The 144,179-nt window shown below is 34.7% G+C and overlaps 2 protein-coding genes across 2 annotated transcripts; one reads left to right on the forward strand and one right to left on the reverse strand.

Moving 5' to 3' along the window:
* Positions 1-23,495: 23,495 nt before the first annotated feature.
* Positions 23,496-70,737, reverse strand: LOC127863529 (calreticulin-like). Its single transcript, XM_052403071.1, has 3 exons — positions 70,624-70,737; positions 69,802-69,906; positions 23,496-23,657 (listed from the first exon to the last, which is right to left on the reverse strand). Exons 1-3 carry the CDS (start codon positions 70,735-70,737, stop codon positions 23,496-23,498), a joined length of 381 nt encoding a protein of 126 aa, XP_052259031.1.
* Positions 70,738-103,230: 32,493 nt separating this feature from the next.
* On the forward strand, positions 103,231-104,262 carry LOC127863534 (adhesion G-protein coupled receptor D1-like). The gene is made up of 3 exons (XM_052403081.1): positions 103,231-103,299; positions 103,718-103,844; positions 104,186-104,262. Exons 1-3 carry the CDS (start codon positions 103,250-103,252, stop codon positions 104,240-104,242), a joined length of 234 nt encoding a protein of 77 aa, XP_052259041.1. The 5' UTR covers positions 103,231-103,249; the 3' UTR covers positions 104,243-104,262.
* The last annotated feature ends 39,917 nt before the right edge of the window (positions 104,263-144,179 follow it).

The raw sequence follows: 144,179 nt of genomic DNA on the forward strand, positions 1-144,179 counted from the left end.
CTGGGGCATTTTATTAATGGATTTTTAGGTGTAATATATTATTGATGATTGCTTTTTATGATTGAGTTCGGGTGTTTAGTAGCCAAGTAGAAGCCATGTATATAATTAAAGTTACGAAACTACCATAAAACATTTCATATAAAATATTCATTATACTTATCCACAACTTACATGTAATATAAATGCCCCAGGTTTGTTTTACTTTATCAATGGGATATATCAGGGCATTAGCAATCAACAGGGTAAGATGTTTGCTGCTGGTGAAAAAAGATCACAACATTTTATAATTCCCATCAACCTTTATATTGTATTATGTATTTGTATGCTAATTTCTTTAAGTGAAGGCATGTGTATATATATATATATATATATATATATATATATATATATATATATATATATATATATATATATATATATATATATATATATATATATAACTATCAAAGACATATAAAGCATTAAATTATTGGTATCCATAGAAAATGACTTGAAAACTGCAGTTGCCTGACAGCAGCTGTAAATAAATGATTCGCACTAAAAAACAATGTTTGTTTAACAAGAGACTTGGGATAAATTACAGTTGTTATACAGGCCTTTCCCGTCCTATGCCACAGGTCTGAATATCGGTTCCCAATGCTTATCTGGTTGGGTTTTTTTCCCAATTGAAAAACAAATTCCCAATTTCAACTTCCACCAATTGCAAAGTATTATACATAATTAAATTGAAATGCCTCTACATGTAACTGACAGCCTCATGAATTGTACTGAAATTTCTGTAATTACAATGTATTAAATGACTGCTTTAATAGCAACTTCCTTTTCTCCAAATTGTTATGCCCCCTTTCAAAGAAAAGGGGGCATATAGTGATCGGACTGTCCGTCTGTCTGTCCGTCTTTCCGTCACACTTTGCGTTTAGGTTTCGAAAAATACCCATAACTTCTATGTCCCTTGAGATATAACCTTCATATTTGGTATGCATGAGTATATGGACAAGGAGTTACCATACGCACAATAAATTTTACCACTGTGACCTTGACCTTGAACTTAGAGTCCGCGTTAAGGTTTCGAAAAATGCTCATAACATCTATGTCCCTTGAGATATAACTTTCATATTTGGTATGCATGTGTATATGGACAAGGCCTTTCCATACGCACACAAATCTTTAACCCTGTGACCTTGACCTTGAACTTAGGGTCCACGCTTAGGTTTCGAAATCTGCGTTTAGGTTTCAAAAAATGCTCATAATTTCTATGTCCCTTGAGATATAATCTTCATAGTTGGTATGCATGTGTAAATGGACAAGGCCTTTCCATACGCACAACAAGTTTTACCCCTGTGACATTGACCTTGAACTAAGGGTCCCCGTTTAGGTTTCAAAATCTGCGTATAGGTTTCGAAAAAAGTTCATAACTTCTATCAAGCGTTTATAGGGGGGCATAAGTCATCCTATGGTGACAGCTCTTGTTTCTTCATCATTTGGCGACTTTATAAATACAGTTTCCTTATTAAAGGGGTAAACCTAGGTTAATAAATTGTTGGGACAAATATCTTACAGCTCAGGAACAGTTGGTGACATTTTCAATATTTTTAAACCTATTTAACATAACATTTGTGTTTTTGTATTTACAATTGTATTTGTTTGTACATGATACAGAGAAAAGACTCCATAAAACTCATAAACAACATACACAAGCACACAGTGCTCTAAAAATGTTTAACAAAGAATTGAATATATTATTTCCCATTAAAGGGATCTTTTCACGCTTTGGTAAATTTACAAAATTGAAAAAGTTGTTTCAGATTCGTAAGTTTTCGTTTTAGTTATGATATTTGTGAGGAAACAGTAATACTGAACATTAACCATGCTCTAATATAGCCATTATATGCATCTTTTGACGATTTTAAAACCTAAAAATTATAAAGCGTTGCAACGCGAAACGATTGAATAATTTGGAGAGTTCTGTTTTTGTCGTTAAATTTTGTGAAACTACGAAGATTGCTTATATAAGGTATAAAATACGTTAAGAATGTGTACTCGGCGGAATAGCTCAGTAGGCTAAAGCGTTTTTACTTCAGGACTCTGGCAGGACTCCAGGGGTCACTGGTTCGAAACCTGCTCCGGGCAATGTTCTTTTCCTTTTTTTAAATTTTTTCTTGATTTTTTTCTGGAGTTTTTACGATCCAATGTTTACATTTATCAATATAAAGCATTTAATGAATAAGTTAAAAAAATGCCAAAATCTGTGAAAAGGCTCCTTTAAGTGTCCTGTAGAGACAGCGTCCTTCTGCGTGTCAGTCTGTCGGTTTGTCTGTTTAATATGTTCTATGTCTGTGAAGCGAACTATTAAGTGTAGATGTACAGTACAGCCAACGCGAAACAAACATAATCCTCGGTCACATCACGGCCAGAACATTAGTACTCGGCGGCGGCGGCGTGTGTTCACGCGGCGTATTACCGAGGCACGCGTCATCAATCCGCGCAACGATGCCGGGTCTGTCTTAACCTCGCGTACTTTCGCGATATGAATCCGCATACGTACACGGCAGATCGAGTGAAAAGATATACACCTACATGTACATTTGTGTAGCGTCGAAACCTAGATTTACGCTACTTTCATAATTATTATTTTCACGTTTTAATAAGCTGATATGATTTTTATTAGATGCATGATAGACTATTTATATAATTTATATAATTAAAATCATCACTCAAATATATTCGACACGTAATGCGCCTTAACAAATTATCGTTGAAGTAATTACACACATCTGTAAATGTTTGTTCGATTCTCAAATGAGCTATAATTAATTTGTAATCCAAAGCATGTTTACAAATTAAAATGCTAACGGTGCTTTATCCTTTGTCTCAATAAGAAGTGCACGAAAATTAGGCAGACGTCACATATAGAATGTCGCATGGAAAGTGTGGGTGTATTTTGTGTTGCATAGAAACATGAACATCACGTCAAGCGATATACGCGTGTTCAGTGGAAAAAACCCGTTCTCATTGGACGTTATTTCCTCACATCTTTAAATAGAAACAAATGCCAAAATGTATTTGACACTTTAACAAAATTGAGAATGTTTGTATTTCTTGAAATTTATAGAACTTTTATCGTTAATATTTACTAGAATTTGCTTTAAAACTAGAATATACGGGATTATCGGGTAATGAGTAGCGACGGAATAAATAGTAAGTATTCAGTAATAGATACATTCAATTAATTATGATTTTAAATATTTTTATAATTGTTCGTTTCAAATTTATAGACTTACTTATCAATTTTAAAATATTTTTATTTTATGATGCGCATAGACTCGGCGTCGTATCGTGGATCGCGGCTTGCCTCGGTGGACAGATGCGAAGCATCGCGGTGAAATGCAACGTGCGGCCGCACACTGACGCGGCTTCAACTGCCGACTCGGCATCGACTCGTTGCGCCTTGACGCCGCGGATCGCGAAATATGTTTGTTCCGCGTTGGCTGTACTGAAAACGACACAATGTTTCAATCGCAGTAATGTAAATGCTCCTGAATTATGTGCACATGAACTTAGCCATGGCAGATTTGCAAAGCCTCTGTAAAAGCATTGGATGGTATACATTGGTCATGTTTGTTACAAATCTTTTCTTTTTTTATACGAGACAGCTTCAGAAACAATAATATAGCTGTTGAAATTGTTGAGTGTATGAGTGTGCATATGTGTGTCTGTTATTGTATGTGTGTATGTTTAGGTTGGTACAGACAGTAACTTCATCATCCAGCGTGTAATTTTAAAATAAATAATTACATTAGGAGACGGTGTTTAACATGTAACACCCGTCTACCTTATTTAAAGGTCAAGGGCACACTTAAAGGTCGAAGGTCAATCAAGACTTCGATAGTAATTATGCACTTCTTTAAAATAACTTGACATCTATGTTAAACATTTACATGTAGAAACCTCTTTCATGCTCCCTTTTAAGGTAAGGTAAGACTTAGATGTCAGTTGGCATATTTGAGCTTGGCGAAACTTAAAAATGGTCACGCATAAGGCATGTCTCCCTGATAATAATTACAACGTATTATTTTCAGGTTTGCAGAAATTATATATTTTGATGTCAGATAGATCATGTGTTATTGCTAATTTAAAAAAGTCCCTTTAACATGCAATTTCCGCTTAAGTAACCAGCTTATGTGATTTTCATAATAATAGCGTGTTCATGTCAATTTGTTGTTATTGCCGATTTATTGTACATGCATATCGTATTCCTTTTTATTCACTTGTTTGATAAATTTCTGAGATAAGGATACATCTTACTTAATCCAAAGCAAAGTTGTCCACCAAAAAAGGACTAAATAAATGTTTTACATTAAATTTTTACTGTATGCTAACTTGGCAGTAATACAAAGCTTGATGGACCAGTTTGTCTTCAAACAAAGATGGTGGTACTGTCAAGGTCACAAAGATGGCTTGGTACAGCTCTGGTTTGTTGCCTTTCCTTTTAAGTGTTCAAGTCCTGTATGCAAAGTAAGAATTACTCTACCTAATTTTTGCAAATAGCTTTTTAAAAGGAATTCATGGAAGGAGTTTATCCTCTGTATAACACTGTTAAACAAATTAGCTGAATATTCAACACTTGCAACATGTCTTGTGATGAATAATATTGGCGGTCTTCCCCTTCCATAGTCCATATGTGTATTCTAATTTAGTAATACATAACAATGTTTATTGTGGCAATACTTAACGGCTTGGTGTTCCGCTGAAAAGGAAGTATTGGGCAGTAGAGAAGTATTGGAACGACCAACGTTTGATTTTTAGTGCAATAAACAACGCTTAACAATTTCATTTTAATACATTTTATATCTTATATAACTTTTCTTATCCGCTCATTCTATCAATGTTTCTGTGCCGTAAGAAAATATAACATTTTGTAATGATCCTATACTTATGTATGCATATTAAGTGGAACAAATTTTCTGTCGGAAATTGTAAGCTTTATAAACAAATGCAGATACCTTTTTTGAATATCTATGTTAAAACTCTCCTACAATTACGGTTAAGAGAAATGGACAATACAAACACAATGATTTAAATATGATAGATGTGTCATCGCTGATTAGCGCTCATGTAAGTATGAATGGTCACTTAAATCTAGAACATTCTTCCAAGTATTGGTCCCGCTCATACGTTTTTTTTTCTGAATAAGCCATAGGTTTTTAAATATAAGACAATATTCGCCTGTACTGTTAACATAAGAAACACTATACGGATGGTTGAAAAGGTTCTTTGAATAAAAGCAACAGACACGCACTAACCTTGCTTTTTTAGCTTTGATTCCCGACGCGAGGCAAGGTTTTTCCTTGAGGCGATCACGTTTGGCTTATAATGCCCTATACTTCTTTCAACTTGTGCAACCTTATTGTTACACAAATTAAGAATTATTACTTTACAATCTGTAATTATGTTACTTTTGGTTTTAGGCACATACGTCGATGGAATACCTAGCCGCATCTTTCAAAGCAATATATATATAATGTGACTGCAACGCCTTGAATTGTTTCGAATGCGAATTACGGAATTTTTTTTCCTCATGACTGTGCAATCAAATGCCCATTACGGAAAATATATGTTTTCTCATGACTGTGCAACACTGAAAAAAGATTGGATTTGCATTTTCAGTCATTAGGGAGAACATGCCATTTTGAAGGGCGCAATAGTGATAACGATTAAAAAACTATATTGTTTAGCAAATAACGATGGACTATAATAACGGATATAATAACTTTAGAAACTTAAATAAACGCGTGCTATAGTAATTGTTAATTGATGATTTCCTATATTATGAATTTTATGAATATTGTTATTAGAGAATACATGGATTCTGTATTCTGAGTATTTACAGAGGATACAAGCAAACATTTCATTCAAAATGTCATTGACATTGACTTTGGCTACATGTATAACGTATTTTATTAATCGCATTGACAAAGAAAATGATCCGTGTTCCTTTGCTGTAACGCTGTTGATGTTGTTGATGAAAATGCTGATTTCCACGTTGGCCGGCGATGAAAATGATGATGATGATGCAAAAGGTGATGGATGTTGCATTTTCAAATGTCATACGACAGGCCATAGCTAAATAATTTGAGTCACTAAAAATTGAAGACATAATAGTGTTAGAGTTTTTTTTATAACTGAGACCATTATAATTCGTATGAAATTTGTGTTTTTTGATTTCATGTGTAGACCGATCAATGAATTAAATATTCCAACGAATAATTGTGTTCACTGTTTACATGTTTAAGATTGAATCACCACAGGTATGACAGCGATTAACATCGAACGTTATGCACTCACACATCCAACGTTGTTTTTGGTGATCTAGATAAATCCAAAAACTACTAAACGCCGGTTACTATACGAAGATGACCGAGCCAAATTCGTTACTTTTTTGTGGCCAAAATTAGAAATCCACGAATTTGTGTTTCCTACAAATAATTTGAAAAAGCGATTTTTCATGCCGACAAACATATACGGTTAAAGGGGACCTTTTCTCAGATTTTGGCATGTATTGAAATTATTATGGCAATAGATGCCTGTAATGAATATCTTAAAGCATGGTGAATGTTAAATATTACATTTTCCTCACAAATATTATCACTACATCGAAAATGTACGATCTGAAACAATTTGGTTTAATGTTGTCAATTTACCAAAACGTGTAAAGGCCCCTTTAACGCTATTAAACTGTTTAACCTTGTTATAATAGGATATGCATTGGCACTGAGTAAGAATGAACAATTATTTTTGACGATGCTGGAACAGCATCGTCCAAGGTATCATAACCATCCTAAAAATTTTCACAATGGCGACCTATTTAAAAGACCGAGCCAGTCCGATTGAGATAACTCGATTTTTTAGTTACTTCCCTTTTGCATTCGCCACTGCGTAGGAGATTGCTTGTCATTGATAACATTCTCCTAGCAGAGTTGTCGTTCGTGTTTCAACATGCAACAATGGCCGCCCCCATGAGAGTCTCGATTTAAAACTTTCTTACTGCATAAGTTGGCTTGTTTCGCTATTTAGAAGCTGTCATTTAGGATATATGAATTATTTATTCACTAAATCTCCGCTTATGACAACAATAGTTGGAATTCGAAGGATATATACTCGATGTGAATGAAGGACTTTCTGATAGTAACAGCTTGACACGGCAAAACTGGCATACTGGTATTTTTAGTTATCAATATAAGTCACATTGTGCTTTATAAATTGTATTCGAGCATTTTGCGACTTATTGAATGACTATGATACCCGATATCAACATTTCATCGGGGATTTGCAGATCACCAAGCTGTCCTGAAATTCAACATTGATTTCAAACTCTCTACTAGTTTGTACTTTAGTGTTAGTACTTTTTATTATTTTTAAGTTAAATGAACTGTGTCACAGTAAAAGAGACATTAAGGCGATTGTGGCCAGTTTGGATCTAGATCAGTCTGCAGTCGCTTGAAAGCTGTTTGCTTAAAAGCGTTTTTCTGACAATAACAAATAATTTAATTGGATACTGATTTGACTGCGCTTTTCCTGTGACCTGGCTCAAATAATAGAATTGTCATTAATCAAATTATTTATTTCGAACATTAATCAATTGTTTTTCTTGTCCCTCGGGATCAATGACTCTAGCACTTTCCTGTTGAGAATTGAATACTGCTAAAGGCGATGCTAGGGGGCGTGAGAGATGTTGCACCTTCCAGTATCGCTCGATTGTTCATTGTCGGCTCGGGTACTACGTACATGTACCCCGGGTACTCTTAAGTATACTCACATGTATCCCGGGTACGGTAAATATACTAAAATATACCCGGGAAATTTAACCCTAAATCAGTCGTTGTCGACAATTTTTTTGTAATAATTATATATACACATTTATGTCAATTTTCTGTAGAATGGCCTCTATATTATTAGAACACATACTCAAAAAGCATGTTGATGCAGTGTTTTTTGAAGAGAAGTGTGTTTAAGATAATCGGTTGCGCGTTTTACGACATCTGATTTTGGGCGCGAATACAACTCGGGTACAGTCTAATATGGACCGAGTACAATTACGTTTATTTACCGTACCTGGGGTACGTGTAAGTATACTTAGAGTACCCAGTGTACATGTAAGTATACTTAAGAGTACCCGGGGTACATGCAAGTAGTATCAGAGCTGACAATGACCAATCAAGCTCCATTATCCCTCATGAACCGACTCAAAAAACCGTGTCGGCAATATTTGACTAAATTTTTTATTTGGTTGCTCTCGAGGGATCGTAAATTTCAGAATCTTCCTAAAAGCCCTACGGGTTTGATCCCCAGAAGCGACATTGAAAACTAGCATTCTTTAATTGTTATCTAAAAGGCTGCTTAACCTTATATACAATGATAATGTGAATTTTCTCTCACATGATGTTCATCAGTCATATTATATAAAAACTTACAGCAGTAGTAAACAACTGAACAATAATTAATGAACGCATCTTTCATTTGTCTTTGACATTTTGATTTTGACATGGGCTAGATTTAAATATGTGACTGGACTTTACCTATATTTATATCATTATTTATGCTTTGTGTATTGTAAACATATACACAATCATGCAGTTACATGATAGCAATAAATAATATCAAAGCTACCCATACTATAAAGGTCATTGACAAAGCCTATGGTCAAAATGTGAACACATTGAGTGTAATCGCCCTCTCATGCCAGCAAAAACAACACGTTGACAGGTTGTCATTTTTGACAGTTCTACTTTCACTTTCATTTTGTGATATCAAACTATTAACAATTATGTGGCTGAGAAAAATATCGCCATTGCTTTTTATGCCCCCGGTAGGATGGCCTATATCAGTTGAACTGTCAGTCAGTCAGTCAGTCAGTCAGTCAGTCAGTCAGTCAGTCAGTCAGTCAGTCAGTCAGTCAGTCAGTCAGTCAGTCAGTCAGTCAGTCAGTCAGTCAGTCAGTCAGTCAGTCAGTCAGTCAGTCAGTGTGTCAGTCTGTCCGTCCGAAAACTTTAATGGCCATAACTGTTTTAATATTGAACATAGCAACTTGATATTTGGCATACATGTGCCTCTCATGGAGCTGCACATTTTCAGTTGTGAAAGGTGAAGATGAAGGTCATCCTTCAAGGTCAAATGTCAAATATAAAGCGTCAGTCTGTCTCTCCGAAAACTTTAACAGTGGCCATAACTTTTTCAATATTGGCGTGCATGCGTATATCATAGAGCTGTACATATTGATTGGTGAAAGGTCAAGGTCATCATTCAAGGTCAAGTTCAAAGGTCAAATTATGCAATATTGAAGATAGCAACTCCATATTTGGCATGCATGTGTATGTCATGGAGCTGCACATTTTGAGTGGTGAAAGGTCAAGGTCATCCTTCAAGGTCAAAGGTAAAATATATGGCTTCAAAGCTGCGCAGCAGGGGGCATTGTGTTTCACAAACACAGCTCTTGTTTAATATATTTTCTGCACATTTCTTAAAAAAAACTTACATCAATACACGATTTTCTTCGTTAATTCAATCATTCCTGACAGACTTGTGTACATATTTCGCTTACATTTTGACGCGCGTGGGTAGGACCGCATTACCGCTTCCGAAATGTGTATTCATACTATTGCCTTCGAGGAACTTATCTGATGTTTGACGGAAAGGGCCAAAAGTGTGCGAGTGTGGGTTAAGTTCCCCACAGGTACTACTTTCCCGTTCCCCCAATTTTTTTTCCGTTCCTAAAATTTTTCGGACCCAATTCTATTTCGTACCCAATTTTATTTCGTACCCAATTTTTTTTCATCCCCAATTTTTTGTTCGTACCCAAATTGTTTTCGGTCCCAATTTTTTTGTTCTCAAATATTTTTTCGTACCCAAATTTGTTTTCATTCCCAATTTTTTTCGCAAAATTTTTGTACCAAATTTTTTTTCGTACCAACATACACAATTGTGGTGATTGTGGTGATGAAGATAAACTTAACTTGATGCTTTTATATCCATCCTCTCAAAAGCATCGTCACGCCAGTACTGTCAGTACTTTGATTTAAAAATGGGTTTTGTGGAATATGCTTTGTTTTTAGCTCCACTGGCCAGAGGCCAGCGGGGCTTATGTCATGGTCCTGTGTCCGTCGTGCGTGCGTCCGTGCGTGCGTGCGTTAACTTTTTCTTTAAACATCTCCTAAACTACACGTCCAATGCTGATAAAACTTCTCACAAATGTTCCTGGGATGAACCTCTTTCAAATTTGCTCAAATTATGCCACAGGGGTCAAATTTGACCCCGCCCCGGGGTCAATAAATTGAACATATGCTTTATAAAGCCTATTTTGTGCAAACTTTAAAAGTCTTCTTGTCCATAACCACTGGGCCTAGTGCTACAACATTTGGTATGTAGTGACATTTAATAGTTCTCTACTTTGTTTGTTCAAATTATGCCCCTGCGGTCAAATTTGACCCTGCCTTGGGGGTCACAAAAATGAACATATGCTTATATAAAGCCTATTTTGTGCGAACTTTAAAAATCTTTTTTTCCATAACCGTAGTTCCTAGGGCTACCAAATTCGGTATGTAGTGACATCTTATAGTTCTCTACTTAGTTGTTCAAATTATGCCCCTGGTGTCAAATTTTACTCTGCCCCGGTGGTCACAAAAATGAACATGCGCTTAAATAAGGTCTATTTTGTGCAAGCTTTAAAAATCTTTTTGTCCATAACCGTATGGCATAGGGCTACCAAATTTTGTATGTAGTGAAATCTAATAGTCCTCTACCAAGTTTGTTCAAATTAAGCCCCTGGGATCAAATTTGACCGTTCCCCAGGGGTCACAACATTGAACATATGCTTATATTGGGCCTATTTTGTGCAAACTTTAACAATCCATAACCATTGGACTTTTTCTACCAAATTCGGTATGTATACAAATCTTAAAGTTCTCTAACAAGTTTTTTTAAATTATTCCCCTGGGGTCAAATTTGACCCTGCCCCGGCGGTCACAAAAATGAACAAATGCTTAAATAAGGCCTATTTTGTGGAAACTTTAAAAATCTTGTTCATTATTATAGAGCCAAGGGCTACCAAATTTGTAGTGTCATCTAAAAGTCCTCTACCAAATTTGTTCAAACTATTTCCCTGGGCACAAATTTGATCCTGCCCCGGGGGTCAAAAAACTGAACATATGCTTATATAAAGCCGCTTTTGTGCAAACTTTAAAAATCTTGCTGTCCATAACCATTGGGCCTAGGGCTACCAAATTTGGTATGTAGGGACATCTTATAGATCTTTACCAAGTTTGTTCAAATTATGCCCCTGGGGCAAAATTCATCCATTGAACTCATCCATTAAAAAGTTGTTCAAGAAAATTTGTCAAAAACATTGCCACGGGAAGTCGTTGAACTTTGCATGTTTATGCGTTTTTGCTTTTTATTCATTATGGGATGAATAAACTATTTTTTTCTCAAACTAAAAGTTTATCAAAATTTAATAAGATATTAATAATAATAATAAGATTTAATAAGAGATAAATGCATACATGTCGAGCGTTAAAGGTAGACCAACATGTTAACTATCCATAAATGTTAACCCTTCACCAAACGACACATTTTGGACTGCCTCAAATTGAAAGAGATTGCAGACGAGAAATAAATTGTTAAGTACTATTTATAAATTGACTGGGTGTGATAGAAATCATTTTGATAAAATGAGAAATTGCTCATCATGAGCAAGTTCTCCTTTTTGAAACCGAAAGTCCTGTTTTCAAAAAGAAAACAAACTCTTCGGAAGGAGTTATGGTCTATTGGAAGGTCGAGAATGGCATTTGGTACTTAATCATCCCATATCTACAAAGAAATTAAATGGGTGAACTAATATTTATGCTTTTGGTTTTGCTATTTTTTCTGGAATAAAGAACCATTTAAAAAAGATTTAATTGGTTTAGATTTGAGAAACTTAATTCTGATTAGATAAGCATTGATTTGATATATGGATAACGGAATTAAAATCTACATGATAAATCTCGACGGGGCAGTCCCGCCAGTTTGGTGATTGTTCCGGCGTTCCGATATGAGACAATCTGTCTAGATATTCGTAAAAACGTTTTATAAATTCAAAATAAAATTCGCTATTCAAGCTCTGTCTGGCTAAAAGTTACCATCGCTAATTCCTTTATTGCCGCCATTAACATCCAACTTCTACTTATCGAGTGCATCAATACCGGTATGGTACGCGTAGACAGCTCTGTAAGACTGCATTTAAGATTTAAGGTTAACCAATCGCGACAAAAAAAATCAGCATTTTTTTAGCTTAAACAATGTTCTGTCTTCTATACTCTTCAATATGTATAAGGTTCAGTAAGCTAAGTGAACAAAGCAATATGTAGACTAATCAACTATGTAAGAATTAAATTAAATAAAGCTTAATTGAAACATAATTTTAGTGATGTTACGTATATTAATTCGGTAACTAAAAACGAACGAAGTAATCATTTTAAGTTCCCAATATTTAATGCTTTATGACATGAACATTAAATACATATTAGCTATTTAAATACAAACTTCAGTTAATTTGATACTAAATGCAAGTTATTTCGTTCCAAAGAATTATTTTATGTCTATTTTACTTATTTCTTACTTCAAATATAGATTCTATCTTGAAAAACGCAGTGTTGCAAAACGCACACTTTTATTGCTTCAAATTTTATTCAGCCGGGTTCGATCATAAACTTTGTGAAATTATGTGCAAAAGCATGAAACTGTATTCTCCCGGGATTCGATAATAAATATTTTGACAACGTATTTAAAAAATTATGGGTTCGTTTCGTTATATTGCTTCGCTGCACTCTACTTCGGTCTATGTGAATTACCGTGTCGCAAATGTAGACTAACCGCAATAGTTATATCATCTCGATAAATTAATGAGTATTGCGATTTAATGCATAAACATCATAACCAGACAGATCCTTTTAAAGCCCCATTAACACTCAAAATCAACGAATATTTCGTTCATTATTTCGTGAAGGAAATAAAAGAACTAAGCGGATTGCAAGACTAAATAGCCTTGACAACAAACAACAGGCGACAACATTTAAACATTATGCTGTAAAATCAATGCATGCTTAGGTTTATTGGTGACATCATTGTTATGCAACAATATAAATATCAAATAGGTCAACAAGGAAGTTTTGAGCATAAAACATACTTTGTATGTCGTACAACACATATATTTTGTAAAGCACAAATACATATTGTATTGATGTAGTAACTGGGAAGTTCCATACATTTCGGACTTATGCCGTTACATTATATATACCATATTGTATACAAATGTAAATATCAATTAACAGCAGATAAACGTTATGTATATTATCAGTTTATACATGTACCATGCGTACATGACCTTGGCATGTATGTTAAAATTGTACATAGATGCGCATAGAAGTACGTTGTTGTCGGTAATTACACGAATGTCGAACATATTAAGGCATATATCAACGAAACAGAAGGTGTTCTAGTAACATACTTGAAGTGTTAATTGTTTAATATATAGTCTGAAACCAAAACTTCTAACAATCTAATAAATCCTTAAGAGTCAGTGTAAGTACCGGTGCAATAACATCCTCAACAGAACGTGTCAGTACAAATGCAAAGACATTCTCAAGAAACATTGTCAGTATCTATGCAATATCATCCTCAACAGACAGTGTAAGTAGTTATGCCATACAAAAACATGGGACGATGTCAGTACCAATGCAATATTATCTTAAGAGGTGTCAGTAATGCAATGGCATCCTCAAGAGGCAACTTTAGTACCCATGCAATAGCATCCTCGAAGAGCCAGTGTTAGTACCAATGCAACGATAACGATTTCCCAATGTAATGACAACATCAAAAAGATGTGTCAGTACAAATACCATAACATATCAAGAGACAATGTCATGATCAATGCAACGATAATACCGAGAAACAGCGTCAGTACCAATTCAATGATATCATCAAGAAGAGTGTCAATACCAATACAATCCCATCCTCAAGAGGTTATGTCAGTATTGATATTATCAAATTCAAAATATATTGTCTCAGAACAAGTGCAACGAAATCCTCAGGAAACAGTGGCAGTACCAATAAAATGCATCCATAAGAGACAGTGTCAGTACTAATGAAAGACAACCTCAAGATACAGTGTCAGTACCACTGAAATGACATCCTTATGAGACAGTGTCAGTACCAATGCAATGAAATCTCAAGAGACAGTGTCAGTACCAATGTAATAACATCTCAAGAGACAATGTAAGTACCAATGCAATGACATCTCAAGAGGCAGTGTCAGTACCAATGCAATGACATCTCAAGAGGCAGTGTCAGTACCAATGCAATGACATCTCAAGAGGCAGTGTCAGTACCAAATGCAATAACATCTCAAGAGACAGTGTCAGTACCAATGCAATGACATCTCAAGAGGCAGTGTAGGTACCAATGTAATGCCATCTCAAGAGACAATGTAAGTACCAATGCAATGACATCTCAAGAGGCAGTGTCAGTACCAATGTAATAACATTTCAAGAGACAATGTAAGTACCAATGCAATGACATCTCAAGAGGCAGTGTCAGTACCAATGCATTGCCATCTCAAGAGGAAGTGTCAGCACTAATGAAATCACATTATCGAGAGACAGTGTCAGTACCAATACAGTGTAATCCTCAAAAGGCAGTGTCAGTACCAATATAATGACATCCACAAGAGACAGTGTCAGTACCAAAGTAATGACATCCTCAAGATTCAGTGTGAGTACCAATGAAAAAATCATATATAAACAGTGTCGGTACCATTGCCAAGACATCCTCAAAAGGCAGTGTCAGTACCAATGTAATGCCTGCATCAAAAAGACTTTTCAGTACCAATACAATAACATCGGCAACAAGCGGCGTGTCCGTTGCAATGAAATGAAATTCTCAAAGGACAATGCCAATACCAAATGCAATAACATCTACAAGAGAAGTGTAAGTACAAATAAAATAACATCGACTTAAGGCAGTGTCTTTTTTATGTATGACTAGTACCAATTCATTGAATACCAAGAGAGATAATACAATGCAATAACGTACTCAAGAAACAATGTCAGTAACAATACAATAACATATTCAAATGACACTGTCAGTATCAATGCGTTGTCATTCGCAAGAGACTAATTCAGTACCATTAAAACAACATCTTCTAGAGACAGTGTCACTACCAATGCGTTTGCATCCGCAACAGACCTTTTTAATGCAATAACTTCCTAAACAGACAGTGTCATAACCAATGATATAATAACCTCAAGAAATATTGTCAGTACCAATGTATTGACAACATATATCAGTACCTATACCGTGACATCATCAATTAACAGTGTCTTAAGTTATAAAGTGAGATCCACAAGAGGCTGTTTCAGTTCATATACAGTGACATCCACAAGGGACAGTGTCGTTACCTATACAATGACATCATATAGAGACATTGTCAGTACCTATTCAATGGCATTCTCAAGCCGCACTGGCAGAACATATGAAGTGACATCAGACAGAGCCAGTGCCAGTACCTATACAGTTCCATTATCAAGTAACAGTGTCAGAAGATATAAAGTGAATTCCACAAGAGGCTGTTCCAGCACTTATACAGTGACAACCACAAGAGACAGTGTCAGTACCTATACAGTAACATCCGCAAGAGGCAGCGTCAGAACCTATTTAGTAACATCCTCAAGAGATATTACCAATGTAATGACATACTCAGGAGACAGTGTCAGGAACATCCTTAAGATACATTAGCATTACAATATAAAGAAGTGAAACTCCAGCTGCTGGAGCAGTATTGAATTTTCATTAAAAACAATTAGTTGGTCCTTTATTTAAGGCAAGTGACCGATTGCCCAAACAGTACAAAACAGCACAATACAGCACAATACAAACCAACATAAACACAAAATATGAATAAAGCTGGGGTCACCGCCTTGGAACGGTCAATGCAAAGCATTGGGGGTTTAAACCTGGTTATAGAGCGCTCAACCTCACACTTGGCCCAGCAATATTCATAATACATTTAAGTGTAAATAAAATTTAACGTCATAGCATTGTAACTCAAATTAAACAATAATAAAAGGGAATTAAAACGCATTCAATTTAATTACTATTTAATTACTCAATTGCATTGAAGATACAAGTGTAACAGAATTACAACTTTTTGACGTACGATCAAATAAAACTATTAACAATTGTCAACTACATTCCTTCTTTATAGAAAAGATTTGAGAATATAGAATCATATAGTTAATATCTCAGATAATCATCGCGCAAATACAGGAAGAAGCAGCAATAATGGGTGTAAAAATTCCATATTACATAGCTTGGTCGTTTATGTGACTGCTAAACAAATTAAAAATAATTAAATCAAACAAAAAACGCCTATCAGAGAGAAAATATAAATAAAATGGAACGTTATAAACCCAATGACCTATGCATGTAGATTACAACTGGGAAAGTCGGTCGTATGACGTCACAAAAATCCATAATGACATAATGACGTGAACAAATTCCAAGGGCAGTACTAAATAAAAATATTAATGGGGCTGTGCTACTTATAAAACAAGTTTAGGTGATTTAATATTAAGAAGCAAATGAATACAAATTGTAATTCCATTAAAGCGACATTATTGGAATCAATCAGTATATAGGTGTTTTAACAACTGAAGACAGAAATGATTTGATGTACGATTTGAGTCCAAATGTAGTTTACATGCAGATTTGTTCATACGACACAATGACACAATTTTATTCAACAGTGAAAAATGCCTATAATGTAGTATTCATGTAGATTTGTTCATACGACACAATGACACAATTTTATTCAACAGTGAAAAATGCCTATAATATCACTAATGATTCCAAATTTTAAGGGAAGAAAGATATAGTGAATCGAAAACCATCAAACACGTGTTTTTAAGTACATAAGCATCGTATCCTTTTGATAAAAACAAGTTAATTAAATTGAAAAGTTTAATATGAACATTTGGTTTAACATATTTTAATTTGCGGACACGCTTCAAAACATCTCCGTAAAATGATGGATGGGAGATTCCATTATTTAAATGCCATTTTAAAGAAACATTATATTTTGAAATTAAATCACCATACTTAGAGTAAAATCTAGCAAATTTATTTCTTAGGTTATGATACAAAAAGCCTTGTTTTAGCAATTTTTTAGTTAATATTAGATTACGATCATTAAAATCTTTAATGCACGAACATGCTCTGGCATAGCGTACCAACTGCGAAATGTAAATACCATAGGAAGGTCCTTTAAGGATGTTGCCATCTAGAAACGGAAAATTTACAATTTCAAAGTTAAAATCGTCCCGTTTGTCGTATAAACTAGTTTTGATCAAATTATTATTAATAGTTAAATGTAAGTCTAAATACGCAGCGTCTGTATTGGATATACACGATCTATTTAAGACTAGTTCTTTTGGGTAGATTTTGTGAATATATTGTTCAAATAATGGATTATCTAAATTAAGTATGTCATCAATGTACCTACTAGTAAGGTTAAAACAATTAATCAAATCTACTTGCTTAGTTTTAGATAATTCTAACATAAATTCGCTTTCATAACAATATAAAAAAAGGTCAGCTATAAGTGGCGCACAATTAGTACCCATAGGAACGCCAATAATTTGTTTAAATATTTTACCATTAAATTCAACAAACAAGTTATCCAAAAGAAAAGTAAGTGCTGCACAAAAGTCAAGACCAGTCCAAATGATGTAATTATCTAATATCTGATTAGTAAAAAAAGCTGTTTTAGTGTTTAAAGCTAGATACAAACATTTCTCTCTAGCAAAAGTTTTTTCAATCAAAGAAACAAGTTTGGATTTTTTTAAAGCGTGAGGAAGCGTTGTATATAGTGTCGAAAAATCATAAGTACTTACCTGTGACACCTTATATTTTTTATTTTCAATTTTATCAATAACTTCTAAGGTGTTTTTTATTGACCAAAATAGGTTAATATTACTATTTTCATAAACTTTATTACAAAATTTAGCTATATGATATCTAATAGCACTCAATGCAGATGTAAGATACACTGATAATTGTTTGGTGGTACAAGACACTGAATTAGCGATAAAACGACTTTTATATGGCGTCTTATGTAATTTAGGTATCCAGTAAAGTGATGGCAATTTCTTGTCAGTAATATTGACTATTACATTTAACTTTATGCATTGGGCAATATGGTCGGTAATAATTTCATTAGGTTGCTTATTGTACTCACAATATGATGTAGTTTGTGAAAGTTCTTGTGAAATAGTTTGAACATAAAACACTCGTCATATTATGATAACATTATTAGCAGCCTTATCAGCAGGAACTAAGACGAATTTAGATTTTAAGTCTTCAAGCAATTTTCAGAGATTTTGTTTATTAAATTTAGGTGAATGTGGTAGGGCCAAAGGATGTGTATCATAAAAACATATTTTATTCATGGCCATACTAAATATTTTTGTTTTCCAATCATTGAGTGCAGTAATTTCAGCATTTTCCTTCCTGCACCATTTAGTGCAATAATCATGTAAGGATGTTACGATATTCTTAATGCAGTCATCAAAATCAACAGGAATAGGCTGTCTGTACTTAGGGCCTCTGCGTAGCAAATTTCTTAGGTTTTTATTTTGAATGAAATTAAGGTCCCCAGTAATAACATGTCCAACTGGACCATATATATATTTAGAACTAGTACAGTCACATAATGTAGGACAATTTCTTATTACATTTATATCTGTGGAAATAGAACAAATGTTGTAACATACTTAAGACAATATATCAGAACTTATGTAGAGAAAGTTTCAGTACAAATAAATGTTCACAAGGAAGTACAATAACAGTGGAAGCCTCAAGAGACATTGTCATAACATTTTCTGGAGGAAGATTCAAAGGTTAAAGATCATTATTTTTGGTTTGTTTAAGTAAACAAAAGTTTGGTCGGCGATACCCACCTACTGTCTTTACCTTCATGCCCACAACTTACTTTCAAGTTTGGAAAGCAATAGTTATCTTTGTATTGTTTTTATAAACGATTATTTTTAAGTGTAAAGCATTTAGGCTTTTCAAGTCAACAGTGAATTTTAAATTATTTGTTATTAAACGCCCTATTTCCTAAGCGTTGCGGACATTTGTAACAAATGTTGATTATGGGATGTATTGCTGATTTAAAATAAGCGAAACAATTGTTGTAGCTATTCTCTAAAGGAGCGTTATTTCCCTGTATTGAAATGTAATGTTTACATTCTTTTTCGAATCTTGGACACATGTTTTCGAAAATTGTCATTTAATTAAACCGTTTACAAGTCCCATTTAAGTGATATTTACTGCAGAAGAGTATAGAAAATCGCAATAGTAATTTATATTTAATAAAATGCAGCCACGATTAAAGTATCAATTTATATTCAAAACACGACTTTACAATATATTAGTCATTATTTAACATGTCGTCTATTATTGTATGTACTACGCCTTTAGACAGCAACATAAACCAATTCTCATTTCAAATTCGGCTTCATGCTTAATGATTTGCAAACTTAAAACACATTCAGCCAGGTATGAAGAGTATGAACTGCAACACAAGGTATGTTCCTTCTTCCTTTTTAAGAAACACGGTAAACAATTTATCGCTACTAAGTATGGGATATTTAAAATCATTCGGGTAAAGCGGTGAATACGTTTCAAGATATGACTCAACGTATTTACATCAGTTGTTACTGTTATTATATCAGTCAAGTTTGAATTTAAAGTTACTTTAAGACAAGGAATATATATCATTTATATGAAAGTGATGATGTTTTATTCGCAGTATACTGCAAATAAAAAATATACAATATACATATAGTGAAACAAAGCATTATTAAAAAACGTATTTCGTTTATATTTTTAAATAATACAAGTAACGGTGCGAGCATCGCAATTGACTTAAAAGAAAGCAATGGCATATACGTATTATAATGATATTGCAATGAACCGTTTCATCAAGTATCAGACCTATATTCTGTAATGAAGTTAACTCTAATAGCATAGCCTAGTTTGGTATTATCTGGTGACCCCTAGTGGATCTGTTTTGTCTGAACACAAGGCACAATTACACTTTGGCATATGATTAAAGCAAAGACACTAGACGGATTAATATTTACTTACGTTAAAAATATACAAGCAAAGTCATCTATTTTAATACATTTCAGATTTATGCTAAATTCACCACGTTTATGTGTACAAAGACAGTTATGCAATTACTAACTATCAGATAGAGTTAAAAAACACTATCTTTATAATTATTTGTGTATACTACTGATTGGGTTAAACTTTAAATGAGGACTAACATTAATAAAAAGTGTTATAAATATTATCTTATGATAATGTTCGATTTCGAGAATGTATGTACAGTGTAAAAGCGATAAATCATGTTTCAAAAAGCTTAACAATTTCGTTTAAAAACAAATATTTTGAAGATTGCAATGAGACAAATGATAAAAGGATGCAACAGCAATATAATGTATTATTGCATGCACGAAAGTGTAACTGGGTGGTTTAAATGAAGCGCTGGCGGTGTTTAATTATCATGTAGTTAGTACTAGCCCTTTGGCGAACGTTTCATTTAGTAATCGACAACTCAAAAAAACTTGCAAGTGCATTTAAAGTCACTATCACGCTCACCAATGCATACGGCTACTGTATTACGCTATATAAAAACATTCGACAACAAGTAGTACCATACGATGGTTAATTACAATAGGAAGACCCTAAAAACAAGTAACATTGATGTAAAAACGTTATATTACAAGCATTCGGCAAGTTTTAAGCATCTAAATATCTAAATATCGTTCCACGATGCAATCTACTTTCGCTTTCGAGTCAGGATCGGATACATTCGGGTTGCGTTCATTTGCATAATTTATACAAGCCATTTTCGCATTCGCTAAGTTCCAGTTACCCAGAATTCATTTTGATTTCACAGAATGATCATTCATGAGAGCTACGTCATGCTTCCGACGCTTACCGTATCCAATCTCGTGTTCGCCCGTAAATGTTCGGATATTTCACGGGAGATATAAATGGAATTATTTGTGGCCAAAAAAAAAATTAAAACGAGCATTTTGTATCTCGTTAAATCAATACTACCAGACAACATCTAACGTTGAAATTTTGCTCAAAGGAACAATGATTTTTTTATGGGTTAGCTTTATTTAACGAAATATTCGATATTTTTTAGCGTGATTCTTACTTTAAATATACACTAGGCGTTTACCCTTTATTTACTGTGTCATATTTACCGATAGTGAGGCGATTATTCTGTTTCTTACTGAAGCTGCAGTACAATGACAATCCATTGAAGCAGTAGCCCATTACGTTTGTACCATGAGAAACGAGTCTCTTGCCAACAACTTACAAGCTAACTGGTCACGTGGTAATGTCACGGTTTGGTGCACACTGCGCATTTGGTTTGTAACCAAGGAGTGTTAAGGTTGTTTAAGAGTTGTTATATAAATTCGAGCGAATTAAATAATATATCCTGTCGATCGTACTATGTAAGTACAATGATATGTTTTATTACTGGTATTTATGATTTTTTTGGAATGCACGCAATTGAGACAGGCATATCTTTAAATAACAAGGTTGTAATTTTGATGTAGTTAAACATCACACGTCAAATTAACAATAATTAAATTTTTCCCACTAAGTGGCTTACTATAAATATTTTAAAAGCAAATATAGTATTAACCGTCGTATATTTTTCCACCCCAATTGAAAGTCCGTTAAAGCATATAGACACTTTACAACGAATATAATCAGTTAAGCGAATCATTGCACTAATTTTATGTCTCGATAATAATTGGGATCGAATGAGTTACTCACAACTGTACTCAAAGTTTTTCTTGACCAGGAGTTTAGAAAAGACACCTTTCAAAATACCTTTGATGTGACGTGTTCGGCTCTGATAACAATAAGCGATCATGACTACACAATGTAAAGCAATGAATTAATGTAAACATTTATAAATTCATAAATATATCAATTTGCTATCTTCAATGTTGTAAAATATTGATGATTAAATAACGTGCATGAAATCAAAAGATTTTGATTGGCTGTTATTTCCGGACCCTGATTGGATATAATATTCGCAGGAACAATTAGATCTTCCTTAGGAAAAATTCAGAATTCATAGGAAGATTTAATAGCGCGCGTGAAATGTAACGCGTATTTTGATTGGTTGTTATTTTGTAGCAGAGCCCTGATTGGCTATAATATTTGTAGCAACAATTAAATCTTCCTAAGAAAGAATTCGAAAATCACAGGAAGAATTAAGATGACGCGCCTAAAAAGGTCATAAATCACGATTTTTTTCATAGGAAGATTTACCTCTTTCTAAGGAAGATTTATATTTTTATGAAGATTATTATCTTCCTTAGGAAGATTTAATTTTTACTAAGGAATAATTCGTGACTTACGACCCTTTTAGCCGCGTCGTCTTAATTCTATGACGTACCATTAGGATCTATAGTCACGAATTATTCCTCAAAATTCAGAGGAGATATAATAGCGCGCGTGAAATGTAACGCGTTTTTTGATTGGTTGTTATTTTAAGCAGAACCCTTATTGGCTATAACATTTCGAAATTCACAGGAAGAATTAAGATGACGCGGCTAAAAGGGTCATAAGTCGATAATTCTTCCTTAGGAAGATTTATTTATATCTTCCTTAGAAAGATTTATTTGTTCATACGGAAGATATAAATCTTCCTAAGGAAGAATTTGTGACTTCAAATCCTCATGGTACGTCATACATATCGGAGTTTTTCTCTCGTTTGTTCGTGTATTTATTAACATAACGTACACATAAACGTGCTTCTCGATAAATATGTTAATTTTTTGACCCATTGAATTAAATTTGACAGTCTTTATTAACATATAATATTTCATAACCAATAGATTTAATACGAATTTGTATACAATTCAGACACTCTCAAGCAATTGTTTGCCTACTCTCATAGTTGCCCATGACGGACAGTCACGTACATCACAAGTAAAATCATCATCATTATCATCATCATCATCATGAACAACAGCATCATCATCATCATCATCATCATCACCATCACCATCGACATCAACAGCAGCAGCAACAGCAGAAGCATCATCATCATCAGCACCACTTTCATTATCATCACTATCATCAGCATCGTCGTCGTGGTCGTGATCGACGTCGGAGGGGTCGTCGTCGTCGTACCCTTCGTCATTATCATTATCATCATTGTCGTCCTTCTTGTCGTCGTCTTTTTCGTCATTTTCGTCCTCGTCCTCCTCCTCGTCCTCGTCCTCCTCCTCCTCGTCCTCCTCCTCGTCCTACTCCTCTTCCTCCTCCTTGTCCTCCTCCTCGTCCTCTTCCTCCTCGTCCTTCTACTCATCGTCCTCCTTCTCGTCCTCCTTCTCGTCCTCCTCCTTGTCTTCATCCTCGTTCTCCTCCTTGTTCTCCTCCTTGTCCTCCACATTGTCCTCCTTTTCCACTTTTTCCTCCTTTTCGTCCTCCTCCTTCTCAGCATCATCGACATTGTCCTCCTCCTCATCATCATAATCATCATTATCATCATCATCACCATCGTCATCACCATCATTGTCATTATCATCAACGTTATCATCATCGCCGTCATCATCAGCATCTGTATCAGCATTGTCGACGTCGTCGCTGACGTCGCCGTCGTCGCCGTCGTTATTATCATTAATAGCATGGTCTTTAACCTCCGCCTCTTCATCAGTCAAATCATCATTATTATCATCCTCCTCCTCCTCCTCATCATCATCCTCATCATCATAAATATTATCATCTTATTATTATTAATATTATTATTATTATTATTATTATTATTATTATTATTATTATCCTGTTTCATCAGCATCATCATCATCGTCGTCGTTGTCGTCGTCGTCATCATCATTGTTATGATCGTTATCATCGTTATCATCGTTGACATTGCCGTCATTATCAACAATGTCATGAGCAACAACTGAAACATCAACGACGATAAAAATAAAATCCCATATATCATTTTTCACGTACTGCACAACATGATCTATTTTTATATAAAGTTATAATGTTTCATACTACCGACACTATACAACGCATGTAAATGATACTGTTAAATTGCAACAGCAATTACAACAATAACCATGAACAACTTCAACAACCGATAAAGCTTTCACTTAGCTCATTTTTGCAGTGAATTCGGATGACTCTCCTTTTTATAATGACTTATATCAAAACTTATTGATTAATAGAGTTTTCTACTTAAATTGGTGAATATAAATAAATATACCATTAATTTGCATTCCCCCATAAGGTATTCTAGTCTCACAATATATTGGCATACCGTACACTATCTTGTAACATAATCGTTTAAATCAGCTGACTAATACGTGGCATTGCAAAATTTCAATAATGAGTAATCAACACAATTTACTTTATGTAATTTTTATTGTTTATCCATATTTGTCATTTATATTTTAGGGAAAATAAGTTGTATCAATTTTTTAATTTTTATTTTACTAATGGTTCAAACAATTCAAATATAAACTGCTTGCACTATATTCCGAAGTTAAAGTTTCTGGACAATAAAAATATTGTTTTCGTGTCCGAAAATTTAGATACGAATATTATTTATAAAAGTGTCTGAAACTGTATATACAAGTATGCTATGTTCGTTTGTCAATTACTTGATTGAAATAGAATTAATATATCAATGTACACTAATTTCATATTGTTGTACTCTTCGTTCTCTGCTTTAAAATAAACCAACTTAACATCTTTCAATCACCTGAAATTATGCATAAAAAGTAAAAAAAATTAAGCATTTGGCTTTCTTAATACGATATTATTTCAAACGATGTTGGAAGAAACCATTGTTTAATGTTTATTAAAGATCTACTTGGTAATGTGCCCAATAGCGAAACTGTAATGGCCCGTTGTCCTTTGACATTTTTCTGTCAAGTTTTATAACTTTAACCCGGTTGTAAAAAACATGATCGAAGGGTGTCCAGATAAGCGAAAACAGGGCCAAAATCTGATCTTAACTTAGAGCTGTATAATTGACTGCCCGAAAATTAAGAGTCTTTAATAATGGACAAACATCCGTATGTCCTAAAATTTAGGATCACGAACAAGAATTATTTTGGCTAAAAAGGAAATGTTCGATAAATTTGAATGTCCAACAACTAAGAGAAATTACGGTAGTGTTTATGGTGTTCAATACACACATAAACAACATACATGGACGTGACAATTTGTATATAACAGCACAATGCAATAATTATCAGTTTTAAAATGCCCTATAGTTGAAGTAAACCGAATGTCTTATTTACGGATTTTGCTATATTTTAGCAGGGTAATTGTTGTCAATTTAAATTTCCACACGCTCGTCTTAATTTTGTCGAAACCGTGATAAATGCGTTTGTTTATATGGCAGTGATAATTTATATTTATTTTGTTATAAAATGCAAGACTTGCTCAATTATATATTCTTTATTCAAACTTTATTATTGTCTCATTCGTATACACACATACATAGTTATACATACACATATAACAATATTCACATAAAACATGCATACGACCATTCTACGTAAATGTTTAACAAATATTGAATTCCGCCATCTTTCCACGCGAGTGGGTTCGTTAAGGTGATAAAGAGAGGGTGTCGTATTCCGAACGACACAACTCGATTTTAAAACTGACTGGTAACCGAGCCGAGATGTGTTACATATATGTAAAAAAGGACATTTCGTATATTTATAAGTGGAAGGAGCCTTCTTCCCATGGTGACAGTTTTCTTGCAAAAGTTTGTATTAGGAAACATTAAAGTGAAATATAATAAAATATAAATAATAAATACTAATGTATAATAATGAATATATATCTATAATTAAATTAACTTAAACTTAAATAAATATCAACAACAACATTTTATATTGCTGCAGTTAATGGTATTTGCATCCACAATACAATGGTGATTTTAATCGTTGATATGTAACAAAGATGCTGCTATGATAGGCTGTAGATATGCATGAAAACAAACGGGTTTTTCAGGATATTGACATTTCCCTTTATTCTGGTTAAATAAGCTATTATACATATTTACTAGCAATAGCAGTTCCTGACAATTATTAACACCCTGTCCAATCTCCGCCAGTGTTTTTTCGATAATGATACTTTATTTACCTCGTCCATGGGTATGTGCAGGTCGAGGTGATCCTGCTCCATACCGTACATGCGTTTGTGTAAGTATACGTAAGCAGTGTTCTAATCAAGTTTAAGAATATAATATCCTTATACATACATATACAGTATATCATCTACAAATGTTTAAACATCCGCCAGTTTAACAGAACACCAGCACACTTGATCATTGTCAACTGGGTCATGCGAGTTGTGTATCGTGTTATTTCTTAAAAGTTGACCCAGCATTTGTAAAAATATTGCAAGACATATACATTTCCAGAAAGAAAATTCATTTCTGCGTTGAATAAGACCAAGATCGTGAAAATCGCTGCACAATTGATAAAGATATGGCTGTTCAAAGTGATGCACCCCATTTTGGGGTGATTTTGAGTTGCATACCTTGTTATATATATATTTGGTAGTGATTTTTTTTCATAAAATTAAATTGTTCGTTATAATATGATTATTTATCATTCAAAATGATGTTTTCACTAATTAATATCATAGCCACACGCTAACCACTTGTGAGCAAACTACGGTATATCCTCACTTGTTGTCACAATAAATGTATCATTTACTATGCGACATGTGTAACAAATAAAGCTATGTTCTGTTTCGCTCCGTACTACAAGGATTTATTTAACGTTGTTAAATAGTAACAAAATGTGGAAGCTCTTGTCGTATCTTGCTGACAGTGAACATTGTCTTAAATGTTACATCTTAAATTAGACAAGGGTATGGAATCAAGTGACTGTTTGGGGTTCCACCTTCTAACATTATTGATTTTTAAACACATAATTTCTGGATTTTAACCAAACGACCGATTTTAATGTTACCTATGGAAATGCAAAATACATCAGAATTACTTTATTTAATAGGAATGTGTTCTTGTTCAAAAATTCCATTAATACTGCATTTATTGTACACGCTAAGTTTCATGCAACGTGACATTTTGTCACCGATTTAAGACGTATTCAAGGATATAACATTATTAAGATATCGGCACAAACTGCAAGAACACTGTCTTTTATGCATTATAGATTTTTGCAAATGTATTTCAATAACTTGAGCTGTTTGCAAAAATTAAGTTCTTAACGGTTTGATTACATTATGTCCAGCCCGTGCGTAAACCCCTCAAAACCTCGTTGATTTTGCACCCTGAAGGCAATCTAAGCGTTGGCCGGCAACGTTTCATAACTATTGATAACTTATTTTCATTATTATTATTTATTATTATTTATAATATTATTTTTATTATACTTTCTACGGGAGTATCATGTAGGAATTACTTGTCAAGTAAGAATTTCTGGCTATTAGAATTAGTTTAAAACGCAATTTATGAATGTTTCACACCTTTTTAATAGAGTAAGGGAACTAACTCTAGTTTCAACGCACCTGAAAGAAGCACGCGGTTCTTTCCCCGGAATACTTAAAATTCAATATGCTCAAAAATACAGCATCGTAAGGTTTCTGTATTGCATTTGAAATGTTCTTAAGATAAGAATTATAATCTCCCTTATTTGAATATTACGCAAACACCAGCGTAAAATATTAATAGACATAAAATACACAGATGATCTATGTTGTAAGTATACAACGCACCAGATGTCAACGTCTGTGTGTGTGTGTGGGGGGGAGGTTGGGGTTGGGGTGGGTTGGGGGGGGGGTTGGGCGGGTTGGGAGATAATGTCCAGGGTGGTAAGGTATTTTCTACGGGGGTGTTATGTAGGCAATACTTGTTAAATCAGAATTTCTGGTTATTAGAATTAGTTTAAAACGCAATTTTTGAATGCTTCACACGCTTTTAATAAAACAAGGGAACTAACTCTAGCTTCAACCCATCTGAAAGAATCACGCGGTTCTTTCCCCTGAATTAAACACACTGACTGACGCACTTCATCATGATCCTGGTGTCAATCTCTACGCGGAACGCTCGTTGCTTTCACAAAAATATCTGCCATCACAAGACAATTCTACAAGATTTGGTACGAATTGAAATGATTGTTTAAGTATTATATTATGAAAAGTAGTATTCTTTTCTTTTATATTTTGAAAGTAGAGTATAAGCTTTGGTTCATAAAAATATACCGAAATGAAATTTCAGTATTTGTTGCTTTGAATCGCATTCATATTAAAATATACTACGATTCGCAAAGTACGATAATTCAACAGCAAACGCAAATATAAAATGCTTCCGTGAACATTTTTCGACCAAAGCAAGTAATAAAAGAATGTTAAAATATACAAAAGTCAGTATGATAATATTGCCGTTGACGCTTATTTACATGGGTGAAATGTAAGGAGCAGTTCGTTTCATAATATATGTAGTACTCGATGATTTCAAAAAATTTCTTACAGTTCTTATCTGAAAATGGTTTTGCTCTCGAAATTTAGTTAAAAGCCATGGACATAGAAAACATCGATGTCGTCATTCAATCTCTAACTACGCCACTGAACGCTGATCACTGAGCCATTTTGCAAAGTGATATGTATGTTGGCCATTATCTGAGTAGACGGAACAGTAGCATATTTAAGTTCCACCTTTTACTTAATTATGTAAGTATTTTAAGTTAAAGTAAATTCATATTGCGATGTGATTTGATTATACGTGTTTTTAATGCGTCTAAGCTGGTACTTCATTTGTCTAATTAACCTGTGTTGTAAAACTCTTATACACTAAATACATTGATATGCGTTACTATTTAATCCACTGGTTGTTATTTTGACGAAATATCTGTCAGATGGATTTCTTCAAATTTGTTTTTGTTACATTGGTGACGGAGACTTAAAATCTGCACGACGTGACTTACCTGGAAATTAACAATGTTCCTTGCTTGTCTTTTCGTCTCCAATGTCAAGGATTAGTTAGCCCTGCCTTTATACTTTTATTTTGGCGCATTAATTTTCCGAAACATTTTTATGTATTTGTAGGACGGCGACAATCTGTTTATGATTAATATTACGGTGAACTTACAAACTCCACTACGACAGCATGTTTTTCATACACAGTTTTTCGTACTAATAATAAGCAAGTCATACGTCAGTTTTTATGCGTATCTTATCCGGTGCATTATTTGGTACAATTGCGATTCCAATTTACGAAAGGGTTCTTCATCTGAAATTGAAACTCAAGCTGAGTTTATGGCTCTGCCACATTAAGTTTATTTCGGAAAGAAATATTATTGATGATCGGGTTTCTATCACTTATCATCTTACCAAGTTGCACAATATTGCTGGAGTTATTATCAGCTGCAGTCTGAATCAATTGGAGCCTCGCTCTTGGATAACGGGACTTAGTTCATGTGCGTACAGTATCGTTCCAGATAAGCTATTCAGGGGCATATTTCGCTTTAATGGAATTGTTCGTTTAAAGGTAATTCTCTTCTAAAATCTCTTCTGAAAATCCAATCAAGTCGGAAAGTGACGTCCCTGATTAGCCCATGCGGACATCAAATGCTAATCTGGGACGAAACTTTACGCACAAGTCCTGTTGTTAGTTGTTCGCTTGTGAACAACTAATGTTAGTTCCAACAATTGATATGTCGCCGCCTGTCAATCAAATCCTTATCTAAGAATTGATCTACCAATCAGCGATCGATTAATCGGGCGCGTTAGTTAGCAACGAACTGTCCGCCATTTTCCTAGACAAGCTATGTCTAGGTTCACTTTTATTTCAACGAGTTTCTTTTGTTTTCCTCTTTAAAAAACGTGAATTAAAAATGGTTAAACGCTTTCAAAATGGGATTATGTAACTCGGACAATCGATATCCTGAACGATTAGTTGGTGGCATTGAATTTATATCGTTGCCAAAGCCGAAAAGAGATCTTGAGAAGTGTAAGAGATGTATAAATGCATGCGGTCGTCCCCACGAACAACTGAACGTCAAAACTGTCAAAGAAAATGACAATATCTTTTTTTTCGAATAAACAAGCAGATTTAAATAGTTTTTGTTATTGATCTGATCATCACATAATAGTTCATGTTTTTTAAAATAGTTTTATCAGTTACTCGGTGATTAATAGAAGCAATGTTCATCTGCATTACTTTAAGAGAAATAAAACTCAACATAAAGCCTAATTCATGCTGTGTTTTATTACTATGCTAGTAATGCACTGGATTGCCATTATACATGTTATTAGAAGGTGACACTTGATATCTTATCTTAATGACGGTATCTACACATGTGCAGACATATGGTGTCACCAATGAACGCTTTTAATCCAAACTTGGAGATCGAATGCCTAATTCTCTTTTTTTTCAACGAGTTTAGTTTATTTTGTTTGAAAAAAAAATCTGAAATGAAATACGGCAAAAACGGTGTAAATAGGGTTAATGTAATTCCAGAAAGATAAGTTACATTAATTAAATATATACCATTTCCAACGCGGAAATGCGGTCTTGACAAGAGCGAGTGGAAACTTCAATGTGTAGAATTACCGAGATCACCCTTATAGAACATTAATTTATTTCAAAAACTGGACATGTCATGTAAGCAATAACTACGTATTATTAAGTATGAATTATATCACGTGTGCATGTAGAAAAACAGAGAATATTGATACCCACTTTGAGTAACTTAACGGAATCCCCGTTATAAATCGAGTTTTTGTGTGTCAGAAACAAGTGAAAACGATTTTATGTTTCCATTTAAATAAAAACGTATCGATAAATGCCATTGTATATGAGTTATTATTACTGATATAATAAATGCGTTAACTTGTGGGAAGTCGATACCTGCGCGAGCGTGAGATACTGGTAGCTTTACCGAATACCCCTTCATACAATGCTGCTTTCTATCAGACAATGACCAAACTGAGTGTGTTGCCTTGCACTTTCAATTATAGTGATTGATAAATGTCCCATAAGCAATGTTTAATTATATTAATATTACTTTTATACGTAATAACATGTGCGATTTTGGTACCCACTCGGTGTCAGAAAGCGCGTAAAACTTCACAGATATCCCAGTTTTAAGCGCTATTTCGTGTCAAATACACGGGGGGGATGTTTTGTTAATATTTTCGTAAATAACATGGGTAAATAACATTGGAGAAGTGTTAATTTATTGCTAATACCACCATTATAGGTAGTCACAGGTTCGATTTCGGTAAGCGTGCAAGCGTATGAGAGCGTGTTTCATGTACCGAAAACCCCGTAATAAATAGCTGATGTTCTCTATAAACGTATATTTGTTTGCATTTGCAAAATAACTACATGACACAAACCCTTTAACAAGTGTTATATGGTGTCAAAAAGTCCATAAAAATCATCTTGAATATCGCGTAAATCTATATGCAGTCTTTCGGCAAAGAAGCCATTTTGGTGTTAGCTTGTCTAGGTTCGCTACCCGCTGAGCCACGTGATTAAATGGGCGGAGCGATCATCGTCCAGGCATCATGTCAATTTCAAGTCAGTTAGCTCTTAACTGCGATGAACCTGATAACTGCCGAATCTGCCGCATTTGCCGCATCCGCGCGAGAAAGACGTGTATAATTTATACAAGAAGTTTGAATTCTTCAACTATAAACATTCACAAATCGAAATATAATGTGAATATCTTTTTAAATGGAATATTTTTTAACGGAGCGTATATAGAAAACAAATGTTTGTTTTATACGTGTCGCGGAAGAGAATGTTTATGAATGATTAAAACAGTCCACTATCTGCTGCGTCTTAATGACGTAGTATTTTTGCTCAGCAAAAGTCATTCGTAATATGAGGCTATAAATAGATGCGGTAACATAAAACTTCTGCTGATACTCAAGTATAGCGGAATGTTTCGTTAACTCATTCATAGCGCATGCTACTACATCGTGGTTAAATTTGGTATATCTTGGGAATGTTCTTTTGTTCTTAACAAATAGCGGTGATCTTTTGTATTAATGGGTGCTAACAACTCAATAGAAGGAGGTTAAGTTTGTTTATATACACAATTCGAAATTCATAGAACGTTGAACATGAGTTCACCAATGACAACAGGTATACTATAGACAACAATATCAATGCTTTATAATCGCTTTAACCGAATATATAAAAAAAGCAGCTTAACATATTAAGAAATGCTTTTTAAATGGTAGTCGGCGTAAATGCTAACTTTGAAATAAAGTTTGCTATTTACGTTTCTAAATAATTATATTAAACTATTGTGTTGTTTTTCATTTGTTAGTCGCATATTCACCGAATTAAATGAATGTTTTCATTTTCAAACCACAGTAGATAAAAATTATACTACGGGAGTGCACATCACATGTGTCCTAACATGCCTTATTATTAGCGTATTATTTCACCAACGAAATATTGTATCTTAATATTTGATTTACACGCAGTTTTCTTTCGACACATTTTAATCACACTTTCATAGCCGCGTCATGCGAAAATGGTTCTAATGCGTTTAATGTCATGGGAGCACCAGCTTTGCTAATAAAGTTCATAGTGAAAAAAGGCATTTTGTAAGCAACACAAATCAAGTTTTAATAGAAGATAAGACTTTTATCGCATGCTTTATCACAAGGAAGCAAATCTGCAAGAAATATGATACTTGTGTTTGCGATATTTCTGTTTCGAAATGTTTTTCCGTTGGCAGTTATGTATTCCTTTACATTTACGTACTATTTCAACTCCACGAGACACTTAAAAATTGTTATTTGAAACTCGATGCAAACGTTTTTTTTAATGTTTAAGAGGTCGATAGATTCACACTTTAAAATGCTTGTATTCTGGGTTGATTAATTTAGCAAATTGCGTGCCACGGTAAAAAGCTCAACAATGCATATATCTGCTCCGCTAGTAATCTTCGAGCCTTGGCCAAAATGATATTTTTGGAACACAATTTTGTCAGAATTTGGATAACAAAAAGTAAATCTGAACTTCAACACAGCTTTCGTTTATGGGCTTTAAATTATGTGTTTTATCAGTATTCCTGAAAACTATGAGTGTTTCTTTAAAATACTTACAAATGAAATCTGTATATATAAAAAAGCATGGCGAATAATAGGCGTTTTTAGGTCTCCGAAACAGCCTATTCCATGTCTTATCTAAACAACATGTATATTTATTTTTTCCGATAGCTTCTTTAATTTCGTAACGCAGTCTGGAGAAACTTCTCGAACGAATTAATAACATAAGTATAAGCTGTACATAATGGCGCAGCCATAATATGTACCGGTGCCGCTATATTTTATAATATGAAGTGCCTATTAAACAATGAAAGTTTCAAAACACGTTTAATTCAAAAGCAGGAAAAAACAACTTACATGTATTTCATATTACAAGGTAAAACGCAGCATATGTCGCAAATATCTTTCAAAAGGTCATTTTATAACCTTAGAAACAACAAATCCGTTATTATTATTTAGGCAAAAAGTGAATCATACAAATGCTCATTTCTTCAAACAGCTTTACAAGAGTAAAATGCCCTTTCGCAATACTTGCAGCGGTGTCTTCTTTTACAGTCTCTTTGGCGAAAATCTTAAACAACATCTGAAACATTCAATATTGAAAAGATTCGCAAGATTTTACCTTCGTTTCCAATTTCTAAATAACGACCAATTCCGAAAAGCACTAGTGAAAAGTCCTCTTTTATCGTGTCTAAAAATTGAAACTGTCAACCTTTTAGTTCTTCTTAGTCAGCGGTACACATTTCTTTGGAAAAATCTGTTTGGAAATAACCCGTATCTTACAATAAACAGCATACTATTTGTGTGGTGAAACATAGAACTTGAGAATAGCATACGTCGTATTCTCAATTACCAACGATATATCTTCTCCTAATTACTGGAAACAGGCAACAACATTTGCTGTTGTCGAATTTTTTCTTCCGTTACTGTTTTTCGTATTTCCACTTAGTCCTGATCAACTTCGTACTATACTTGATACATATTTTAAATATTTTTGTTTATAGGGATAATACACGTTTTCGAGGGCATGATCATTTGCGGGCGCACGAAAAATCCGTTCCTACGGATTTTTAGAGCGCCTGCAGATAATTATTTCCGAGAAAATGTGTTTTTGCTATATAATTGCATAAACGAATCACACATACCAAAATAAAGTAAAAAAAACTTTGAAAACAATATGTCTTAGTCATTCGACATCAACAAAATACTTCGATTATTTCATATGACGCCATACAGTTCAAGGTTGTGTTTTTCATATGCCTAACTCGGTCATCATTCGAATTGACAAGGATTTACCTTTGGATAGGCAGTTTACGATTCAAAATGTGTTTAAACAGTGGATAAATGCAAAGTTAGAATGCAGCCGCGCAAAGCAAAAAATGTGGAATTATTTTGGAATTTACTGGTCGTGACGGATAAATATATCGTCAGAATAAGTCATTGTTTTCATAGATGTTTCTGTCGTACAGGTCTATCTTATTTTGTTGAAACATAATTTGATAAAAATTAATCCTGCCAACATATTGTCACTTTAGCATTTCAAGCATACAAGAGGAACGTTAAAGGTACAAAAACACTTACATTTACAGCATAATAACTTAATTGTATCCAAATTCCAATGAAAAAATGGGAAGTAACTGCGCATGGAGCAGATTATGGACATGAAAACACTTAACAGGGCTTGAACGGCACGGGAATCACTTTGTTAATACACGATTTCTCCAGTTCAAACCCTCCTTCTGCCAACTTACTGCACTTCGCCAGAGTGAAATATAGATTTAGTTTATGCAATAATAAACTTTATAGCCCAATCTATATGTTTGCACTTCATGTGCACTTACAAGTGGAGACGTTGCATCATTGGCAACACATTGGTTATCGCTTTACCTGGTCACATGTGCTTAAATCTTTGAAATAAATAAAAACATTGTGTAAATAAGCTGACCATACTAGTGTAGATAATTAAAAATATTGGTAACATCTGAAACCAAGCAATACTGATTTTCTTTCAGGTCCGACCTCCGACTATGATTTTTACGTACCTCTTGTGCATGTTTGCGATGATTCTTTCGCTGTGGACGGATATCACGAGAGGCCAGTGCCCAGAAAAGTGTACATGCAATGGACTTCACGTAGATTGCAGGAGACAACTACTGTCAACCATACCCCTTTCTCTGTCCAACGCTACCGCCTTGTAAGTACCGGAACACGTTTTTACTGTTTTATGTGGTACATATATGCCTCTATTTCTCTGTTTCTCTCTAACAAAGTGTCATACAGATACCATTCGTATCGATGTTTGGACATAAAATCGATATATTTCATTATTTACTGTAACACTTAGCGTTACAAATATTCTGAAAGATAATTGAATGTTAAGTTAAAATTGGTCAAATAATTTCCCTTAACTAAACAAACTGCAAGTGTGATAATTTAAACCACCACGAACACCACGAACACAACGACACGAACACGACCACAACAACCACCACCACCACCACAACCACCGTAATCATCGCCACCAACGCCACAACCACAACCACCACGACTACCACCACCACCACCGCGACCACCACCGCCACCACTACAACCACCACCACCATCACCACCATCACCACCACCCCACCACCACCACCACCACCACCACTTTTGTATTGCAGTTGATTTTGTTTTTCTAGGGATTTATCGCAAAACACGATAGAATTCCTCCCCGACGATGCTTTCATTGGATGGCCTAATCTGACGGATCTGTAAGTCGTTTTCAGAGATTTAAAGCCATATATATTACGAAGTTAGAATTTCGTACTTGTCTATTTATCTTGAAACTGTTCCATCACTGTATGTTGTTCTAAAATACTGTTATTCATTAGGAAATACAAACTACATGATAACATTACAATGTTTTATTTTTTAAAACTTGATTAGAACATTAGTATTAAATGTAAAGTCACCGAAAAACCTTTTCAAAACTAAAATTGTGCAAACTCAAGTATCGGTTTTCTTTTATACTCAGTTTAATGTGAATAGTATGCGAAATAATCATGTTCTCGAGAAATTTTGATGATGATGATGATGTGATGACTCATTTTCAGAAGAAACTTAACTTAAGCAGCATTTATATTTTAAAATTGCAGTGTTGCCCTGTATTTGAATGATAAACAAGTAGTTAAGTGTTACATGCTTATATTATTGAAACTTTATCATTTGTTTTCTATTGTTCAAGATCTCCTTATGTCATATAATAATAAGCCCTCACATCAGACTGGACTCCTTACAGCGACAAACACAGTCGTTTTTTGTGAAAAACCCATATTCGACTGACAACACCTATTATGGTTTGAGCTAACGAAATAACTATCATGTCGAACATAGCAACCGACACCTGCTTTATGTTTGTTTTGTGTGAAAGCGACGTTCACACCTCGTTCTGCTCGCCTTAAAAACGTTTATTCTTCGATTGACCTTCGGTCACGCGTCAATCTTGAAGGATGTCATGGCGGCATTATACCATTTATGGCGAATCTTCTACGACTCGGCGTTTGTAATTGGACGGCTCTAAAACAAACAGGATTTAGAAAACCCATATACTTAGTGGTGACGCATATGTATAGGACCAGGTTCACCGGATGTCAATGTACCGATTCTCGACTTAACCTAGGGGACTCTAGTACATATATTCTACTGCCCACATCTGCTGCGTTGTTTACGTCCTAGCAACCATACGGATTTTGACAAATTGGCCATTATGGAAAAGGATCGGCGTTAACTTTGACAACTATGACCTTCTTGATGTTTGGTCACCATTTGCATGCTTTTTCATTGACGAACTCAACGTCACCTAGGCTCTCCATGCGAGTCATTTTATGCGTTTGTTCTCTCGACGAACTCACAGTCTACAAGGCTGTCGTTCTAACGACGCCAGCATAGCCTCCAAGGCTCTCATTGTCTTTTCATACGTTGTCACGAAGACCTCACTGTTTACAAGGCTTTCCTTGGGAGGAGTCTTTTCATGCGTTCCAACGACGACCTTAAGTCTCCTAGGCTTTTCTAGCGAATCGTTTCATGCGTTCTCACAAGTACCGCTCAAACTCCAAGGCTCTTATTGTGAGTCTTTTCATGCCTGCTCACGACGACCTCACAGTACCCTAGGCTGTCCACGCGAGTCCTTGTATGTGTTCAAAAAAGGACCTCACAGTCTCCAAGACTCTCCTTGCGAGTCATGTTATCCGTTATCATGACGCCCTCACATTGTCCAAGGGTTATCATTGCGAGTCCTTACATGCGTTATCACAACAACCTCACCATATTCAAGGCTTTCCTTGCGAGTCCTTGCATGCGTTGTCAGGACGACATCACAGTCTCCTCTGCTCTCATTAGGAGTATTTTCATGCATTCTCGAGACGACCTCTCAGTCTCCTAGGTTGTTTACGCGAGTCCTTTTATGCGTTCTCACGACGACCTCACATTCTAGAAGGATCTTCTTATGAGTGCTTTCATGCGTTCTCACGACGACCTCACATTATCCAAGGCTTTCCTTTCGAGTCTTTTCTTGCGTTCCCACGAATACCTCAAAGTCTCATAAGCTGTTCTTGATAGGCATATCATGCGATATATCGACGACTTCACAGTCCCAAATGCTCTCAATGTGAGTGTTTTCATTCGTTCTCACGACGACTTCACAGTGTCCGATGCTGCCCTTGCGAGTCTTTTAATGCCTTCTACCAACTAATTCACATACTAAGTTATTGTTCTCGCGAGTCCTTTCAATATTTTTTTTAAAACGACCTTACCGTGTCTAATTCTCTTCTTGTGAGTCCTTTTATGTTTTCTCACGACGACCTCACTTTCACCAAGGCTGTTTTTGCGAGTCATTTCATGTTTTCTCACGAAAACTTTACCGTCTCCAAGGCTGCCCTTGTGGGTCCTTTAATACGTTTTTATGTCGGCCTCACTGTCTTGTAGGCGCATCTGCGAGTTATTTAATGCGTTATCACGCTTATCTCACAACCACCAAGACTCTCCTTTAGCGCCCCCATGCGTTCACATGACGACATCACAGTCACCTTGGCTGTTTTGAATAGTTTTTTCATGCGTTATCACGACGACCTCATATTATCCAAGTCTCGTCTTGCCATGCGTTATAACGACCACCTCGAATTTTCCATGGGTGTCATTGTGTGTCAAATTTATGCGTTAGCACGGTGACCTAACAGTCCGCAAGGCTCTCCTTGCGAGTCGTTTCATTCATCCTAATGACGTCCTCACAGTATCTATGGCTGTCCTTACGAGTCCTTTCATGCGTTGTTACGACGACCTCACAGTTTCCGTAGATGTCTTTTCTAGTCCTTCCATGCGTAATTACGATGACCTCACTATATCAAAGACTGTCCTTGCGAGTCCGTTCATGCGTTCTCATGACGATCGCACAGTCTACACCGCTGTCCTTGCGTGTCCTTTCATTCATTATCAAGACGATCTCACATTCTCCAAGATTGTCATTGCGATTTGTTCCACTCATTCATTCGTCGAGCTCACAGTCACGTAGGCTTTCCTTGCGATTCCTTGGTCGAGGTAGAAACGCAGACAAAACACCAGTGGTACGTGACGGGGGAATAAAATTGAAAAAGTGTAAAGAGTATATATTCTGATATCGAAAATTGAGCAATAGTTTAAAATATTATGTTAAAGTTTAATGATAATATACCAAATAAATATTATAAAATATGCTATAATTTAACAGCAATGTACGTCAAAGGTAAAAACGTGTTAACATAAACCTCTCCTTCTCGCACCTTAAACAACGTGCACGGCATTTGTTTAAATAACAAATACATATTTAAGACGAACATGTCATTGTATGGTAAATGCTTTGTGCAAACTGCTGCGATAATGTGATCATTTTCTCGTGGTATTTCATAATTGTGTTTCACAGTTGAGTTTTTAATTGCCTTATCAGGATTAAACATGACATCACACAGAACCCCTAATAACACGCTCTATTATGCGACGTTAAATCAAATAGCTGTCCTATGACGTTCTAAATAATGAGGATCAACTTTTGTTATACTGCATCGAAGATAATAATGTAAGTCCAGAAACATTATTTGAATAATTATTATTGTTACCGTCAGTGCATTGGAACTTTCAATTAAAAAAATAAAACCGTTTAAAATGCTTACATAATCTTACATAAACTTAGCTCAGAATAAGTTGTTACATACATACAGGCAACTGCTTTTGAGTAATTTGTATATGAGTGTCCATTTTCATTGCATCTGTTTATCAATATTTTACTTATTTTTTACGTTTTTCCTCTTTATATTTATCATCAACGTCGTGTTAATAAGCATTTTCAGAGACATGAAAACACGAAATGATTTTTGTTTTACATTGTATATGCATTTTCATAGCAAGTGCTGCCATATGCTCACGATAACGATAAAACCCAATTGGTCAATAATTAATGTGCATATGTTTAAGTTTATAACAACAAGACACTCCATTTGCTAATGTAACTCTTATATATATATATATATATATATATATATATATATATATATATATATCCCGTTATATTTTGTCCTACTGCATTGACGTTATATATGCATGTGTTATCATGACGTACAGTTTTTTTTTAAATCACTGTAATATAATCAAGATGAGTTTTAGTTCTATAATAGTAATATTAAACAAAATTGTCAAATGTAATGTAGTATAGTGATTAAGCAAATTACATATGTTGAATAAGTGTACTTAGGCCACCATTCAACAGGTCATAATACATATATCGCAAAACATGTTTTAAAAAGACGGCAAAAACACGCATACAAACAGATTCATATATGTAATAGATGTGGCGTTTACAATGTAGCGAACGCCCCCAACAAACTGTTAGACACATCAGTTATCAATACCTTTATAGTAACAATTAATTTTGCTGAACACTTGTTGAGAACTTGACAATTTAGCCACCATATATTAATACTTATTATGCCATTTTGCACGAGACAGACCTTAATCATATAAAAAATATATGTATGTCCTGGATAACAAAAGTTTGATTGATGCTTTTGATACACATTTTTCATTTTCAGATCCATGTATTTATCATACTTGAATAATGATTTACCATGGTTTAAGTAAAATGGTTCTCAAATAATGGCTTATAAATATAAGTAAGATCCGGAGAGCAGAATCTGTAAGTATGTGTCTCCGTTTGTAAGCGAATATCAAAGCTTATCCAATCACATTGTTTTTAAATAGTCTTCTTTTTACGCTTCATCAAATCCGGAAAATATAGTGCTGACGTGGGTATTGATTATGTTTAAGTGGTGTATGTTTCGATCAGTTTGTGAAGCATATTGAAATATGTATATAGGTCACATTTATCGGAACACGTACAAACTATTCAGACCTTGTTTTGCAACTGGATACGAAAATTGAAACTTGTTTCTTGCTCCATATTTTAACCGAATAATAACCGAACAGTGACACCTTCCTTTTTCAACCCTCAACTCAAACTTACAAGATCTACCTTTTATAATAACTACATTCTAAAAACAGGATTACTACGCTTTAAAAAGTATCCAGTATGCTGCTTTAATATACAAATACTATTCTAACAAATGTGTGCATAGCTGTGTTTATTAATAACCCTAAATCGTTTTCTTTGGGCTGAAATACAAGCAATGAGCTAGTTGTCTTTGCTCCATATTTTAAGTGAATACAGAACTGGCTTTTTTAAACACTTTTATAAGAATTGTTCACTCTTCTTGCCGCAGCCCGTTTCATTTATCAATGAAACAAATTTTACATGTAAGTATGACATAACACAATTCCATACAACATAACAAATCATAGTTCATTCAAATTCGATTTCCGATGTCAGGGAAAAACAGTAACTTAGTAAGAGGCTTCTTCTTTTGTATAAAAACTAAATAAGGGGCTATTATTTTCTTACTTACCTTATGACTTCAAATATACATCGTTCTTAGCAACTTAACTTTGGCAATCTTGTTAAATGTAGTCCTGAAGTGACACTATTTACTCGCACTAATGCATGCACAGGTTTACTAATTTCAATAAGGAAATAAGTCCCATTTAATTATTCAAGCCGAATAAAGAACCAGCTTTTTTACTTTAAACGTGTGCTGTTATTTGAAACAAAAGTATTGGCTTATATAGAATATATGGTTTATTTTACACTGGGATGCTATCGAAATATCGCATGTCAGATAGTCAGTTACATTTTTAATTTATATAAAGCATAATAATATGACTGCATTCCATATAGAATGATTTAGTCCATTTAATTTTGACAAAAATGTATTTTAATATGATTTCAATGAAATATGACATTTGAACACCTTTCCTTTTGTTCTAAATAAAAGAATGTTTCGCATAAATAAGTCAACAGCTTTTTGTCATAGTTGAGTAAATTACAAAATGATGTATTTTCAATTTGGAAAAGGGGAAGATGTTTACGCGAGTACTTTATTAGAGTTCAATGTTGTTTTAATTTAAAGGTGTATGTAAACTCGAACGAAATCACACTTCAAAAACTATGCGATATATGTACATTATGTATGGTACTATTAACGTATTTAATTTTATGAATTGCCTTTTTAGCTCATCTATTTTTTGAAAAAAAAAATATGAGCTATTGTCATCGCCTTGGCGTCGGCGTCGGCGTCGGCGTCGGGGTTGGCGTCGGCGTCCGGTTAAGTTTTGCGTTTAGGTCCACTTTTCTCAGAAAGTATCAATGCTATTGCATTCAAACTTGGTACACTTACTAACTATCATGAGGGGACTGGGCAGGCAAAGTTAGATTACTCTGGCGTGCATTTTGACAGAATTATGTGCCCTTTTTATACTTAGAAAATTGAAAATTTTGGTTAAGTTTTGCGTTTAGGTCCACTTTTCTCAGAAAGTATCAATGCTATGGCATTCAAACTTGGTACACTTACTTACTATCATAAGGGAACTGGGCAGGCAAAGTTAGATAACTCTGGCGTGCATTTTGACAGAATTATGTGCCCTTTTTATACTTAGAAAATTGAAAAGTTGGTTAAGTTTTGTGTTTAGGTCCACTTTACCCCTAAAGTATCAAAGCTATTGCTTTCATACTTGGAACACTCGCAAACTATCATAAGGGTACAGTAAAAGGACAAGTTGCATAACTCTGGTTGTCATTTTTACGGGACTATGGCCCTTTTTTGACTTAGTAACTTTGAATATATGGTTAAAGTTTGTGTTTCGATCCACTTTACTTCTTAAGTATCAAGGCTATTGCTTTCAAACTTCAAATACTTTCATGCTATCATGAGGTTACTGTAACTGGCAAGTTAAATTTTACCTTGACCTTTGAATGACCTTGACTCTCAAGGTCAAATTATTAAATTTTGCTAAAATTGCCATTACTTTTTTATTTATGATTAGATTTGATTGATACTTTGACAAAACTACTCTTACCTGACATACCACAATAGACTCCACCAAAACCATCCCCTGTGCCCTTCCACCCCCCTCCCCCCTCCCCCTTATTTTTTTTTCTTTTTTTAAGATCATCTCACAAATGACCATCCCACCCTCACACTATACCCCCCCACCGCACCCCCCCACCCATTTTTTTGAAACGGTTAAAACACACAAATATTAATTTTTATTTTTTTATGTTTGAAATACCGTCCAACCATCGCACCCAAGAATCCCCCCACCCCCCTCCCCCCACCCGAATCCCCCCTTAATATTTGTTTGATCATCTCACAAATTACCACCACACCCTCACACTTTACCCCACCCCCCACCCCACCCCCCAATTTTTTTTAAACGGTTAAACAACACAAATATTTATTTTTATTATTTTATGTTTGAAATACCGTCCAGCCATTGCACCCAAAAATCCCCCCACTCCCCCCAACCCCCTACCCCCCCCCCCATTTTTTTGCGTTTTTCCGCATTTTTGGAAGATAATGTAATAAATTCCACACCCCACACTATACACCCCTCTTCACTCCGCCCCTCCCTCCTTTGTGATTGAAAATGAGAGTCCCTTCACCTTTAAGAAGAAAATAGATGAACGGTCTGCACCCGCAAGGCGGTGCTCTTGTTTTATTTATACACAAACCCTATCATTATTGATAAATATATGATTGTAGTGATGTTTAAATTGCCAGCAGCGCACATTATTCAGCAGGGACACTCTCAAGATTTCACTACTGGCTTACCCCTAGGCTTGTCCATTCAATGGATTTGCTTGATTTCATCTTTCACCTGTATTGTCATGATACATTTTAAATTTTGGTGTTCTTTTAATCCACGCCTGGTATCTACGAAATATGTTTTCATGTATTACTTTATTTTGTAATTAGTAGAATTTATTTGCTGTTACTTCAGGTTCCTGAGACTTACATGTAGCTATCTATGGCTTTTTTTATTCCTCACCAAGACCATTTGATATGCATCGACATTTGTTACTTAAATGCTTAAACACATGACGATGATTTATGTTATTTTAGGGACCTGTCTTAAAACTGATTACGCAACATTTCCCTGGCGACGTTCATGAGCTTGATAAAGCTACAAACTCTGTGAGAAACATTCGATACATTATTTGTCGTGAACTAAATGCCGTCCAGCTGTCTATATATATATATATGTCTACGTATGTGGTCTGCTTAATGGAATGGGATACATTTATATTTTGTCGTTTATTTGTCTCATGAATTTCACAATAAGACATTCATTGCGGTTTAATGCGCTCCCTATGCAGAGTGCTGTTTTTAACGAAACTGTGAATTACTCTTGTCTATTTCTAAATTTTGTGCGAATAAAGGCGCTTACTTGCCTTTCCCATATAAAGACAAAAGCAGGTGAATGTTAAACAATTATTAGCTTATTCACAATATGTTTAGATTATTTCATAGCTGGTTTTTCGATATATGTTCGATACAATTCTAATATAACTGATATTTAAGATTGTATTGTACTCTGGTCTGAATAGATGTGCGATTGAGGGCGCAATGCAACAAACAATAGTGATTTGTTGGGACACAGTAAGAGGTACACATTTAACTGCACGACGTTGCAGCCAACCTGACTATTTCTTTCAAAGGGATTAAAAACCATGTCAAGATATCGCTGTGTTTGTCACGCCTAAAGCACCCGTTTTACACATGACATATATTCAATGAATAGCTACATAATTAAGATTCATAAGGCTCCGATACAAAGTTTTATATTTGTATAATAATTATTTTGTAAATGCAAGCTAAACAAAATAGTAGTTTAAACATTATTTTCGCTTTGTAGTAAAAAGATCCGTGAAAGAATTGTAGTAAATGTATAATCAAGTTAGACAATTTTATATTCTTACACGGCTTGAATGACAAATAATGATTAGGTCCCTTACACTTCATTAAGGGGCGAAAACGAATATCTAATTATACTTTATAAATAAAAAAGTAGAATTGTTAGATTAACTATTTTATTATTTTAACAACATTGATTTTCAAAGTTATCATGTACCTATAATTAATGTTCAACATTTTTAAATTAGAACATGTCATTTTTACATATGGCTTTAATAAGAAAAAAGGCAAATTATAGGACATAGCAGTACGTTTGCTGCAAAAAAGAAACTGAATAAATATATATGTAATCTATATTGTTAGTATTCGGTGTTTAGGTCCATTTCTTAACAAATACTTCTTGAGAGGATAATCAAACAGGAAATGGAAGGCCAACACATTCACAAATTGAGAAAACAAACAAAGTGAGAGAGAGAGAGAGAGAGAGAGAGAGAGAGAGAGAGAGAGGAGGAGAGGAGGGAGGGAGGGAGGGAGGGAGGGAGGGAGGGAGGGAGGGGAGGGAGGGAGGGAGGGAGGGAGGGAGGGAGGGAGGGAGGGAGGGAGGGAGGGAGGGAGGGAGGGAGGGAGGGAGGGAGGGAGGGAGGGAGGGAGGGACTACTCTTACCTGACATACCACAATAGACTCCACCAAAACCATCCCCTGTGCCCTTCCACCCCCCTCCCCCCTCCCCCTTATTTTTTTTTTCTTTTTTTAAGATCATCTCACAAATGACCATCCCACCCTCACACTATACCCCCCCACCGCACCCCCCCACCCATTTTTTTTGAAACGGTTTTAAAACACACAAATATTAATTTTTATTTTTTATGTTTGAAATACCGTCCAACCATCGCACCCAAGAATCCCCCCACCCCCTCCCCCCACCCGAATCCCCCCTTAATATTTGTTTGATCATCTCACAAATTACCACCACACCCTCACACTTTACCCCACCCCCCCACCCCACCCCCCAATTTTTTTTAAACGGTTAAACAACACAAATATTTATTTTTATTATTTTATGTTTGAAATACCGTCCAGCCATTGCACCCAAAAATCCCCCCACTCCCCCCAACCCCCTACCCCCCCCCCCATTTTTTTGCGTTTTTTCCGCATTTTTGGAAGATAATGTAATAAATTCCACACCCCACACTATACACCCCTCTTCACTCCGCCCCTCCCTCCTTTGTGATTGAAAATGAGAGTCCCTTCACCTTTAAGAAGAAAATAGATGAGCGGTCTGCACCCGCAAGGCGGTGCTCTTGTTTTATTTATACACAAACCCTATCATTATTGATAAATATATGATTGTAGTGATGTTTAAATTGCCAGCAGCGCACATTATTCAGCAGGGACACTCTCAAGATTTCACTACTGGCTTACCCCTAGGCTTGTCCATTCAATGGATTTGCTTGATTTCATCTTTCACCTGTATTGTCATGATACATTTTAAATTTTGGTGTTCTTTTAATCCACGCCTGGTATCTACGAAATATGTTTTCATGTATTACTTTATTTTGTAATTAGTAGAATTTATTTGCTGTTACTTCAGGTTCCTGAGACTTACATGTAGCTATCTATGGCTTTTTTTATTCCTCACCAAGACCATTTGATATGCATCGACATTTGTTACTTAAATGCTTAAACACATGACGATGATTTATGTTATTTTAGGGACCTGTCTTAAAACTGATTACGCAACATTTCCCTGGCGACGTTCATGAGCTTGATAAAGCTACAAACTCTGTGAGAAACATTCGATACATTATTTGTCGTGAACTAAATGCCGTCCAGCTGTCTATATATATATATGTCTACGTATGTGGTCTGCTTAATGGAATGGGATACATTTATATTTTGTCGTTTATTTGTCTCATGAATTTCACAATAAGACATTCATTGCGGTTTAATGCGCTCCCTATGCAGAGTGCTGTTTTTAACGAAACTGTGAATTACTCTTGTCTATTTCTAAATTTTGTGCGAATAAAGGCGCTTACTTGCCTTTCCCATATAAAGACAAAAGCAGGTGAATGTTAAACAATTATTAGCTTATTCACAATATGTTTAGATTATTTCATAGCTGGTTTTTCGATATATGTTCGATACAATTCTAATATAACTGATATTTAAGATTGTATTGTACTCTGGTCTGAATAGATGTGCGATTGAGGGCGCAATGCAACAAACAATAGTGATTTGTTGGGACACAGTAAGAGGTACACATTTAACTGCACGACGTTGCAGCCAACCTGACTATTTCTTTCAAAGGGATTAAAAACCATGTCAAGATATCGCTGTGTTTGTCACGCCTAAAGCACCCGTTTTACACATGACATATATTCAATGAATAGCTACATAATTAAGATTCATAAGGCTCCGATACAAAGTTTTATATTTGTATAATAATTATTTTGTAAATGCAAGCTAAACAAAATAGCAGTTTAAACATTATTTTCGCTGTGTAGTAAAAAGATCCGTGAAAGAATTGTAGTAAATGTATAATCAAGTTAGACAATTTTATATTCTTACACGGCTTGAATGACAAATAATGATTAGGTCCCTTACACTTCATTAAGGGGCGAAAACGAATATCTAATTATACTTTATAAATAAAAAAGTAGAATTGTTAGATTAACTATTTTATTATTTTAACAACATTGATTTTCAAAGTTATCATGTACCTATAATTAATGTTCAACATTTTTAAATTAGAACATGTCATTTTTACATATGGCTTTAATAAGAAAAAAGGCAAATTATAGGACATAGCAGTACGTTTGCTGCAAAAAAGAAACTGAATAAATATATATGTAATCTATATTGTTAGTATTCGGTGTTTAGGTCCATTTCTTAACAAATACTTCTTGAGAGGATAATCAAACAGGAAATGGAAGGCCAACACATTCACAAATTGAGAAAACAAACAAAGTGAGAGAGAGAGAGAGAGAGAGAGAGAGAGAGAGAGAGAGGGAGGGAGGGAGGGAGGGAGGGAGGGAGGGAGGGAGGGAGGGAGGGAGGGAGGGAGGGAGGGAGGGAGGGAGGGAGGGAGGGAGGGAGGGAGGGAGGGAGGGAGGGAGGGAGGGAGGGAGGGAGGGAGGGAGGGAGGGAGGGAGGGAGGGAGGGAGGGAGGGAGGGAGGGAGGGAGGGAGGGAGGGAGGGAGGAGGGAGGGAGGGAGGGAGGGAGGGAGGGAGGGAGGGAGGGAGTATCACTCACAGTATCTGATGCTGTCCTTGCGAGTCTTTTAATGCGTTCTCACGACGACCTCACAGTCTCTAATGCTGTCCTTGCGAGTCTTTTAATGCGTTCTCACGACGACCTCAGTCTCTGATGCTGTCCTTGCAAGCTCTTTCATGCGTTCTCACGACGACCTCACAGTCTCTAATGCTGTCCTTTTGAGTCCATTTATGCGTTCTCACGACGACCTCACAGTATCTAATGCTGTCCTTGCGAGTCCTTTCATGCGTTCTCACGACGACCTCACAGTCTCTAATGCTGTCCTTGCGAGTCCTTTCATGCGTTCTCACTACGACCTCATTGTCTCTAATGCTGCCCTTGTGAGTCCTTTCATGCGTTCTCACGATGACCTCACAGTCTCCAAGGCTGCGAATTAGAGTCCTTTCATGCGTTCCTACGACGACCCCATAGTATCGAAGGCTTTCCTTCCTTGTTCTTTCAAAACGTCACATTACAGTAGCCAAGGCTATCCTTGCGAGTCTTTTAATGCGTTATCACGACGACATCACATTCCCCAAGGCTGCCCTTGCGAGCCCTTTCATTCGTTCTCATACGGACATGGCATTATCCAAGGCTGTCCTTGCGAGTCTTTATATGCGTTCCCACGACGACCTCAAAGTCTCCAAGGCTGTCCTTGCTAGTCATATCATGAGTTATCTCGACGACCGCACAGTCTCCAATGCTTTCCTTGTAAATGCTTTCATTCGTTCTCACGACGACTTCACAGTCTCCAATGCTGCCCGTGCGAGTCATTTAAAGCGTTCTACCGACGACCTCACATATAATTGGCTGTTCTTGCAAGTCCTTTCAAGTTTTCTCACGACGACCTTACAGTCTCCAAGGCTTCTCTTGCGAGTTCTGTTATGTTTTCTCACGACGATCACACATTCATCAAATATGTTTTTGCGAGTCATTTCATGTTTTCTCACGACGACTTTAACGTCTCAAAGGCTGCAATTGCGAGTCCTTAAATGCGTTATCAATACTGCCTCACTGTCGAATAGGCTCTTAGCCGAGTCCTTTAATGCGTTAAAACGACGACCTCACAGTCTCCTAGGCTCTCTTTTATCGCCCCATCATGCTTTCTCACGACGACATCACAGTCCCATAGGCTGTCCTAGAGAGTGTTTACATGCGTTATCAAGACGAACTCATATTATCAGAGGCACTCCTTGCTCGTCCTTTCATGCGTTCTCAAAACCACCAAATAGTCTCCACGATTGTCCCTGAGTGTCATTTCCTGCGTTTCCACGATGATCTTACAGTTTTCAAGGCTCTCCTTGTGAGTCATTTCATGCGTAATCACGACGACCTCACAGTATCCAAGACAGTCCTTCCGAGTCCGTTCATGCGTTCTCATGACGATCTCACAGTCTCCACCGTTGTTCTCGTGAGTCCTTTCATTCTGACATTCTTCAAGATTGTCTTTAAGAGTCGTTCCTTGCATTATTACGACGGGCGAACAGTCACCTTGGCTTTCCTTGCGATTCCTTGGTCACGGTATAAACGAAGACAGAACGCTAGTCGTATGTGACGGGGGCATACAATTGAAAAAAGTGTAAAGAGTACATATCTGGAAACCAGAAGTTAGGCAATAGTTCAAATAGAAATGATAAAGCTAAATGAGTATCTACCAAATAAAATATTATAAAAATATGCTATAATTTGACAGCAATGTATGTCAATTGTAAAAACGTCTTTACATGATCCGCTCTTTCACGCAACTGTTTTGACGAGATGTGAAAACGTTTAACAACGTTCTAGGCATATGTTTCACAACTAATACATATTTAAGTTGAACATGGAAATGCACGGTAAATGCCTTATGCTAACTGCTGCGATACTGTGATCATTTTCTCGTGGTATTTCACAAGTGTGTTTCACAGTTGTTTTTTTTTATTGATTTATCAGGATTTATTATGACATCACACAGAACGCCTAACCTCATTGCTGTCCTATGACGTTCTAAATGATGAAATCATGGGGATCAACTTTTGCTAAACTGCACAGTAAAATGGTTCTGGAAATTTGGCTTATACATCTTTGTCTTATCCCATCTGATTATTGCTTTCAAAGGGATTACAAACCATTTCAAGAGAGCGCTGTGTTTGTCACGCCTGAAGCCCCCATTTCACACATGCCATAAATTCAATGAATAACTACATGGTTAAGATTAATAAGGTTTCGTTACAAACTTTTATTCGTTTAGCATTAATTTTCCTCTTTGAACTATTTAGTAATAATAATGATTGTTTTAAATGCGGGTACAGTTATAATAATTATTTTTTGAATGCGGGCTAAACAGAATACATGTAGCTGTTTAAACATTGTTTTCGCTGTGTAGTAAAAAGATCCGTGAAAGAATTGTAGGAAATGTAAAATCAAGTTAGAAAATTTCATATTTGTATACGGCCTCACTGTCGAATAGGCTCTTAGCCGAGTCCTTTTATGCGTTATCACGACGACCTCACAGTGTCCTAGGCTCTTTTTTAGCGTCCTATCATGCTTTCTCACGACGACAGTCCCTTAGGCTGTCTTAGATAGTCTTTGCATGCGTTATCAAGACGAACTCATAATATCAGAGGCACTCCTAGCTCGTCCGTTCATGCGTTCTCAAGACCACCTGATAGTCTCCACGGTTGTCCATGAGTGTCATTTCCTGCGTTTCCACGATGACCTTACAGTTCTCCTTGCGAGTCATTTCATGCGTAATCACGACAGTATCCAAGACTTTACTTCCGAGTCCGTTTATGCGTTCTCATGACGATCTCACAGTCTTCACCGTTGTTCTTGTGAGTCTTTTCATTCTGACATTCTCCAAGATTGTCTTTAAGAGTCGTTCCATGCATTATTACGACGAGCGCACAGTCACTGTGCAAAACATGTTTAAAAAAGACGGAAATAGCACACATAACAAACACATCCATATATTCAACAGGTGTGATGTTTAGCATGTAGCAAACACACCCCAGCAAACTGTTAGACACATCTCTTATGAATTAGTTTAACAATTAATTTTGCTTAACACTTGTTGAGAACTTGACAGTTTAGCCACCAAACATTGAATAATTCTTATGTCATGGTACACGCGACAGACCATAACCATATGCAAATTGATACGTTTGTCCTGGATAACAAAAGTTTGAAGTATGTTTTTGATACAAATTTTTCATTTTCAGATCCATGTATTTATCATAATTTAATAATGATTTACCATGTTTTTAGTAAAATGGTTCTGGAAAATTGGCTTATATATCTTTGTATCATCTGAAGAGCAGAATCTGTAAGTCTCTGTCTCCGTTTGAAAGCGAATATCAAATCGTATCCAATCATATTGTTTAAATAGTATTCTATATAAGCGTCATCCAATCCGTTTGACTAAGAAAATATTGTGCTGGCGTGGGTATCGATTATGTTAAAGTGGTGTAAGTTTCGCTCATTATGTGTAGCATCTTAAAATATACGTCACATTTAGCAGAAAACGTACAAACTATCCAGACATTGTTTTGCAATTGGATACGAAAATTGAAACTTGTTTCTTGCGCCTTATTTTAACCAAATAATAAACAGTGACCCCTTCCTTTTTTAAACCGAAAATCGAACTTACATGATCTGCTTTTTAGAATAACTTTATTCTAAAAACTGTATTACCAAGCTTTTAAAAGTATTTAGTATGCAGCTTTAATATACAAATACTATTCTAACACATTTGTACATAGCTAAATTTATTAATAACCACAACTCGTTTTTTTACGCCTGAAATGCAAGCAAATAGACAATGATTTTCTCCTCATTTTAAGCGAACAAAGAACTTACTTTTTTGAACTTTTATAAAAATGGTTCACTCTACCAATCGCATCCCTTATCAATAAAACTGGTTTTACATGCAGGTATGACATAAAAATATTTCATACAACATAACACTTCATAGTTTTATTAATTCAAATTCAGTTCCGATATCAGGGGAAAATAATAAAAAAGTTTGAGGCCACTTATCGTTTATTAAAACTAATTAAAGGGCTAGTATTTTCTAACTTACTATATGACTATACATGTAAATCGTTTTGCGCCACGTAACTTTGACAATCTTTTAAAATATAGTCCTGATATTACACTATTTATTCAAACTTATGATTGCAAAGGTTTACTTATTTATAAGGAAATAAGTCCCCTTTCATTATTCAAGCAGAATAAAGAACAGGCTTTTTTACTTTAAAAATTACTGTAGATTATTCAAACTACATCGCACAACTATGACAATCATGCTATTCAAGCCAAATATGGGAATGGACTTTTTTAACTTTTGTACCATCTTAACATAAACCGAACTGTGAAAATAATTGTTTATATAACTATGATGTAACACGAAATAAACCTTCATTGTTTACAATTAATTCATTTCATTTTTGCGGCTTCACATGGGACCTTAATTTTTGTTCATTAACTAAATCTATTAATGTATTCAAATGTACCTTACATTAACAGTCTTTTATGATCACACAATAAATTTAATTAAAAAAATAAGTATGCAAATAATGATAAATTTAAACTAATATAGAACATGTTTGCTGTTATTTAAAGCAAAATGGTTGGCTTATAATCAATATATTGTTTATATTACGCCGGGATGATATCGATATATCGCATGTAAGATACTCAGTTACATTTTTAAATTATGTTAAGCATAATACTATGCCTGCATTACATATAGAATGATTAAGTCCATTAAATTGTGACAAAAAGTGCTATTTTAATATGATTTTTTAATAAAATATGACATTTGGAGACCTTTTTCTTTTGTTCTTATAAAACATAGAATTTATCGCCAAAATTAGTCAAACGCTTTTTTCAAAGTGAAATGCATAAAAGAATAATAAATATCCAACTTGGAAAAAGGGAAAGTTGTTAACTCGAGTACTTTATAAGAATTCAATGTTGTTTTAGTTTTAAGTTGTATGTAAACTCGAACGAAATCACACTTCAAATACTATGTTATATAAATAAATGATGTATGGTACTATTAACGTATTTAATTTTATAAAATGCCGTTTTTTATTTATACACAAACCCTATCATTATTGATAGATATATGATTGTAGTAATTTTTACATAGCCTTCAGCTGACAGGTATACATATTATTAAGCAGGGATTTCGTCACTTGCTTAAAACTAAGCTTTTCCACTCAATGGGTTTGCTTGATTTATTCTTTTGCCTGTATAGTCATGACACATTTTAAATTTTGGTGTTCTTTTAATCCACACATGGAATCTACGAAATATGTGTTCATGTATTACTTTATTGGGTAATCACTTGACTTTACATGAGTCATAGCTATCTACGTTTGTTTAATTTCTCACCATGAACAGTTGATATGCATCGACATATGTTACTTTGATGCTTTAACACATGGCGCTGTTTAATGTTATTTTAGGTGGCTGTCTTACAACCGGTTAAGCAACATTTCCCGGGCGACGTTCAGCGGCTTGATAAGACTAGAATTTCTGTGAGTTACAATCAATAAATGATTCGTCGTGAAATAAATGCCGTATAGCTGGCCATATATGCATGATTCAGTTTGTAGGGAATTTGAGACATTTCTCTTTTGCCGTTTCTTTGTCTTATGAATTTACAACAAGACATTCATTGCGGTTTCTGCGCTCTCTATGCAGAGTGCTGTTTATAATGAAACGTTGAGATACTCTTGTCTATTGCTTAAATTTGTGTAAATACAGGCACTTGATTGCCTTTCCCATATAAAGACAAAAACATGTGAATGTTAAAAATTATTAGCTTATTCAAGATATGTTTACAGTATTTCATAGCTGAAGAGTTATCGTGCATTGCTTAATTTAACGTTGTTTTTTTTTTGTTATAGGAATTTAGGCAACAACGCACTCAAATCCATAGACGACGGTGTATTTGCAGAAGTGCCGAATCTAATCCACCTGTAAGACATTTTCAGAGTTTAAATACATTACAGATTACGAATGTAACATTATGATTTTTTAATTTCCTTTTCGGTTCAGGCATAACTGCCTTACGTTTTCAATTACAAAAAGCGTTATTTAGACATTTTCTTTATTATGTTACACAACTTTGATTAAATTAACAAGTTCGTAAATATTAAATACTGTTGACAGTATTGCATAACACTTCATTAAATAAAGCGTGTTCTTTGTAAATGTAACACAACTTTGATTAAATTAACAAATTTATTGAATATTAAATATACTGTTGACAGTATTGAATAACACTTAAATAAAGCCCATGAAATATATCTAAAAAATGGTTCATAATACCCTCTTCTTTATATACAGATCGACGTTCAGTTCAGATCAGTTCTTGCAAGATACATGTTCGTACTTCATTTTACACACATTGTGAACAAAACTACACTTAAAGTATAGAACATGTAATACAATCTTCGTTTTTAAAGGAATTGCTTTTGTTTCCGTTTTAATTATTGACTATTAATTGGTTGAATTCCAAACTGGTTTTCTGATATATTTTCGATACAATTCTGATATAAATGACATTTAAGATTGTATTGTACACTGGTCTGAATCCATGTATTAGAAACAAAGGGATGCGATTGAGGGCGCAATGCTACATACTTCTAGTGATTTATTGGGACACAGTTAGAGGTACACATTTAACTGCACGACGTTGATAACGCCCATCTGAGTATTGCTTTTAAAGGGATTACACACCATGTCAAGAGAGCGCTGTGTTTGTCACGCCTGAAGCCCCCGTTTCACACATGCCATGAATTCAATGAATAACTACACCATGTCAAGAGAGCGCTGTGATTGTCACGCCTGAAGCCCCCGTTTCACACATGCCATGAATTCAATGAATAACTACATATTTAAGATTAATAAGGTTTCGTTACAAAATTGTATTCTTTTAGCATTAATTTTACTTTTTGAACTAGTTAGTAATAATAATTATTTTTTTTAATGCGGGCTAAACAAAATAGCTGTTTAAACATTATTTTCGCTGTGTAGTAAAAAGATCCGTGATATAATTGTAAGAAATGTATAATCAAGTTAGAAATTGTCATATTCTTACACGGCTTGATTGACAAATAATGATTAGATCCCTTACTCTTTATTCAAGGGCGAATACGAATATGTAATTATACTTTATAAATAAAACAGTGTCCTTATTAGATGAACTATTTTATTATTATAACAACATTGCTTTTCAAAGTTACCTTTAATTAATGTTCAACATTTTTTAATTAGAACATGTCAGTTTTACATATGGCTTTAATAAGAAAAACGGCAAATTAAGGGACGTAGCAGTACGTATGCTGCAAAAATGAAACTCAATTAATTTATACTTAAACATATATTTGAATATATATTTATTTCGTACTTACATGCAAAAGGATCTTCAATGTTAGTATTCGGTGTTTAGGTCCATTTCTTTACAAAGGATTCTTGAGAGGATAATCAAACAGGAAATCGAAAGCCAACAAAATCACACATTCTTAATTTGAGGGAAAGCTAAATTATAAAACGTACATAGAATACATGTATTGATCAACAAATTCTATAGAGAGAGAGATGGAGAGACAGATTAAATCTGCACTATTTTGCAAATGAATTCCGACTGTCTCAACATCACACAATTAAATTGCGAAATACAATCCATTAAACAATCAAAGTAATGTAAAAATCCATACGTATTATAAACCCTTACCTATTATTGCAAAAAAATTTGGACATTTGTACTATTAATTACCATAGACTTAATAGGATTACAGTATTTCTTACTGTTACAGTGTGCATATTATAAATGGAATAGTACATAAATGTGTTCTTATGAGGAGTAATCTCGTACTCGTATGATACGGCGAATGCTCTTTGAAAACAGCACGCAACTAACTCGTGCAATAGAACCGATCAAAATTATACAGTAATTTACGATTTCCGTGTTTTCTGTTTGCTGCTTATAGTCAACTCCTTTTCGGCGAAGCTGTTTAAGAAATAATTTGTAGAATAAGCTTACTTAGTGTATGTCGTGATCATCTTTTTGACAGAACGAAATACCTTTTTAATCAATCAAAAACGGAACAATGTGAATGCTGCTTTTTAACAGGTTGGCAAGTGGGATATAACGCACGACATCCTCTGCGTGTAACCTATGTATATGTATAGAATCGATTGTTTATTTTGTTAATGATTAAATGTTAATATTCGAATATTATATGAAACGATTTCAAATTAAGTGGAAAAAATAATATTACTCAATTTCTAAGAGCTCATATTTTCTAGAACCAATGTGGTAAAATTGTACTGATCATCGTTACAGGCCATCAAATCAGTGACTTAATATGTTCTGGCGATTTTTAAAACTTTATGATTTTTTTTTCTTACGATAACGCTTGCCTGTGTTTTTGCAAATTCAGTATTTACAGTAAAGACGAATCTTTAACCCCTAAATTTAAAGTAGGTAGTGGATATGGTTTATTCAAGATACATTAGACATTACAGTCCATGAGTACGCATATATGTTGAATATATTTATACAAACAAAATGCATGCAAGTGGTCATCAATAAATACAAGTTCATGACATGATTGATCATATTCAAACTATATCATGTTCTATACATACATTGTTAAAAAGATACATGTATTTCAACTAAATGTTAACATAAATAGCGCTATTGACAGCGAGAAGTCAACTTTTCTGACATGTAAATTACTCAAAATAATATGTATAGACATCAATCAATAAATACAAGTTCATGACATGATTGGTCATATTCAAACTATATTATGGTCTATACATACATTGTTAAAAAGATACATGTATTTCAACATAATGTTTACATAAATAGCGCTATTGACAGCGAGAAGTCAACTTTTCTGACATGAAATTACTCAAAATAATATTTATAGACATTTCTTAGAAAAAATGCTTTATGGACATAATTTGCTAAATTTCTGTTAATTGTTTGGTTATCAGATTGCATTAACGCATGTCCGGCATATGATGTCCGCCTAGCGACCGCGAGGCCAATAATTCGATCCCCAAAGCGGGAGCGTTTTTTATCTTCCCCAAAAAACACTGATTACTGGTACTGCCAAAAACGGACACGAGAGCGTTTCAATAAGCTAACGGTTTCGATGTAATCGAACTAAAATAAATAAATATCGAACTTTAAAAAATCGGATTGAACTTAATATGGAATACACAATCATTAATTTACTACAATACTAATTTAAAGTAAACGTTTGGTTGAAATTGTACGGCTTAATTAGACATATTGATAATAGCATATATTTATTGAGTAAATATGTTAACGAAACTAAATAGGTAACTCTATTATTTAGATCATTGGCAATGACTAAAAACTTGGGATTGTGTGTGATCGTGATCCGGTTTAAAAGCTGGATTATATGCAATAAGTTAAGCAAGTATATTATCTTATGGAATGCTGTTCTTGCTTTCGATTTATTTAACTTTGCCTTTTTAACTTAACTTATTTGAAATTCTTTTACACGTGTTCCTCTGACGAAGATTTTTCCGACCGTTTATTCCAACGTCAAAGTTTAGACTTTTTCGAGACATTAATTGTTTACACAAAATAAAAAAATTAAAAAGAACGATCTTACACTTTATTGTCTTATATATATCCATTAATAGGGTTTTGATTTCACACTTGATTGCCTTTCCCATATAAAGACAAAAGCATGTGAATGTTACAAATTATTAGCTTATTCAAGATATGTTTAGAGTATTTCATAGCTGAAGAGTTATCGTGCATTGCTTAATTTAATGTTGTTTTTTGTTGTTATAGGTTGTTAAACAACAACGCACTCGAATCCATAGACGACGGCGTATTTGCAGAAGTGCCGAATCTAAACTATCTGTAAGACTTTTTCAGAGTTTAAATACAGTACATATTACGAATGTGACATTATGCTTTTGTAATTTTCTTTTCGGCTAGGCATAACTGCCTAATATTTTCAATTACAAAATGCGTAATTTAGCCATGTTATGTATTATGTAACACAAAACTTTTATTCAATTGACATATTTCTTAAATTTTAAATAATAGTGACAGTATTGCATAACACTCCATGGAATAAAGCATTTCTCTTTTTACATGTTACACAACTTTGATTAAATTAACAAATTTCTTAAACAATAAATATACTTTTGACAGTTTTGAATGGCACTTAAATAAAACTCATGAAATATGTCTACAATGGTTCAAAATACAAATTTCTTTATGCATAGATCGACGTATCTGTTCTTGCAAGATACATGTTCGTACTTCATTTTACACATATTATTGACAAAACTTCACTTAAAGTCTAGGAAATGTAATGAATACGTATTGTTGCATACTCGCTTTTTACACTCAAAATTACTTTCCCGTAATAAACCCGTTTTGCATAGTACATCATGTCTTCTTCGGGCATTGTGTGTTTGCTTCGGATTTCATTATGGAAGGGGTTTTGTTCCGCTATGCAAGAGTGTTATTCCGCATATGCAAAACTAGCGACGGTGTTTTTTTCCGCGTATGCACATTGTGAAAGTTTTTTTTCTGCTATGATGTTTTTAGGAAAGGGTGTTTCTTCCGGAGGGAGTTTCTTCCGTACACCGTACTAAAATCTTCGTTTTAAAAGGAATTGCTTTTGTTTTCTTTTGAATAATTGACTATTAGTTGGTTGAATTCCAAACTTGTTTTTCGATATATGTTCAAAAAACTTCCGATATTACTGACATTTAATATTGTATTCTTCACTGGTATGAATCATTGTATTCGTAAAAAGGGATGCGATTGAGGGCGCAATGCTACATGCGATAGTGATTTATTGGGACAAAGTTAGAGATACAAGTTTAACTGCATTCCGTTGATACAGCCGATCTGACTATTGCTTTCCAAAGGATTACAAACCATGTCAATAGAGCGCTGTGTTTATCACGCTTGAAGCCCCCCATTTCACACACGCCATGAATTCAATGGATAACTACTTAGTATAGATTCATAAGGTTTCGTTATCAAGTTATATATTTTTTTGGACATACTATTTGAACTAGTTAGTAATAATAATGATTTTTTGAATGCGGACTAAGTTATAATAATGTTTTTTTAATGCGGGCTAAACCAAACAGCTGGTTAAACATTATTTTCGCTGTGTAGTAAAAAGATTCGTGAAAGAATCGTATAACATTTATAATCAAGTTGGACAATTTCATAGTCTTATACGGCACAACGACAAATAATGATAAGGTCCCTTGCTCCTTATTCAGGGAAGAAAACAAAAATATAAGTGTACTTGATGAATACAAACTTGTTAGAATAAATACTTTATTATTATAACAACATTGATTTTCAAAGCTTTTGTGTACCTTTTGTTAATGTTCAACATCTTGAAATTAGAACATGTCAGTTTTACATAAGGCTTTAATGAGAAAAACGGCAAATTTAAGGAAATAGCTGTACGTTTGTTGCAAAAAAGAAACTGAATACATGTATAAGTAGACATATATTTGAATATATCTGTATGTTGTACTAACATGCAAAAAGATCTTCAATGACATGTGGTACATTTTTGTATCAACACATATTTATCAATTGGAAATACCAGTTCATTTTTCGAATTGAATCAGGAACTATTAACTTTTGTGTTGTTCAGCCGCAACAATACCTTGAAGCAGAAATATTTTAGAACACTTATATTGATTATATTAATGTTTAAAACATTAATAGAGGTATTTATAGATAGTTATGAGGTACATTTTTTATGGTAAAGCACTGTTGTAAATAGAAAATGATTTTTGTGATTAGATATGAACCAGTTCCTTATTTCTTTCTTTTAAGGGGGAATGAAGTGCACATCAATCAAATGTGTTTGATAACGTGAAAGTTGTTTTCATAATTCCAACGCAGTACATATAATCTATTTTGAATTTTCATATTTTTCCTTATTTTTAGTGTCTGCACAATAAGCCTTCCCATGCGATTTTTCCTTTTTGTACTGGGCTTCATTGTTATTGTATTCATGTTCTATGAGCTATTTCTTTCTTCATGCTTGGACGACATTTTGATTTATGTTCAATTGTTTAAAGAAGGTTTTTTCCTCGAGGCTGTCGTTGCGAGTCATTTGATGCTTTCTCACGAGAACCTAACAGTCTCTAATGCTGTCCTTGCGAGTCCTTTCATGCGTTCTCACGACGACCTCACAGTCTCCAAGGCTGCGCATTAGAGTCCTTTCATGGTTTTTACGAAGACATCATAGTATCGAAGGCTGTCTTTCCTTGTTCTTTCAAACGTCCTCACGATCACCTAACAGTATCCAAGGCTATTCTTGCGAGTCATTTGATGCGTTATCACGACGACCTGACATTCCCCAAGGCTGCCCTTGCGAGTCCTTTCATTCGTTCTCATGACGACATGACATTTACCAAGGCTGTCTTTGCGAGTCTTTTTATGCGTTCCCATGACGACCTCAAAGTCCCCAAGGCTGTCCTTGCTAGTCATATCATGCGTTGTCTCGACGACCATACAGTCCCCAATGCTCTCCTTGTGAGTGCTTTCATTCGTTCTCACGACGACTTCACAGTCTCCAATGCTGCCCGTGCGAGTTATTTAATGCTTTCTACCGACGACCTCACAGATAATTGGCTGTTATTGCGAGTCCTTTCAAGCTTTCTCACGACGACCTTACCGTCTACAAGGCTTCTCTTGCGAGTAATTTCATGTTTTCTCATGACGATCCCACAGTCATCAAGTTTGTTTTTGCGAGTCATTTCATGTCACTCACGACGACCTTAGCGTCTCCAAGGCTGCTCGTGCGAGTCCTTTAATTCGTTATCATTACGTCCTCACTGTCTAATAGGCTCTTAGCCGAGTCCTTTAATGCGTTATCACGACGACCTCACAGTCTCCTTTCCTTTCTTTTAGCGTCCTATCATGCGTTATAACGACGACATCACATCGCTTTAACACTTGGAACACTCGCAAACTCATAACGGGACTAAACAGCACATATTGCATAACTCTGGTTGGCATTTATATGTAACGAAGACCTTTTTTTTACTTAGTTACTTTGAATATTTTGTTAAATTTTTCGTTTAGATCCACTTCACTTTTTAAGTTTCAAGACTGTTGCTTTCAAACTTCAAATACTTTCTAACTATCATGAGGGTACTGTACCTGGCAAGTTGAATTTAACCTTGACCTTTATATAACATTGACTCTCAAGATCAGATTATTATATTTTGCTAAAATTGCCATAACTTATTTATGTATGATCAGATTTGATTCATACTTTGACAAAACAACATTTACTTGAAATATCACAATGGACCCCACCCAAACCATCCCCCACGCTCCACCTTAGAACCCCTCCCCCCAAAATTGTTTCATTTTGTTTCTTATTTTTGAAAGATCATCTAATAAATGACCACATCCCCACATTATTCCCCCTCTCCACCACCACCCAAAAGTATTTTTAAAACATGGAAAAAAACACAAATATTTATTTTTATAATTTTATTTTTGGAAGACAGTCCAACCATCTCACCGAAGCTATTGCTATCAAACTTGACATATAATCTTATTAATTTGTTTTATGTCTTTACAAATGTTCAATATATTGTGGAAAATATACTTGAACTCAGAATCGTCTATAATGTACCACTTCTTTAAAACATAAGCGATCAATATGTTTCAATTATGGTCCACTTCCAGTTAGAATATGACTATATTACCTTGACCTTATTGAAGATGAACAACTTACTCACGATGGCTTACGTTATACTGTAACAGTCGGGCGCGCTGTCTTCTGACAGCTCTTGTTCCTCTTTATCTTTATATTCAATGTCGTGTTAGCGAATAAAGAACATTTTAAATGTAGACCTGATGTGACACTATTTATTCGAGCTCATGCTTGCAAATATTTACTTATTAATAAGTTACTAACTCCCCTTTCATTATTAAAGCCGAATAAAGAAGCTGCTTTTTGTTCTTTATCAATTACAGTAACTCTACATTCTTCAATCTACATCCCATAACTATGACAGTCATGCTATTCAAGCCAAACATGGGAATGGCATTTTTTAACTCTAATACTATCGTAACATAAACCAAACTGTGAAAATAATTGTTTATATAACTATGATGTCAAAAGAATCAAACCTTCATCTTTTCACTTCGTTTTGTTTACTAGTAATCAATGTCCATGTCGTTGGTGAACGTGGAACCTGCCTGTTTTACCGTTACTAAAACTATTCATGTATTAAAATGTACATTATATTAACAGGTTGTTATTATTACAAAATAAATTTATATTTAAAAAAATAGTATACAAATAAATATAACATTTAAATTAATAATGAAAACGTTTGCTGTTATTTAAAACAAAAGGGTTAGCTTATAGACAATATATTGATTCTTTTACACCGGGATGCTATCGAAATATAAATTGTAAGATAATCAGTTACATTTTAAATTTATTTCAAGCTTAATACTATGACTGCACTATATATAGAATGGTTTAGTCCATTTTATTTTGACATTTTTTAAAAATATGATTTCAATGAAATATGACATGTGAAGACCTTTTGTTCTAATAAATCAATGGATTTATCGCCAAAATAAGTTAAAAGCTTTTTTTCAAAGTGGAATGCATTATTGACTGTTTTATCACATGGCGCTGTTTAATGTTATTTTAGGTTCTTGTTTAACAACCCATTACGCAACATTTCCCGGGCGACGTTCAGGGGCTTGATAAAACTACAGCATCTGTGAGTTACAATCGATAATTTTTTTGTCGTAAAATAAATGCCATCCAGCTGTCCATATATACATGTCTCAGTCTGTGGTCTGCTTGATGGAATTTGAGACATTTCTCTTTTGTCGTTTCTTTGTCTTATGAATTTACAATAAGACATTCATTGCGGTTTTTTGCGCTCTCTATGCAGAGTGCTGTTTATAATGAAACTGTGAGATACTCTTGTCTATTGCTAAATTTTGTATTTGAATAAAGGCACTTGATTGCCTTTCCCATATAAAGACAAAAGCAGATGAATGTTAAAATATTATTAGCCTATTCAAAATATTTTTAGAGTATTTCATAGCTGAAGAGTTATCGTGCATTGCCCAATTTAACGTTGTTTTTTTGTTATAGGTATTTACAACACAACGCACTCGAATCCATAGACGACGGTGTATTTGAAGAAGTGCCGAATCTAACCCAACTGTAAGACATTTTCAGAGTTTAAATACAGTACAAATTACGAATGTGACATTATGATTTTTTAATTTCCTTTTCGGTTCAGGCATAAGTGTCTTACGTTTTCAATTACAAAAAGCGTAATTTAGACATTTTGTTTAGTATGTTACACAACTATGATTAAATTAACACATTTCGTAAATATTAGATACCGTTGACAGTATTGCATAACACTTCATTAAATAAAGCGTTTTCTTTGTAAATGTTACACAATTTTTATTAAATTAACACATTTCTTGTTATTAAATATACAGTTGACAGTATTGAATAACACTTAAATAAAGCCCATGAAATATATCTAAAAATGGTTCAGAATACCCATTTCTTTATATATAGATCGACGTTCAGTTCAGATCAGTTCCTGGAAGATACATGTTCGTACTTCATTTTACACATATTGTAAACAAAACTACACTTAAAGTATAGAACATGTAATACAACCTTCGTTTTTAAAGGAATTGCTGTTGTTTCCGTTTTTTTAATTGACTTTTAATTGGTTCAATTCCAAACTGGTTTTTCAATATCTGTTCGATAAAATTCTGATATAACTGAAATTTAAGATTGTATTGTACACTGGTCTGAATCATTGTATGAGAAACAAAGGGATGCGATTGAGAGTGCAATGCTACATACGACAGTGATTTATTGGGAAACAGTAAGAGGTACAAATGTAACTACACGACGTTGATTAAGCCCATCGGATTATTGATTTCAAAGGGATTGCAAACCATTTAAATAGAGCGTTGTGTTTGTCACGCCTAAAGCCCCCATTTCACACATGCCATGAATTCAATGAATAACTACATATTTAAGATTAATAAGGTTTCGTTCCAAAATGTTATACTTTTGGCATTAATTACTATTTAAACTAGTAAGTAATAATAATGATTTTTTGAATGCGGGTACAGTTATACTAATTATTTTTTGAATGCGGGCTAAACAAAATAGCTGTTTAAACATTATTTTCGTGTGTAGTAAAAATGATCCGTGAGAGAATTGTAGGAAATTTATAATCAAGTTAGATTATTTCATATTCTTACACGGCTTAAATAACAAATAATGATTAGGTCCCTTACTCTTTATTCAGGGGCGAAAACGAATATATAATTATACTTGATAAATAAAAAAGTAGACTTGTTAGATTAACTATCTTATTATTATAACAACATTGATTTTCAAAGTTATGTGTACCTTTAATTAATGTTCAACATTTTTAAATTAGAACATGTCAGTTTTACATATGGCTTTAATACTGCTCCAGCAGCTGGAGTTTCACTTCTTTATATTTAATAAGAAAAAAGGCAAATTAAGGGACATAGCTGTACGTTTGCTGCAAAAAAGAAACTGAAGGAGAAAGAGAGACAGAGAGAAGGAGAGAGAGAGACAGAGAGAGAGAGAGACAGAGAGAGAGAGAGAGAGAGAGAGAGAGAGACAGAGAAGATAGAGAGAGAGAAAGAGAAAGAGAGAGAGAGAGAGAGAAAGAGAGAGAGAGAGAGCGAGAGCAGAGAGAGAGAGAGAGAGAGAGAGAGTGAGAGTGAGATGAGAGAGAGAGAGAGAGAGAGAGAGAGAGAGAGAGAGAGAGAGTCTTAAAAAATTCTTTCATTCAATCTGCACTATTCTGCAATTGAATTCCGACTGTCTCAACACCACACAATTAAATTGCGTAATACAACCAATTAGAAAATCAAAATAATATATAAATCCATACGTATTATAAACCCTTACATATTATTTCAAAAAGATTGGACATTTGTACAGTTAACTAGCATAGACTTAATAGGATTACATTATTTCTTACTGTGACAGTGTGCATATTATAAATGGAATATTATATAAATGTGTTCTTCTGAGGAGTAATCTCGTATTCGTACGATACGGCGAGTGCTCTTTGAAAACAGCACGCAACTAACTCGTGCAATAGAACCGATCAAAATTATACAGTAATTTACGATTCCCGTGTTTTTCTGTTTGCTGCTTATAGCCAACTCCTTTTCGGCGAAGCTGTTTATAAAATATTTTGTAGAATTAGCTTACTGAGTGTATGTCGTGATCATCTCTTTGACAGAACGAAATACCTTTTTTATCAATCAAAAACGGAGCAATTTGAATGCTGCACTTGAACATTCTGGCAAGTGGGATATAACGCACGACATCCTCTGCATGTAACCTATGGATATGTATAGTTTCGATTGTTTATTTTGTTAATGATTAAATGTAAATATTCGATTATTATATGAAACGATTTCAAATTAAGTTGAAAAAATAATACATGTATTACTCAATTTCTAAGAGCTTATATTGTCTAGTACAAATGTGGTAAAATTGTACTGATCATCGTTACTTGCCATCAAACCAGTGACTTAATTTTTTCTGGCGATTTCTAAAACTTTATGAATTTGTTTTTTTCTTACGATAACGCTTGTCTGTGTTTTTGCAAATTCAGTATTTACAGTAAAGACGAATCTTTAACCCCTAATTTTAAAGTAGGTAGTGGATATGATGTCCGCCTAGCGACCGCGAGGCCAACAATTCGATCCCCAGAGCGGGAGCGTTTTTTATCTTCCCCAAAATACACTGCTTACTGGTTCTACCAAAAACGGACTCGATGTAATCGAACTAAAAAAATAAATATCGAACTAAAATAAATCGGTTTAAACTAAATTTGGAATACACAATCATTAATTTACTACAATACTAATTTAAAGTAGAAGTTCGGTTTAAATTGTACGGCTGAATAAGACATATTGATGATAGCATATATTTATTTATGAAATATGTTAACGAAACTAAATAGGTAAGTATATTATTTAGATCATTGGCAATGGCTCATAACGTGGGATTGTGTGTGATCGTGATCCAGTTTAAAGCTGGATTATATGCAATAAGTTAAGCAATCAATCAGCAAGTATATTAGCTTATGGAATGCTGTTCTTGTTTTTGATTTATTTAACTTTGCCTTTTTAACTAAACTTATTTGGAATTCTTTTTACACGTGTTCCTGTGACGAAAATCTTCCCGACCATTTATTTTATCGTCAAAGTTTAGACTTTTTTGAGACATTAATTGTTTACATAAAATAAAAGAATGAAAAAAAGAACAATCTTACACTTCATTGTCTTATACACTTTAACACCGTTATTTCGAACAACGATAATCCGAAGTCACCGTTATTTCGAAGTATTTTCCGGGTCCTGGTTGTGGTTCTTCTTTGTTCAATGTAAATTTTCATTGTTAATCCGAACTTCGTTAAACCGAAGAAATCGTTAATTCGAATAGATTCTGTCGGTCCCAAAACTATAATTCGCACCTTATTATCAATCGTTAATCCGAAGTAAAAACTGCAGAACAATAGCGTAATTTCACACCTATGTCGTCTGCGCGTTGCGCGTCAAAAGCCGATATTTACACCTTTGTCTTCTGCGCGTAGCATGTTAATTTTATAATATGGTCAAAGGCCGACGACGAGGCCGACAACACAAGAATGAACATGATATCTTATCAACGTGTGACCATATGCATCAACGACGTAAGATAGTTCTTCGGGCGAAATACGGGCGGAAGTGAGTTCTTCAATGTCATTGACAAATTGGAGAAATATGTTACACGCGTCCAGTTTAGTGCTGCTAAGGCCGGTGTTCAGAGAGACATCGCGTCTTATAAAAAAAAAAGTTAATTCATTTCCGAAAATGTATTCATATGTATTTACCTGTTTGATGTGCTATTCATGATATTTTATATGTTCTGTAATAAGAGAAAAATAAAAAGAAGAAAAAGAATCGTTTTATTCCTCCGTTTGTTACAAGTAGAAATCTATTGCTATCTGACTAGTTTGCGTTTTAAGTAAAACAATTATTAAAAGTACAGTGTGGCCGAGGCATGTGAATTCCACAACGTTTTATTTTTACAGAATCAAAGAAGTCGTCTGCCAAATGTTTATGTCGAATTATCGTTAATCCGAAGTTTTTTTAACTGTCCCGACGACTTCGAAATAACGGTGTTGAAGTGAATATCAATGTATTAATAGGGTATTGATTTAACATTTAAATAATGCAATAAGCATGGACAAAAATACAGAACATGATATACAATGACCTGTTAAACAGCCCTTTAAGTACCTTTCAGCTTTGACCCGTCACTTTAAGTATATAATAACACTATCATGATACAATAGTTTGTTCTATTAATCGAATAATTCATGCATCGTCTTGTTTGAAGCGGCGAAAAAATAAGATATTCGAAGTAATGTTAGAAAGTTGTTGGTACAACATTGTTGGGTCATTTTATTGTCCAACCAGATATGTGATTTATACTTATAAACTGTCCCTTCTGTAAGCAAAGACTCCTGTGTTTGAATAAAATTAACATGATTTCTTGAAGTGCATGTTTAGTATTTGTGTTTATCAAAAGCAGGTCAGCACTCATTTCGTTCGCATTTGATGTTTTTTATTTCGGATAAGATATTGTCTGCAATTCAGCATGTGCCTCCTCTGTCCGAATACGGAAACTCTTGTTTAAATTTTGCAGCACTTGCGATAATCACCAGCATATATCTTGAATATTTTTAAAAATGCCAACATCGACGTATCATTTACTTATACGGCATTTACAACACGCGGTAATTTGAATAGTAAATGTTATTGACAATGGCAATACATATAATTATTTAAATAGATTGCTGGATATCTGGAATGCTGGATTGCTGGATTTACAAACAGGACAGACAGACATACAGACAGACAGACAGACAGACAGACAAGCAGGCAGGCAGTCAGACAGACAGACAGACAGACAGACAGACAGACAGACAGACAGACAGACAGACAGACAGACAGGCAGGCAGGCAGGAAGGCAGGTAGACATACAGACATACAGGTAGACATACAGTCTGACGGACGGAGAGATATACAGACTTACAGGCAGGCAGACAGACACACAAACAGACACAACGAAACACACAGACAAACACACGGAAGGACTGATTAACGGCAGGTAGACACGCAAACAGACAGCCAAACCAATAAATAAATAATAAAAGTTCAATGTTTGTTTTATTCGACAGCATTAAGGAACTGGCTAAACAAATGATCAGAATCATTACGGAACATTTTAAGCACACTTAGATGTAAAATGATTAACAAGGGGTTACAGTTTCGTCTATGTATATGTTTTTGTAAGCTGGACAGGTCATTTTCTATTTATTTAATATGTATGTAAGAACAATTAAGTTTGAAAGTAAACTGAAAATGCCAGTTCTTTATATATTTTCAATATTGAATAAGGAACTGTTTCAATGCACCTTATTGGGTCACGAAAAATACATAGATTTTCAGTTTATTAAAATACGAAATTAAGTGCAAACGTTTACTTATTTTTAACATCAGAACTTCATGCCTAATGAGTGTGGAAGAGTTTGATACATAAGAAGTCATAACTTAAGTGCAATTTGCGTAGTTGGTTTAAATACATGTAAGCAGAAAGGAACAGGAGTATTAATAGGTCCAATTTAATGGAAATGTGACATAAACATATTTGGATGTAAACATTCAGGTAACACTACTTTTATTGCTTTTTGGTACAGTTTTTACATGTTAAACAATGCCGATAGTTTAAAAACGACAGTTTTTTATTCGGTTTGAATATGAAATACTTAGCCAATGACACTTAATGTAAACACTATTTAATGTACCCGGTAAGACTGTGGTTTCAAGCAGTACTATGCATCTTCAAATATAAATTATGCATAATGCAACTAAAACAGTTTTTGTATATAATTACAAAAAAACTTGTTTTAATTAATCATCGCAAAGACATATGCGACCAAAAATAAAGAACACATTTGATAGAATAAAATGTATTTAATGATATTTTCAAAATTGTTTTTGTATACAATGGGAAAAATAGTAAATGCAAACAACAATATAATGAAATATATGAAAATCATTACATTGACATTTGAAAACCTCTTTTTTTCGCATTACAAATTACAAGGTCCCACTAAAATATTTCACTAGCTTTTCTTAAAATGGATTAAATCATAAAACAAAGTATTTCTACCAAACAAACAGTGTAATATACACGAATACGTCTAATAACTATGTCCTATTGTCTTATCATGTTTAGAATGTAACGTGTTTAAGTTTTACGTTGTAAATTTAACGGACAAACACACAAACCAATCCAACGATTTATGAATACATGACGTTTGCTCCCATTAACATAGTTGTTTTATAACATGCCGTTTTATTCATTCTTATATCTCATCTGTGTAGACCATTATTACAGTGCAGTGTTTTTCACATAGCCAGCAGACAGGTATACATTATTTGTAGCTGGGACGCGCTTGAGATGACTTGATGTTCTGTCCATCCACCCGGGAAATCTTTGATATGCACTTGTGATATTTGAATGTAAAATCACAGGGCTATATTTCTTTCCGCTTTTACGTTGGTTCAAATATCCCATGCATTTTTGTGTAAAAAAGGAGACACAATGAGTGGTTATTTTACCGGTAATAATCCAACCAGTATGTCACGAGTACACTCATGGATGTTATGTCCGGTAATTGCGAAGTACCAGAATCGAGGCTTTAAACAGTCTTAAACAATTGTTTAATTAAAAATTCCATTTCTAAACGACATCTCGGTATTCAATTGCTATTTTTAAAAGGTCTTTAGTTAGCAATAAAACTGTGACAAACAATTTAAAAAAAATGTATATAAAATATATTGTTTTTCCAGTTATCTAGATTACAATCCGCTCAACTGCGACTGCCAGATGGGATGGCTCATTAAGACAGTACAGGACAGCCAGTCCAATCTCACAGTATCCGGCGCCGTGTGTAGTGAGCCCGCACACCTGAAGGGACGTAACATAAAGAACGTCATCCAAGCGGATCTCAACTGCAACGGTATGTGCATCGTTGTAACATTAAAATAACAAACCGTGTCTTTTTTATCAGCTCACCTGAGCACAACGTGCAGACTTTTTGTCTGCCGTGCGTCGTCCGTCGTCATTCGTCCGGCTTGCGTCGTCAATATTCACCTAAGTAACACTCTAGAGTGCACAGTTATTGCCCAATTTTTATGACATTTGGTCAGAACATTTATCAAAATGAAATATCTGCTGAGTTTTAAAATTTTCCGTTTAAAACATGACCGCCAGGGAGCGAGGCAGATGTCTTAAAGTGACTATAGTAAAACTTTGGAGACAATCGAGACTTGTTTTGTATTTGGTTTAGTCTTCATGTAACTTAGCCAGAATATCTGTTCTTATGATATCTCTGCTGAGTTAGTAAATGGTCCCAGTCCTTTGAACACATGACATCCAGAGGAAATGGTAGTTTTCCTTATATGGCTAAAGCAAAGCCTTGTTTATACCATTGAGTTAGAGAATGGTCTTCGTCTGTTGAAAAACATGGCCGCCAGTGGGCGGGACCGTGTTCCTTAAATGGCTATATGCAGTCATCTTTTCCTTGACCGGTCTGGTCGTTAGGGGGGATGAGAGACGACAAAACATAGATCCCCCGCCAATCAGGTTGTTTGTGGGCTGCCATGAGTAGCTCATCACATTTACCATCCAGCTGTTCTTCTGTCCGGCTCGACGGTCACCTCCCGCAAGGGTTTCCTGAGCATAGTCTTGCATAGGAATTGTGCCGGTTGACGTGTTCAAATCAAAGCCAGCTTGCATCCTTTGACGGTCAGTCAGATGGGTTCTTGTGGGCTAACAAGTTTTGCTGTCATGTTCCGGGCGTACTTTTTGATCTTGTGCTCCAGGTAAGAGATGCCGAACAGTCTACGTAGATACTTGTTCCCAAAGGCCTGTATCCAGCGTTCTGTTTCCGCGTGAAGTGGCCAGATCTCGCAGCCACACAGTAAAATTGAGACTACGTTGGACTTGAAAAACCTGTGCTTGCTGGAAAGCTGATGGAGCTGCTTGTCCATAATCTGCTAAGTCTGACCAACGCTGCAGTTGTTATGGTGATTCTTATTAGGACCTCATCGATGATTGTTCCATCCTTGGGCATGGTTTCTCCTAAATAGTTTTGTGTGTTTTTTTTCTTCATGTTAATTGTCGTTTGTGGTGATTTTGTTCATGCTATTCACCATGAGCTTTGACTTTTCTGAGCTGACCTCCATCCCGTATGCTCGTGCTCTTTCGTAGAGCTTGTTAGTGAGATACTTCATTTCTGGTATCATCCATGGTCAATCGCTTAAGCAAATCTCAAAATGGAGGTGGGTCTGCCACCGATGGAGATTGAGCTGTGGGGGTTTGGGAAATCTCCTGCATTATTTTCTCACGAAAAAGGTTAAACAGGACGGAAGAGAGAGGAAACCCTGACGGACGCCCACTGATATTCTAAAAAGTAATCCATTTGTCCATTAAGAACAACGGTGGTGCTGCTGTTTCCATAGAGTTCTTGGGTCACTTGCAACAGCACTTCGTCAATGTTGAACCCTTTCACAACCTGACATATTTCATCATTCCGCGTGTGGTCAAACGTTTTTTTTCAGTAGTTTAAGTTGTGGAAGAGATCATGGTAGTGTTTCAGGTGTCACAATGATGACTCTGATCTGTTTCACTGTGATCAGCCTAGATCTGAATCCAGTCTGCTCTTCTGCCAGCAGTTATTCAACCTTACATTTCAATCGGTTGAGGATGATTCTTGGATGGATCATGAGGCTGATGGTGCGGTTATTCTCACACTTTGACGTTGCCATTTTTAGGTATCGGAATGACCAGAGACTGGGTCCATTCATTGGGCCACTTCTTCTTCTCTTCTGGAAAAGTGCCGTGATTGTTCCAGGCGTTGTCTCTCCTCTATGCTTAATGAGCTCTGGAGGGACGTTGTCCACTCCAGATGTTCATGCCTTCAGGCTGCTCACTGCATCATGCAACCTCTGCCTTTAGTATGGACAGACTTTCGTCCTCTGCTTCTACACTGTGATCACTTTGAAGAAGACTGGTGTCTGGTTGAAGGAGATAGTTGTAGAGGTCGCTGCGGTTTTCACTTCATCTGTTCAGGAATGCGGCACTCTCTTTGTCAATGTTGATACTTGCCACATCAATCAACTCCTACTTGGCCTTTTTCATCTTCATCCTCACCTAACCCCATGTTTCTGGCATTCTAGACTCATGACTGGTGTACTTCTATTGCATCAGATATATCCTCTTGTCGCAGAGGTCAATGATCTCTTTTGTCACCCATGGCTTTTTCTTTCCTTCTCTCTTACCCAAGAAGATCATTTGTTGAATTTAGCAAAACGTCTCTGATAGTGTTGATGATTGGGTCGATGTATTTGTCTACCATTTTCATGGCTACAAACGTACTGCAAATCTGTGCTTTAAATGCCGCTTATACATCTGGATATTTCAAAATCTCCAAGTCAAATCTAATGCGAGGATTTCTTGCGCTTGTTCTTTGGTATAAATGTGTGACAATAGTAAAAATGCATATTTTGACACTCATATAATAACGTTATGCATGTTATTGATCTATAAGTATTGTTCTGTAGAAATTATATATCAACCATATAATTTAATGTTATCATTATTGTAAGAAAGCATCAACTAACAATTAAGTAATTTACATGCAGACACATAAGTGTTTTGATTTGTTTTTAACTGTCGGTGAATTAAAAAAAAATGTTTTTGTGCATCCAGTATACAATTTAACTCATTGTCGATTATAAGTTATCATTAAATAATAAAATATCTTGATGTACGCACATAGTTTTACGAGTTAACACATGTTTAATTGAAAATTACCGCTGTCCCCATCATATGTCAAACAATACATCAAATATCAATCCAGCTTATATTTTCGAACGTTTCTAATGCATGTGTTTATGAAATTGTTGAAATCATTTATTGACAATATTGATAATGAATCGTTTTCAAGTCGTTGTTTTTATTGTGAAAATAGATTGAAAAGTATCTACAAATACATTTATTGTTTGACATTATAATCCGTCATTTCGGCGTATGACAGTACTGTGCATTACACTAATCTAATTAAGCATTTAAACATTAAACAGTACATTTACAATATAGCCCGGCAGAAAAGTGGTTATTTTGAACGAGTCCCGGCATTTCGGTGTATAGTAAATGTTTGAGCGTTTTTCGATAGGGTACATGTTTCTAATCAAGATTTAGGGTCTTCATAACTTCAAGATTGCTTGCAAGATGTCTGCCATGTTCATTCTTATTTTGTTTTACGTAACAAACTGTAAAATATAATGTATTATAATGTCATTTTGGTAGTGTTATTCATGTTAAACATAATTAAATAAATGTAAACTAATGTTATATTTAAGTATGAAGATGGCGTTTACAAAGGCCGCCGATTATCAAGATCGTAGCTTACAACTTGCTGATTAAACCATGATCATATTAACATTTGGCACAATAATAATGAATGTGTGCACATGTTATAAATAAGTAGCAATACGTGTTAAATTAGTGTTGGATTAAATTATTGTTTATATAAAAATTATAGTGTTTAGTATTATATGAGCATATCGCTTTATCACGAACATTAGATACAATTTATGTCTTTAAAGCCCCATCTTGGATTGAATTATTTATTTTTTTTGAAAAAAAAAACGGTGTAATTTCATTAATCAAATTATATATCAATCGAAATACCAGTATACGTATTATTTAACCTTTGTTCACAAAGATCAAGAGCAGGTCATCTTTTCCAAACATGTATAAAACAAGTATGTGTACCATTTAATCTAATAATGGGATGACTCTAGGATAGGGCAATGTTCTAGTGCTAATATTAGTTCAGTTTACATATTTTGTCTTTTATACCAACGATTACATGAAAAAGTCTCCATCATCCCTTACTCATCGACAAAATAGGTTATATAGGTTTGCCTAGTCTTATTTATATTAGATTCTATTATGTCAACCTGAATCTTGTGGCAAAAAAAGATAGCGCAAAACGTCGCTAATTATAACATGAGCAACACAGTTTTGAACATGGGCTATTTCTTTCACTTATATTTTATCATTTTAAGCAAATTGGATGCAGCTTAGGCAACGCTTGATGCTACTGTAATGGATAAATACAAGTGTGTGATTCATCATCCTTTTGCAAACAGTAGGCACATGGATTCAGATCCGGTGAGTCTGCATCTTTAACGTGTTTCTATATAGACGCCTGTATGTGGGCATGTTTTCATATTTTCATAACATGCTTCCGAGGCTGGGATTCCAGCGGTTACATACTCATACCCTACTCTCCGTCCATGGCTGCCCACACGTTATGATTATAGTAAATATTTCCTCTGTATAACGCTGTCCGTACCATGCTGTGAAAAATCTGGTCGACTCGTTGACAAAGTCATGTATATTAGCTGGCGTATCGACTCAAAGTTTGTTTAGAGTTGCACGTGTTCAGCATCTTAGTTAAATTACCCTTACTGATACCAAAACATCCAGCCAAAGTGTCAACAGATATAGCCTGAGCAGAGATCGAGTCGGTCGCGAATTGTCTATGCTTTTAACCCATTTTGCGAATTTAAATGACCGCCCTCTCCCTAACTGGTCATTCCATGATGATCAATAATGAGAGTTTCAGGACTACATAGAATAAAACAACAAAACAAACACGACTGTATGATCAGCTATCACTTAAATGGAACTGTGTTTTGTATAGCATCAAACATATGCCTTATCACGATGACGTCCGCTTCCTCATTGGATGTGTTTAAGTCAGTTTGATTGATAATTACAAGTGTATATGATTCAGTATCAATATCTCCTGTAACGACTAACGTGTGTGTTTGAGAGCACAATATGTGAAGTTATTTATTCGTGCATTCATGTTTTTGAATCAGAAAGATCATATGGAGTTTGTTCTTAGTGGCTCCTAGTATAATATTTTCTGGTGGTAATGACACGCCACTTTTAAGTTGTTACACCCTTGAGACATATGATTGTCTACCTGGCCTCGCCCTACGTTTGGTGCTGAACACCATGTATCAGGTAGACTCTAATTTGAAAAACACATTTCCTAAGTTTTGTCTTATTTTAGACGTAAAGTTGTCAATGAAGTTATGTATATTTCCGTCTATTGCCAGTGAATAACATACAGTACAACAGATCAATCTATAACAAAAAATGTGATCTAATGACCAACGTTTCTACTTTTAAATGTTTTAGCAACCGCTTTGCATGTTCCTGTTTCAAAAAGCGTAGCAGCAGGTACTTAAGCCAAATCATGTCTAATACAAAGTTAATGTCACATTCCCTGGAACTATTTTGTAAGGCACTCAATCTTGAATTTATAAGATGCAGGTCATACACTTTGATGTCTGAAACATCAAGGTGCTTTCTAGACACAAAGTGGGTTTCAACTTTATTAGATATTGTTAGTACCCTGTACGCACGTTAGGACATTTTTTGAAATAAACGGGTTTAACAAAAACCAAAGCGAATAAATGTCAAATGTAATGTTTATTTTCCAGCAACAAATGACACTGTAAGATAATTCACAAAACTGATTCTAGCCTGTATATGTAATTCTATTGACTGGTCATACAGTATTTAAAAAGTCATCAATAACTATTATGTTGCCAGGCTAGACTGGACAACAATTAAGGTGAGTCATGCAATACAAAACTGAGGTTAGAAATTAAACAATTTATTATAATAGTTAACATCACTAACAGAATGATAACCACTGGGGTATATCGATATTTACCCATACAAATGTTTTGGCCATGAGTTTTTAAATATGTCGTTTCGGTTTAAAAAAACATCTATGACTTGATGAACATTAACAGTCTTTGGTGCTATTGTTCCAGTCGGAATTTTCACTATCCTTGCTAGATTATTGTTTTCGATTTAACGGATCAGTTCATTTTGTCAACTCGTTTGACTACTTGCTTAATCCTTAGCATCTGCACTTATCCTCCCATGTTTTTGCTATTTCTTCAGATATAAATGTCCACAAATCTGTGACTAATTATATCTCTCAGCTAGCCCAAACGTCAATCTATGAGAGTTTCAGGCTTGAATGTTGCACCTCTAATCCTCTGAACACTACCGACTAGTGTTTTACACTACCGAGACGTTGTATAACATCTTGAATTTGCTTGGCCACACACAAATACACACACACGCGCGCGCACACACGCACCCACTCACGCACGCACACGCTCACACACACACATACGTGCATGCGGGCTCGGCTTGAATGAACCATCCGGTTCTCTCTTCAACAGGATCATACTTGAATTTTACAATTAGCCACGATTTCATTTACAATAAACCCGCGTTTATCCGGAATTCGATAGTCCGGAAAACTCGCGATCCGGAAGAAAGTCAAGGGGAACGGATTTATTATGCAGTACTTTCCCACGTTAAGTCTAGAATCTCGCGTTCACTCGAAATACACGCAGTCCTCATGGTGTGTACATGTACGACAATTCGGTTACGCGTGTTTTGTATTTATATTGTTAAACAAAATTTGATTTGTTTAACGTTTCCGGATAAACGCGGGTTCACTGTATACAATTCCAATACTGTTGTTTATCTTACCATTGACTGATTGCTGATAACCATTTGCTGATTGATCTGAATAAAAACTCATCCATATCATTTGTATTTAAATTTTTGGCAAATACAATACGGGTGTTTTTAACCAGTATTGAGTAATTTCGCAACATAGTTAATAATAATATAACAAATTGATTAGTCCATGCTTACCGATGTAAATCGAATTAAAATGTAAAGCACTTGAATTTAACGAACATACGTACAGTCAACCAGCGTTTATCCGGAAATGTTCGTTCCGGCAGAAATTTCCGGATTAACGAATCTTCCGGATTATCGAACCGTTTTGACATGAGCTTTATACTTACCTTATGGCATACACCTTATGTTTATGTACATTTGCATACTTATTTAGAAACAATAATGATATTTTCTTGTTACGCAGACATTTATTTAGTTTATTAAGTTTAACAAATCAAATGTTGTTTAACAATATAAATACAAAACACGCGTAACCGAAATGTCGTACATGTACACACCATTAGGACTGTGGGTATCTCGTGTGATACTGCCGCAGTGAAAAAATGTTGCCATTGGTGGCACGCGAGCTGTAAGCTGGTAAAGTCACAGAAATACAAATCAATGGTGTTGAAGGCAACTGAAAATAAAACATAAAACTGCGATACTGTTTTAATTTAGTTATCTTTATTTATAACCTGTCTCAGAATGTTGAAATGATTAAAATAGCGACAAGTTATTTAACATAATAGCGACACGTTTTTTTAACGGAATACTTAAATAATCCTAGCACAACTTTTCACGCATAACAAGTTCATTTCGTTTTTTTCTGAATTAGAATGTCATTTTAAGTGTTTTACAGTTTTTTAATTACGGTCCGATTGTAATCAGCATCTTAATATATGTATCCCGGAAAAAGCAACTTTTTGGAAAAAACCACTAATCTGCTGGTACAAATAAACATGATCCATTTATAATCCTTTCAAAATCACACACCGTATCAACCGTTATTGTTTAAAGGAAGCTATCATTGGTTGATATAATGGACCAGCGTTGTTTGTACCGGGGTGATTAGTGGGTTTTTCTAAACTCGTGCTTTCCCGGGATCAGTCTATTGGTCGCTTGTTCTGCTCATTAAGGGCATTAAAGAAAATCAAACATCAAACACAGTGTGTCATTTAAGATGCATTGTGAAAGGTCGACACAAATTAAAGTATAAGTAAAGTCGGAATCGATTCATCTTTAGTCACTACTTTTAGCTATCACTCATAAACACAGTAATAATTCACGCCTCGTTGATCGCGCTTTTGTTTAAAGGACAGGTTAGCCATTAAGCCTAAAACAACAATACTTAATTCACGCCTCGATTAAAGCGCTTTGGTTTATTCGGCGGGGGTCGATTAAGCCACCATGTTGGGAAGCATCCGGATTAACGAGACAAAATTACAGCTAAATACACAGATCGGTGTCGCGAAATATATATCCGGATCCGGAACGCGAGATTCTGGACTTAACGAGGGAAAATACTGCATAATGAATCCGTTCCCCTTGACTTCGTACGGATCGCGAGTTTTCCGAACTATCGAAGTCCGGATAAACGCGGGTTCATTGTACACGATGTTTACACTTAGTCTGAAATTAATTATAAACAACATGAGTAAAAATTGTCTTGTTATGTTCGTTGCGTAATATTTTTAATGGATTTGTGAGGCTTATATTTAATATACCTTACAAAATGGAATTCAAAAAGACAATTATTCGAGTTTAAAAGCATGAAATTTAGATTTAATGGATTGTGATGGATTTTTAACTTCAAAAGTGTGCATAAGCAAACTTATTTCAGAAAGAAGCTTAGTACCCCATTCGTCAATCAAGATTTGATTCATTCATCCGGTTAGAGTTATTCGGGTTACAAAGTGTAACCGTCTTTTACCTTTTGTCTATGTCATGCACGTCCGGTTACAGTAGCCTACTTATCAAATTGATCCCTGATCTTTTGGCGACATCCATTTGTTCTACGCGAATTTATTAACAAGAGCATGGGCTGATGATTAATTATAAGAACAGCCAGCTTTGTCAGTTACATATTTATTATAATGTTTTAATGTGATACGTTACGTAAACACATTTTATGTTCTATATTTGAGCAATAAAAAACATATGAGAGGAACGATACAAACATATAAATGAAATTAAATGGCCAAAAGGCGGAATATAATATACACCAGACTAGCACTAGAGTAAATAAACCTCAGCTATAGACTATCACTATATATTAGTCATGTCAAGGAGGCGACCGGAAGTACTGCCCTTAAGATATCCCCACCCCAGTTGCACTATTGATTTAGCTTCTTGTGTATGCAATAATCGCCAACAAACAATCCACATCATTCTATGCTATTTCGCAAATGTATGCAATTCCTATTTCAACGAACACGTTGCTGGTTCGGAAATAGATGTTATACAAGCGCAATCCTTAAGACCAACGCAACCGGCCAAATAAATTTTCGGAACGCCGTACCGTCCAACATTTTATACATGCGCAATCGCTAAGGCCACCGCAACCGGTCAAATAAATCCTCGGTACGCCGTACCGTAGGTTTTCCAGTGCAACATATAGTTCAATATTAGCAAAGCCAAAAAGAACTATTCCAGGTACGCCTAAGCACGCCGTGCCATCGAGCGAGTACTAGAACATCCATCCTATCCCGAAAATAATTTTGATAGCATTTCTGCCATCCTCACACATACTAGCACTACGTGATATGTGACAACAAAATGCTTGGTTTACCTCCCCCGGACGTATGCACATCGTTATATAGTTATATTTTATACTTTTAATGGTTCCGATCACCTCCAAGACATAGAATTTTCGCCTAAATGACATATTTGAATAAAGTATCAAACAAATAAAATGAGTTAGTAATGACATATAAGCTGTTGTGTCAGATTGTCAAAGATTTTAATAATTAACTGTCGTGATAAGAACAATATCTCACACAATTTTGCAGCAACAAAATTACCTTTTAATACAAATTCATTTCATTTCAAGAAAGCACACGTCACAGAACTTTTACATGGCAGGTTTAGTTGCCAAAACGATCGAACACATTGGGTGACACTGTGTTTCCCATAATGGCTTCACACAACTAAGCTCAAAACATAACTCGTTTTGCATTGGGCAAGACTTGCGATCAGTTAATTGGCAACGAATATTACATTTTCGTAATATATCACAAACAAAGATATAATCGTATAATAACATGACAGAACAACTTTGATATATAAATTTATAACACATTACAACTATATACATCAGTTCTATTCTTTTTCCTTAAATGTTGTTTTCAATGCCAGATTTTAAAAACCAGAGATAAAACTTCATCAGAAATCATAAGATGCTCAATGTAAAATAACTCTGGAACATTGTACCCCAAAACAACCAATATTAACATGTAACTGTGGACATTGTGTAACTCAAACATAACGGGTCATTTTAGCCAACTTATTAATGCGGTTCGAATTTTAAAAAAGTAAAAGTTTACTGATCGAAGTATAGCGTAGAACAGACCAAACAATGAAAACACCGTGCACATTACCGTCTATGTCCGCCTGAGTGACCATCACTCACCTGACAACCATACGCATTAACGAACCGCACATATACCTGTTTTGTGCAGTGCGTTATGTTTAGACTTGCTTCTGTGCTATACTCCATAACGCACAGAACTGAAAATTCCATTCACTAATGTCGCGTCTCAGCGACATCTTGGATATTGACCTAGTTCTGGATGATAGCGATTTATCCATGAAATGGTCGCTATCTACGGTTTGAGACCCGACGATTAAACCGACGTCTTACCGACGAGTCGTGTACAATTGGTTAATGTTACCTGAAGGTTTTCCGTGGTCGCCCGTAACAAATTAACAGCCCTTCTATTAATATACATTCATTTCATTGCAAGAAAGCACACGTCACAACACTTTTACACGGCACGTTAAGTAGCAGAACCACTCAAACACATTGGTTGACACTTTGTTTCCGGTAATCTCCATTCACTGATGTCGCGTCTCAGCAATATACTGGATATGGACCTAGTTCTGGACGATAGCGATGTATCCAGATCATGGCGCCGCCGCTATCCACGGTTTGAGGCCCGACGATTAAACCGACGTCTTACCGACGAGCTGTGTACAGTTGATGAATGTAACCCGACCGTTTTCTGTGATATCCCGCAACAGAATGACAGCCATTATGTAATAAATATCTCGGCAGTACATTTGAACATTACAAAAAGATTTAACATAATTAACAACAATCTCTTTGGGCGGGTGTATGAGGTTTCTCAGTCAAAGCTATTTCGCAAAAGGAACGAGATACGTGAAACTCGAGCATATACACCGTATTAGTGACGTCAGACAGTCATTACTGAAATCGATTTCACGCATGGTTTATTGTCGTCTGCTTGTATCTAATGATTTATACGTGGTTTAAACCTTTATCTATCGGAGACATGTATTCGCTACTTCAAATAAAAGAAATTAATTGTTAAAGAAATTAATTTTTATTATTTTAGAAAGCAGCTCAGTACCCCATTCGTTAATCACGATTTGATACTTTCAATAACATCCTTTTAGAGTTGTTCGGATTACAAAGTGTAACCGTCCTTTACCTGTTGATATGTCATGCACGTTTCTTTATATAGAATACTTATAAAATTGATCGATGATCTTTTGGCGGCATCCACTTGTTCTACGCGAATTTATAAACAAGAATAAGGGCTGATGAATAATTACAAGAAAAGCCAGCTTTGTCAGTTACATATTTATTATAATGTTTTAATGTGATACGTTACGTAAACACATTTTATATTCTATATTTGAACAATAGAAAACATATGAGAGGAACAATACAAACATATAAATGGAATTAAATGGCCAAATAGCGGAATATAATTTACACCAGACTAACACTAGAGTAAATACACCTCAGCTATATACTATCACTATAACTGAGCCATGTCGAGGAGGCGACCGGAAGTACTGCCCTAAAGATAGCCCCAACCCCAGTTGCACTATTGATTTAGCTACTTGTGTATGCAATAATCGCCAACAAACAATCCACATCATTCTATGCTATTTCGCAAATGTTTGCAATTCCTATTTCAACGAACACGTTGCTGGTTCGGAAATAGCTATTATACAAGCGCAATCGCTAAGGCCATCGCAGCCGGCAAAATAAATTCTCGGTACGCCGTACCGTGCAACATTTTATACATGCGCAATCGCTAAGGCCCCCGCAGCCGGCCAAATAAATTCTTGGTACGCCGTACCGTGCAACATTACATACATGCGCAGTCGCTAAGGCCACCGCAACCGGCCAAATAAATCCTCGGTACGCCGTACCGTAGGTTTTCCAGTGCAACATATAGTACAATATTAACAAAGCCAAAAAGAGCTATTCCAGGTACGCCTAAGCACGCCGTGCCATCGAGCGAGTACTAGAACACACATACTATCCCGAAAATAATTCCTGCCATCCTAACACATATTAGCACTACGTGATAGGTCACATCAAAAATCTAAGTTTTCCTCCCCCGGACGTATGTACATCATTATATAGTTACCTTTTATACTTTTAATGGTTCCGATCACCTCCAAGGCATAGAATTTCCGCCACAAAAATAAATTGATTGATTTTCCCCCAAAGTCTATTATATGTTTTTAAATAATTTTAATAAACACTCGCGCAACGAATCTTAATATATATTTCGAGTCCGACGTAAGATAAGTTAACACCATCATTTCTGAAAATCCTGGTGTTTTTCCATACTATTATGCTTGCCGGAAACGCCCTATTAATATATTCAATGGATTCTAATTCGCTGATTCTGAATAAACAATAATAAATGCCAATGTAGATATTTATTATTGACCAATACAGATTCAAGTTTATCATGAGCGACCATAGGCAGAATCGAACATAACATAGAAATCGTTATATGGGGCTCTTTTATCCACGACAGGCCTGTGACAGCCCTGAAGTATTTCGCTTACCAAAAATATTTCCAAAATGCAGTACCAAACGTTATCCTATGATGAAGTGACAACCCCGAAATGTAGTTATAGAAGACGGCGAATAATGCTTCTCAAAACAATACGTAACCAACAAAATAGCATAGCTATAGAGAGATGGCCATACTACAGCTAACCTATACAACTCCCTGAATTTATTAAATGAACATATCGCCGTTATATATGCTAAATGAGTGTTTTTAGAAATGCCTGTGAGTTCCAATTACTTAGCTCTATATTGTATACATTCCATAGATAAGCGGGCATTGGACTTGCTGCCGTGTGCGCAAACGGGCCCCGTCTCCGAAAACGCTCTAACCACGTGACCATTGCATCATTGTTTACAACGACATTTGCATGAATGATAAATAATAATGTCATTACCAGTTCAAATATATGCTGTCTTACACATGCACAATTCTTTTAAATCATGTTCACATATTGTTGTTTGATAGTGCCGCTTTAATTCGTAAATACACTCCGTCTGCTTTATGACTACATTTTCAATACTCGTTTAACCCGCCCTATATTAACTTTACTATCGACCGCTTGTTTTCACGTATTCTGGTTCCCGTCGTACTAATACTTTAGTACTTCAGGCAACCGTGGAAAATGGCGGCTCACTACGTATGTATTAACTATCGTAAAAATATTAAAGTTTGGAGTAAGTGAAAAACCTTCTAGCTTTTGTTAAGGTTTAGTTATAGGTATCGATCCGTCAATTGGTTTTTTTCGAATCACTTATGATTTATAAAAAAAAGATATATGTCATGTTTACCAAATTCGGACACAGCGTCTTTCGGATAATGAATGTGTACACAATCGAACAAGAGAATAGCTGTTCAATGTACGTAATGTATATGATGTACATTTATGTATGATCATATAAATAATACATTGCAATAGCATTCCCATGTAGACTTGTACGTAGAATACTATTAAATGTGTTTATATTGTAGGCCATTAAGTTGTACCTTGGTGATAGATTGGGGATATATTTTTAACATGGTCAAATTGTCTGGTTGCAAATGTAAGATTTAGCAACAAAATCATGTCGCATGATGTTTTATGCTAGTTTAAATTGTTGATTGATATTAGGTTATCATTTTTATACAATATAGGTCAGTTGTAGAGCGTCCGCTTCGACATATGAAGGTCATTGTTTCAAGCCCCGTGAGGAGCACATGGATCAGTGACCGTGTCATACAAGATGTATAAAGCTTCCTTGCCTGGCGCTCAGCAATATAAGGATAGTTCTCGAAAAATTGGATATCTTAGTACTGGTGTACTCAGAAACGGGTTTCCAGTGTTCTGGTGCTATACACTGGGCCCAATAAAGAACCAAGACGGTATATTTAAAAGAGCTTGGATATCACACTCGGACTCTCTTGTATCTTGTATTAACAGGAACCTAATGAAAATAAGTGCTTGCAATTTTGTGGGTTATTTATTACCGTAAGGTCTAAAGAAATCATCATCATTAAAGCCTATATATAAACACCCTATCGGACTATTGTTTTTTGTCAAGATTACCTTCAGTTCTTTTATTGGTTCCATAAACACCAAGTCACCATCTTTCACATCACCTCTTAAAAAACATACAAATTATGGCAATGTTTAGGAAGCAAGAAAACAACGATGGAACAATAACAATCATAGTTTAGAGGCAATCTTTAATTATCTTGCAAAATATCACAGCAAAGGAGTCTGGTACTGTGAATATATACTGTCGTTGATTTAATTGACTGAACTTTTTGCTCATGATAATTCACAATTAATGGTCATACCTTTCACCTTTGACTGGAATTGACAAGGTAGTCTGTGTCTCCACATCTCGAGTGGTCCATGTCTTTACATATGCAGACAGTAACTGTAATCCCTCTGCCATATCCATGGCATCCAAACTAACCATGGAGGAAGTACTCGAAGGATGACGTGTTGGTGGAGTAACAAGCAACCTCCGTGCTAGTGCTTTGCATGATATACCTTATTAGTGACAATTATTTCAATATTAATTCAAGAATTTTGCTTACACGTCCAAAATTATATCAATGTTCAATTTACACCAATAAATGATGAAACACAACCTCAACATATAAATTTGATAACTAATTTATGTTATTCTAACTATACCATTAACTCTCGACCAATCAATCGGGATTTGAGAGGAAATATCAGGATCTTTATTTCATATAATGCCCTACGCCAAGCTCTACCACTGGAGTATCGCAGTGGTACATATGATATTTACATTAACATTATATACTAGAAATGGCGCGGCAGAGGCCGACGCGTATCCCCACGCCGCATGTTTGACCCAGGGGCGCCCCAGGGTTGGCAATGCATAGTTGAGATTGACCGTATTGTCATAAGAGAAGTTCAGTATCAATTAGAAGTGAATCGGTGTAGAAATGAAGAAATTCTAGAAAAAGGCAATTTTGGGTGGGCGTGGCCTATGTGGGCGGGGCGCCCCAGGGTTTGTAATGGGGCCATGCATAGTTGAGATTGACCGTATTGTCATAAAAGAGGTTCAGTATCAATTTGAAGTGAATCGGTATAGAAATGAAGAAATTATAGTAAAAAGCAATTTTGGGTGGGCGTGGCCTTTGTGGGCGGGGCGCCCCAGGGTTTATAATGGGGCCATGCATAGTTGAGATGAACCGTATTGTCATAAGAGAGGTTCAGTATCAATTTAAAGTGAATCGGTGTAGAAATGAAGAAATTACAGTAAAAAGCAATGTTGGGTGGGCGTGGCCTATGTGGGCGGGGCGCCCCGGGTTGGTAATGGGGCCATGCCTAGCTGAGATTGACCGTATTGTCATAAGAGATGTTCAGTATCAATTTGAAGTGAATCAGTGTAAAAACAAAAAAAATTATAGTTAAAGGCAATTTTGGGTGGGCGTGGCCTATGTGGGCGGGGCGCCCCAGGGTTGGTAATGGGACCATGCATAGTTGAGATTGACCGTTATGTCATAAGAGAGGTTCAGTATCAATTTGAAGACAATCGATGTAGAAATGAAGAAATTATAGTAAAATAACCTAAAACATTGAGTAAAAATCTCTGACCCGGCCCCAACCCCATAACTTTTGACCCAGGGGTCAGATTAAAATTCCAAATAGTGCAGGGTCGCATATATGCTCATAGATACCATGTGTGTAAGTTTCAAGGCTCTAGTGCTTATAGTGTAGGAGGAGATAGTGTCCAGGACGGACGGACGGACAGACAGACAGACAGACAGACGCCGGAGATAACCACAATATCCCCACGCTCTTCATAAAGCGTAGGGATAAAAATTGCATTGCGAGTGATACTTTTTGAATTGTATAGAATACTTGAACGCATAGACAATGTTATATATAAGAGTTGAACGAATAGACAGTTTTAAATAAGTATAACACTTTATATAAGTATTACTTAGTGGTGAAGGAAATATGGTTAAATTATCATCTAAGATTATTGTTACTTGGACTATTTTAGGGAAATAGTTAAGTACCATTGCGTGTTGAAGACGTAAATTGTTTATTCATGGCCTTCGAACAGGTCTCCCAATATTCTCTCAGGGTTTCTCTCCCCTGCTGGGTGTGTTCAATATACTGTTTAAATAACTCTTTCTCAGCCTCTGTCCACAGGATATTGTGCTTCTTGCCCTGTATAATGGGTAGACTAGTGGTTTTGATTTCTCTAAAGGAACAAAATTGTTTTAGATGTAGAAATATGTAGATATTTTAATCTTTTTTTTGCTCTGTACAAAATAGGAAATAATTATTTCAAATGCAATTACTATTTTTGACGGCTGATGAGGTGTACTTCCAGTCGGACTGCTTCTTTCTCTATTCAGACTCTTTGGAGATTGTGGTGGAGTGTGTGCTGGTGTGAATGACTGTGTATCAAATATTTTCACGTACATGTGGTCTAAGCCGAACATGGTTGGCGTCCTCTCACTTCTCTTCCTCAGTCTATCGTCCTGCTGTATGTAAGATTGATCCATTCTCTGAAATGTTTAAATGTATATGTAACGAATTTTATATACCATTGCCTTTATTTACCAATTCAAGTCATGGACACAGCCTCTGACCCACTACAGCCTACAAAATAAAACATAACACTGATTATACATCTCAATCTACCGTGTGTGTGTCTTAATTTTTATCGAGTGCACAGGGATTGTCTCCCATATAGCCATCGCCACAAGAAAGACGTGTTAGTTGGTTACAAGGGATAGTGCAAGATACAGGATACACCCCATTCCAGAGGTGACCCTGGATCTTTTAGTGCCAGGCGTATAGCACCGAGTACAATGCACCTCGGTTTAACGTCTCACTTGATTCCAGTTTTGGTAAAACATTGCGTTATACAAGAGTTCCGCGGTCGGAGATGACCGCATTGAAGCCGGATTTTTGATTTAAATGACAGGAAAGTACCTTTCGTGTTTTTGTCAATGCAATACTTAAATTACTGAAATATTGTTCAAAGGTCAAAACATTTTAACATTTAAGTTCACAGTGACCTTGACCTTCAAATGAATGACATTGAAATGAATGACCTTGAAATGACCAGTGGTCATCTAAGTGTGCTTGCAAACCTTTACGTCAAGTTTGAGATTCTAGGTCCAAGCATACCAAAGTTATAACAATTTTAACATTTTAACATTGAAGGTCACAGTGACCTTGACCTTCAAATGAATGACATTGAAATGAGCAGTGGTGATCTTCTAGTACTGGCCAACCTTTATGTCAAGTTTGAAGACTCTAGGTACAAGCATACCAAAGTTATAACATGGAATAAGAACTTTAACATTTTTACCTACCAAAGTTATAAGAACTTTAACATTTTTACATTCAAGGTCACAGTGACCTTGACCTTAGAATGAATGACCTTGAAATGACCAGTGGTCATCTTAGTGTGCTTGCAAACCTTCATGTCAAGTTTGAAGACTCTATGTCCAAGCATACCAAAGTTATAACAATTTTAACATTTTAACATTTAAGGTCACAGTGACCTTGACCTTCAAATGAATGACATTGAAATGACCAGTGGCCATCTTCTAGTACTGGCCAATCTTTATTTCAAGTTTGAAGACTCTAGGTACAAGCATACCAAAGTTATAACATGAAATAAGAACTTTAACATTTTTACATTCAAGGTCACAGTGACCTTGACCTTCAAATGAATGACCTTGAAATGTCCAGTGGTTACTTACTAGTTCTGGCCAACCTTCATGTCAAGTTTCAAGACTCTAGGTCCAAGCATACCAAAGTTATAACAACTTTAACATTTTTACATTCAAGGTCACAGTGACCTTGACCTTCAAATGAATGACCTTGAAATGTCCAGTGGTTACTTACTAGTTCTGGCCAACCTTCATGTCAAGTTTCAAGACTCTAGGTCCAAGCATACCAAAGTTATAACAACTTTAACATTTTTATATTGAAGGTCACAGTGACCTTCACCTTCAAATGAATGACCTTGAAATGACCAGTGGTCAACTGTTAATCCTGGTTAACCTTCATGTCAAGTTTGAAGACTCTAGGTCCAAGCATACCAAAGTTATACCATGAAATAAGAACTTTAACATTTTTACATTCAAGGTCACAGTGACCTTGACCTTCAAATGAATGACCTTGAAATGACCAGTGGTTACTAACTAGTTATGGCCAACCTTCATGTCAAGTTTCAAGACTCTAGGTCCAAGCATACCAAAGTTATAACAACTTTAACATTTTTTATATTGAAGGTCACAGTGACCTTGACCTTCAAATGAATGACCTTGAAATGACCAGTGGTCATCTGTTAATCCTGGCCAACCTTCATGTCAAGTTTGAAGACTCTAGGTCCAAGCATACCAAAGTTATACCATGAAATAAGAACTTTAACATTTTCGAGAACGCCGCCCGCCCGCCCCCCCGCCCGCCCGCCCCCCCCGCCCGCCCGACAACATCAATCTATAAGCCGAGATTTTTTCGAAAAAAATCCGGCTAAAAAGTATATCCGAAATCCGTTCTCTCCGAAATATAGCCATATATCATATGTCTATGTATTGAGGTTAGGCGTAAAAAGCAAGAACAATCAATATCGCCAATATATTAATTATAATAAAACGTACTGATTATCACAATGTGAACTCCTTGCTCCGAAAATAAATTAATTGGCCATTTTAAAGAACACACTGGCTGCCGCCATGAATCATGTATGCCAGACCCAATACAAAGTGTCAGGGGCAGGTAATCCAGACTAGTTTTCACGTAGTTTAAATTTCATCTTTAAATCTCTACCGATAACCCTTTTATCGTCTGCTATGATTCATTTAACCCTGTTAAAATAAAATGCTCGTTAACGTTTAATTCATAGGCGCAGCCATCTTTATTTGTACATGTTATTGACTTGATTATTTTTAGCTCGTGTATAGTGTGTCGTGTATTTCCAGTTGTAATGCATTTTTTACACACGCAGCCTTGTTAGTTATGTATTGATATCGTATATGTTATAAATGTAGATAACTTGCTAGTGTACAGGAAATAAAAATATGTCTTTAAACGTACAAAATATTGACATTAATGGATTAAGATCCAAACACAAACACACTGATTGTGTTAATTAGTAGTTCTTTTTTGTTTTGAAATGCGCGGAAGAGGACTTCATGTGAAATTGGCGCTCACGTTACCCAAAGCGTGCATACGTAACAGGTTAATAATAGTCTTGAGGATTCCGTTATGTACATGATTAGGTTTCATATTTTTGATGCTTTTGGCATTTTTTTGGCACACTTTTTGCGAAAATCAGTTTGGATCAGTTTTAAGCTTTCGAATGTATCTGACGAATACTGATAAATATTCTGGTCAGTTGAGATAAACGAATTGTTGTGAGAAATATCAACTCGAGTTGCTTTAAGCAATAATGCAAGATAAACATATTCGCCACAACAAATAGATGTCGCTGTGTAAGCGACGCAGACACATTAATTGATACGTCATCATTAGTTATTCTAGTCAATATATAAATTCTTTGAATATGTCCATTCTAGATAGACTTTACTTAGGTAAGATTTCGTTTGAATTGCACGCTAGTGCCTCGTGCTTACCCACGTTGTGACCATGTGGTAGCCCATCGGCTGTGCGGAAAATATCACAGAAATCAACAACCTAACCATTTGCGGCGTTATCGTCTGCGCGTTTACGTTTAAAAGGTGGCGTTTTGAGTTCCGCCTCTGGCTTTGGTCCAGGTACAGGAGCTGATGCCGGCTCTGGTACCGGCGCCGTTTCCGCCGCATTCCTTCTACGCCATCCGGCCCTTTGTTCCTTCGCCGGGTCCGGATCAACTGCCACCCGCATCCCCCGTCCCTCTCTCTGTGTCTGTTTCGCTCCGGCTTGACACACCCGCCTTTGCACGCTACGACCTCTTAATGTGGGTTCCATCCGTATTAGACACATTACACATTTTCCGACAATGAGTTTTAAAAGTGTGTTGTTGCGGTTTTTCCAATAAATATGGCTTGATCAACTATAAGAGACGTTTGTGCTATTGTTCCAGTCGGAAAGTTCACTAGATCGGGTGGATGATGGCCTTGGATCCAACCGATCTGTACGTTATGTCAACTGTCATCGGTTATCTGCTTTATCCTTAGCATTTTCACTAATCGCCCTCCGCATTTATTGTTTGTGGTGCTAAACAAAGTCCACATAACTGGCTCTACTAATATATCTCAGATTTGTTATCATCTTGCTGCAAATATCGAAGTTCAAACTTCAAACCATGAGAGTTCCAGCTTCCAGAGCTGCACCTCTTATCCTCTTATTACCAAGACCATACCTCATACAAGTTCTTTCTAGGAACACGTCGCTCAAAATGGCATTTCTTACCCCCTTTAACAGGCATAATAAAATGATCTCCCTTTAAAACTTGTCAAGAACACGTTCAGGCATTTTTGCCATTGATGTTATATAATATATGCCGAATCTTGCGTTTTTGAGTTTGTGTAGGACAACAAAGAAATATGGTCACATGAGCTTATCTGATGCCAAGAGCAATGGTCAACATCCTTCTCTTTCTGCTTGTTGATACACAATTATAATGAAACGGCCTTAAGCAAACAACCAACCCACAATTTAAACGTACGACTGGCAAGAGCTTGCTTCTCAGATAAATATTTAGATCATTAAATGATTGAACATTATTTTCAGTAAATACCTTGCGCAAAAAATATTCCTCTAATCAGTAGTCATAATGACCGTACATATGTGGGTATGTTTTTCCATTTAATAAATTTTACACTGTTGACTCAATTAGCTCTTCCATCTCACTATAAGCCAAACTCGTGCCAACTGACCCCACACAATTCATCAGATAGCGCACACTACCGAGACATAGTTTTAAATTCTGAAACTACCCCGCCATACACACATACACACACAAACATGCATGCACACTCACCACGCCGCTTGAATGAACCATTCTGTTTCCTGTTCACCAGGATCACAAGTGGGTTTGACAATTGACACACATATCAACAATTAAGTGATAAACATTCAAGACTGTTGGGTAATAAAATGATATGGGAATATAAAATATTATATGATGTTGTTTGTGTTACCATTGACTCAACGTTAAAAACTCACCCATATTAGTTTTGTTTCAAATTTTCGGCAGAAACACTATGGTCTTGTTAACTGTTATATACTATATTCGGAACATAATCAATAATTAAACTGAATTTAATATGTAGTCCATGCTTCCCCGATGTAAATCAAATTTTCACATTTTTGTCAGTGGAGGTTTCCGTAGGATGATAAGTTAAGGGCTACATGTATCTCTAGCAAACATTTTTTACAACGAACGTCTTAAAACACCATTGTTAAATATTTTACATTACACCGTTAGTCCAAAATTAGCATCGAACACAATTCAACACATACACAATTTTTAATTTAAAGACATACGCCGTTTTATGGTAAAATGTGACATTTGACCTCTACGTCTGACCTTGTATTTAGGCCGACTCTTGTTAAACTGGACACGGCGTCTTATGATGGTTGGCATGTGTGCAAAAGTATTCCAAAATAGATCGCAAAGGACAAAAATATTTTAAAGACAGGCAGTTTCGTACTGACCAACAGGACGCATAGACCCACCAACAGACTATGATTTCGCCTTCTTTAAAGCGGGGTGATTATTACTAATCAAAGGCAGACGTCAGTACAATACTTTGTGATGTATGTATTTGTTTTCATATACAGCCGATTGGATAAACTAGTTTTACATACATTTGAATTAGGTAACGTGAGCCGACCTTGTGATTCGAACGGAACATGGCAGTACCCACAGTACAACTGTCTAAGAGCTGATGTTAGCAATGCTGTTAACCAGGTCCGTGTTGTCGATGGCGTGCATTTGAATTATACAAACTATTTACAATTGCATTTATAACCGTTTAAAGGTTTTAATAAAATATTGATGATATACTTACACATGTATTTAAATCAAAATTCGTTCAGCTTATTAATAACTAAAGATTATTTACTGTATTTTCATTGTAATTGCCTTTGTGTAAAGATTTATTGGAAGACACAAGTCGTGCATTATTTTTTCATTTTCAGTCTACCTAGCAATTGATTGTCATTACGAAATGCAATGCATGCGACCTATTCATTTTTGAATTGATATTGTTCTCTTTATGGAATCAAAGGCATATATGCTGACTGGAAACGTTACATCGGCCGATGTTATCAACGCTTTGTCGGCGGTTGCAAACGTTACAGAATATAAAGAAAATCGGACATCGCCAGAGCTGCTCAATACCACAGAAATATCAGCTTTAACACATGCTTTGGACTTAGTTGCAGGCCTTGTCAGTCGCCAGGGAATAGCAACGTATGATGTTGCCAAGGTAACAGTATGGCTTTATTTGCAACAGTATGCAAATAAATTGTCATAAATGTTTTATATTAGGATACACGTGCTAAATAGTTCAACATAAGAGCTATCAAACCTTTTTTCTTCAACAAACGAACACTAAATGGTATCTGTTGTGAGTCAGCACTTTGTTAACCTACGGTGGTACAATTTTACACAAACAGGCATTATTTATATGAAGTTGTACATGTGCATATTTTACTAACAAATAACATACATTTAATTATTATGAAACATTGTGAAATATAATTGCTATTTCGGATATATACTCCAATTCTTAGATGTTAAATGGTTTGTTTACATAAACTTTACAAACTTGCATACCTATATTTTGTCAGGTATTTTTGAAATCGGCAAGCCATATCTTAGGTATGGAAAACAAAGACACATGGTTATCGTTGAAACAAGCGGTAATGTTATAAATATATTTTGCTCATATCTTTATATACGCTCTTTTTACAATAAACATATTTTGTTATACGCTATTCATATACTTTGTTTAAAGACTAAATTATATATCTTTGAACGCATGTGTTGTGAAGCCACCTTAATAAAACATTACTAAGCTTATTAATACTATTCATTCACATAATATACATACTGGCCAACATGTCCGTAAAATTCACCCAAAATTAATTTAAAAACCATTATATATACTTTTTAGAACAAAAACACTAGTGAAACACTTTTGTCTTCAATCGATGAATTTGGTTCTGGACTGCGTAAGAGGATAGCAGCTGGAGTTATTGGCAACGTTGTTATTGTTAATAAGAATTGCGTGTTCGCAGTTAAGAAAGTGACTGATGGGATCGTAAAATTTCCCGACAATCAAACCATTCAAAACGACACCCAAGGTGACAATACATGGATTCGTCAGTCAAAGAGTCGCATATCTTTAAACACAACAGCATTAGGTATGTGCCCCTACAAAAAGTGTAAGCTTGAAACCATGGTTTGAGCAGATGTTATACATAAACTAAATAGTATTTTGTGTCTTTGGATTACTTATGATGTTGGTAAGTACATGTGACTGTAAAATGCTGATGCTTTAAGTTTGGACAAAGCATTTGATAATATACACGTTTTCTAGAGTCGAACTACAAATTCTATAATAATTTATTTTATTATAATCTTAGAACGGATCGATAATTTCGTTGTTTTAGTTAGCTTTTTAAAACAAATTTGTGTGTTTTTACATAGTTCATGAGTTCATAGATGTGAACAAAAAAGCAAATGTCCGCACCATTAATTAAACTTATGTATATGTAACTTGTTATCATTATCAATTTTTGAATCAATTTAAAGAAGCTTCTATGATTCCATTTGTTTAGGTGAAGTTGTTGTAACGATAGTTATCTACAAAGATATGAATGGCATAATATCTTCTAGAACGTCAAGCAACCGGTAAGGGTTGTTATAAATGAATATACATGTACATGTCCAGTTACAATAATAAAAAGTTACGTGTTTAGTGCTCAAACGGTGTCACCGGAAAGAAGTACAGCTTTACCATGCCTACGTCACGTCATCATATCCGCTCTTTGTTTGTCTGTCAATCTTGTCATATGTTTATGTTAGGGTATGTCTGTCCGTCCGTCCGTCAACGAATTTGAATAAATCTATATAGTATGTAAGATATGATAACGAAAATTGGTATCAATCGGTATGTGTGTGCTTCGGTAAACTAATCTGAAATAACCAAACCAGTATTTAAGATATTATAACGGAAATTGGTAATAATAGTAAATGTTATTATTAAAATAAACTTTAAGAATTTCGTAGATCACATGATTAATTAGACTATAACCAGCATAGCAGTGTGTAACTCGGCAAAATTAACCTTAATATTAACCTTTGGGCATACAAATGTGAGAGTGCCATATTGCGAGAGTGCCATAATGTGAGAGTGTCAGAATGTAAAAGTGCCATAATGTGAGAGTGCCATTATGTGAGAGTGCCATTATGTGAGAGTGCCATAATGTGAGAGTGCCATAATGTGAGAGTGCCACAATGATGAGTGTAACTGATTTCGTGCTGGCATTGGTTTAAATAGTTACACACGATTATCATAGGAACGTAGAGTCTGTGTGATCTAGTTTGTATAATACCTACTCACACGAACCCAAGTAAGAAAAAGAAAACGTATTCATCGTGAAATGTCAACTTATAATGTTGTTAATGTTAACGCTCTAAACATACCGTTCAGTATTCGTAACTCTTTATGTAATGCAATTTTGAAAGAAACTGTTTAATTGTATCATTCATACTATTATATAATACATACATTTCTAATTATCTAAGTTTATGTTGCAGGTCATCGCAAAATGAAGTTATAGTTAACGGCCCTATCATTTCGGTTTCGATTTCCGATAACTCTACCAAATTGGTCTCACCAATTCATATGACCTTTGAACATGGACAGGTAAAAATCACATGTCGTCATTTCACTCACATACTAAATTATGTATATGTCCTTTAGTTTAACAAATATTGTTTTTAATTGTGCTTGTGCATTTTTATTACAGAAAAACTTCACCAATGCAGCATGCAACTTCTGGAGGTTTAGGTAAGTTGCTTATTCGTCGCGGTTGCCCTCTGTGAATTACAGCAATTATTTACTTGACTCATCAAATGTGTAAGAACGTAAACTCTTGTATTGTGAAACAACGTTGTTACCTAATCAATAAGTGAACAAGTGCACAACAAATATAACTGTGATTTGAATACGAGCATTAGGCTGTGTCATAAATCGGACATTTAATAAATAAATAACACATGCATGTACATGTTTTTCGTTTAATTCATGGTTTTAATAATATATAGAGACACAATAAAAAGATATGCATATGCACACCAAGTGGAACGTGGTATTTTGTTTAACAGTGATCTGCATGCCTGCCAATCCGCTAGATAAGTTGGGTTTTTAATGATTTTATTAGTTCATCTATTTTTTGAAAAAAAATTATGAGCTATTGTTATCACCTTGGCGTCGGCGTCGGCGTCTGCGTCGGCGTCGGCGTCCGGTTAAGTTTTGCGTTTAGGTCCACTTTTTTCAGAAAGTATCAATGCTATAGCATTCAAACTTGGTACGCTTACTTACTCTCATGAGGGGACTGGGCAGGCAAAGTTAGATAACTCTGGCGTGCATTTTGATAGAATTATGTGCCCTTTTTATACTTAGAAAATTGAAAATTTTGGTTAAGTTTTGTGTTTAGGTCCATTTTATTCCTTAAGTATCAAAGCCATTGCTTTCATACTTGCAACACTTACTAACTATCATAAGGGGACTGTGCAGGCAAAGTTATATAACTCTGACTGGCATTTTGACAGAATTATGTGCCCTTTTTATACTTAGAAAATTGAAAATTTGGTTAAGTTTTGTGTTGAGGTCCACTTTATTCCTAAACTATCAAAGCTATTGCTTTCATACTTGCAACACTTATTAACTATAATAAGGGGACTGTGCAGGCAAAGTTATGTAACTCTGACTGGCATTTGGACATAATTATGGGCCCTTTATACTTAGAAAATTGAAAATTTGGTTAAGTTTTGTTTTGTCTTTGGTCCACTTAACCCCTAAAGTATCATAGATATTGCTTTCATACTTGGAACACTCGCAAACTATCATATGGGTACAGTAAAAGGACAAGTTGCATAACTCTGGTTGTCATTTTTACGGAATTACGGCCCTTTTTTGACTTAGTAACTTTGAATATATGGTTAAATTTTGTGTTTTGATCCACTTTACTTCTAAGGAATCAATGCTATTGCTTTCAAACTTCAAATACTTTCATGCTATCATGAGGTTACTGTACCTGGCAAGTTGAATTTTACCTTGACCTTTGAATGACCTTGACTCTCAAGGTCAAATTATTACATTTTGCTAAAATTGCCATAACTTCTTTAATTATGATTAGATTTAATTGATACTTTGACAAAACTTCTCTTACCTGACATACCACAATAGACTCTACCCAAACCAGCCCCCGTGCCCTCCCCCCCCGAATCCCCCCCAATTTTTTTAAGATCATCTCACAAATGACCACCACACCCTCACACTATACCCCCCACCCACCCCCCCACCCCACCCACCCCCAAATTTTTTTTTTTGAAACGGTTAAAAACACAAATATTTATTTGTATTATTATATTTTTGAAATACCGTCCAACCATCGTACCCAAGAATCCCCTCCCCCCCACTCCCCGATTTTTTTTATTTTATTTTAGCATTTATTTTCGCATTTTGGGAAGATAATGTAATAAATGTCCACACCCCCACAATATGCACGCCTCTTCACTCCAGCCCTCCCTCCTTTGTGATTGAAATTGAGAGTCCCTTCACCTTTAAAAAGAAAATAGATGAGCGGTCTGCACCCGCAAGGCGGTGCTCTTGTTGTTATTTAACTTTGTATAAGCAATTAATACGTCAATATTGTCTTTTGGTCAAGATATCCCTTATTTAAGTTATCAAATTAGACTATGTTAAGAATCATTTTATAGTGCTTAAATAGTATACAAATGTAATACTTATTAAACGTTTACGTCCCTACCGATGAGGTGGTTACCTACGCGTAATTTGCTGCACGTTGAGATCCTAGTGAAGTTAGATTAATCTGCTTTGGAATATTTATATTAAAGTAAAAAACTTAAAATTATTTTACAAGTTCTATAATAAATGAAGCACTGTTCCAAATACCGATGTTGTACGTGTATACTGATAGGTTATAAAGCTTTTCTTGGGTATTCATATTAAGAATGTATGTTTGCAAATGGTTGCATGTAAATACAAGTTCAGTGTCACTTATTTTTTTAAACAATATGGATAATATGACTTCGACGCATGTATTTACCACCTGATTTGAAAAAAAGGAAAAACGTCAATTTCAAAGAATTAACATGTTTAGGACTTTCATTTATCTTATTTAACCCAAATATCTGAAATAAACGGAAAACGCCAGTGTGTTTTTTCAAAAAAACACATTATAATGCAATGCTCACTTTCCTATCGTAAATGTATAGTGTTTGCTAGAAGCCAAATGTGTGGATATTGACACACTCTAACATTTTAGTATATTCGTTATACGAGCTTTCGTATCTATTTCATTGCAGCCTAATAGTGACACGTGTGTAGATAGAGAATACTATGTTAATTTGTTTGTGTACTTTAATAAACCCCACAATTGAAGAAAGGTTTAAATTGCGGCGCTTGCCGAGCCTTTTAAGCTTTCTGAAACGAGTGGGATAAATTTAAGTACAAAATCACGCTAACATATTATTCTATTTATCCTAAAATATTTGTTTTATTTAATTTATTCCTGATGCAATCAAAATAGTAGTCTTCAATTGATAAAATAAAAGCAAAAGCACATTAATATAACTGAATCTAAAATTACGTAGTAATATTAATTGTGATCTTTCCCGTTTACGGAACTCGAAATATTCCGTAAGAATTCCACGCAAAAGAGAGAGTAACGAGACAAAATATCGCTATACGTCTCGATTCAAATTTGATCAGCGTTCAAAATGATACACACTCAAGTAGAACACAGACGTTTGTGTTCAAACTGCAATTCTTGTATCACCATTGTAATATACCAAAACAAAAAACAAAAATGGCGTCCATTTTGAAATTAAAAACATGTATAGACACCTACGTGAAGCATGATTCAGCATTTATCATCGCCGATTTTGTTATTTTTAGTCTATAAACAACTCTTTTTACTCGTTTTACTTACTTACATAAACCAAGTTAAACATCTACTGGTTATTGTTCTACGCACCGAAGTTTTGTAATAACCATGTTTATTTTCATAAAGTTTAATTTAATTCCTTAGAGTTAAAATTCTGGACACATTTCCGCATCGCCATCCATTTTTTCCATTTTAAAGCACTGGATGTAAACAGGCAATTCTTTGTGGATGGACATTCTTTGATCGACTGACAAAGGAACGACTTATTCATCTTAGAAATTACCCTTTTAATTCAACATCAATTCCCTTCGAAAAGTTAAAGAGCAATTCACTGACACTTTTCTTTAATTTAAAGGGGTCTGTTCACGGTTTGGTAAGTCGACAAAACTGAAAAAAGTTGTTTCAGATTCGCAAATTTTCGTTTTAGTTATGATATTTGTGAGGAAACAGTATTACTGAACATTTCCCATAGTCCAATATAGCCATTATATGTATCTTTTGACGATTTGAAAACCTAAAAATTTTAAAGCGTTGCAACGCGAAACTATTGAATAATTTGGAGAGTTCTGTTGTTGTCGTTTAAATTTACAAAACTACGAAGATTGCTTATATAAGGTATAAAATACTTAAATTGTATACCCGGCGGAATAGCCGAGAGGGCTAATGCGTTTTTACTTCAGACGTACTCCAGGACTCCGGGGGTCACTGGTTCGAACCCTGGTACCGGCTACTTTGTTTTCCTTTTTTAATTTTATTCTTGATTTTTTACTGGAGCTTTTAAGATCCAATGTTTACATTTATCAATATAAAGCATTTAATGACAAACTTCAAAATATGCCAAAATCTGTGAAAAGGTCCCTTTGATCCATCAATTGTTCAACAAAACATCGTGTTATTCGAGTACATTCGACATTTTACCGAAATCGAAAATGCAGTCATACCAGTTTATTCCAGTGTTATATCCCAACACAGTTATTCTCATTTATAATATTATATTAATCCATCGTAAACACACACACTCGTTCAACGACTACGTACCCAATGACCTGAATGACGCAATCAGGGGTGAAAGGACAAAAAAGTAACCCCTATGTACATGTTCTAAAAATATCTCTGGGATAAACCTTATCTAAAAATGTCTGTGGAGAAAACCTTATAATTTCTGTATGCGTCTTATTATGTTCTATAAAAATATTTACATGTAGCATGGATAAAATATATTTATAGGTAATGATACGAGTATACAGGTTCATGTTGGTGTGTATGTTGAAACTAAATGAAAACGTTGTTATCTATTTTAATATGTTGTTTGTGTTAATATGCAATTTGCATGAATTATAGTTTTAAGAATTTGTTCATGATTTACGCACTTTTATTTCCATCTTTAAATTGAATATTTGATACTTTAGAATTCAATACAGTTGAATAAAGTAGTTTATTAACATTTGAGGCCTGAGCAATTGGGCTATTGGGACAATGACGGATGTAAAGTTCAAACTTCAAATGACACGATTACTGTGTGTGAATGTGACCACCTCACAAACTTCGCTGTCCTGATGAGTCCTTTTGTTGAGGTAAGAATATACATAATTTAACTACGTCTCGTTACTAACCAGGTTATTTAGTCTTATTGGCATGGCATTTTTTCATGTGAATTGATACTTGCGATGGTTGCAACATTAAAGATAAAACATTCCTAATAGCCAGGTAGAGTTTTTACGGTACACCAAGCTGTACAACTCTAAATATCACGTTAAAGGGACCATGCATGTGATGACATTTGGAAACACCATGACATTATCATTATTCATTTAGCAAACGCACATCAATTTGATGAATGATAAGATATGTTTGTTAAGAAGGAAAATATTTAACATTATTTATCCAAGAATCAAAAACATGATTTTATGCATATGTATAAAGTAAACAAAGCACAAACTCAACATTTTACAAGTTTTTTCGTACAAATGTATTCCATTGGTTCATATGCTTGCATTCGCACCATAATGACTAAATTGTCAAAATTAATACACATACAAACCACTTTGCTCAATCTGGGGTACATATATTGTATATATATTGTTTAGTATTATATTTGTTAAGGTCATGTTCAACATCGCGTTTATAAGTTATGAAATTATAATACATTTATTTTACACATTGACTGCTATGTGCAAAGAGAGCTATGAATATGATATATTATATTCAAAAAGTATGACTTATAGGGATGTTAACATATATCTGTGGTAAAACATGATATAATTGTAAAGTAAGTACAAAACATTCAATATATTATAAAGCTCATTTTTATTAACATATATATTGTACGCGAAAAGTTGTTTTCAAACACTGAATTTATAACCACAAAGTTTAATTAACCGATCTTATTTGTAGGCAGATGAAAAGGCCAGAGGCATACGCATTGTTTCGATTGTTGGCATTTCAGTATCTTCATTGTGCCTAATTCTGACGATTATTGTTTTTGCAAGGCTTTGGAGGTTTGTTTGAGCAGAGTTTTACGGGGGAGGACCTTTTTAATGTGTATAAGTATTCATGCGCTACAAGTAAAAACAGCTTGGGACTAATGTGCGCTTGTTTATGCCCTGCATGTATTCATTATACGTTTTTCCTATTTTGTCTGCTCAGTACTTGGTACAGGAAAACAGAAAAGTACCTTTGACATTTCGCCAAACTAATGGTGACATATTCCTAATTCAAAACTGAGGTGTTTCTTCATACCTGATATATATCTTTATCATACCTCAAAGTGTTTATATTGACCTGATCAAAAAGGTATAATATAATGGTTGTATTAGGTACGTCGGTTTTTGTACTTGTCAAGATTCAATGGTTCGATGTATAACTCGGTATTAACGATACAGTTTTCATTTCCGGTATAAATTGATCAGGTTTCATTAAACAAAAACGTTTATACCAAAATGTAATACATATTAGAATCTAAAAGCAACAAGAACAGAACAAAATGTATTTTTAAAATATCCAGTTTTCATGACGTAATTGATCACACGTCATATATCATACAACATATACATTAACGCATGAATGCGTTGTAGCAATTAAATTGCATTTTTGTTTAATTGGGGTATAGAGTTATGATAAACATAATAATTAGGTTACTGCCCGATCGTAGTATAATATATAAGACGAATTATAAAAAAAACGGCTCGGCAAGCTCCGCCGTTTTTTATTCTTATACGCTCCGTTGCACAAAATGAAAAATAGGATGTTTTTCCTGTCCGATCAACCGTTTTGTCATGTCACAATGGATTGTGCTCATTTACTAACTCAATAATGTTACAAACAAGTTTGCAAAATGTAATATTAACACAGTCTAACATATTTGTTTTTAAAACTTCGACATAATAAAAATGATACTTGTGCATTCTTGGTAATTCAAGTACATTTTAACTGATTTAGATACGTTCGGAGTGACAGATCCATTTTGTTGCTGAATCTTATCACTGCGCTTATAATCTCGTACGGGATCTTCATTGGAGGAATCGACCGTACGGAAAATAAGGTTGGTGATGGACATGAACACTTTCCCAAGCAATTATTAAAAGGCTACATTTTCATCAACTTTAAATCACATACATTTACAACATGCACGTGCTAATTTCTGCAAACATATTTATACAGCTAAACATATGAACTCCGTGCGAGATAACTATGTACTTTTGCAGACGTATTATAACGTAAGTCTCGTGTGTTCAAGAGTCAATTGCCGTTGTCTGAATGCCAATTAGTGATTTAAATTACTAAGTTATGATTTGAAATCGTATTATCAAAGTACAAAATATATACATAATGTTAGTCGTATATCCGTAAATAATTCCAAACAGTATATCACTTGTATTTGTGTAAAACGCAGCAGCCATATGTATATTGTTTATTGATATTAATCCACATTTCAGCATTACATTGACAGTTTTGAGAGTGTTACATGTTATAATTTGTCTACGTTATCTGTATTATTTGTTGAAGGCTTAATCACAGTTCCATTTAGTTATGAAATAAATCAACGTTTTACAGATTGCGTGTACGGTAGTCGCGGCTGCGTTGCACTACATCTATAGCGCCGTCTTTTGCCTCATGCTTGCAGAAAGCATTGGTATTCTGAGTGACGTTATTCTAGTTTTTGCAAAAAAATCACAAATCCGCAAGCTGTTAGTGTTTGCATGGGGTAAACCACATTTTATTATCTGTTTAATGTCAAAATATGTATATTTAGTTCTTAATACATTAACTTTATACATGAAGTAATGTTTAGGGAATATGTTTGAATCGTTTATTTATAAAATAGCATAAAATCATGACGTCTTCATGGTTAAGCCAAATTGCTTTGTTTACTTTGCTGTAGGTGTTCCTGTCATCATAGTTGGAAGTACACTTTCAATAACAAAAACAAATGGATATGGCGACGAGCATTAGTATGTGCATTGTGCTCCTATGTTAAACAATAGTTTTCTTATATATTAAACGTGTAAATATTCTTATTTACTGACACACCACGTATCTGCTTCAAATATTATAATAAAACCATAATCAAGTCTAGAAATTACCGAAGATTTAACAAGCTTAAAAATAAGTAACCTTAGTGTCCCGTTATGTAATGCAACAATGTTTTAAGACCTATATAAACAATGCAGTTTCTTCCAGCTGCTGGTTGTCTCTATCTCGTGGACTCAGATGGGCATTTGTTGGTCCAGCCTTGTTCGTAATACTGGTAATCGTTTACTGATAATATACAGATTTAAGAACAAACCATCGGTAATTTTGTAACTCGATTTAATTGAATAAAGCTCGAACCAATATCTGGAAAACGAAATTGACGGAAACGAATTGAGTGTTAAAGATGTAGTACATCTTCAAGCTTTATGTGTTTGTCGCACATGAATAGAGGAAAGCAAACTAGTTTGTGATCTTTGTTTTGTTTCTATTTCAGTTCAACAGCATTGTCTTGATTATATTGTTTAAAAAAATGTTTGCTCTAAAAGTAATGGAAGACAAGCCAATTAAAGACAAGATCAAGTAAGATAATTATACATTTACTTATAATATTTAAGTGCATCGAGTATATAAGAGCCCAATTAAACTTTGCAGAGATTTATTATTTGAACAAGAAACATACCAAAATTATTAAACTACCATCAACAAAGAAATACGTAAATGACATACAATTTAGTGTTTATCGAGAATATGCCAAACATATGATATCATGCGATAGCTGCATCGTTACACAAGAACGTATAGTACGTTCGTACTAGTCGTGCAATAACGCCTTCAACCAATTGTATATGTTACCTTCAATATACTATTTGGTGACCTAAACTTCATATTTTGTCATGAGAAATGTATCAATGAGTACAATTATTATGAAACCTGTCGATTTTATACGGAATAGAAAACAGTTCAAGTGCACAATAAAGTAATAGCTTACTTTTTGTAGGACAACTCTTTGGTCTCTTTGCGTTCTCGTGCCTCTGATGGGCGTCTCTTGGATTCTCGGCATCTTCTACGTCAACGAGTCGGCCTCATTCATGCAGTATGTGTTCGCAGTCTGCAACGGGCTGCAGGTTGGTACGCATAGCGCATTATAGCACTACGTATTATATAAACTAAATACGTATCTGCAAAATCAACGATCGCACAGTTAGCCTGGCCATTTGCATTTTATCGCATACGGATATTCTCAAGACAATTTAGTTCCTGTCACATTCGATTCGTTTCATATACAGGTGTAACTTCATCTCGAAATAAATGTCAACAATAACATTCAAGCTATGAACTTCTAAACAATGTTGGTGATTTAATTCAATATTTTCTTTTAACTAGGCATGTTAAATAGTTCATGAGCATTACGAAATATAATATTTTGAAATTTATGTTTTTATAACGTTTAAAAGTTGTGTTGCAGGGCGTTTATATCTTCGTATGCAACTGCGTGTTAAATGAAAAGGTAAACGTCTTATGATGTTTAAAATTAAATCTTCCGATTGTTTACATTATATTCGCGATGTAAATATACCATGTCGAGTATTACTATCTGTTTTGATATGTTGATTCGCAAACGTAGTGTTTAGATTGAAATTGTATTTAAATAATGGTTTCATACAGTATTATATAGTATGTTCTATGTGCACACTCCAAATTCATTTTCTTTAACGAGAAATTTACAGTTTCTTCAACAAAGTCAATTCAACTGCATTGCTAACAGGAACACTAACAATACCATTATGGTGCGATATCTATGATAGTTACTCTTTTTGCAATAGGAACATTCGACATGAGGATTAAGTCAAAATGTATGTGGTAGTTACTATATTTTGCGTTGTTTAGGTTAAAGATGGCTTCAAGAGGGAGAAAATAAGGCGCTTAAGCAAATCGATGAGTCCGTTATCACTGGTAATTTGCATTATGAAAAAAATCAGACTCTAGGCGGAAGACACTTGAGCACATGCTTATATCAACAGTATATTTTTGCTCTCATATTTGCATATATGTAAACATTATAAGTTTCATATTGCTATCAACTAGCAACTATAAACTAGTATAAACAGTTACTTCATATCATTAATGACACTTAACTTGTTATGTTATTTGGTCACATTTTAAATGTTTACACATTACTTTACTTAAGTAATCATATTTTGAAAGGAGTAATTCTTAAAATAAGTCATTTTTAAATAGTGATGAATATACATATTAGCAAAGCTATGTTAACAATGAAAAGGACGATAACATATAACTAGATAAAAAACATCAAATATTGTTAATAATTCATTCGTAAAGGACTTAAGATGTGGCATATTGTCAAAAGTGTTTAGGCTGTTAAGAAATACGATTAACAATTAACTTTAATAAGTGCTTAAACTCAAGGAATTAAGGTCTAAGCTGTTGATGTTTTTTAGTATTTGAAGGATCCATTAAGCAGTAAAAAGCTTTAATTAGTTCCAGAATCAGATAAATATAATATAATAACCTACTAGTATGATTTATGATTGATAAGTCGTTATTGTGTTGAACTCATTGACAAGTTTACAATGCAAAATGTTTAGATACAAGTCATAGCCCAACACGCATTTCAAACGTTAAGATGTCATTCATGAACTATGAACTACTCATCTGTAACCTAAGTGTTTACAACCGTGTTTATTAACACAGAATGGAAAGGCGCAAAATTATTAGAGGACATGTTGAAAAGATTCATTTAAATTCATGTGTTTCAGAATCTGCGTAACGTGTCGAAAGAATCGATCGATGAACGACGTGATTGCGATTAAGACAACACTGAATCCGATCCATCCGTGTGTTATGTGCATCCATTTCGGTTCGAACCTTCAATAGGAACGTATTACCAAACTAGAAGCATCTTGCTTCAAATGATTAAGAACAACAAGCAACGTGTAAATTTGATCAATTCACATGCCTGATCTTGACGATAACACAAATGATATGTAGGGAGTGTAATAGAAGTGTTCCATTTTATGTTTTATTCATATATTCATTATTCAGTTATTCATGAGCATGTAAAGGTTTTCGAAGATTTTTTAACCATTTTAGAGAAAAAAATCTGATTTATTCCTACCACAAAACCAAATACTATGTACGTAAAATAACTCAAACTAATGAACATGTATTGTGTATAATATTTAATCAAATCGTAATGTATAATCAGAAATCACTACTATTATAACTAGTTATAAACTTATGTTTATTATGTGTGTGCTTCATTGTTTGGATTCGGAAACATCATGTATCGTTTAATTTGTTGTCGAAACAAATTATTACGGATTATGTGGTATCAACTGGTTGACAATTTAAACTAAAAATGTAATGGTAGAATAAATAACAGCTCTGTATAAGATATGTATACATCTTGTTTAAATCTCATTTGGATATGAGGAATTTTTAGCTTTGCTTCCTAGACGTGTGCGCTTGTTTTTGTAAGATACAGAGTCTATGCACAAAAATTGAGAATCCAAACTGGCAGATATGATCAGAATAATATTAATTAAATGTTGCAATGACGTTGATTTAAAATCAATCAAACAATCTATCAAAGTTGATTGGCGATCCGGCATTCTGTATTTGGCCAAGGAAATATATACTGAAGAAACATGGCCAGGGAATCATACAATTATATATTAAAGATGAGCAAATATGACAGTCGTGACAAATATGTGTGAATTTCAAATACAATTTTGTGTGTCAGCATGCAATTAAACAACATCTAGACTATTTAAGGTCTCAACTCTAAGTTTAAGCGCTGCAATCAAAACAATATCAAATGTTTTTGAGTTTAAGACCATTAGTACAAGACATCATAGATATGTGTTTACTTATTGTAGGTCACGATGTCCAGATATTATATTTTATACGTAAATATAATTTACAACATAATAAAACGTTAAATAAAGATTCACAGACATTCTGGTTACATAGTTTACACGTGTGTTCTATTCTAGAAAATGGGAACTAAATCAAAGATGGCTCATTTGGATTCTAGACATGTCAATGATATACAATCCAGGTATTTTTCATTTTCGACGCTTTTTTGGAATTTAAAGTAGAGTTTGATTTTAAAAATTGACGCTTACGGATTGATCTACTCTTGAACAAATAGTTTTTTTGTTTACCGCGTAACAATGTCACACGTGAAATCAGTTGTATAAAGCATATACCACTAGCCCAGATTGTCGAACGTTAACTTCAAAGCGTGACACCATAGATTTATATTCTTACAATCAAAATTTTTTAAATTATATATATATGTTCCATAAAAACTTGGCATAATAAAGTAATTTGGTTATTTACAACTTTCAATCAATAACACAAAACTCTTATTTTACATAAAACGGCTAGAAGAAATTTACACAATTCACCAAGAACAGCACAGTTTGAAGTAGATTGTTTTACACAAAGGATATTTTTTGCAAAATTTATAATGTCATGTATCAATATCAGAGTTATCATAAATTCAGACTCATATCAGACTTAAGAACCCTACAGCATGAATGGTGTTACTAATAAATCGAGTATAGCTTGTTTGGATTTGACATCTTATTTTTCACGGCAAGAAATAGACACAAAATGATGGTATGCTCTAAGTGCCTGTTTATTTTGTATTATTACAATATTAGATATACATGTATTTTCTGCGTAGATGAATTGTATACCATGGTATACAAAACTGTCAACAATTTCAAGGCGCTCGTTATTTATTTAGAAGACGGATACAATTGTATATGTTTATTCCGCTATTACACTAACTTGAGAAAACATATATTAACTGTATATTTTATATTAACCCATCTGAATATATATTCTACAAGTCACTATTTTCGTGCGACTAATACACAAATTCTAATGCATGAAAATATATCAAATACGCGTGAGGAGAAATACAATCCTAAATAGTTTTGTGTAATACATGTCATTACCGCTTAGACAGAATATACGTGTTCTTGCAATTAATATGTGTTTAATTGTATTTATATTATTCTATAATTATTTTAATATGTTATATTCTGTTATGTTGCTATACCAATTCACGTGACGTAATATAATGCGAATATATATTTATGAATACGATGTAAAAAGTCTGATTTTTTTCTGTCTGTCTGTCTGTGTTTGTCTTTCTGTCTGTCTGTTTGTCTGCATATCTGTATATTTGTCTGTCTGTCTGTCTGTCTGTCTGTCTGTCTGTCTGTCTGTCTGTCTGTCTGTCTGTCTGTCTGTCTGTCTGTCTGTCTGTCTGTCTGTCTGTCTGTCTGTCTGTCTGTCTGTCTGTCTGTCTGTCTGTCTGTCTGTCTGTCTGTCTGTCTGTCTGTCTGTCTTGACTGTCTGACTGTCTGTCTGTCTGTCTGTCTGTCTGTCTGTCTGTCTGTCTGTATGTCTGTCTGTCTGTCTGTCTGCCTGTCTGTCTGTCTGTTTGTCTGACTGTCTGTCTGTCTGTCTGTCTGTCTGTTTGTCTGTCTGTCTGTCTGTCTGTCTGTCTGTCTGTCTGTCTGTCTGTCTGTCTGTATGTATGGCTGTATATCTGTATGTCTGTATGCCTGTATGCCTGTATGTCTGTACGGCTGTGTGTCTGTTTATCTGTATATATGTATGTCTGTCTGTTTAAATATTGCATGTTAATACCGCGTAGGTGAAACTTTTTTAGTGCAGGATTGTAATCGGCATATACCTTTCAAATGCCTACATTTTGAAATTCGCAATATTTTAAGTTGAAAACATGAATGAAAACGTTTAATTATATCCAGCTAAATGTTCATGCTTATACAAGTTATGTTGAGTTTATGTTTAAATTAGCTACACAATGATGCCATTTGATGTTTAATAGCAAGTGTGTTTATATATAGTATACTATCAACAAATATCAGCAGACAATGATACACTATTGTCTATTAGTACATGTATATTGCTTAATAAAGTATGTATAGTCGAATGGTATGTCTTGTTAATGTGAATGTGATTATTGGTAGTGAATATTGATCATTATGTTAGCATGTGTGGTATACTACAAAAAAACTCGTTATTTATATATTGCGGATGTAACACTTATTACATTTTGTTATGAACATGACATTTTGTATTGATAAAGACCGCTTTTAGGCCATATGTATAAAGGTATTGAAAGAAGGCTTACATAAGCCCACACAAACTGGAAATAAAGTGTCCGATAGTTTAAAGCCATCTTCAGAGTAAGGAAATCATACGACAGCTCATATATATCGTCTTCAAACATATGTATAATGCTTTACGATAAATAGATGGTTGAATAACTTTCCCACTTTGAGAAAGTTAAAAAAATGGTAAATAATTCGTCACGAAATAATACATAATTATCGCACGATTAATTTAAAGGCTAACATTTTTCAGATCTGCACTGTTGTTTCTTATTGTTGTTTTTCTTGTAAATATTTAAAAAAAAGTGCAACTTTTTTAACGAAGTATTAAATATATTATATGAAGGAAATTATAGTTGTGGAAAAATTATTTATCGATGACATTGATTTGTAAACGAATAACCTTAGCGTTGAGTGTTTTCGATTGAATTTCAGTAGCGTCCAAAATCTTGATGCGCGAGGAACTCGGCCTACTGAAGAATAACTAAATATAAGATGAGCGCGCATTGATGCACCGCCATGTTGAATTGCTCGATTTAAAATTCAATTTTAAAAATAGCCAAGCTGGTAGTAGTGATACAATATATCGACGGTTTCCATTTATCATATGTGTTCCAAATAAAAGGCACACATTTTTTACTCTTAATGCACGAATGGAAGATTTTCTTTCGAAACAGATACACGATACATTATTTATTATACATTTTAAACGGAAATTATGAGCGTTTCTGATATACAAGCCAAAAAAATATATATTATGATTGAATAAATAGATCAAATGTTAGTAAAATGAATATGATGCATAGACCCACACAATGACCAAACATAAAATACCACATTGACGTGCTTTTCACCTTCCATATATTGGACGGTCGGTCGGATATCTGCCGGAGACCAATCCGTTTTCAAACAATATATACAAAATCATTTTACATACAATATTGGAAATAGGTATGATAGTTACATGGGAGAAAAAAGAGACTTTTAGGTATTTTAGGTAAACATGACGACGGTCAAGATCACAGGTGCTTAAATCATAATGTTATATGCATATAATAAAATTTGTGAGACCTGTTTATGTTCGTTATAGCAAACGCGTAGGCAGAATTTCAACCATAAAATCCGATTATTACCTATATGCAATTTTACACACTGAGTAAGTGCAACGTGAAAGATATAATACCGGGGGTGAAAGTGATCTCTCGGTGTTTTATGTATATATGTAAATTTAAGAAAAAATTCAGATAACGTTAGGATTTCATGCGGAATTTAACAGTTCTGGCGGAAAAACATATTGTGATTATAACTTTGATGATTGGTGGAATTTCAAATTATGGAAAGAACTTCGATTGGGCAGCTAATCAGATTGTTAGCGGAATAAAAAATACGGATTACTTTGAGATTTTGAGAGATGTTGAATAAAAATGCAAAACTTTATAGTGTGATTATAAGAACATATATTTGTGTAGGAACAACTACATACTAGGACATGTCATTTGTAAACAAAAATTTCAATTACACAAAAACACATATTTAATTCATAATTATGAATTTGTGTTAGCATTAAAGTTAAAAAATACAGATTACATTACACTATGTTATGTAACAGAAAATAATCATTATATATATATATATATATATATATATATATATATATATATATATATATATATATATATATATATATATATATATATATATACAGAATTATCTGATTTTGTGGTTGAAATGCACTGATTTTGCACAACTCCTATCCTCGCCAAAGGCGTTTTTAGCTGTAAGCGTGCACATGAATTGCTCTACGTGATGGCCTTGTTGAGTTCCGATATGGGACATGTGATACAACCGGCATTTTGCGTCCACCATAACGTTATATAAACTGTTCACACTATAGGTACAATAACATTTGTAATCGTTAGACCTAATAACTCTTCCACACGCTGAAGTCTTCTGTTAAACTTAATTAATTTCACTCTGCATAATACGCCATGAAAATCATAATTTCAAAACATTTATTGTAAAATTGATATATAAAAGTTCTTATGTTGCTTTATAATAACATTTAGGTCAGTAAGTTGCTTAAGCAATCTCATTTTAAAATTGAAGCAGGCACATTTCTGGGATTAATCTAATTAGGAAAGCATTAGCATTAACTTTTTAACCAAGTACATATGCGTGGGGATTGGATTGCCGAAGCAGTCGAATACCACAACACCAGGTCAGCTTGTGGTCCGTGTGTATCAGATAAAATAAACATTGGCATGTTCATGTTCGAATTCACTGAGTTGGAGGATGTATAACTGTGTTTGACAACATTCACTTTCTATACATTTCGGAGTTTAAATTTCAAAGCTATAGATTTTAGCATTCTAGAATGCTTTTCGCAGTCACTAACGAAGGGTAAAAAAACGTCTTTATGAATTGCCGACATCCGAATTACCAAATTAAAAGTTTGATGCCAGTCAAGCACCGAATGTACCAGAAGGTTGCAGAATCGTTGCGATATTGAATGGAATGGTCCGAGATCGTCGTACAAAAGACCTCGTAACATCCCGATTTCTATTTCTTATATCCTTTGGATGCTTAGTGGACCGAATGTTTAAATATCTCATATTTATGTATATAACAAATTTTCGGTAGTAGCAGTAGAAGCCGATTTTGAATAAGTGACACATGTAGGGAGGAATGACGAAATTATGTCAAACTCGACATTGAGTAATGCTATTCATCTTATATCGAATCGATGTAAAACCCAATATCCGACCGATGTTCAAATTTATATGGACCTATCTCGAGTTTTAAATAGCTTGCAGGGTATGCTCCGTCAGGTTTTAATCTCGGGTGTAATTCAACATTGCTAATGTCAGAGCGATGAAATGTGTTTTCAAATTAATTTCAGTGACGTTCATAGGTGTTAAATAGCTAGTTGTGTAAACATGAGTCTCTGTCAATAACACACTAAAGCATGGCTCATTGGTTCATTGTCGACCTGAAATCGGCTTCTAGTTATCCGTGTATTTTTTATCAAACGGCACCGCATCTAGGTATCTATTATATGATATTGTGTTTTTTTTAATATATTATATACGTATATGATAACATTCGTTTTAATGATTTTCAATGATAGTCAAACATGTGAACAACCAAGTCATGTATTTTTGTAGAAGAAGTAAAAGTATTGCCGAGAGTGACATTATGCTGATTTCGCGGGTGACTAGATTCGGCTTGAAGTCACCCCCGGGTGACAATAATCGGCATCATGTCTGCCCCGGGTGACTACAATCGGCTTCATGTCACCCGGGTATGACTAACGTCGGTATGAAGTTACCCTATTGTGACACGAATCGGCTTCAAATCACAACCGGGTGACTTGTGGGTCATTTTAGGTCGACAATGACCCATTGAGCTATAGCATGTTGAAAGCAGTTTGTAGTGTTTTTACATACCGTTTTACATTCATATCCGCGAACTGAGACCAAATTGAGACGATGTCGGAAGAAGTATTTTAACCGCCACCCAGTCTGTATATTGAAAAGGATTTACAACAGATGTACATGTTGCAGAGAATTTCATACAAATGGCCACTTCACAGTAGGTATATATTTCTGCGAGCAGCCAGAGAGTACATGTGTACATGTTTTACCCCGCTCTCATGTATAACATTCTTAGCGAAATATTTTTCCTAACATCCCTGTAAAATAAGCGTATTAATCGACTACATTAATCAAATGTCGTGCATATCATACAAGTACTTCAAAACAATACATTACTTAAATGATTTTTAAAAAATATTGGGGTAACACAAGAAATCTGAAATCGTTAAAAAAAATATATACACTTATAATTTGTGTCACACACCTATGTATAGCTAAATTGTTTTGCTTGAACTTGCTTTAAGTCAACGTGGATATCATATTTTGTTTGTTATATTTCATGAGAAATTTGAAAGACAAGATATCTTTTATTAATTTTAGCTCTAAAGCCTGAGGCTTATTGAAACGCGCATGTGTCCGTGCCCTGATTATTTAATGATAATGAACGTGGTATTGTATTTGCACATTTAGTGCTGAAAGTTGAGTATAATTTACTTATCATTAAGATTACAGAATATTTCATGAAATTATTGAAGACGGTCAGAACAACGATCAGTTATACTTCATAATACTTTACTTATAGACATTGATTTAACTCACAAAAGGTTACCGCTGTTGACCTCATCATCGCTTGCTGTTAACCTTCCCATACTATTTGTAAAGACACTATATACCTTTGCATGTGTTCGTACCTCCATCAAGAGAAAATCGTCAATACATGGTTTATACTGATATGAACTGGGGTTTTATCGTGTATTCTATGGAATATTGAGCACCTGTCAAATAAAAAAAATAGTTAATAAGAATTTTTATGTTGAGTTTCATAATACCTGTCTATTAAGTATAATGTGTTTACTCATTTTTTTCTTTAAAAAAAGTTGCCTTCGCATTAAAAATCCAATACTTACTGCGTTTTGATACACAAACTGTTACGTAGAATATGTGTATGAATCTTACCAGTCACAGTTTCAATAGCATATTAATATAAATCATATTTGTTACTCGTCACTTTGACCCTTTCAAATGACTAACTTATTTCTTGTCAAGTGGACTTAAGACAATCTTTTCCGATGCTTATGGCTACTTGGGTTATCGACTTAATATCAATTTATGATTGTTACTGCATTTAAAAAAGATCGTTTATATAGCAATTGAATAGTAGTATCCATGTTATAGTTCAATTATCGGAAACAACCGTCAGTGTAACCAGTTCACGGTCATAGTGTAAAAATCCGCTTTTTGATCATATTTAACTATATTTTGTCGCAGTGTTCGATTTATGAACGGATTCCGGTCACTTATGAACTGATGGATATACAAAGTAACCGAATTTCGGTCATTAGACTCAGGCTAATTCAACTCTTAAAAAAACAACGTCTACCACATTGTACCGTAATAAGTAATATAATATGATAATAGGTGCTACCTTATTTACGGACAAAAGCTTAATTATTTTAAAGCTATTTAAAAATAACAGTGTGATTGTAATAACATTAAAAATTATACTCACAACTCATCTTGCAGGCTGCGCATGTTGTGTTTCAAAACTGGCTGTGAGCCCTGGTCTATGGTGAGGCTGAAATTGGAAACACACAACTTAGAACATTAAGGATAATACAAACGTTTGGTTCAATAAAAAATAAATAGTAAGACGTTCTCAAGTATTATAAAAGAACAATAGTCAATCACTTGTTATTAATTTTTTTGAAAAACATTTTTAAATAAGTATTGTACCTACCTTTGATTGGTTCTGTTTTAGTCATGTGGTACTTTTTTACTGTTGAGAGCATCATAATTCCATGTTGGTCTTGGTGAGTATTTGTGTTTTATTTGTTTTGGTTAGTGACTGACATGTCACCCACCAGCATTTATTTCGCATGGGCATAATTTTGATACTTGATTAATACTTTTAATGTATTTTGGTTATCATTAAAAAAAAGATAATGCATGGGAAAAGTATATATGTGTGTACAGTTAGAGTTTGTTGTTGGAGTATTATTTGATTGTTATGTTTTAATTGGATCCGGTTAGTGACTCACATGTCACCCACCAGAAAAGTAAACTTAAATGTTAATGTGACATTTGATATTTCTCCTTTGTAGACAGACAGACAGTATTGTTATGCAAATCAATAAATTATTGAAATATTATTAAATAATATTTTGTGTATCATACGAAACACACATCAATAGCAACACTAACCCAAATATATCAAATAATGAAAAATCAACAACACAAGAATATGCTGATAAAATTAAAAAGTATGTAAGTTCATACTGTTTGTGATATTAACAAGGGTATTGTATGATCCAGAAAAAGAACGGGATTTAGGATATGTCAAACGTGCATCGTTTTACTGCATATCATTTTGGTAAGTAAATGTTGTTTATGTGTAATAAACGAAATGCATGTGTAAGCCATAAATGTAGATCAATCCAATTATTATAGATATCATGATCTGGGATATAAATTGAAAGGAAAGACAATTACTGATCAAGCGAAGTAGTTGCAAACTGCATGTTATATATTCATTATTAGACATGATAAGGCAAAAAATAATCATGCCAATTAAAATTAGATTAAATGTCTAAGTTAAGCATTAACAAAGTAAGGTCCTTTTGAGAATGAGAAAACACATTTTACTGTCAATAAAACAGACTGGTTTAATTGTTATTATTGGGACTCGACGTATTGTATTTAATGCTTTTTTGTTGTTTATTTTCCCCTACCGGTTTCACCGGTGGGGACTTATGGTTTGCGCTCTGTCCGTCCGTTTGTCACACTTTTCTGGATCCTGCGATAACTTTGAAAGTTCTTCATATTTTTTTCATGAAACTTGAGAATGGACAGATGGCAATATGGAGATTATGCACGTCATTTCATTTTGTTCTTACGTCAAAAATTCTGGTTGCTATGACAAAAAATATATTTAAAAAAGCTACTTAATGGTACACATACATGTAGGGGACATCATTGCTTGGCAATAGCTTGTTTGAAAATAAAACGTTTCCCATTCAAATATTAATAAAAAAAGTAAATGAACCATAGATTATTCTGCCATAATTATTTGCGGAGCTAACACATTCTAAGCATGCGCTAGTTACAAATAGTTGATTATCCATTTTTACAAATACATAAATATAGAAAATAAATTTTGTCTCTTGTGGCTGCTCCACTGGTTGAAATATTAATTTCTATGATCACTTGTGAAATAAAATTGATAATCTTTCTATGTCAACAAATATTTTCTAATCTTCTTTAATTCTACTTCTTAAAGGGGCCTTTTCACAGATTTTGGCATTTTTTTTAACTTATTTATTAAATGCTTTATATTGATAAATGTAAACATTGGATCGTAAAAGCTCCAGTAAAAAATCAAGAAAAAAATTAAAAAAAGGAAAAGAACATTGCCCGGAGCAGGTTTCGAACCAGTGACCCCTGGAGTCCAGCCAGAGTCTTGAAGTAAAAACGCTTTAGCCTACTGAGCTATTCCTGAGAACACATCTTAACGTATTTTATACCTTATAAAAGCAATCTTCGTAGTTTCACAAAATTTAACGACAAAAACAGAACTCTCCAAATTATTCAATCGTTTCGCGTTGCAACGCTTTATAATTTTTAGGTTTTAAATCGTCAAAAGCTGCATATAATGGCTATATTAGAGCATGGTTAATGTTCAGTATTACTGTTTCCTCACAAATATCATAACTAAAACGAAAACTTACGAATCTGAAACAACTTTTTTCAATTTTGTCAATTTACCAAAGCGTGAAAAGATCCCTTTAATGTTCTTATTGTAATTTCAAGCGCTTAAAATCCCAAGTATCATGCTCTTCAGAGCTATCTGACTCGTTAGCAGGATTCAAGTCTTTTACAACTGATTCACACATGTATGTGTAGCTAAGCTAGACTGTGGATGTACACCATCGTAAAACAAACTGTATGAAAATTTCTTTATTTTGTGCTTATTCTGTCCATTCTTGCCTCGTTTTTTAGTTTTGTAAATTAAAAGGTCTCTATCCCAACGAACTGAATGTTTTGAAAAGCGTTCATTTAGTGAGCTTTTAAGTGAATTTATTTCATTTATGTCATTTTCCAAGTCAATTTGTTGTTGTGAAATTTGATCATAAGTATACATTGATTTGGTCAGTGTTCTTTTGGACACATTAAACTGTGATGAGGAAATCAATGAAACAGGTGAAATATGGACTAATTTGCATGAAACTGTACTGCTGCGGTAGGTTTTATAAACAGAATTTATGACTTCAAGAATGTGTGATGTTTTAGCAAGAACAGAAATGTAGACGATTTCTGTACCATTCGCATGGTGAATTTTTCAGTTAAATTGCATATGCCTGCAGCAACAATGACAAATACATGGTGAACTGATTTTGATGATGAGCATATTTTTCTTAATTTGTTGTCAAAAGCTTGTGTTAATGTTTCTATTTTTGCTCCCGGAATTATGATTGTATGTACCGTGTAAAGAGTAAGTGTTGTGTTGGACATTAAAAACTGTTTTAACTTTGCCCCTCTAGAATCTGTGGCAAAAATAATGTGATCCATGTTTTCTGAATCTACAATAGCAAATAAAATATGTTTTTAATACATACAATATTGTCTTACAGAAAAAATGCCTTTGTGTTAACACAAACAGGACAAGTGCATCCAAATTAGCAAAAAAGTTTCATTTTGAGTAATTATGAAATAAATTGTGTTTCACTTCACCAGCATGTTAAATTTATTTGCAGGAAATCAATAATGCCAACAAAGAATTAAATGGAAACCAAACAGCATTTGTGGTGTATGAAAGAATGATGGAGAGTTCGTCCCCAATGTGTTTGTTATAATTTGAAGAAACATTATTTTACCTTCCTGGTTAATGTCATCAAATTAACCTGAAATTATATTAGCAGCAATTGTCAGTGTTCATATCGGGTAAGAAATTAGAGAAATGTCATAACTTTATTGAATTATAGAATTTATATTGTGGCTTAGTTTTTACATGGACACTAGCAAGCATTAAATAAACTTCTCAGTAAATTGGTTGGTAGCTGACATGCCACCCACCAAACTTACTTGAAAGTATTCAATATATTCATTCTTCTGTACCTTGTATTTCTTGGAAGTGGTTGTTGAAAGAAGTTGATAGTAGTGTTTGGAAAACATCATCATTAATCAAATTCAATTGAGCAAATTTACTTCCTGTTTCGTTGGCAAGTTTTGACAAGCGCTTAATTTCATTTGACCTTGCCTGAGTTCGAGGTGTATCAACAATGTGACATAACCTGTCTTCATTTACCAATACATTTGGATGCCAAAAAAAGTCTGAAATTTCATTTGGACCCCCAGCTGTTTTTGCCCTTGGAAGTGCTACAAAGAGCTCTGGGATTCTTTGACTCAAAAGACTTTGTACCTGGATCAATAACTATGTAGCGATTTGTTTCACCATGTCCGATTGTCATGCCTTGACATCGGTGAATTGTTGTACCCCAGGCAAGCCTTAAAGGTAATTGTTTTCGTTTGCAACCATGACAATAACATTCCACTTTTCTTTCTGCAGGTACAAGAGGGACAATGCATGGGTTGTCTTTCATAAAAGGTGGTCCTGTGTACCTTGGGAAATGCACCATAACAACATCTGGTTGACAAAGAGGTGGTTTGTTACCATTACAGTATATAATGTCAACTATGGTCCCAGTGGAGCCATTGAACAAACCAAAGGGAACATTAAGATTGCAGGTTAGCATGACTTTTGCACCTCTGCATAAAAAGAGCACTCTCATTAAACCATGGACTTTGTCTTCAGTTGCACTCAAAGGATGTGGGCCATGATCAATACAGGGTATCTTAGCAACAGGAAATTTAGAATTGATTGATGTTTGTATTCAGAAGCATGAGTAGGGAAAACAAAAAGAGCATTTTGTTCAATGTTTTTCATCACATTGTTAGTATAACGACGTTTGATGTCATTCCATTGAAACTGTTGAAGCCATGTGGCATTTTCTTTAGTAAGTTTGTAGTCTCTAAGTGACATTAAAATGTCTTTAAAGTGTTTCTGTTCCTCATTTTGACGAACAATGGTATCTAAATGAACAACTTCTGAAAACTGTTGCCATACCAAAGCACCATGCATGGCTGCTGGTATTTTGCCATTGAAATGATAAACAGGTGAATCAAGAACAGGTGGTAATTGTACATCATCTCCAAAAAATAAAACAGCAGGAAGCCCACCCCAGTCAGCTGTCACATTGTTTATACCATGCTTGCAATGAAACTCAATCCATCCCAATGTTGTACATCCAATAAGGGACCTCTCATTAACAAGTAATGCTTTAACGTTCTTTAGATTACTTTGTAATGTTTCCCCACGTGATCCATCAGGAGTTGACATATCCTTACAGGAAACTTTTCCTGTAGGTATTTTTAAAAAGCAATGTATTGTTTGTCCACCAATAAGATTTGCACTGTTACCTGTGGGACAAAGAACTTGAACAGAATCATGAGAATGGAACAAGTGTCTTATTGCCTGTACAAGACATTTAATGAGGAACGACTTGCCAGAGCCAGCAGTTCCACTGACCACTAGTCGAAGAGGTGTAAATGGTAACTCGATTTTACAGTTTTGAAGTGTTGTCATAATAATACTAAATGCAAATTTCTGTTTTGAGTTCATATTAGATAAATCTACATTTTCATATTCAATGTGGTTGTTAGGCTGGTCTTCATTTTTTAAAGACTCCAAAAAGTGTATGCCTAAACCATCTGGATAGTTGTATGAACATTTTCCCCAATCATGGTTTGGACTACCATCATCAAAAGTATAATCGTCATCATTTGACATAAATTCATTATTTGGTCCTAAAGTATCCACCCATTCTGGCTGTTCTACTGTGATTTCATCTGGCTCACATTGTTGTTCATGAACAAAGTCATCCGATTGATTTCGTTTGGCTCTTACAATAGCAGCTTTGATAATGTTTGGACATGCTTCAGACTCTACAAAGGTATTCATGACTTCAGTCCAAGTGTTTGTTCCTGTTATATCATCTAATTTCATCCAGTCTGGCCAATGCAAAAGCAGTATGGTCCTTGAGTATTCTTCACTGAATGGCCATACTGCTTTTGTACTGTTACCAGCTATCACAGGAACTTTGCCTTTGTTGCATATAAATTGATACCATGAGCATTTTTCTTTCTCAGGCCGTGACAAATATTTATCCAGATGTGTACTTTTTGTGCAAGTGTTGCCAGTTTTTTCAAGTACCCTGGACCCAGACATGCTTACTGACTGAAACTGGTGACTGCTGTGAAACAAAGGTAAACCTGTCAGTTCATATGCTGCTTCCATACTTGAAATGTCTCTTTTTATTGTGTTCATTAGCAACTTGGTGCAGAGGGATTTGCCATCAGTGCTAGAAGTTTCATCAGTGGCATTTACCATTGCATTAAAAAGATCAACCACTTCTCCAGTTGGCTGATTTCCTTTGCATGCATAACCAGAAACATACTTCTCAGTTGCAATTATATCACTTATTGATGGATTATCTGGTGAACTTTTTGAAAAGATTAAGGATATATCACCATTTGCCCGCCATGCTTGAGTATGGTTCTGGGAATGCTGAACCAGAAATGGGTGGTCTCTCTTCATTTCAAATCTAAGAGAGCCATTACAATTGCGGGACTATCACGAAAAGCTTTACCTTGCATGTTTTCTGACCCAAACTCCATTCCACAGACTTTGTGTTTCATCCCCTTTTTTGAAACGTGGCAGTACGATGAACAACGGTGCAAGTTAATTTTATTTGTAAGAAGTAAATGGTCTTCTAGTATAGAATATTCACTCTGACTTATGTCCATGAACAATTTAAAAAGGGGATTTTTAGATTCAGGTGGTGCGAGTGCATTTCCCTCGGGAGGAGGCCACAGATCCTTGTTTGGATTACCAGAGGCATGTTATTTTGAAGAATAGAAAATAGAATGTTTTTGTCGTTAAGATCAACAATTTTACCAGTTGTTTGTAGATTGTATTGAGTTAAAAGTCTCCTTAGTGGTGCAAAGTAAAATTCAACAAAGCTAGCAGTGCTGAAAAATAAAAGGGAGGCCTTTTCCAACATTAATTTTGGTACTGAATAAGTGCTCTTAACTCTTGTGCTCTTCTGGACCAGTATTGTGAAGTTCCTCGAAGAGAAGCACCAAAGTACAAGATTTTTTGTGCAATAGAACTATCACCATTTTGAATTCTTTGCTTAAGGTCAGTGATGGACATGTGCTCATCACCGATCTGTTGTTTCATGATGTATGTACTCTGTTCTTAAGCTCTTTTACGTGAAATAATGTTATGAACTATGAACTTAAAGTACTTGTGTTGTGCAAAACGACCGTCTGTGTACCATATCAAATGTTCTGCGCATTCACTCATTGAAAAGCAAGTTCTTGGCCGATTTATGTGAAAGTCACCAACACAATTGGGAAACAAACATGGAAATGCAAGAGTAAAAAAATATTGAGTTGTAATCTCTGAAACTGGACTATTGTCTCTTGTTGGCCATGGAATAGTTACTGTTTTTTTTTCTCGAACATTTTTCTTTACTTTTAGGATCTGTAACTTCTTGTAAAATTGATTCAAGGTTATTTCTAATATTAACTGATTCGTCTGGTAGTTGAACAGCTGAAACAGTATCGCCATTTATTTTATCAGGTGATACTTGTTTTTTAGCTGGCCCTTGGTCTTTATCAGTTGTGCTTTCAACATTACTGCTGATTGTTTCAAGATTTATTACCCCATTTTCAGGAAAAAGATTAAGTCTATCTTGACTAATAGTTATATCTGAGTAGGCCACATTGTTGGATTTAAGCCAATTCAGTGCTGATTGAACTGCAAAACGCCTTACTTTAAAGTCTTTGTGTATTGCATTATTTTCAGTTTTCCGGACACAAATAATTTGAATATCTGTTGGAAGTTTTGGTAAAAATTGACATGGTTCATTTATATTTTGTGGAAATGTAACACAATGGCCATTTGCTGCAATTTCACCTTGCTTAAGCATATGAATATACATGAGTGGTGATATTCTGCTTATTAGTTGCTGTTCAACTAAAGATAAATGGGAAAGTTCTGCAGGGACATTTCCAGGGTCCATATTGTTTTGTTTAGAGAACGTTTTAATGTCTGATTTGTCAATGTGACAACGATGACAAACTGTATTATTGTACATTTTCATTTCAATTCAACGTTCGTTACATATGTTACAGTACTTAAATATGTAAGACATTTGTTTTAACTCAAATGATCGTATGCTATCCATTGCAATGTTATGCTGGACACTTTGAGACATTGGTGGTGGAGGTGGTATTTGATTAAAATTTAATGCTAGGTTTTTGACTGCTACAGACAAGGCATAGGCATTTTTTTAAATCCGTCTTTTTCTTTCAGTTTATCTTCATTTTGGTGAGGATGAACAAATGTTATACCCAATTTTCTACAACTCTGAAATGTGTCCAATTCCTTAGGAGTAAGAGCAGCTGTGCTAATGTGTTCATGAGTTTGTTTAAAAAGTTGTGTAGCTTTTGTGTTTTTCTTAAGACTGTTTACGTAAGTGATTTTCAGCTTTGCTTTTTTAACAGCTTTTGATTGTATAGCACTTTTCTTGGACTTTTTTATATTCTTGCTTTGTTGTGTTTTTTGTGTGTGCAATATTGGAACTGTTGACAGAGGATTTGTTAGTGTATTTATGTGTGTGGGATTATTTTGTGTTAAATGTGTATGTTTCATCAATGCGCTGTTTTCGCCTGTGTTTGAAGTGTTCTTCCTCTCTGAAAGTAGTGTATAGTGACTGTTCTATAGATGAAGAGTCACATTAAGATCAGAGTTATGTGGCGATAAGTGTGAATGTTTTGTGTAATCAATTGAGGTTAGTCCTGTTTCAGAATTGCATATGCTGCCTTTTAACCATGTGTCTATATTTATTGGTAAGATATCACATGCTGCTTTAATTCCACATATTGTTGCCCAACCGCATCTTGTAATCATATTTAAGTGATATTTTTCCACTGAATCATTTACTAATTCATGCCCGCAAATGGCAGACTGCTGCCATGAATTCCAGTTTGCAGTGACATGTGTACAAATCATGTTTCTATAATAAGTGCTCATTGATATAGTACCATGTAATGCTAAACTGAGGCACCTAAAGAAACAATTGCCATCACCTGGCACATTAATATGTTAAAAACGTTTCCTTCTATTACCACTGAATTTGCATGCATTTTTAAGGAATCTAAATTGTACAGTTGAATAGTGGAATGTGTTGTCTGTATTTTTTTGCTTGAATTATAACGTGTGACACTTGTACCTGTGTTGTTTGGCCTTCTTTTTTTTGGAGAGTATTATTGGAAGATATTTGTTCATGTGCATGTGTTGATTTATTTATTTCCATATGCTTAGTTGTGCATCTTTGCGTCAAATGCTTGTTTTCGTCAGTTACGTGTGTTACAAGAGGTTGCTTACTTGTATTAGTTACACAGCAGTTAACAATCCCAGTTTTACTAGCATTTGACTGGTGAAGTGAAACGCAGTTGTCCATTTCGGTAGTTTTTACTTTGGAATGACATGTAATCCCTCAAATTACTTCAGCGTACGTACGTTTTTTTGTGATTTTTTTTGTATTCAAACAGTTGCTTTTGAACTCAATCTATTTTCAATGTGTGGTTGCATGCAGTAATTATGTTCAGCATTTGTGACATTTAAATGATCTGTATTACCAAAAGTGGTGAAGTAAACAGGTTTTTGAACAGAGTGACTAAAATAAGAATGGTCATGTGAAACACAAATATTAGTTTCTATAGTTTTGACCTTTGGGTTATTTAAAGTACTTTTTGTAACTTCGGCGTAAGTACGCTTTCTAGAATTTGCTTTTGTTGCTTTCGTTGAACTTGAGTTATTTTCAATATACATAGGGATGCAGTAAGTATGTTCAGTGCGACTTGTAGAAGACATTTTTATAATGGGAAATGTATTACTTTAGTGAGCCAAAATAACGCTTTAATGAAAATAAATGAAATATCAAATTAAATGCTACTTTTCCTATGGTATCAGAAAATTGAATAAGTCAATGCTTATTTCTCAATGGTATAATAATTGGAATAAGTCTTTAATAAGTAGTGAAAAAATGCCAGTAAAAATAATATATACAACTGAATTACATGAATATAAAATTAAATGTTGAAATTTCTATACCATAAATACATGAATATGTGAAGTTTCTTGACTACCAGTACTTTGAATAACACAAATGTGGATTCGAATAAAGAAATTATGTGAAATTTGTTAATTATGTGGATAATTATACCAATTTATATTTAAGTTGGTTGTTGTTATTTAGTTCTCAATTATAACTCATAAATAAACCCTTTTTTTGAATAAAATATACCAAGACCAGGAGCTCTCAACACGACAGTTCTTCCCTCAATATCTGCTGCAGACGAATACCAAAAATGCACCGCTCGCGACCGGAATTAGGGAATACACACCGGATGCTGGATTTCGTTATTGTTATTTTCGCAGTGGTGACCTCCCTTTAAATTTAAGACCTCTAAACAACGCTGGGGTTAATGATTTTAACAAAAAAGGCCTTATAAATATATATTTTTTATTAATTTATGAGGATAATAATAAAAATAAGGTGCAGAATTGAACAAATAAAATAAATTCGAGACTAATCTTATTCGATTAAATGCGTCGGGATTTAGGCAATACATTTTAGACGGGTTATATTTCTGAACATTATGTTTGAAAAAAGTGAACGCGAAATTTAGTATAGCAGTCTGTGGAATATGACTTGTTGCCTGTTACGGCTTACGGCCGGGAAACAGACAAACCGGAAGAAAAACAAAAAATTGCATTTTGGCGGTCAAAAACATATAAAACAATAACATACAGCACGATTCGCTACTTAATAATTACTGCGATGTCGTATTATTTCATGAGGAATGCATCTACATGTCATATAGCGTTTATCGAAGTGTCTATGTGCTCCAGCGCTCTATGATTTTCCTTCGCGAAAATAGGTGACGGCAGAAATTATTTGACTTGTATCCCTTGTAATGTCTCTTTGTATTTCAGAAAAGTGATACAAATAAACGGTCAACGCCCGCTTCGCGTGCTTTTGCCCGTATAAATTTACAATCGTAGCGGTTACATTAAAATCCTGAGAATTGAGTTATGTAAATTGTAATATGTACATTGTCGTTAAATGTCATTTCATGTATATATATGTATTTATTCCAATGTCAAATGTCAAATTTAATTCAATTCATAATTTTAGCGAGCAGTGTCATTGAAACCTGTCCGTCACAAAATATTCATATTCTGTACTGTTGACTTTGTGTAGGCTACACTTCCGTTATTTATTGACTCTGTATCGAATTGTACAAAACGCGTATAGATAACTAATTCGTACATACATTTTTTTTCAACTCCTTTGTGTGTAATCGTAACGCCACCAAGCAAATGCGGGACACATTCATAAAGGGTAGTTTTTGTCTCTACTTTATAGGTAACTCATTTGCTCCGGTAACTATGTATATTGTACACTATAAGATAAGGTGACCTCGGGGTTAGGTTCCTGTATCTATTCTTTTTGAGTCTACGATATGTGAGGGAAGTCATATTACGCAATAAGGCAATTAATCTTCTATATTGCCGCACTGTGTCCGCCATCATATTACGTCGGACCATTCCGACCATTACTTTTTGTTCCTAGAGGCACCAATGGTATCTTAAGTTTTGGGTTTCCTTGCAAGTCACAGGAAGTTTGATTGCTGCTGGTTATAAACTTTGAAAGTCATGTTTATGTGTTACTTTCTTCCAGAGCATATCTGCTTCTTACTTCCCTTGCTGTGCACTTTTGTGGTGTGTTATCAGTAATTTCAAATTATGTATTTATATATTTATTTGTATTAATAATTCTGCAATTTACATTTAACCTTTGTGAAAGAATACGCCGGAGGCATAATACCATAAGCTATCCGATGACAGATCCCAGGGACATGCCGCAACGCGTTCCATCTCACATACATGCTGTACGTTGCAACATATTGATACAAACACAGTTATTTATGTGAAATTGCTCTAGAAGAGCCGTAATGTTAATGATGCAACATAAATGTACAATTATTAAAATAACTAGATATTGGGGAAAGACGAAGATAGTTAAAATGAGAAACTTTTCCTTGATCTTTTGCTCACTCCCTCGTTGCCTGTCGATCTTTTTGCTACATGATCTCTAAAATACAACGGTTTGTTTAAAACATAAGCGACTACCTAGCATGCAATGAATGAGTGAGCAAAACATTAAAGCGGGAATATACGATTTTGTCAAATATTAATGAATTTATATAAACTGTGTTTAAAACTTATTATATATATATATTTCAATATAAATTAAAATAAAAGTTAAGAAGAACATGTGTCGAAAAATGCGAAATAAGCCAGGTATTTAATTCTGAAATTGAAAACGGCTGTACAGCCGAATTCGCCAGCATGTATACCATACATGTACGATGTGCATCTACACTTACGAGGGGTGTTCCAGAAGTTCGTGGATTTTCGCTATAACTTTCATTTGGTAACATAAATGGACAAACAAATAGCATGTTAAGAATATGTCGTCCTTTCCAAATCTACTCTCCAAATATCATGGAAATACATAAAACAATAAATATATATCAGAGAATTAAACATGTGCACAATGCGCACACCGACGCACATGTAACGTTTCTGTTCAATGTCATTGACGTTATGAAGTTTACAACTGTCAAATCTTTTCCACATTATCACCTCCAACGCGAATGCATTTTATGTGTCGGGAAATCCACTTGTCAAAAGTGTCTGTATACCAGTCAGCGTCAAAAGACGACACGATTCGCTTTGCTGCAACTGTAAGTTCCTGTTTACTTGCAAAGCGAATACCGCGCAACTGTGATTTAACTTCCGGGAAGACGCGGAAGTCCATAGGGGCCAAATCCGGGCTGTAAGGAGGACTTAGGCGCTGTAACGTGAAATTTGCCTTAAATTCTGTTTATCAACGACAATTAAACCAAATTTAAATTCGCGTAACGCTCATACTTATAATAAAATACACGCGTGCGCCGCATGTCGTTACTGAGGTCTCTATGGCAACGCGTTTCAAACGCGCTTTATGAAATTCATGCATTTTTAGCGTATATGTAAAGTCCGTGATAATTGGTTTGTATAATATGTAAATTTCATTGACTTTTACCAGCAAACTAATACGTTATAGCGAAAATCCACGAACTTCTGGAACACCCCTCGTAGTTTAACGGTTTATAATACAAAGACGAATGCTTTGGTTATTGTAGGAAAATATGTACGTCACTATCGGATCGGGGCGCTAATTTGTCTTTGCTGATTTTTATGAAATTCGGCTTTAATGTATAATTTTTCTGCCTATTTTGTGTTATTGTAACATATTTTAGCAATATATCTCAATTAAACACATATAAAAAATCGTATTTACCCGCTTTAAGGACAATTTGTTTGTGTTGATTCCAATTTGAAAACTTCTATCAGGAACGATCAAATGGTGAGTTTTTCGACCCAACAACCATTTAAACTAAATAATGTGTTACTGTAATTACCACTCAAAATAATTGACTGATTTGTTCTTACACTGACAAATGCAAATATGAGAAAAATCAAGATGTAAATTGATATGTTTTGCACGGATGAGTCAATGAAAAACAGGACTACAGACGATTCCTCGCTCAAACTGTAAAATGACGTCAATGTAGTATTCAATGATCAATGCCAACTGATAGTGTTTATATTGTTAAAACAGACGGTTTAAAAACGATTGCAATCAATACCAAGGTTGTGAATGTCCGAAATATATATAGTATTTAAATTGGTTATTATTCATACGAGATTATATTTTAAATAATTGCGCACACACAAAACGATACATATCTTCCATGTATTTAAATAACCTAGCATCGTGATAAACATTAGCCATATCACACTTACCTTATTATGCAGGTGAGAGAGTATGAAACGTTGGCAGACCGTGGTCTAATGGGAAGCGATTATGATCGCATAGCAGACCGCGATGTGCATGCAGGCGAGTATGATGACGTAGATAATATCACAGAGACCAGCCTTCAGTCTAACGTCCCACAAATACAAGGCGCCACTAGCAGCACGTACGATGGTTACCTACAACCAATGACTGCAAAGCTGTCAATGGATAAATCAATACCACTGAAAACAAGGGACTAGTAGTTACGTTAAACGAGTTTGACTTGCAACATAACGCCATTGTCAACAGAGCTTTCAATGGGTACACATGCCCCGCTCAAAAAGACAAGCGATTGTCCCTTCGCGCAAACATCAAAGGCATCAGTTTTTTCTATCACATGCATGCAACCCTGTAAGTTGGGTAGGAATAGTTTATATTGTATAAGATAAACACAACAAAATGTTACTTACATTCGTATGTATGCTTAAATTAAATAAATTAAAATTTAGTTATGAAAAACATGTTCATTCAGTTTGTATTCTCTCAAATAGGTATATGTTTGTGAATGTTTGCGACTAATTTTGTGTGTGTGCTTTTCCTTAATGTCCTTATAGAATAACCTAACAGTAAACTATTTCTTTGACGCTTCCTTTCGTGATGTGAGTTTTGTTTATATTATGTTTATTCTTGATGTACATTAACGCTGTTCATTGTGCATGTATGTTGATGTATGTATATTTTACGTTTATCGCAATGCCAAGCTGCAAAATACTCAAAACTTTAACGACGAGTTCAGCTTACAGTCGTCTCATTTTTAATTGATGAATTTCTTCTATTGAAAGAATGGGATTTTAGCGCACTAGTTTGCTGAACAAGGTAAAACATAAAGTTTAAAAACGATATTATTTTTTGGTACTTGTATTACTGAAAACTAGGTGGCGCTCGGTTCATCAGTATATAAATTTTGGTAAGTTTGGAATTTTCCTGTGGCTATCCGGCTAGCGCAGTAGTTGATACATTCGCTTCTCACCTAGGCGGCCCTGGTTCCATTCTCGTTCCCTACATTATGTGAATTTGGTTGGTGGTCACCATAACGGATATTTGGCGTTTCCTCCCGGTACTCAGGTTTTCCTCCAAAACACAAGATTGCTGGAAATTCCAGCTATAATTCCAAAATTCGTCCAAACTTCAGTGAGACTAGCTAGGTTATTAGGTAGGAGTGCTGGGGCACACTCCGGGTCCATTCATTATGTAGCCTCTGGCTCGGAAAGGACCTCATGAACTTCGAAATACAAACACGGAATTCTCCTAAGGATGCGAATGGGACAACATCAGAATAAGAAGGTGTAATACTAAACAAAATGAATAGGTCTGAAAAATTATGAAAATACAATAAAGTGCAATAACTCTTATTTAAGACAATGTATGGTTGTGGTTCTTGTGCATGTAACTTCTCCCCATTAATGTCTATACACCAATGAAGTTTCATGTCGAAATCTTATACAGTCTCTGTGATCTAGCCTTGAAAAGTTGCGACGGACGGATGGACTGTACTGCAACACCAGTTTAAAACAATCCGTCTTCGGCGGAGAGTTAACAGATAGCATGACTGATACAAGCATATGTGCAGGTATGAAAAGGACATTTATCAACCACTCAGCCAGGAAACGCGTGTTGCAGGAGATTCGGGATTCAGTTTGCTGTTCCACTAGTTATGCATATATGTAGTCACAAGAACGTACAAAGCGCTGTTTACTGCAGCAATGTATATCTTTAAACATTGAACGCAATGTTATACATGTAGTATTTTATTAAGCACTCACATTTCGAATAGCAATAAATTCATCATTGTTATCAGGCAAGTTTTAAAACACCATGCAAACCCAAAATATTTTCATTTCGACGTCTTCGTTTCAGAAATATCTGGCGGCGTCTATGAATCACGCACCAACGCAGCTTCCTTATGATTTTTCAGCACCTCGCTATCCAGCAATAGTCGTGACCCCAACCCTCTTTGCCTTAACACGCGGATGGCTGTTTTTCTGGGGGACAGTTAACATTTCACACCTAAACGTATGATGCGAACGTAGACACGTTGAAAAATAAATCACTATCATCTATTATTTTTTACAAATTGCGTTAAGGTCCTGTATCAGTTTTGTTATTGGGTTTTATTTGTTCCATTTGACGCTTTCAAAATTAGCCGTTAATTGGAACAGAGCTGTTACAAATTTATGTCAAATGTGTAATTATCAATATATTGTAACTGTATTTGTAGTGCAGAAATTGTAATTTTACGTACACATTTCCCTCTTATTTGTAGTAAGTTATGTGCGTTCAGATGTTTTTGTTTGCTGTTTCATTGCAAACGATTTGTTACGTGTAAATATGAACCGACGCTAGCGGATGTTATTATGTAGTCCCTCATCTGCATATTATACCACCGTATATAAACAACAATAGGGCGTTTATTTGTTTTATGTTTTTATTTTGTACCTTGTTTAGTTTAATTAAATGTGGCATAATAATAAAAAAATCAGCCTCGTCCGGAATCACGTATCTGAAGTCAACACATACATATTATCAATATACATCTATACAGACGGTTACGACGAAAGTGATTAACATACCCTTATCTTTGACGGAACTGTCAATTGTGAGTGTCAGTCACAAGGAAATGCTAGCAATGAAACCAAAACAAGAGAAATGATGTGGCAATTAACGCAAATGCGATATTATTAGCAGCATAATTTTTTTTAGTGAACATGACAATATTTACCCCCTATTCACAGCGAAATATTATAACACCTGCATGGATGAAATATCACCGGCATGGTATAACTTATAAAATATGTACAAAAAAGCCCTGATGCTCCTCACTGTAACACTGCAGAAAGTGAATCCCACCATAACATCTGCATGTTATAAACTCAAAAATATGCAAACACACAACAGCCCTGATATATATGACAACACCTTAAGTAACCTCTCTTAAATATACGAACGTGTATAGCGAACGGACGCATCTCTCCGAACATGTTATTCTGGTCATCCCAAACTCAATAAAAGCGGAGCACTTTTCTGTCAAGCTCGATAAATTGTTTCTGTTTGTCGAAGGCTGACGGCGTGGTGTATGTCTTCAGAGCCGCCGCGTTCTTGCGCCGCTCTATGTAGGGACTAGTCGGCATCTTCGTTTATCACAGATAATACATGTATTTATATGAAATTCTACTAATTAAGCTATCAATCATGTATTGATATGCAGTTAAATATAGAAGTTAATTTGTTGTAGTAAAAAATATGATCTTAAGTTTAAGTAAAATAAAAACAATACATTATTCACATTGAAACATCTTAAATAAAATATATCGAAATATTTTTTTTAAACCACGTATATTTTTTTCCTGAATTAAAGAATAAAAAAACTTATAATGTGTTAGTAACATGCAATTCGGTAGTAGTTTGTATCATGATTGCAGACATGGAAAACAAAAACACTGAATTTTAATTCAAAGACCCAATCGGAAAAACATCATTAATAAATAAAATGATATAATAGTTTCGACCCATTTTAACTTAAAGAAAGTTAACGCGCATGCATTGAGCCCGGTTTTACCACAACATGGCTCTTTGGAATAGTAATAACTTATCATCCTAATGACTGCAACATGCTGAGAGCCTTTGAGACATTTAACGCAATAGCCAATTCAAATATCTGAATATGGATTTTACAGAGTATACATTCACTTACTATACATTGTGGACAAGTCGTTTCACTTCTTTATATTGTAAAGGCTAAATAATCTGCACAAAATCCATGCAATTTCTATGTAATATGTGCACTATTATATATATATATATATATATATATATATATATATATATATATATATATATTAAGAAATCAAAACCACACATCAAATGGACGTCTAAATTAGCAACAACAAAAAACATAGATTATCATTGGTACAGTTATAATACAAGTGTACCTTGATAATTGTATTGCATGGATTATGTATGATTTTCATAGGGATCGAAATAAACGTTGCAACATAAGCCACTAATGATTTTCCTTCTAACCAAGCCATTATAAATATAAACTCTTATAAATGCTGTATACTTACGTGCAGTGAAATATTTTCATAAACTGTTACTCGTGCATTTTTTTGGGCAAAGGAACATAGTATTTGCAATTTGGCTCAACCATTTTCATAATTTCTTTAAAATCTGAATGCTTATTAGGTGAAAAATATGGTTAAAGAACTATGCGGAGTTATATATATTCACACCGCTTGGTTAGAATTAAAAAAAAACACATTGTTTGAATGGAACTATTTTAAGATATATTTGGTTTCCCATTGTTACCTCAAATTAAAGTGTATTGTCCGGAAGGGCAAAAATACAAAAATAATCATTTGTAAGCATATTATCAAAAACAAATTTGTTGGATTTGGTGGAATATCAATTTGAATTCACTTGTGATCATAGAGAAAAAATATTTTCACTCAGGGCTGCGCCACTCTTGAAAATATCATTTTCTATGATCACTTGTGAATTTAAATCGATATTCCACCAAATCAAACACATACCCTCTTTATCAAGACAACCTAACCGCAAGCACATTTCAAGTCTCAAAATATAGAGCAACAAGCACCTCTTATTGCTCAAAATCACAATGGGAGAGTTTTATCGATATGCTTAAAAATCTGCACCTCGGAAACCTCAAGGGTCATGGGTTTGATATTTGACGTGTATCACTGTATAATTTAAATTTCGTTCAAATTCTGTCCCTTGGTTTAAATCTTACAATGCCCCAAAAGTCACATCATTATTTAGACATTGTTACAATTACCTTTATACATAGTATTCTCTGAAACCGCGTGGGTTGGGGGTTTCATATTTGGTGTGCGAACTCATTTGGCGGTCTTCCATTAAGTTTGTTCGAGAGTTACTTGTGTTCGTATATGTTTTTAATTAAAACATCAATTTATTCTTATAATGTCTTACACAACATTTAGCCTGCGTCATACAGAGTAAATACTTTTACATACAAACCACCGTTTATACACAAACATCACAAAATCGACACAAGTAGATTAGTTTATGTGTATCAGGTGAGCGACCAAGGGCATTTAGAACCTCTTGTTAGATAAACAATATAGTTTAATGAATGCCAAGATGAAAAAATAATGGCTGTTAACTCGTCAAGACATTACTTACTATAATTATTATTATAAAGAAATAACTTGGATAAACCTAAATATAAGACACATAATTTGATATTATTCAAATTAATTGTAAATTCCTTCACAATGTTATATTTATAGTTTGGTATGACTTCTTTATTTTGATAAAAAATATATGCACGTAATATATTTGTTATATGTATATGAACATTAATGATTGTGTTATTATATTAACTTACCCCTATACAAATTACCTAATTGCAGCTATAAACATAGATACGCGGATAAACCAATCATCTTTACTAATTTGGGCAATAAACCTGTTTGCCATGAAATTAAGGTTAGATATGCATATTCTTCCGGTCATCAAATCGTATCGAAGGAACGAATTTTCATTTAAAATTTGATTCACGCAATGACTTCAGCCTATTGTATTGTATTTGCGTAGTTGAAGAAGGATCGACAGTGATATTCAGGTACTTGAGAGAAATATCCCCCAAGGCATGATTGTAAGTAGTATCGTCTCATTCAAATACCCCTGCAAATAAAATGAATGTTCATGAATGGACGATTGTATGTAATAGACATATACATTGTGCTTAAGTCCTATGTAGTACTTTTTTGCATATTGGTATGTTATTTACATACTTCTAGAAACACGACAGAAACAAACATATGCACAGTAATCTGCCAAACACCTTCTAGTAATGCAATTATTGTGTTGGCTGTAGAAGACATCATTTGCCAGCTCCTCGCTGGGGTACTGTTCGGCGTCTAAACTGATGATCAAATGCAACTTTACAATGTCTGCGGCGGAGCTGTTGTGTAGCCACATATGCCCCCTAATTACACGAAACGCCATCATGAGCCACGCACCAAACAAGATGTAAATGTATACCATTTATTTTTTATAAATGGATAAACTCTATAATTTATAACACTTGTTCCAGTCTGGATATACTTGCTTTGGATTGCAGAGACTGTTGGGAGGACAAACATGGTTCATTCAAGTGTAGGACTACTTTTTTCCTTTCCAGATGTTTACAATGGTATCACACATGGCTGCTTCCACGAAGTGGGTACCACCCTGGTTACAGAGATGTTGCCAGATTGTCAGATAATTGTCGAGTATGTGCTAAAACGTAATGACTGAGACACGATACAAGCCGGAATTCTTGCTTGAGATGGCTGTTTTTAATTTGGTCATTGTGACTGGAAGGGTTTATAGATTGTTGTTAATCTCGGGCTAGGTTGTACTGACCTTACGTTGAGCCTTATACTGCTACTGAAATCTCAAAGTCTACAGATAAGTTTGATTCAAAAAGGACTGTTATTGTTATGTGTGTTTTTTTTTAAATGAGCCTTGTCGATCTGTTTTAGTATAAATGTGTCATTATATTTAAAAAGTGGTACAGGAGAATAATAATTTTCTTAAGTTTTCTTTTTTTCGGCAAAAAAATTATGTTACTGTTGTTGCCGTTTTGTCTTCACGATTTACAGAATGACTAACACCAAATGTAATTGTTGGTTTTCCAATATTACCCTCTTAGTAATGTTTCTTCGAGACATTCAGTTTTGACGATTTACCTATGGTTGACCTCTCTCAACTTATTTCTTAAATCCTTATATCCTATTCTGTACCGCCTTCGTGCTTTTGTAAATCCAACACGACATTATTTTATTTTTAAAAACGTTGCTATTTAAGGAAACCGGTATACTTTCTTCCGCCATGATTGTGAGTTTGTCTATAAGGGCTTTTACAGAAAACTTACTTTTAGGGAAGTTGTATAATGTAAGTTATCATAAAAAATATATATTTATTTGCGTTGTTTACAATATTCGCATTATAAATTGTTTAGACAATGCACGTTGTTTTGCTTGGTAGGTCCATTCTAGTGGGGGAATACTAATTTACATAATTAGGCCATTTCCATTCCAGCACATATTTCGGGTATATTTGGCTTTTTTCGAGCCCTAAGACTAAATTGTGTGAATTGAAATCCTTTTATTATGAATTTGTCAGAGTGCATTTTAACTTGTTTAAGTAAATTTCTATGGGCGCTTATATCGCAAACCGTGGTTTTAACATTAACAAGGAAGAAATTATATTTGGCATTATCGTGAACTTAGATGGCTAGTTATTTCAAAAGGCTCTCCCTTAGTTATTACCGAGGTTATCAACTGAAACCCGTCTGGATAAATATTATTTTCAACATACAGGTTAACATACATAGTCTGCTACATTGCCATTATTGTTATTATTTTGTGTTGCCTTTTTAGACCAGGAATTGTTTGAACTGGTTTCCTTAGCTAATCGGATATTATATAATGAGGAATATTCGATAAATTTGAGATCTCTGAAGCGATGCGAAGCTTCTACAATTAAATTATACGTTGAAAGACTCATCTTCCATGGCGTAGGTTCTTACTTCCACGGGTAAACAGTTAATGTGACACCTGATTGCATGACATAAGAACTGCTTTGTCCTGCCCGTGACCCTGGTAGATAAAGATGTTTCACCTACGACTAATATTGCATTCCACAAGGTAACATAGAAAGAGACCGATATGTGGTTATTGTGGCCTTAATCTTTGTTTGATAAAACCTCCTATATATTTTACTCTTAAGATACGTTTTGTCAGCTGCAATCAGTTTCATAAGTTAAATTAATTCAATTATTTCACAAAAAAGTAATACAAATGTTCTTCATCTTTATCATTGGTTATGTTTGGTTATGTTAAGATTATTATTGATACAAAAAGACGTTACTTTTAATGGGTTGTTTTAATATCAAGAATTTTGGGATGATTTTTGTTCATAAATTTACGTTGAGGAACATGCGTTTTGTATTAATAGGGTGTTTAATTGTGATAGAAATGTAATGCTGAATAAAACACTCTAATTTCATTCAAATGCGCTTGTTAAAAGCATACAATTAATCATTTTAATTCTGCAGCTTTTGTTAACTGAAATTAATTGCGTAGTACCCAATGGTCCAACATGCTTACATCCGCTTATAAAAGGGGAGTAACTGTAAATTCCCGCGTGTGTGTCCCAGGTCGATACATCTGTAGTCGAGAAGACGCTGGACGACCTGTAAATAAATCTCAAATACACACCATTCCCGCGTGTGTTTTCTTTGTAAATAAACATCACTCAAAGCTACACACCTTGAAATGAAATACATGTTAATCAATACATATATATGGAATGTTAAAGTGTGCAAAGTGTCATTAAATCTATAGCCAAGTTAGCAAGTAATTTATTTTTAATTTTTTTTTAACTGAAAGTAGGATTTCTATACGTATTCGTCCATTTCGACAAACGCCAATATTTCAAAGTTTTAAAGCGCAAAATAGACGGATTTCTACCTTGTAACCACCAGATATATTCTAATTGGCACAGATAAAATTCAATTTATAGCCTAGTTAGCAAGTAATTTATTATTTTAAACGGTAACGCTTTTAAAACCGAAATTTCCAGACGTACATATCCATTTCGACAAACGCGATTATTTTTTAAGTTTTAAAGCGCAAATAAGATGGATTTCTACCTTGTAACCACCAAATAAATTTTTATTGGCATAGATAAAATATGTTTATTATATATGCTTAAATTTACTATGCCTTGTATTTCATTTCAAGGTGTGTGGCTATAAATTTTGATATTTTGTAAAAGCGATATTTTAAGAATTCCAAAACTCATGCAACACAAAGGAATACGTTGATTTTAATTATTTTTTATTCCGAACTGCATTTCAATTATGCGATTCAAACATGTGTTTATCAGTTCACGTACATGTATTTAATAGTGAATAAAATCAATGCCTAAAGCCCAACTTCTGCATTCATAGGGGAGCAACTGCAAACTAACTATAAAGTGGTTTGTTCGAAGTTGTATCCTTTTGCATACTTATGAATAAATAAAATATGTTGATAATATATCGTTATTATTAAGACGAGATCATCATTAAAAGCATCATCAGAGGCAAAATCTTCATCCGATGGCAACATTTTACTAGGTGTTGTTTAACCCCACACTGCGTCCATTATTTCGGCTCTGCATGTATATTTAACACTTCGTGTATCAATCTTTCATAGGGTTATTTTTTATGTTGCCATCTTTTCTTTTTTAAGTGAGTTAACTATTGCTTATTGCAATTTCAGTGTTTCTGGGTTATGGATGTCAGCTTATAAGAGTCCAAGCCAAAACCACAGGCATGTGCCAATTGCGAAGGTTATAGTACTGAGTATTTTGAGGGAGAGAATACCAAATAGCAAAGGATCAAACTTAGATTGTATTATTCGAGTCTTACTCACAAGCTCAATACGTATGTCATCTTTGCCTGTGATCCCATCTTGGACCGTCAACCAGCTTCCTCCAAGCGTCTTGGTTCTGGGCGAGTATCTCAAGCTGCCCCCATGTTTGGCCCATCTCCTTAGCATCTGCATCCAGGTCCCGGTGCCAGGTGTTTCTAGACCGCCCTCTCTTCCTTTTTCCTTGGGGGTTCCATGTGAGAGATTGCCACGTCGTAGTGAATGCACGCTTGCGAAAGGTGTGGCCTATCCATCGCCAACGTCTCTGAAGGATGTCTTCTTCAACTGGCTGCTGCTTTGTTCTTCTCTATTATTCTTTATTGGCGATATTGTCTTGCCAGCGGATCTTGAGGATCTTACTGAGGCAGGTGTTGATGAAGACCTGTATGTTCTTTATGGTGGTGACAGTGGTTCTCCGAGTCTCTGCTCCATAGAGGGGTAGTGGCTTCACGATGATATTGAAGAGCCTAATCTTGATGGTGATGCCAATTTCGATGTATCCTCAGATGTTCTTCAGCTGATGGAAGAATGCTCGTGCTTTACCGATGCGTGTTCTGACATCTGCTTCCGTTGCTGCCTGGTTTTCCAGAAAGCTGCCAAGATATGTGAAGCTGTCCACCTCCTCCAGCGCCTCGCCTTGGACTATGACGGGTGTGTTGTTGGATGCGTTGGTCTTAAACACCCTACTCTTCCCTCTGTTGATGTTCAGGCTTAGTCTAGCTGAATTGTCCGCTATCATATTTATCTTGTCCTGCATATGTTGTTGTGTGTTGGAGAGAAGAGCCAGATCATTGGCAAAGTCGAGGTCTTCCAACTGTTTCCAGAGAGTCCACTGAATTCCATTCCGCTTCTGCTCCGTAGATGTCCTCATTACCAAGTCTTTGGCAGCGCAATACGTATATGTGTATTATTAGCTGAAATACAATATATTTATATCAACAGTTAATATTTTTCTCAAACGTTCTAACGCAAAAGATGTTATCGCACAATGTTGTTTTACTCTTCACGAACACAAGTAACAATTTAAAAATGTTAGGGGAGACAATAACTTCGGTCACTTAATATTTAACACACACACTCAAAACAAACATTAGAAGCAAATGCATATGACATACATTATTCAGTATAGCAAACAACACGCACACTGAACAACAATTTTCTTGCTCAGTTGTAAAATAATGTACATGCATTTAGATAATCACTAGCGATTTTACTTCTGTAATATATACTACTACAGCGAGGATACAATGGCCGATTCGTCGAGACAGAACTGAAGAAAGTTGATAGCAAGAATCGAGAAGATCTGCTGCGTACAAAGGTGTCTTCAAAAAGTACTTCCAGGGTACCGCTCGTTATCACTTTCTCCAGAGCGCTACAAAATGTCGGCCATATCCTCCGGAAACACCTGCCCACACTTCACACTTCAGATTGTATGAAAAATGTATTTCCTGAACCCCCGTTAGCAGCATTCAGAAGAGACTGCAACCTGGAAGACATATTGGTTCATAAAAAACACAACCGAATGTTTTTTCGGCTTCCAAACAGGAGCGGACCTTGTGGTGCGCAGAGGTGCGCAATCTGTCCGTACATGATTGAGGCCGAAAAGTTCAGCGATACCACCGGCAAAAGCTACAATGTGCGGCACGTGGTCACCTGCACATCCACCTATATAGTCTACGCTGTACACTGTGAACGATGTAAGACCTTTGTATACGTAGGGGAAACGGGAGATACCCTGTACCAGCGATATTTCCTTAAACTGTCCCGGATACGGACTCGACACAATGACCCGGTTGCCGAGCACTTTTACACGAACGGCCACAGCGTCGCGAACTTCCGGGTCATGGGACTCGAAAAATTAAATGGATCGAACGAGTACCGGAAGACTATCGAACAACTTTGGAAGCGTAAATTGAGGAAGTTCAAACCAAACGGACTAAACACAAAAGACCAATAAAAATGGCGCGCAATCTAACGTTCTATAATATAACGTCACTTCCGCTAAACATGATATGCTTCACAAATAAATGCCGCTGAAGAATACCGAGAGGTCGAAAGCTACGGCAAATTTAATAAAAGCGTTTTATTTTATATATATATATATATATATTTATATATATATATATATATATATATATATATATATATATATATATATAAATACTATCGCGACCGTTGGGCGAAGCCGAAATCCAGTTTTGCAGAGTTAAGTCGACCTCGACCATTATGGCGAAGGCGACTTAATTCTCGTAATTAATTATTAATTATCTGTCGACGATTACGGTTTGAAACTTTGTACATTGATACAGTTCGACCTAGCAAATATTTAAATACATTTGAAGACGTTTTCAAATGTTAAATGAATTTTTCATGATTTTTTTTTAAAATAAATATGTATATGGTTATACAATCCAGGCTTAGGGCGAAATTTAAAATATGTGGAATTTATTCTCCAAAACTAATAATATATGTTGTGGGTTTGACCCTGTAAAGATTGTTTTTCGAACGCCGCCTTTGATAGTGCAGTTTATATAACGTTGGTTAGTTGATTTAGGCTTAAGAAATACATTTCAAAATTTCGACTTGTCCAAAAACACAGAGTTTTCTTTTCTAAACCGGAAACCGCTACGCAGTGAATGTTAGCAATCATAGCACCTTAATGTTGCTTTTGAGTAAAAATTCATGCATTACTGTTCTCAATGGTAAAGTTATTTTATTCAAATTTAAACAATATAAATACGATAACGCCATAATAAAATAACCACAACCGGTTTTGTCTTATTGTTGATCCAATTTCAGATTGATTGCGCGAAAATGATATAATTGGTACTATTTAATACTTTCTAGTGATGATGAATGTTTCTCCCTTGATTATTTTATGCAATTTCATAATTGTTGTGTTCTGGATTCATTTAAACGAATATGCTGCACTGTCACTTTATTATATGAAGGGCAATATTATGACAGTTTAAGCATCTTCTCTTACATTTGATGTTTTTATTTGTTAAAGAAATAGCATTATGTCGAAATATGTGAACGCATCTTTCTTTTGCCGCCGAAAAAGAATCTCATTATAAACCATATGTAATCGATTTAATGTTCATTCTTATGAGTTTTGGATTATTAGAGTGCTATACTGCCAGGCAGCTTGAGTTACACCCCCTTACATTTCATAAATAGAAGACAATACAAATATCGACATATCAACAAATAATGAAGTAAAATTACACAAACCGTTGAACCTGTATTAAGCAGCCATCTATGGGAAGCAGCAGATCTGACCAATTAGTGCAGGTGGCTGCTTAATAGAGGTGCATTTGCACTATATAAGGTCATTTTGGAAATCAAAATTGTGCTTGCTTATGACAAGTGTTTGAAAACAGAGGTGGCTACTAACACAGGTTGTACTGTAGCTATTTCAAACGTATGAATTTTCAAAGATTAGAACGTCTAAATGTGTAACTGTGTCCTAAATAATGTGTATGGTATCGCCGTATTGTTGTACAAAATGCATAATTTATAGTATTCATAAATAAACATTAAAATTAAGAAAAAATCAAAGCAGGTAATACAAACTATTGCTTTCAATGATCATGTTTTCCACAAATATACACTCTAAGACAATGCACAATTTTACACAAAAATACTGCAACATGCTTAAATTGGCAATAATTTCTAACGCTTTATTAATCTGTAAAGGATTTTAAACACACATGGTAGGCATATATTCAATTCACGAAACTAGTTCCATTATAGTTTGCGCATGTGTTAATTTCCAGCATTAGGTAGAATTTTCTCGAGTATAAAGCATTGAGACAATCAGTTTACCTTGTATAGGTGGTATTTCTAGGTTTTATTGTAAATTATTTTATATAAATAGGATATTGATAATATGATTTATTGTTCATAGTATTAAGTGTTTGTTTTTTGCCTTATTAGTAGACTTCTACGCTTCTCTCCGGGATATTCACAAATATGCATTAAACACGTAATCAAACCAGTATTATGTCTAAATGTCTGAACTCGTATTCCTTTCTTCTAATTTCAATCAATGTTATCCAAATGAAAGATCTACAATCACAAAGGTATTCAAATAAAAACATTGTATTTACTGCATGTAAATAGATTTAATTCGGAACTCGCACGCTGTGGGTTTTTCCGATTTCTGAGCGCACGGGAGGTACAAACATTGTCATTAATACAGTAATGACCAGTAACGTCGATATCCGATTTGCTTCCCATTCAGTAGTGGATAATACGTATTTAAACGACAGTAGTGTTTCTTTTAGGAAATGTCAAAATTCAAGTATTTTGTTGTTATATAATATTATTATTATCATTGATAATTACACATAACAAAACTAATAAAATTAAACACGATCGAGATTAGTTCATTTAAAGAAAAAATGATTAAATCATGGTATTTTTTATCAACTATAACGAACGTTTGAGCAGAAAAGTGGTGTTGACTATCAGCGATAAGAGAAATTATTGATTCACTCTCTTTTAAAATATGCTAGTCAGCTTTTGTTTGTACCTAACGCGTGTGCTCAAACATCGGAAAAACCCAGACATGAGAGTTCCGAATAACAACTATTGTCAGCACTTCGACTGTTCGGCATTTTTATTAAAACGTGGCAACAAATATGAAAGATGGTGCATATTAAACATTAGAAATATCATATTAATCATTGTTAAAAAAGTTGGGATGTGTGGCTTATTCGTCAACATTTTCTTCAGAAAACGACGGACGTTATTTCCCAAACTCACCGAAATGCGTACAAATGACAAACAAACACAACGCCAAAAATTTATACAAAATAAAATTAAACGGCCACTGTTTCGATAAAACATAGATCTATTTAAGCTTTTGAATTCGTTTTACATGTGCGAAATGTTCATGAGCTATTTTAGTGTTACCGGTATCTTTGTTTTAAAGCGTCATTATGTAGTTTATGCTTATGTCATAGACCATATATCATACATTGTATTTTACGAGAAAAATAAAATGCGTATGATGATCAAAATAAAATGCGTCCGGATAGTTTGAAGTTAATACCCTAGTGACATTGATGCAACAACAACTTCACCAGAACAAAGAAGAAAACAAACATGGGATATAAGCTAAAAGGTATGGTGCTAACTAAAACGGTGTATGAAATGCTCTCTTATGCTGGAATTGTTTACACAATGTCCTTTGAAAACAGATATTGATATAATATGTTAATAATAATAATAGTTTCGTAATGCGAATACATGCTAAAAATATAATTTCAAATGTGTGAGTTTATGCTTTTTAAGAGGACGCATCAAGTCACTGGTTTGACCATCCGTTTCCTCGCCATTTCGTCTGTTCGTCCGTCCCTAATCAATTCCAGAAACTATTGAATCCGTTGTATTCAACTATAAAACATCGTGAACTACCAAGAGGAGATGCGGATTAAGTATTATCGTTCCGGGTCAATTATATCCATCTGACTTATGTACTTTGAATATTTCTGCAATATACATAAACATTCCTCGCCAGTTCTGAGAAACAACTTAACGGTTTTTATGGAACTATAAACAGCCTTAAGTACAATATATGATGCGCATTTCTACATGTAGCTCCGGGGAAATGATTTATGTTTGAGTAATTGCTCTTTAAAGATTTCTACATTTTACATAAATACTTTTTCTTTTCTACATTAATTCAGGTAACTTTATTGTTGAGGCATAAAAAAACAACTCTACAAATGTTACATTTTCCAACCAATTTGTACGTGAAAGGGATCTATTGGTGTATCAGACAACAATATATAATATTGAATGCCTATTCTTTCATTAAAATGGACAACAACAAAAACGCATTAACATATTAGCAAATAGAAAAGATCAAGTTAAAATATGAATTCCAAACGAATGCATACTGATAGATTAACACGTCTGAATGCTCTACTGTGATCAAAATAATTGGTATTGTACCGCCGTATTTTTATGTGAATGCATATAGTACTCATGAATATACATTACATTCAGATAGTGTATATTTACTTCAATGCAGATGTGTCCCACTAATGTACACTCTAATTATTAACGAACAATTCACACACAAATACTGCTAAATGCTTGATAATCTAAAGTTCATAGAAATACCCAAAACGTTGATTGGGCAGTGTGTTGTCATTATTACTCATAATAAGTTATGATAACTGGCATTACGAGAAGACTGATTTGAAGTACAGCTTTATATATAAGAAAGTTGTAATTAAAATTTTCAGCATTCAATACAGAATATTTATTTTCATTTATAGTTGTATGAAGTTGCGTTTGGTAAAAATGTTAGAAATTACATTTAGCTACATATGCATTTTGTTTTATGAATTGAAAATTGCAAATTATTCATAATTATTTCCAAACACAACTTTCTAGTTATCAGCATAACAATGTGATGATAGGCTACGTTGGTGTGTATTTTTAAGTTTGTTAGGTCCCCCCCCCCCACGCGTAAAAAAGTTGTTTGTTTCAACTAATATTTCCAAAAAGGAGGATATGTACGTCGGCCTAACGTTTTAATTTGACAATTGTTTTACACTATATTTTATACTATACACACGCTATTTTGAAACGTCAAAAAATTGTTAAGGGTCGGTTGCAAAAAATAGGGACGGTCGGATCAGTGGAAACAAACAACTTGATAAAGCTTTTGTGCGGACCAAGCTCAAGTCCCAGCTCTCCTATCTATTCAGTGTACACTCATGAAAGTTGGGCTAACGTTTGAAAGATTTTCAGCAACTTTAAATGAAAGATATTTTGATGTCGTCTTGTGCTGTGGGAGCGGTGCGGGGTACCCGGAGGAAACCCCCCCTTGTTCGGTATGATGACCACAAACAAAGCTCAAATGCACCAGGAGCAGGAATCAAATCCGGGTCGCCTAAGTGATAAGCGAGTGTGCAAACGAGCGTTCCGATAAAACGATAAAGATTAATACATTTTACCCGACGGCATGTTCCGGTTTTCCACGAAGAACGCGATAACGTCCGACGAATTTTCTTTTATGTTTGACACAAGTGAGTGCATACTTATAAATGTTTCATTTAATGGTTGGTTGATTGATATATCGATTGGTTTATAATTACAAATCAAATGCAGCTACTGAAGATGTAG

This window comes from Dreissena polymorpha, unplaced genomic scaffold (assembly GCF_020536995.1).
Source record: "Dreissena polymorpha isolate Duluth1 unplaced genomic scaffold, UMN_Dpol_1.0 chrUn013, whole genome shotgun sequence".
In the NCBI taxonomy this organism is placed as follows: Eukaryota; Metazoa; Mollusca; class Bivalvia; order Myida; family Dreissenidae; genus Dreissena; species Dreissena polymorpha.

Excerpts from the sequence above, each read along its gene's own strand:
- LOC127863529 (XM_052403071.1), bottom strand. The coding sequence starts at position 70,737 with ATGCAAGCTGGCTTTGATTTGAACACGTCAACCGGCACAATTCCTATG. Across the intron at positions 69,907-70,623 it reads GACAGAAGAACAGCTGGATG|GTGTGCGGGCTCACTACACA; the intron begins GTAAATGTGATG and ends ACGTCCCTTCAG. Across the intron at positions 23,658-69,801 it reads CAGTCGCAGTTGAGCGGATT|GAGGAGGACAATGTCGATGA; the intron begins GTAATCTAGATA and ends TATGATGATGAG.
- LOC127863534 (XM_052403081.1), top strand. The coding sequence starts at position 103,250 with ATGTTTGCTCTAAAAGTAATGGAAGACAAGCCAATTAAAGACAAGATC. Across the intron at positions 103,300-103,717 it reads CCAATTAAAGACAAGATCAA|GACAACTCTTTGGTCTCTTT; the intron begins GTAAGATAATTA and ends TACTTTTTGTAG. Across the intron at positions 103,845-104,185 it reads CAGTCTGCAACGGGCTGCAG|GGCGTTTATATCTTCGTATG; the intron begins GTTGGTACGCAT and ends GTTGTGTTGCAG.